The 142,869-nt window shown below is 44.8% G+C and overlaps 6 protein-coding genes across 8 annotated transcripts; 4 read left to right on the top strand and 2 right to left on the bottom strand.

Annotated features, from left to right (window-relative positions):
• Positions 1–36,956: 36,956 nt before the first annotated feature.
• On the top strand, positions 36,957–40,226 carry NXT1 (nuclear transport factor 2 like export factor 1). Its single transcript, XM_070421416.1, has 2 exons — positions 36,957–37,329; positions 39,509–40,226. The coding sequence occupies exon 2, from the start codon at positions 39,569–39,571 to the stop codon at positions 39,989–39,991; it is 423 nt and encodes a 140-aa protein (XP_070277517.1). The 5' UTR covers positions 36,957–37,329; positions 39,509–39,568; the 3' UTR covers positions 39,992–40,226.
• A 15,010-nt stretch (positions 40,227–55,236) lies between these two features.
• Positions 55,237–65,735, top strand: GZF1 (GDNF inducible zinc finger protein 1). 2 transcript variants are annotated; one of them, XM_070419811.1, is made up of 6 exons: positions 55,237–55,306; positions 57,602–58,990; positions 60,384–60,478; positions 61,848–62,015; positions 62,963–63,120; positions 63,520–65,734. In XM_070419811.1, the coding sequence occupies exons 2-6, from the start codon at positions 57,624–57,626 to the stop codon at positions 63,868–63,870; spliced, it is 2,139 nt and encodes a 712-aa protein (XP_070275912.1). In that variant the 5' UTR covers positions 55,237–55,306; positions 57,602–57,623; the 3' UTR covers positions 63,871–65,734. The 2 variants fall into 2 exon arrangements, with proteins under 2 accessions (XP_070275912.1, XP_070275913.1); XM_070419812.1 differs by lacking the exon at positions 55,237–55,306 and adding an exon at positions 56,721–56,825 and having other exon boundaries at positions 63,520–65,735.
• A 1,980-nt stretch (positions 65,736–67,715) lies between these two features.
• NAPB (NSF attachment protein beta) lies at positions 67,716–106,631 on the bottom strand. Of its 2 annotated transcripts, XM_070419813.1 has the most exons (11): positions 106,469–106,631; positions 93,637–93,716; positions 89,094–89,210; positions 86,514–86,560; positions 86,290–86,367; positions 81,090–81,145; positions 80,837–80,921; positions 73,358–73,462; positions 72,316–72,384; positions 71,894–71,944; positions 67,716–70,965 (listed from the first exon to the last, which is right to left on the bottom strand). In XM_070419813.1, the coding sequence occupies exons 1-11, from the start codon at positions 106,564–106,566 to the stop codon at positions 70,855–70,857; spliced, it is 897 nt and encodes a 298-aa protein (XP_070275914.1). In that variant the 5' UTR covers positions 106,567–106,631; the 3' UTR covers positions 67,716–70,854. The 2 variants fall into 2 exon arrangements, with proteins under 2 accessions (XP_070275914.1, XP_070275915.1); XM_070419814.1 differs by lacking the exons at positions 86,514–86,560; positions 93,637–93,716; positions 106,469–106,631 and having other exon boundaries at positions 89,094–89,153.
• A 5,107-nt stretch (positions 106,632–111,738) lies between these two features.
• CSTL1 (cystatin like 1) lies at positions 111,739–121,325 on the top strand. Its single transcript, XM_070421415.1, has 3 exons — positions 111,739–111,957; positions 120,404–120,517; positions 121,239–121,325. The coding sequence occupies exons 1-3, from the start codon at positions 111,739–111,741 to the stop codon at positions 121,323–121,325; spliced, it is 420 nt and encodes a 139-aa protein (XP_070277516.1).
• A 1,667-nt stretch (positions 121,326–122,992) lies between these two features.
• Positions 122,993–125,784, bottom strand: CST11 (cystatin 11). The gene is made up of 3 exons (XM_070421320.1): positions 125,560–125,784; positions 124,836–124,940; positions 122,993–123,076 (listed from the first exon to the last, which is right to left on the bottom strand). Exons 1-3 carry the CDS (start codon positions 125,782–125,784, stop codon positions 122,993–122,995), a joined length of 414 nt encoding a protein of 137 aa, XP_070277421.1.
• A 12,059-nt stretch (positions 125,785–137,843) lies between these two features.
• Positions 137,844–142,478, top strand: LOC139014445 (probable cystatin-15). The gene is made up of 3 exons (XM_070421414.1): positions 137,844–138,065; positions 141,293–141,403; positions 142,398–142,478. The coding sequence occupies exons 1-3, from the start codon at positions 137,871–137,873 to the stop codon at positions 142,476–142,478; spliced, it is 387 nt and encodes a 128-aa protein (XP_070277515.1). The 5' UTR covers positions 137,844–137,870.
• The last annotated feature ends 391 nt before the right edge of the window (positions 142,479–142,869 follow it).

Here is a 142,869-nt window from a genome sequence, read left to right as displayed (position 1 = left end):
AGACACACAGAAACACACACACAGGGAGAATGCCATGTGATGGGGGAATGCTGAAGATTCCAGCAAGCTGGGGAAAGGCACGGAACAGCTTCTCCCTCCCAGCCCTCAAAAGGAACCAACCAGGCCAACACCCTGATCTCCAACTTTCAGCCGCCCTTGGTCAATAGATGTACTGTTGTTTGATCCACCCAGTCGGTGGTACTTTGTTATGGCAGCTAGCAGCCTCATATATGGTACATTTATTTCAAAGAAAAGCTTGGTTTATGAGCATGTTTATGGGGTGATGGCAAGTGCAAGAAGCACCCAGTTAGTGCTTGGTCTCTGAACCCTGACAACACCCCAAGAGTAGACAATTAGCCTCACAGGGCTCCACATGAGGAACCCAAGATTTAGAGAAGCTCAAATGTCTCCATGGTCACATGGGTGGTGAGCAGAGGAAGGTCTCAAACCCACACTGCTCGGCTGAGGGTTCATGTGCTGAACTGAGATGGGGACTTTTAAACATTCCTCATACCATTCAATGTGTTTGCTGCACATTACCAGCTAAAACAAACAAACAAAACAAAAAATGATGAGACCTTTCCTGGAAGCTGGAGAGGAATCTGCACTTTCCACTTGCCATCCCCCTCACCGCCAGTGGCCAGCGGAGATTTGTGTTTACCACATGCGGGCCCCTCTGAGGACCTAATGGAATTTTCCGCTGCATCTTCTGTGGCCTGGGATATGGGTGCTATTATTAGTGTGTTTCACAGTCGCAGAAACCAAGGCCTTCAAGAGGCTGGTTCCCATCTCCTTCTGTGGAAATGAACCCTCCAGAGAGGGGAGTCAGGTGGGCACATGAGGGAGGCAGGTGGTTGGGCGAGAATCCTCGCCACAAAGTCACTTAATTACCTGAACTGGGTGAGTGGATGCCAAAAGCAACAGGAAGAGAATAACAACGTTTACCTAGCTATATGAATTCATTGTTCTCTTTAGATTTTCCTTGGAGGAATAGAAAATGATGGCTGAATAGGCATCAGTGTCGTGTACCTCCTCCTAGGGCAGCGGTTCTCAACCTGTGGGTCGCGACCCCTTTGGGGGGTCGAACGACCCTTTCACAGGGGTCGCCTAAGACCATTGGAAAACACATATATAATTACATATTGTTTTTGTGATGAATCACTATGCTTTAATTATATTCAATTTGTAACAATGAAATTGGGGGTCACCACAACATGAGGAAACGTATTAAAGGGTCGAGGCATTAGGAAGGTTGAGAACCACTGTCCTAGGGCCAGGCCAGAAAAGCAACTAAATCGGAGAACAACCACCCTGAATTGACAAATTAGATTTTTCTGTGAAATGAGACTTTTCTCAAATGCATATAAAATGACAGCCATTGGTAGATTGTTATGCCTTATCACTATGTGAAGGAATTTTATGTCTCTCCCAGATCTTGCTCTCCAGAGCCACAGTCACTGAAAAAACCAGCTAACACCATCATTGAATTTCTGACAGCAAGTAAAGCTGGTTTCTGCTGTATATCAGAAAATAGTTATTTCTTTTACCCAACCTATTCAACCCCTTGAAGACACCTCCAGAGAGGCTGTTTGGTTTAGGAATTGTGGAGACAGCAGAAGAGAGAACAGAACGCACAGAAAAGTGGGAAGTGCATGCTGGGTGGCACACAGCCTTGTTCCACGCCAGCGAAGCTGCTTTCTGATTCAGCTTTTATTAGCAGGAGACGTGTTTCTTCCCATCCCACCCACATGCAATAAATGCCAAATAAGCATTTAAAGAATGCCATTTTATTGGATTGTAAATGGGTGCAGCCACTGTGGAAAACATATGGTGGGGCCTCAAGATATTACAAATAGGACCACCATCTGACCCAGCAGTCTCACCTCTGGGTCTTTATCCAACGGAAAGGAAAATAAGGATCTCCAAGAGAGATCTGCATCCCCTGCTCTTTGCAGCATTACTCACAATTGTCAAGACATGGACACAGCCTACCTGTCTGTCAGGGGCCGATGGATTCAGAAGCGGTGATACACATCTCAGTATGTTATTCAGCCATGAGGAACAAGGAAAGCCTGTCATTTGCAACAACATGGATAAAACTTCAGGCCTTATGCTAAGGGACGTAAGTCAGACAGAGAAAGACAAATACAGTGGGGCCTTTACTTACGAGTGTCCTGACTAACGAGTTTTTTGAGATATCAGTTGTCTCTGGGACGATTTTTTGCATTGAGTTGATAGAGTAATTTGAGTTAACGAGCTCCTTAACGAGCTCGGTCTCGGAACGAATTAAACTCGTAAGTCAAGGCCCCACTGTACTGCATGCTATCACTTATATGTGGAATCTAAAAAAAAAGTCAAAGTCATAGAAGAAGATAGTAGTAAAGTGGTTGCCAGGACCTGGTAGTGGAGGAAATAGGGAGAAGATTGTAAAAGAGTAAAGAAAAAAAAAAAAAGAACCAGTCTAGGCGCAGGGACTGGCCTTCCTTGTTCCCAGAGAGCCAGGCGTTGCTGGGGACTGCAGGTGGGCTGGGAACAGGGAACAGGAGAGCCCAGCCTGGCCTCTGTGCTGGCAGGCAGAGCAACACCAGGAACCTGAAAAAGAGATGAGGTGGCTCTAGAGCAGCTGAAGAGGCGGAGCCCAGGGTGGGGGAGGGACGCTGGGCCTCTGTGAGCCCAGCTGCTCACCATGGGAACTTGGTGGTAGAAGTGGCTGGTAAATGAGAAGAAAGTGAGCTGGCTGCTCCCCGTAGCTGCACCGAAGCCACTGGTCATTTGGACACTGATAGAGAAGAAGGCAGCCCCCTGCCCCGCGCTCCCCCCCCCCCCCATCTCAGGCATAGCCCCAAAGTCCCCAGCCAGGAAACCACAGGAGGAAAAAGGCTCCTGTCAGTGTCTTCTAGTCCCTAAGCAGGACACCTAGGTGACAACCTCAGCTCCATCCTGCTGCTGACAGACCTCCACTCCCAGGCTTGTTCATGAGGTTCTCCTTGGGAAGCGCCCGGTGTGGAGGAAAGGGTGGGGACCTTGGGGTCAGACCTGTGTTAAATTACCCATTTACTAGCAAGCTCTCCAAGCAGCATTTCTCCTGTGAGTAAAATAGAGCTCATTTCTCTCTTTTGCAAGGATGTGGTAGCAAATGAAGAGGACACATGTAAAGCGCCTGCTTCAGGCAATGCCGTTATGTCCTTAATCATGCTCCCGTGTCTTGTGAGAGAAGCCCTGTATGCCAGGCCTGGCACCCTGGGTCCCAGGTGTGAGAGGACTGTAACTGGAGCCTCTGGGAGTTTCTAACATAGAACCTGGGTTCTAGCCTAGAGCTGCTAAGTACTGGTCCCCAGCTCAGACCCCCACCACCTGCTACCAGGCCTCACTGCAAGGCCCAGACCACCACTGGCATCTCCCTCAAAGACCTTCTAGCCACTCCTCACACCCCCAAGGTCTTCAGCCAGGACTGACTCTGATCATCCACCGGGCCTCACAGATCCCTCTAACTCTTGGTTTTGCTCCCTCTGTTCAGTAGCGTTTTTTGCCTCCACAGCCCTGGGCTATCTCTAAGAATAGCAACACTCTGTATGTGGAAACAAAAGTTAGAATGCCACGGGCTCATAGAGTTGGAAAGGACTTTGGCCTGGGTAAAGCCCTTTTTAGTAGTGTTAATATTAGGAATAGGTTAAGCCATGCTGCAGAAACAGAGAACCCCTGTATCTCAGAAGCTTAACACAGAGAGCTTTTATTTCTTGCTCACTTAGTTCTTCAGGGGGACTGTCCTTGCGCAGTGACCCAACATTCAGGGGGAGGATTTCAGGAGCTCTACCATCTCTGCCTGCAGCCTCTTCCATGGCTGCCATGTTGGGGGAAAAGATGGAAGGTTAATTGGGGTTTGATAGCCTGGGATGACTTCCACCAGACCATGTGCCCTCACCAGAAAGAAAATCAGAATTGGGTGTCACACTGAGTAATATTTGCTTTCCCCCAAATAAAATTTTATACAGAACCCATAACCGGTCACTTCTCTGTTTTAAGAGGGAAGCATGGGAACATCCTCTTGAAGGCTCATTTCCTCCTTGAAGAACTAGCTCAACTCTCTCTCTCTCTCTCTCTCTCTCTCTCTCTCTCTCTCTGTCTCTCTGTCTCTCTCTCTCTCAGGCAATCCCGTGCCAGTCCACACTCACCCTCATTTGACACATTTGGAAAAGACCAGCAAAGCTTGGGGCCTCCTTACCACCACACAGCCTCTCGTTGGCAGGGACAGGGCTAGAAACATCCTAAATATCTTCTGAGCTCTAGGACCGATCCATAGCATTTTTTTAAAGGACAAAAGAATGAATGAAAGCCTCCCCCATAATGGACTTTAAACCAAATACTATGCGTGTGGTTACACAATTGTATGTAAATTGTGATGCAGGTTGAAGAGAGGTTGTATTACAGTACATCCATATCTTTAAAAGCCTTTGAAGTTCTCATTAGTACTTTAGAAATTCATCTGATTTTAGAATATGTCAGAGGAAAGTGCCTGATAGCAAGGGTTAAGTACAGAGACAGGGATTAATCCCCATTCGTTAATAGGATGCTGAAGTGACCTTTAAGTTAAATCAAAGTCATCTCATTGAAGAGAAGGGATTCATTAGGAAGTTCCCCCACCCACAGCTTCCACACTCACCTGCCTGCCGATGGAGCCATCTCCCTACTCCCTTCATCCTTTCTCTGGCCAAGAATAGGCTGCATGTCCAGAGAAAGCCAAACATCTGTGCAAACTGGGTCATTCTCCACGGGGGCCCAACTCAAACCCATCCGCTTCCCTTGCAAGTGTTCTGTTTCTGGGGAAAGCACTGCTGCTCCCCACACAACTGTCTCTCCCAATCCTGCTGCCTGATCCTCCACAGCCCGCCTGTCGTTGCTGACTGCCCCCTGCCCAGCCCTGTCCTCCCTGTCCTCTCTGGCCCGGGGCTGGCTGGGCTGCAGTCAGGAGCCTCCGCTGTGGTCTCCCAACCACCAGCCTCAGTTCCTTACAGCTGCTGCCAGACTCACCTCTCCACAGCCCTGCTCACATGGAGCCTCTCTCCCTTCTCAAGTCTCCTGCTGGGTCCCACGCAGAGGCCTTCTGCTCCCCAGATGTGCTCAGAACCATACACATACGTAAACATACACAGAGGAACACACACACATATATATACATACACACATACACGTATCCTATACCTATATAATAAAAGCCTAATATGCTAAGTGTCCAGTCATCCAGTCATCCGTTCAACCAATCAAAGCGTAATATGCTAATGATAAGGCTGCTCAATCGCTCACTATGATGTGCACTGACCTCCAGGGGGCAGACACTCTGACCAGTAGGTTAGCTTGCTGCTGGGATCCTGCCAATCAGGACTGAGCTAGATGGGCCGGACATGTCCTAGAGCCCTCCCGCAGTCCCTCCCGGGCTGGCCAACCTCCTGCATCCCTCCCCGGCCCCGATCATGCACTGGTGGGGTTTCTCGGCCTGGCCTGTGCCCTTTTGTAATCCGGGACCCCTCAGGGGATGTCAGAGAACCGGTTTCAGACAGAGGGACCCCACTGGTGCACAAATTCGTGCACAGGGCCTCTAGTATAAACATACACACAGACACACACACATATATACATACACATACACATTTGTAAACATACACACAGGCACACACACATGTGCATACCCATCCAGGTGCACACATGCAAGGTCCTAGGTAAATTCTAATTCTACTTGGATCTGTTGTATTTTATTTTTCACATTTTTTGGTAAGTGACAAAAAGGAACTGACATTTTGTGGCACCTACTACATGTTGGACACTGCGCCAGAAGGTGGACATATATTCTTTCATTTCTCCTAATTTACATTTTTTGAAATTGAGTGTCTTTGACTTAATCCAGGTTTTTATCATGAGGAGCATCACTCCTTTGGGTTATATTTTTGGTTCAATGATATTCTAGAATGAGTTGAATATTGTTGCTGTTGAAAACACGTTGTGTTGTGGTGTTGAGAGAAAAGAATTTCAAACAGGACATGTGTGGAAAAGTTTTAATGTGATGGCAAGCTATGCCCCAGCCAGTATGCTCAGTGGTTGGAGCGTTGGCCTGCACACCAAAGGGTCACAGGTTTGATTCCTGGTCAAAGGCATGTAACTGGGTTGTGGATTTGCTCCCCGACCCCAGTCAGGGTGCATGCGGGAGGCAACCAGTCTACGTGTCTTTCTCCAATTGATGTCTCTCCATCTCTCCCTCTCTGTCTCTCCCTCTCCCTCCCTTCCACTCTCTCTAAAAGTCAATGGAGAAAATATCCTCAAGTGAAGATTAACAAACAAAATTAAAAATAAATGTGATGTCAAGATTCTGTTGGGGTTAAGGAAATTCATACACCCTCAGGGACGTAGCGGGTGGGCAGGCCCTAGCAGCAACTCTCATGAGTTCCTGTTAATACATCCTCCATTTATTTTCTTGGTTCTTGGCAAAGAACAAGGTGCCAATCAAACTATCCAACCCAACATCCTGATTCTACCCAGGCTTAACGCAGGCTGCCTCGCTAGGTCCTCCCCCTGGATCTCACTGCTCATGTCCAAAAGTAGAAACACCACCCCCTGTGCTATCTTAACGTCTACCATTATTGTGCATGTCAAAAAGTCCTGTAAAGTTATCTGGTTTCTACTGCACAGGCTCCCAGCAGCGGAATATCCCTTTCTTCTTTCTCCGGGAATCTGCAACTGAACCCGCAGCACCCCAGAGAGATGCTGCCACTCTGGGGACTAAGTCTCCTCCGTGTCAGTGCCCTAGTGTGTGGATGAGTCCATTCATGCTATAGCTTCCTAGGAATGCTGTCCTAATATCTGCTTCTGTTCCCTAGTTTATTAAGATTAATACTTGATTCAGCTCCTTAGTTTACTAAGCTTAGTATTTGTTTCCCTTTGCTTCCTTCCTTATGTTAATAATTAACTAACTAGCTCCAGATCGTTTGGCTCAGTGGATAGACAGTTCAGCCTTCGGACTGAAGGGTCCCAGATTCGATTCTGGTCAAGGGTACATGCCCGGGTTGTGGGCTTGATCCTCAGTAGGTAGTGTGCATGAGGCAGCCAATCAGTGATTCTCTCTCGTCACTGATGTTTCTATCTCTCTCTCCTTCTCCCTTCCTCTCTGAAATCAATAAAAAATAAAATAATTAGCTAACTACACTAACACTATGGTTGGAGGGAAACATCCTGGAGCTTCCCCTGGGCCTTTCCCCAGTAGAGACCCTGGAATTAGATGACATGAACCCCCATCCGAGAAGATCTGGTAATTCCCACGTCAGAAGGTTCCTGGCTACTGGGTTGCTTCTCTGCAATCTGACTGAGAGCAATGGGGTTCTGTTCATCCTCCCGCTCCTGCCGGGACCGAGCGTTGCCAGGAGCTTAGAGAGGCCCAGCTTCCTTTCCTCTCACCCAGTAGGAGAGGGGATGCCCTTTAGGCTGGAAAGGGAGGGCCAGTGACACACGACCTTCCATGAGCAGGTCACCCACTTCCAGAAAGTCCTTGGCAAGAGACAGTGCCGCTTGCTAAACCCTGCTGCAAACTGTTGTTTAGCTAAGGAAACCATCTGTTCCTAACTCTGGGAACAAGCACTAAAATAAAAGTAAGACCGCTCATCCAAACAATCGGGACGTCTCTGGAAACACACTACTGTCTTTAACCCAGCTACTTGACCTCCTGTCTCCCGAAATATGGGAGGAAAATGCTTATCATGATATTTTATTGCACTTTCAGCACATTTCTCCTTCATAGAACTTGTCCCCAACCCACAGAGTTAGCTGTGATGTGCAAAAAGAGCTAGTAAGAGAATGTTCTGTGCCAATGTCCAGGGATGTGGGATGGGAGGAACATACTTGTGTCCCAGGTGGAAGACAGCCTGGGCAGGGTGCCCATGCCTCCCATCCATGGACACCTAACACTGCGTTGGAGGTGGGCATCACAAGCCCCTTTAGCTCATGAGCCTCATGCTTCTCATGGGCTCCCCAGGCCTCATCCCAGCCCGCTCACCAGCATCCTTCTCGTGGAGCTGCTCCTTTGGGGCCCCGCACAGTGTGCTTCCTGCCCAGAGGTGGCGCCCTTGCTCCCATAAAATTGTTTAATGTCTAATTCAGTGTTTCTCAACCTTCCTACTGCCACGACCCTTTAATACAGTGCCTCATGTTGTGGTGACCCCCACCATAAAATTATTTTCGTTGCTACTTCATAACTGTAATTTTGCTACTGTTATGAATCGTAATGTAAATATCTGATATGCAGGATGTATTTTCATTGTTACACATTGAACATAATTAAAGCATAGTGATTAATCACAAAAACAATATGTAATTATATATGTGTTTTCCGATGGTCTTAGGTGACCCCTGTGAAAGGGTCGTTTGACCCTCAAAGGGGTCGCGACCCACAGGTTGAGAACCACTGGTCTAATTAAAAACCTCCAGGGTCAGAGCCACAGACTAGGGCCTCATGGCTGATTACATTGGAAAGGAAAAAGATGTTGTCCAAACCACAAACCACGACTTTCCAAAGAAAAGGAAACGGAACGGTAATGGACATGCCCCTTTTCCTATGAAAACTCCACTTCTGTTCTTAGGAAATGATCAAGAGTAGCACAGTTCTGGGTTCTGGCTGGGAGATGCACGTGGTTCCTTAGGAAGCTCCGCATGAGAGTCTCTTCAGTTTTTCTTCAGTTCAGAACCCACCACAGGTGGAGGAGCTGATGGGGCTGGAACACCTATGTGGACTGGAGGTCTCTAACTTCCAGGGGCCTGGGCACCTCAGCCCTCTTGCACTTCCCTGTGTGGCCATTCATGTCTCTTCTGCCCACTGCCCTCTCTCACCCTCCCTGACCTCAGAGCACCAGGCTCAGTCTCTTCTGCCTGCTCTCCCACCCCAGTCCCTGGCTTCATTTCCCATCCATATGTGACTCCCAAATTGTGCTCCAGTCCGACTCTCTCCTAAGCTCTGCACAAGCCTCTACCTGCATGCTCAGCCACCTCACACAGGTGTCTATCAGCAGCTCACACTCATTCCTCACTCTTCCTCATCCCACTGGCCTCCCTCAACCCCCGCCCATCATTTGGCAGCAACCCCATCACTGCCGCAGCTTGGCGCTATCTTGAGCTTCTCTTTCTCTATGTCCAAGCACCACCACCACATCCACTGTGACCACCAACTCCAGCTGCATCCTCACCTGCCTGGATTCCTGCAATATCCCCCAATTAGTCACCTGGCCAAGAAGTCTGGACTCCTCCCAGCAACCGGATGCTCCCCTTCAACTTTTCTATTCAAAGCCTTGTAATGATGCTAATTGTTCCTTTGGGAAAAAAAGCCATGTTCTGCCCTGGCTGGTATGGTTCAGGAGTTAGAGTGACAGCCCACAAACCAAAGGATTGCAGGTTCAATTCCCAGTCAAGATCACATACCTGAGTTGCAGGTTCAATCCCCGGCCCCGTCAGAGCACATGCAAGAGGCAACCAACAGATGTCTCTCTCTCATGTTGATGTTTCTCTCTCCCCCTTCCCCTTCCCTCTCTCTCTAAAAATCAATGGGAAAAGGTAAGGATTAACAAACAAAATGCCATGTTTCTTAGCAGGTGATTGGGCCCCACTGACTGTCCAACCTTGTCTCCTTGCTTTCCCTTGTCCCCACCTCCAATCACATCATGTCAGTCTTTGTCGACTCTCAGATAATGTAAGCAGGGTCCCACCTCAGGGTCCTTGCTCAGCTATTCCCAGATATTTGCATGGCAGGCTTGCTCCCTTCCTTCAGATCTCTGCTCAAGTGTCACCTCCTCTAGGAAGCTGCACCCACAAAGTGTGATCCCTGATCTGCTGGTCCTTCCTTTTCACCAACAACATCTCTTCAATAAGTGCAGTGGCCAAGAGCAGCCACCTCCTAGATGGTGTCTTCCAGAGTGAAGGGAAATTTTAATTTCCCAAAATTCAAAGACAAAGGGTAAATATGCTTGTCAGTGGGCAGTTTTTCTCCTAAACAGTAACTCTAACAAAGCATAGCCCATGCATCACTCACACAGTTTTCTGTGCCTTGGGAATGGTCAACTAGCCAGACTTCCCTGAAAACCCTCCAGTGAGGAGAGAAGCCACATTACCATATGGCACTCAGAAGATATGCCTGAGGCCGGCCCACTTATCTTTGGCTCCTTTGTGTCCACACGGCCTACTGTCTGTGCTGCATTTGTTCACGTGTCTCCTCTCAGGGCCAAATGGTAGGCTCACTCTAGCCCAGGTTCATGTGGATCCACCTGAGAAGGACCACACATCGCTGTTGGGAGGGCCTGTGCCCTCCTGGGAGCACAGGCCTTGCTCCTGCCCACAGAAGCAGCCCCCTCTCTCTCCCTGCCTCCCTCTCTCCCAGAGCCTGAATGAAATACTTTTTGGGACTCCAACTTGCCATCCTATTAATAATGTCTATGAAGAGGAGGTCTCTGCACAGGGCATGTGTCTCCATAGCAATATTCATTCATTTCTCTCAAATGTATTACTTTCTTTTTTTTTTAATATATTACTTCTGAACTAGAAGTATCTCCAATCATGTGAATCTTGTATTGTCCTAAAATCCCAGTAACTGGAGTATTCTTTTTCTTACTTTGCTAAAAAGATAATTCTTCTCCAAAGATGGAGAAAAGAGATGGCTTTGCATGCTTTTCATTGGCTTGTGGCAGCAGTAAACAGTTTTGAGGGGCACAATACTCTGTGGGTTTATCACTCCCACTGTGTGAAGCCATTCTAGGCTCCCTACGGACAGGGGGGCTTTCATGGGTTTAAGAGCCCTAGGAGGCCTGGCCTACCATGAAACTGTCATCGCTTCACACTCCGACCACCTCAGAGCCCCAGACTCATTCTGCAGTTCCCCTGTGGAAACATGCTCACCCCATCCTTTCCTACTACCTCCCACTTACCTTTGGGTCTCAGTTTAGACCTCCCTTCCTTCGTGCATGTATTCCTTCCCAATGTCCCAGGCTGCATGGGGGTGCATATTCTGTGCCCATCGCAGCCACAGCTTGGCCGCACCCAAGCACCTGTTCTAAAGTGCCCTTTTGAGTATCAGTCTCAAGTCACTCCTACCGCTATGCCCAGACTCTGAGCCTCCTGGGTGCAGGATGTGTGCCCACAACTGTAGTGCTGGCACCTGGCATATGTTGGCATGGGCAGGTTTTCAAAAACTGTTGAGTCCCCTAACAAACACCCTTCTGACCGAACTCCCAGGCCACCCATGAGCCGACAACACTCTGGGATGCTTACAGCCCTGGGAAGGCTGCATTTTTCCTGACCAGGAGCCAGCTTCTCTGACTGGAGTGCCCAGAATGTCCTTCGCAGACCAAGGCTCAGCCACACATGCAAACACGTCTTCCCAGGTCCATTCCTCCATTGCTACACTCAACCTGGACCATGACAGCATTGCTTAACACTCGGAAACATTTTCCCCAGGAAACGCTGGAGGCTTTCAGGATACTAGATACTTCAGTTCTCTGGGGAATTGTGTATGTGTGAGGGGGCTGGGGGGACGGTGAAGCATGATTCAAAACACAAAATGGTTCTTCCAGACACAAGTGGGCAAAGGTTGGTGCTGAGCCAAGGTTATTGCCTCTTCTATATTTCTCAGAATGATGAGGCTAGTGTCAGACCAGATCACCCACATGTCTTTAATCAGTGGTTCTCAACCTGTGGGTCGAGACCCCTTTGACGGTCGAACGCCCTTTCACAGGGGTCGCCTAAGACCATCCTGCATATCAGATATTTACATTACGATTCCTAACAGTAGCAACATTACAGTTATGAAGTAGCATAAACGAAAATAATTTTATGGTTGGGTCACAACATGAGGAACTGTATTTAAAGGGCCAGAAGGTTGAGAACCACTGCTTTAAGTGAAGCCACAACAAATGTGAGTTCCTTTATATATGGTTGCCAGCAGGTGCTTCCCATGAGGTGAATTTCATTAGAGCTTTTCCCCAAGCTCCTGGCTGGTCAAGCAGGGTGTCCACTGAATGCTTAAGCCACTAGACCAGTGGTCGGCAAACTGCGGCTCGAGAGCCACACACGACTCTTTCGCCCCTTGAGTGTGGCTCTTCCACAAAATACCGACTTCTGCGCATGGGCCACGAAGTTTCAATCGCACTGTACGTGCGCGCCCACACGTGGTATTTTGTGGAAAAGCCACACTCAAGGGGCCAAAGAGCCGCATGTGGCTCGTGAACTGCTGTTTGCCGATCACCACACTAGACCTTGTCCACCTACGGAGCATCTCCAGCTACATTGTCATTTGTTTCATCGCTACCATGATCAGTATCATGCAGGCCTAGTACCTCCTTAACACACGGAAAGTGAGTCTGGCCTGATGTCAAAGCTGCACATTTGCCACATGTTTCCCCCACCTATTCATGTGTTTCCCTTAAACTCCTGAAGAAATGACATGTGAGAGTGTCTTTATGTGGCCTTTGCCGGAGGCACTGTCTTCCTCAGAACTACGATTGCAAACCAGCACTCAGCCAGGAGATACAGCCCAGACAGCATGCGTCAATTGCTCACTTAGTGAACCCATCCATGAGAAAGTGTGTTTTTCTGACCTCGATTCAAGCTAAAGGTCAGATTATTCACTGCTATTCAAAGAAAGAACAGGGTCACCCAAGGCTCTTGCAGATCCTGGCTGACCCAAACAAACATGCTGTTCTTGGTGAACCCAAAACTCCTGCCTCTGCAGGATTGTTCCCTGGAGTCGAGCGTTTTCAAACTCCATGTCCAGGCTCGGTCCACAGGGGAAATTGCTCAAAACTTTTGAGCAAACTTGCAGGAAAACCAGGGGTCTGATCAGCACTAACATTCCCATCTTAATAACTCAAGTTCATCTGGCAAGGAAGGTGTGCCAGGTGAGAAGCAACATCCATCCCTCCAACCACCCTGCGAACTCAGGGATATCGCCCTGCTTCCTAAGAAAACACACTAAATTCATAACATCTTCACAAGTTATGGAGAGTGGGTGTCTCGTTCATCTGTAGTTACTTGGCAAGACCCTTCCTGCATGTCCAATCTAGACCATTCCTGCATGGTCACTCACACATCCAAAGCCATATACTCCCATCTCCTCCCAGGCCATCCCTGCCACAAGAGGGTTCAGTTTGAAAGCAACAGAATCTGAAATGACTAACCCTGGCAGAAAGGAAAATTTAATGGGTGGTTATAAAAGCCCCAGAATGGATGCTAAGTTTGAGGACCACTGTCTTACATGCTACTTTGGGGTCACTAATGCAGCTGGGAGGCTCTGGGAAGCCTTCTTGATTAATGACACTTGTACTGAGACCTGAGGATGAACAAGCATGGTCAGCTGAAGAGAGGTTAGGACAGCTGTGGGCAAACTACGGCCCGCGGGCCGGCCCGTTTGAAATGAATAAAACTAAAAAAAAAAAAAAAAGACCGTACCCTTTTATGTAATGATGTTTACTTTGAATTTATATTAGTTCACACAAACACCCCATCCATGCTTTTGTTCCGGCCCTCCGGTCCAGTTGAAGAACCCATTGTGGCCCTTGAGTCAAAAAGTTTGCCCACCCCTGGGTTAGGAAGATCCAATAGAGCCCTCCCCTCACCTCAGTCTCCTTCAGTTCTGACCAGCTCTCTTGCTTTGGTAGCGACAGGGAACCAGACCAGCAGACCTGAGTGTGACCTAGGGCGGCTGAGCTGTCTAGTGGAAAGAGCACTCCGTTGGGAGTCAGGAGATAGATGGGAATTTTTGTTCAGAGCCCCAAGAATGACACCAAACAGCTCTGGGCCTCAGGTCCTTCCAGATAAGGAAGCCGCTGTTCTTATTACTTTAAAGGCACATTCTGTCTTATGTTCTACTTAGCAGCAGAGGATTCAGGCTGTCCTCTGATTGCAGCTTCATAAAAAAAAAATAGCCAGGTTTGCAGAGCAATCATGTGGCAGCTGTTTCTTGAGTATCTATAAAGCCTAGCTCATATCCTAAAGAACTTAACACTAAGGTTCCTGAGTCCTACAGCAATCCTAAGCCAGAGGTCACCCAACTCCCCTTTAGTCTGTCCCCCAAATGTCTCTGGGCTTCAAAACTCTTAGGGTACAAATATATAAATGTGCCAATAAACTGGCTTCAATACTACCCCCCCCCCCACACACACACACACCCCTTCTGTAGACCCACACTATCTGGACGCTGGAGCAGGGTCTGGCCCTTTTAAAGTGAACTCTACAACTCTATATGCACATGGTCGCTTGGTCCCCGAAGGCTCTCTGCCTTCACTCATATTCTACACAGGGATTTACTGTAGCGGAGCATTCCCCAGCTTTTGGCCTTGCTCAAACTGGGTCCACGTGACTGAGTTCAGATGTCATGACCTCATCTCTAAGATCCTCCAATCAAATTTCTCCTTCCTCCCCTGGTTGAAAAACCAAAGCCCCAGGAGATCCGAGATGGCATCGGATTAGGTGGAAGCTACACACACATCCTCCCAGGACCAAACTGGAATTACAACTAAATTACAGAACAAATATCCAGAAGAACCAGCTGAAGACTAACTGAACAGTCTTATAGCCTAGGATTTTTCCAAAGAAGCCACATCAAGACTGGTAGGAAGAACAGAGACCCAAAAAAGACTAGCCTTGCTCACATGGGCAGCAGCTGAGTTTCCAGAGGATATCTCAGCTGGGCGTGGGGTGGGGGGATTCTCCCTGAGAAGCATGGGTATCAACCACACGCCAGGCTTCCCACCCCAGAGCATCAGAACAGGGAAGAGGTACCCACATAACATCTGGGTATCTGGGTGTAAAAAACAGTGGGATTCTGGGTGTCAGGGAGACAGAAGTTCTTAGAGACACAAATACCCTCTTAAAGGGCCAATGCAGAAGATTTCATTCACAGACACTCACCCTGAGTTCCAGCAGAGGGAAGGCAGAGCAAACTAGAGTCCCATGAGGAGGGTCTGGAGTTTGTAGCTCTTGGGAGAGAGTGGAAGGAATAGCTTCCGGAATTCCTGTGCTCATTTATACTCCCACTGCAGGTGCCATCTTTCTTGGGTGGATCAGTCTACACTATACGGCATTAGCCTGGGGGAATGCATTAACTCCACCCTCTGGTCTCCCTCTCCCCTTACCCTGGGGAGCTTACACTCTACTAGGAGTCACCTGCCTTGGCCAGGGTGTAGAGACTGGGCATATTAAGGGGGTGTTAATGACTGAATTGTATGGCTTTGAAGTAGGGGCCATTCCCCGCCCCCCCCCCAGCCCCCCACCCCCACCCCACTTGCCTGGTTCTATGAAAAGATAAACAAAATTGACAAACCTTTAACCAGACTCATCAAGGAAAAAAGAGAGAGGATCCAAATAAAATCAGAAATGAAAGAGGAGAAGTAATCAAATAAATAGAAAGGACTGATGAACCCAGCCGTGGGCAAACTACGGCCCGCGGGCCGGATCCGGCCCGTTTGAAATGAATAAAACTAAAAAAAAAAAAAAAAAAGACCGTACCCTTTTATGTAATGATGTTTACTTTGAATTTATATTAGTTCACACAAACACTCCATCCATGCTTTTGTTCCGGCCCTCCGGTCCAGTTTAAGAACCCATTGTGGCCCTCGAGTCAAAAAGTTTGCCCACCCCTGGATGAACCATTGCACTCTCCCTCCTGGGAGCCTGTTTTTGCCTTTCCCTATCCTTCCTCCCTTCTCCTCCCTGCCCCAGACACCTCACGATTAGCTTCCTCACTCCCAAGCTCCAAGGGCCCTTCCTTTACCTCTGAACTCATTTCCTCAGCCCATTTCTTCTAGGAATTACTTCTACCTCTGTGATTTACCAAATCAATGTTCCCTTACATTTTAGGTCTTGGCTCTGAATTCTTTCCTAGCCATAACCCAAGTACCGAGGTTTGGTCTGACCACACGGGTCAGACACCTAATGCCGTTCCCACAGCCTACAAAAAAGCATTGGGCAAGTTGCACAAACATATAGTGCCTCAGTTTCCCCATCTTTGTGTCATAGGGCATTCTGGCGTCCAACACTGCCCCTGAGGAACCGTTCACCCCAGTGATACCCATGCAGGTGGTGTGAGCCAAGGTCAGCTTCCAGACTGCCCCCTGATTCAATGTACAGGGCCCCTGTGCACTTTGGTTAAGGCTTGAGGTTGCCATCTTAGAATTCTTAATTTGGAATAAGGGTCCACGCATTTTCAGTCTGCAGATTGTGTAACAAATTCTGCCTGGGGCTTTAGTTTTTTGTTGTTGTTGTTGTTAACTTTCTTTTTTAATTTATTGGTTAATAAAATTATAGAGGTTTCAGGTGTACAATTCTGTAATCCATCATCTGTATATTGTATTGTATGTTCCCCACCCCAAGTCAAGTCTCCTTCCATCACCATTTATCTCCCCTTTACCCTCTTCTACTTCCCCCAAACCCCCAGTCCTTCTATAGGGTGTCCCAAAATTCATGCAAGATTTGCAATTGAATTAAATTGCAAATCTTGCATGAATTTTGGGACACCCTATAGTAATCACCATACTGTTGTTTGTATCTATGTATTTTAAAAGTTATTTTATTAATCCCTTCACCTTTTTCACCCAGACCTGAAAACACTCTCTCCTCAGACAATTGTCAATTTGTTCTTCATCTATGGGTCAATTTCTATTTTGTTTGTTAGTTTATTTTCTTCATTAAATTCCAAATATGAGTGAAATCATATGATAATTGTTTTCTTCTGACTGGCTTACTTCACTCAGCATAGTGCTCCTTAGCTCCATCAGTACAGTTGCAAAACATAAGATTTCCATTTTTTATGGCTGAGTAGTATTCCATTGTGTAAATGAACCGTAGCTCTTTTATCCAGTCATCTACTGATGGGCACTTGGGCTACTTCCAAATCTTGGCTATTGTAAATAGCACTGCCATGAACATAGGGGTATATATATTATTTTTGAATTAGTGCTTCAGGTTTCTTTGGATATATTCCCAGAAGTGAAATCACTGAGTCAAATGACAGTTCCATTTTTAATTTGTTGAGGTAACTTCCTACTGCTTTTCACAGTGGCTGCACCAATCAACATTCCCAGCAATAGTGCATGAGGGTTCCCTTTTCTCCACATCCTCAGCAATACTTATTGTTGAATTATTGATAATAGCCATTCTGACAGCTATGAGGTGAAATCTCATTGTAGTTTTAATTTGCATTTCTCTGAGATTGGTGACATTTAGCATATTTTCATATGTCTATTGACCTCTTTGGAGAAGTGTCTATTCAGGTCCTTTTCACATTTTTTAATTGGATTGTTTGGGTTTTGGTGTTGAGTTTTATGTTATATATAAATTTTGAATATTAAACCCTTACCAAACATATCATAGGAGAATATGTTCTCCCATTGAGTGGGTTGTTTTTTCATTTTGTTGATGGTATCCTTTGTTGTGCAAAAACTTTTTAGTTTGAGGTAGTCTGTTTCCTGCTACTTTACTTAAATTCATTGATCAGTTCTAGTAGTTTTTGGTGTAATCCTTAGGGTTCTCTATATACAGTATCATGTCATCTGCAAATAATGACAGTTTTCCTCCTTTCCAATTTGGATGCCTTTTAATTTTTAATCTTTCTTCTTGTCTGTTTGCTGTATCCAGGACTTCCAGTACTATGTTAAAGTGGTAAAAGTGGACATCCCGTCTTGTTCCTGATTTTTAAGGAGTTTTTGTAGCTTTTGAGCATTTGTAGTTTTTACCCATTGAATATGATGTTGGCTGTGGGTTTGTCATACATGGTTTTTTATTATGTTGAGGTATGTTCCCTCTATTCCCACTTTGCTGAGAGTTTTTATCATAAATGGATGCTGGATTTTATCAAATGCTTTTTCTGTGCATTTGTTGATATGATATGTGATTTTTATCCTTTATTTTGTTTATGTGATGTATCATGTTTATTGATTTGTGGATATTGTACCAGCCTTACATCTCTGGAATGAATCCTACCTGATCATGTTGCATGATTTTTTTAAAAAGTATTACTGGATCTGGTTTGCTAATATTTTATGAAAATTTTTAGCATCTGTGTTCATTAGGAATATTAGCCTATTAGTTTCTTTCTTTGTAGTGTCTTTATCTTGTTTTGGAATTCGGATAATGTTGGCCTTAAAAAATAAACGTGGGAGTCTTTCCTCCTCTTGAAATTTTTGGAATTGTTTGAGAAGGATAGGAGTTAGTTCTCCTTTGAATATTGGGTAAAACTCTTCTTTGGCAGTGATGAGAACAGCACCAGGTGTTAGACTTGTGGGGTCAGATTAGACCTTGCTTTGATCAGTAACCTTGCACTTGAGTTCTGGCTAGGAAAGAATTCAGAGCGAAGACTCAAACTTTAAGAGAACATTTATTTAGAAAATTATAGAGGTGGAAGAAGTGAGTAGTAGGAGAAATGGACTCAGGAAACAAGTTACAGAGGCAAAAGAAGGGTAAAGGTGCATGCCTGGGGTGGGGGTGGGCAGTGGAAGGGGAATGTGTTGGGTCCTCTGTCCTAAGGGTTTTAAGGGTGAAGATATTAAGGGAGATCCAGGGGAGGATCACAATAGAATATGCATCAGCTTTTCAGGTGTGTCCTTTCAGGGTTGTGGTCTCCACTGATTGGTCGGCGCCAGGAAAGTGGAACATTTATTAGTCAATGCAGCTGGTCTGAGGTCAGCCATGGCGTTGCTTATCTGGTTTTGCTGCTTTTCTGGGCCTGGTGCTGAAATATAACTGAGGCCTAGATGTTATCTCTAGGAAGGAAAGGTCAGGCGGTCTAACCAGCAATATGAAAGGTCAGGGGTCCAAATCCCATGACCAGTGATATGTAGGGGAGGAAAGGTTACCCTTGGGGGGAGGTCCTTGTTTTCCCAGTTTTGCTTATTGCTAGGCACCCAGGGCTTACTGCCCTGGTGACCTTCTGTACCTGGCCCATTGTCTTTGCTTTGTTCATGTCTAACTGCCTACCACACCTCCACAGGACAGATAATCCTGGAAGTGTGACAGGCACCTCTTACACCAGAGAGGTGCCATTAGACCCCTCAGTCAGTGGGAAAGGGCTGTCCCCAATCTCGATTCCTGTCTTCTCTTATAAGTGAATTTAAATGAGAGACTTCAGATAATATTTGCATTATGAATTTATTTAAAAAATTAAAGAAAATGAAGTTATCAAAAATTTAAAGCATGCACATTTATTGAAGAAGCAAGACAAATCTATTCATCTGGCTTAAGAAGCACAGACAGGCTCTCGGCTAACCTGAAGAGCAAGTGGGATAGGGGCCCGAGGTGTTATATACCCTCTGTCTCCATAGGGTATTTTATTCCTCTGCTAGATAGCCTGGTACAGATTAACTCTGAAGGTTCCCCTATTCTTTGTTAAGGCTTTTTCAAAATTTACGAGAAGCACCTGGCAACTTTATCTAGCGCAGTGGTTCTCAACCTTGGCTGCACATTAGAATCACCTGGGAATCTTTTTAAAATCCTGATTTCTGGGCCTCATCCTCCGGAAATTCTGTTTCTTTGTTATGGGGTGGGGCCACAACATTAGTAACAAAGAAACAGAATTTCCGGAGGATGAGGCCCAGAAATCAGGATTTTAAAAAGATTCCCAGGTGCTTCTAATGTGCAGCCAAGGTTGAGAGCCACTGATCTAGAGAAACCCAAGACTGCAGGCTTCACAGATTAGCAATGGGTGAGATAGACTGCCCTCTTCTGTCCTCTCCTCCCTGCTGTTTTAACAGCTTCAGGATGATTTGCACTCAGTCCTCTCTGATTAGTTTGAATTGAGATCTCTCCTCCCCCCACCTCCTTTCCTGCGGTTGTGTGTGTGTGTGTGTGTGTGTGTGTGTGTGTGTGTGAGAGAGAGGGGGGGGGGGGAGGTTTTAACCCTTTGTTCTTAAATAAGGTCCAGGAAAGCTTTTTGGCTTTATTAAATTTTCCTGCTTCAGGTTCCCTATTCCTCCTGCCCTGAAATTCTCCTAGCTTCTTACTATCCTATAACAGAGGGACCTTCGTTATTTGTCTGCAATATTTCTGCTTGTGTTCTAAGGCCAACATGCAAACCCGCTCACATCAGCCCGAGCCTTCCTGAGAAGCCAGGAGAACAAAACACCTGATGGGCTTGTTCTGCAAACTGCTTGTATTTGAATTGATTCCACCTCAAACCCTTTTCCCATCTGCTCTACTTCTCTAAATAAGCAACAATTAAGCTAACAAGTGGAAGAGTGTAAAACCAGAAGACTCTTTCCATGTTTTTGGTGCATCCAGATCTCCCAGGCACGGCACCTGTCTGACTGTTTATTCTGTCCAAGCACTGGCCAGCTGCACCCTTAATCCCCACGGTGAGAGGATGACGTAAATGGGCCCAAACACCCCAAGTGCCTTGCTCTGCAAGCTGAGGCCACACAGAGAGCTGAGGAGGCTGGGGCCTTCTGGTTTTCATTAAGTTTAGGCAAGGCTAACCACACAGGCTTGTTCTTGTCTGCATATGTCAGACAATTCTGATGTCCACAGTGCTATGGGTGGCATTACACTCGAGACGGCGGAGGGGGGGAGAAGACAGAGGGGATGAAATCGTCTGTCATAAAGCCCAGATGTGAGCTTCCTAAAAGGTCCCTGAAAATTAAATTATGGACAATCAGGTTCCTGACAGGTGTTGAGTGATGGTGGCAGCCAAGCTGAATCAAGCTGTGCTAATGTGCTGGGAGTCTTCCTCCTGTCCTTGCCCCGCCCAGCCAGGCTTTGTTTTGTAAATCTTGATTTTCTATGGCGTTGAGTCCTTGGTCACCAGAACCCAAGTGGCCACACTTTTCACGTCATCACTTTGGTTTGAAATCCTCATTCTTGGTTTTTCATCTTTTAAGATGAAGTCCAGCGAGAGAGGCTGATATCTGGGATTAACTGGGGGAAACTCACCTTTGGATTTTCCCCAGAAAATTAGAGACTGGAGCACCAATTAAGTAAACCAACATGGGGTGATGCTGTGTGTCCCCCAGACACCCCTTCATTCTTCAGCAGCCCAGGGTTGGCGGCCAAAGGTTTCTCTGCTGAGCCTGCTTTTGCTGAGTTCCCTCACCCAAGGATAGCCACATTGTCCTAAGATCTTCCATGAGTTCCAAGTTGTCTCCCTTTCTATGCATATGTATTTCATTCATTCATTTGTTCATTCATTGATTCATCATTAGAAGAGGTTCCAATTTATGATGAGCTTGCAAAAAATCAACAAAAGAAACATTCAAACCTGTGAAGAATTTTTGTGAGTTGATTTAAGCCAAACTGGTGACAATTGCCAGGAAGCAAAATCTCAATGGATTGAGAAAATGCTCCAGAAAATGGAAGTTATGCACCTTATTTTATACATTACAATCAAAAGAGAAGATGTAAGTGGGTTACATGAATTCCATTCATGAATAGAGAGGCAGAAGAAAGCAAAGCAAGGAAACCTCTGATATTGAATTAAAAAATAAAATGATAGGCATATATTTCTTTTTTATATATTTTTAAAATATTTTTATTGATTTCAGAGAGGAAGGGAGAGGGAGAGAGAGATAGAAACATCAATGATGAGAGAGAATCATTGATTGGCTGCCTTCTGCACACTCCCCACTGAGGATCGAGCCTGCAACCCATGTGCCCTTGACTGGAATCAAACCTGGGACCCTTCAGTCCACAGGCTGATGCTCTATCCACTGAGGCAAACCAGCCAGAGCTATATATACTTCTTTTACATAGTTGGGTACAGGATAATTAACAGTCAACAATGAACTCTGTAACAATGAGGAGATTTATGGTCTCCGAAGAGTGATGCCTGTGCTTTGAGGGGTCCAGAAAAAGGAAATTACTTTGACATTCCAAAGATACGTTACCGTAGCTGCAAAAAGACAACAGACTGACTTAGTTAAGATGGGAATTGACCCTAGTCAGGGGAGATTTGTAGCCACGGACATGACTACCGACCATAAACTGCTTTTAGGAAAAAAGTCTTCATTTCAGGCCATTCTTTGTGGTTACTTTAGGTCTCTGAGTTTGTAAGGCCACCACACAGGCCTCCCCTGAGCTTGTCAGGTTTAGTATGTGGCCCCTTTTCATCCACATGACCAGGGTGGGGGGTGCGGTAAGCAGGAATTGGAGGTGGGAAAGGAAGAAGAAAGAATGTAATTAACCAGTTTGCAGGCACACATTGAATATTCACTAAGTCCTTGTTGGATTATTAATCTATTGATGGAAACACCTGTAAATAACTAAGGATCAACTATGCTGAAGGCAAAACAGTCCTACTTTCATTTCCCCTAAACTTGAAGAGCCTCACAGAACTATGTCTTGAATACCAGTTGAATATGACTTGAATGCTTCTGTTTTACAAAATCCATTTAAACCAGAATTTCCCACCTTGCACTATGGAAATGTGGGACTGGGTAATTCTTGGTTGTGGAGACTGTGTGATTCCCATATTATTTAGCAGCTTCCCTGAATTCTACACACTAGATGGCAGTGGCACCTCTCCCACAGCTGTGAAAATTTAAGATGTCCCGGACACTAATAAAAGTTTTCTAAGGGGTAACATCACCCCCTTGAGGACCACTGATTTAGGGTGACAACCCAGAGGAACTAAATATTTCTTCAGAGGTTGAGTGTCACCCTGTACACCGAAAATCACAATTTGATTCCTGGTCAGGGCACACACCCAGGTTACAGGTTTTATTTCTAGTCGGGGTGTGAACAGGAGGCAAACGATCTGTGTCTCTCTTCCTCTCACTTTCCCTTACCCTCTCTCTAAAATCAATTTTTAAAAATTTTTTTTAAAGAAGTAACAGAAAGATGGCACAACCTCTGGGACTGCCCTTAAGAAGAGGAGCTTCTCCCCCCCCCCCCCCCCCCCCCCGCCCCTCTCCCCTTATTCCCTTCCCTTCCTTGGTCGGGTACACCTAGTGGCATGCCATGTGGGATCAGGAAGATGAGGAAGGAGGATTCTGGGATGATAGAAAGGAGGAACAGGACACCACCAGCTCATCTCACCTGCCCTGGGCTGTTTCAAGGTGCCAATGCAACTTCTTTGTTAAGGCCCTCTTATCTGGGGTCAGTGTTAGAGTCACCGAATCTAGGTCATAATGAATTCTGGTTCCAAGCAAACAGGTCAGGCGGGGAAGAAGGGACACACAGCTTCCCAGGAGCTTGGCCCAATATCCAGAGGACACCAAGACTCCTGTTTCCAACCTCTCATGTCAGGCAGGGGAATCACTGGAAACCCAGGGTTTTGCATAGCTCACACCCAGGGGAAATGGACAGTGTCCTCTCTCCTGTTACCCTGACAGGGGCAGCAGATGGATGCTCTAAGAACTGAGGGGTTTACTCCCCCAGCTGCAGGGAAGCTTGTGAGCCAAGACTCTCAGCTGTCAGCCCTCCCTGGAACTGCCTCAACTGGTGGGAGTTCCTACACCAAGGTCAGGCCCCTCTCTGGTGCACCTGGAGGGTGCAAGGTCCAATGCCCTTGCCCCACTGGCCAGCCCAACAGCTCCCTGTGAGAGCCATGGCAGCCCTAGGCTGGCTGAGGCATCATGGGAATGTCTTTGTAGCCCTGCTTCTCCCCCTGCTCTGCTCCCTTCTTGCACAAACTTTGGCCCATTAATCCCACCTCAGGGCCTCTCCCCAAGGGAACCAACGAGCCAGGCAGACAGCTCTGTGTCATAACGTGCACAAAGCACCTTCAAACACTCCCTCCTCTCATCCTGTAAGACCCCCACAGGGAGAGAGTGTCATCCCGTGACAAGCAGGCTTGACGGGGCAACGCCATGAAGTTACAGTGGCGAAGGTCCAGGAGATCTGTGAGGAACGTGGAGGGGCCGCAAGAGAGAACAGCTCAGGGAGGCAAAGGGCCCAGGGACAGGATGTGCAGGAAGGGGCAGGTCTGGTGGGATGGCTTGAGCGAGGGCAACTGCTCCACAATGTTTACAACACCCTCTTCTCCCCAGGGGGTCTCAGTAAGCTACCACTTCCAGACATGGAAAGGAATGTGTTCAGGGAAGGGAAGGGAAGGGGCAGCCACAGGACAGGATGGTGGCCAGACTGGGGATTCCAGCATCAAGTGCATCTGCACCCCATGGCCCTGTACGTCTGCCACCATCAGAGGGCCCCTGCCTCTCTCAGCTGGTCTTTGTGTGGGCTCTGCACCAAGACGCACAGAGACCTGCACTGGGACCCCCAGGCTGCAGTGGGCTCCTGAGATTTTGTTTTCTCTCTTTTGGCCAAAGGGCAGAGTTGCAGCCCCAAGCTCTAGATTAAAGAATTCTCCTGTTCACTTACCCCTCTTCTTACTCTTAGGAACTTGGGGTAAAATGGAGTTCCTTTCTCGTGGGCAGCGGGACTTGGGACTGCAGTTTGAGCAGAGGAAAATTTTTTAGTGGACATTTATCATGTTTCCTTCAAAAGGATGCAACTGCAAAGAGTTTAGCCACACTTAATATAATGTAATTTTCTTATTTAAATAATTTTAATTTTTAAATTAAAACTTAATTTTAATTTTAATAATTATTTTGAAATAGTATCTTATTGTGAAATGAGTGGCATCCCCTTAACCCTAAATATGCAGGGCTACTGCATGGTGGCAGAACCCCAAATTCCAGGGAAGAGGGGGGTCAATAAAAAATTAGACCTTCACAGGATTAGAAAGGATTGTACCCTGAGGATGAGGTGTCAGAAAGCAATGTGAGGCTCTCCCTCCCTCCCTGCAGCAGGCCCTTGGCTTTCACTGCCCCTCCCATCTCACCCTCAACCTCTCCCTCCCCCAGGCACCTTGCCTTTAGCTTCCTCACTCCCAAGTTCCAAGGGCCATTCCTTTATCTCCATAACTTATTTCCTAAGCCCATTTGTTCTAGGAATTACTTCTTCTACCTCTGTGATTTACCCAATAATAGTTCTCTTACCAAAAAAAAAACACAAAAAAACAAAAACAGTGTGAGAAGACCAGCAGAAACACCCACCTGGCCCTTCACTTGTCCGTGGCTGCAGGAGGCCATGGGGAGGCTGGAAGGAGGTCACAGGGTTCTAGACAGGTCACATGGGGGATATGTGGGGGCTCAGGAAGGGGACCAGGGAGGGAGATGTGGTCTCAGTAGATCTCCCCTGGGTGGCACTTCGCCCACACCTGGATGGTTGTTGGTCAGCCGGTGGGCATCAGGAGGACGCACTAGCACAGAGCAGAGGAGGGCCAGGCCGGGCTGGGACAGCGACCCCTCCGCACCTGTCCCTCACCACCTCCCATGACGACCACCTTGGAGAGGCCACATTGCCTCGCTTCCACCTGGAGGATCCCAGGCACGTGCCTCCTTTAGGGCTGACCTGGAACTGCAGGGAAGGGCCTGGGAAGCCGTTCCAGCTTTACCAGGTTGACACGCACCAGCTAGGCCAGCAGAGACTCGAGATGACTTTCAACTGGAGTCCTGCTGCCACAAAGCTAGATGCTGAGACAAGGCGCGTGATATGTGCTGAATCATGTCCCCTCAAAATCCTGACCCCAAGAACCTTGGAATGGGACCTTATTCGGAGACAGAGTTTCTAAGAGTCATTAAGTTAACATGAGGGCGCTAGGCTAGGCCTTATTCCAAACTGACTGGTGTTCTAAGAAGAGGAGATTAGGGGCAGTCGGTGGTGTCACTAAATGGTGACGTGGGAGACCCCAGCCTCTGCACTCCCTCCACAAAGATAAACAATTGGACAGTTATCCATGAACACGAACAGCTCTGGGAGAGCTCCAGAGTCCACTTAAGAAACTTCAGCCCAGCCGGTGTGGCTCAGTGGTTGAGCATCGACCTAGGAACCAAGGTGTCCCCTATTCAATTCCCAATCAGGGCACATCCCTGGGTTGTGAGCTTGATCTCCAATAAGGACGTGCAGGAGGCGGCCAATTGATGTTTCTCTCTCATCAATGTTTCCATCTCTCTATCCCTCTCCCTTCCTCTCTCTTTAAAAAATAATCAATAAAAACATATTTTTAAAGAAAGAAACTTCAGCAACACATCAGAACGGAAACATGAGAACAACCACACGAGAAGAGAAGGACGGCAGCTACATTTTGCCTGCATTCTCCCACCCCCAGGCCAGCATGCTAGGCACCCAGAGGGCACTCCCCAACTGGAATGAGCCTCTCCTTGGGGAAGGAAGAGGGGCCAGTGTCCCATATCAGCTTCCCCTTACTCAGACCAGCAGAGATGAAGTGCATAGGAAACCCTTGGAGGGAGGAGCGGGGAGGGGATACACGTATCAGCCCACAGTGGGAGCAATTGTGATTCACAGTGATCTGCTCTGCAAACAAACCCAGAGATTTTACCACGGAAGATACTAGCAGCCGGCACACCCTTTGCAGAGTTCACCTGCTTTTGCCTCACAGGTCATCGAGTTTGCTGACACCATCCACCTGAGTCCCCTATCGCTCTACCCTCCCACCTTGCCAGAGCCCAGAAACCATGCCAGCAGCCAGCCCACACGCTGTGTGGTTCTGTAGTGATCGACGCTTACATAATAATGTAAACTCTGCTGATTGGTTTTCAGCATTTAGGTTCAGACTAGGCAAAGGATAAGAGAAGGTAAATGTAGTCAGACTTGACTGTGAAAATACTTAGATATTCCTGACTATCTTAGTTAGAATTTGGATTTGATAGCACCTAACAAATAAACTCAAAATGGCAAAATAGAATTATATTTCCCAGTCACATAAAAGACATCTGTGTAAACAATCCAGAGCTCTTGTGGCAGCTTCATGAAATCACTGTGGAGCCAAGTCCTTCTACCTACACTTCACCATCCCTAGGATATAGCCCACATCTGTCAGGTCCCAAAGGGCAGCCAAAGCACCAGCCCTCACATCTGCATTTCAAGCCGTAGAATGGAGAAAGGGGGAAAGATGGCCCAGCCTCCTTACCTTTAGGAAGTCCCAACACTGCAAATTTCATCTTCTCAACCAGAAAAGTCATATGTCACAGCTGGATGTGAGAGAAAAGAGGAAGCCTGGTCTTCAGACTGGGTGGCCATGTGTGACATTACACGTACAGACTCCTATAGACTCTGTCCAAAGATGGGACTTAGAAAGAGATAGTTGAAAGAACTTGCTATTTTCATCCAAGAGGACAGAAAGAGATGATATTCTCTATCATTGGTATAATAGGAAGCCGAGGAGTAAGTACTTATTTAAAGTTATAAAGGTAACTATTGGAACTAAACACAATGAAATTGACTAAGAATCTATTTTGTAAGTGAGCTTTCTTGTAATGAAGTCATTGGAGACTGTCTAAAGTTGATGAATCAAAGCAATTGAATCCCAAGTTTAGTATTCAAAATTATAGATATAACAGTCAAAGAAACAAAAAAATATGAACAGTAGCATGGATTAGCAGGGGGATGGGAGGGCAGGACAAGAGGCAGTAGCTTTTCTTTATAAATTCTTTAATAGTATTTCATAAGCATACCATGGACCAGAACTTGGACTTAACATTATAAAATTTTTAAAATTTATTTTTAAAGAGAGAAAGGGAGAAGGAAGGAGAGAGAAACATAATGTGTGAGCACAAAATATCTATCAGCTGCCTTCTGCATGCCACCTACTGGGGATCGAGCCTGCGACCCAGGCATGTGCCTCAACCGGGAATCAAACCAGCAACCTTTGGGTGCATGGGATAATGTCCAATCTACTGAGCCACACTGGCCAGGACTGGACTTAACATTTTCAGTTAAAGGCAGGCCCTGCTTTCTCGTAGGGTGGAGGACAGAAGAGTTACTAGAAAGCAGGCAGAACCCCCTGACATTCACTGACAGCCCCCTTCTTCACCCCTAAAAACCAGGCCCACCCAAGATTATGGAGAATGAGGCTAGGAGGCTGGGGACTCCATTGTCATGCTGAGCTGCTGCTCCCACCCACTCATCGTTTGTCACTTTTCCCCATTCTATACTACTCCTCCATTGCCTTGAAACCACCCCGGGCCAAAGTTCAAAAGGCCAAACATTTTACAAAAACACTAACAAAAGCAGCATTTTGAGATAGCAGCTCGGGGATTCTAAATAGCACCCGAAGTGTAAGTCCCCCTGCTTTGGGAAGGCCAAAAACATGTACTTTCCGAAGCTTCTAAGACTTCCTCCCAGTGAAATAAAACACAGAAAAAAGCCCCTCAGCACACCCACCTGTCAAGACACCAGAGATATTCTTGGACTTTGCAACATTTTCCAATGTTTGATCTAGAAACGGAACACTTTCCTCTCACGATGAGCAAAGCCCAACCAGCTGCAGAAAACAGCTCTTTGCAAAGCCTAGCCCACACTCATGTGGCAGTTGCTTTGAATAGCAACTCAGATCCTAAGAGCAGGAGAAGTCCGGACAACTTCAAACAGGAGAAAACTATGCTCGAGAGTTAGGTCTGAATTAATTGTCAGGGAAGTGGAAAATGTTTGCTTTAATACTTTAAAATCACGAGAGACATAAGAGGTCCAGATTCCAGGTGTGGATTTGGAGGCATTTTGTTGTTGTTAATGCTCCAGAGAATGGCAGTTTTGCATCTTATTTTCAATGAAAAGAGAAGACATAAGTGAGTTACATAATATCCATTGGTGATCAATTGGGGAGGAGGGACAAAGCAAAGCAGGGGATCCTCTGGGATTGGATAAAAAGTAAAATGATAGACACATACATCTTTTACATAGGTGGGTGCAGGGTAGTTAAAAGTCAACAATTAATTCAATAACATTAATAATGAGGGGATCTGTGGTCTCCTCTCTGGCATGGTTGTTGTACCCAGATGGGTCCAGAAAAAAGGGAATGTGAGGAGCCGCTATAGGGTTAAACCTCAGACTGACCTGTTGGCAAAGTCACAAACAAGTCCCAGCTTAGAGGGCACAGTCCTCTTAAGCATAATTGGGCTTGACCTTATGATGCTCCCTAGATCTTACCTGGGAAGCTAATGGGCTGAGGGAAGTGCAGCAAGAGCAAGAACAAAAACAAGTGAAACTCACAAAAACAGTGTAAACAAGTGAAACTCACAAGGACAGTGTAACTTTGGTAACCACTACTTTGTTTACCTCTGACTATAAAAATAAAGGCTCAGCTTGCCTCAGGATCTTTCTCTGTGGCCTCAGCCAGGCACAGGAAGATCCACGGAGACTAAAGAGAGCTAGAGAGTTCTGAAGGCTGTCTCTGTGTAAAAAAACATTCTTCGCCGACTCAGTCCACACCTTTGGGAACCCCTGGACCACTGGGGCTGGACCTCAGCAAGGGCAGTGACCTTGACATTCCAAAAGTATGTGATCCTAGATGCAAAAAGACAATAGGCAGGCTCAATTATGGTGAAAATTGACCTTTGTCTGGACAGATTCTATCTAGCCTAGGACATGACCACCTGCCATAAACTGCTTTCAATTAAAAGGTTGTAATTTCAGGCAATCCTTTAGGTCTCTGAGTTTGAAAGGCCACCACACAGGCCACCCCTGAGCTTGTCAGGTTTAGTATGTGGCCCCTTTTCATCCACACAGGAAATTCTTTTCCTTGTGACATCACAAGAACGCCACTTCCACTGTCACAGATGGGGACATGGAGGGCACCCCACCATTAACAAAACGACCCCCTTTGTGCCCTCAACCCTCAGGAATTGGTGTGTGAATGTTCTGGCTCCCTATCCCCTTTCCAGCCCTCCAGGTGGGTCCTGAGGTGCTGCTGCTCTGTGCTGAGTTCTGCATCCTTGGGCTACAGTAGCCCACAGTGGAGCTGGCTGAGTACTCTGATATTTTATTCCAACACCATTTCAATTGGTGGGCTTTTGCCCCACACCAATTTTCAAACACCAGCTGGGTTTCCCACAATTCCACTCAAATCTGGCACTATCTACCTGGAGAAAGCATCGGTCAGATCCCAGAAGGTAAAGTATCTGTCCCACAAGACTGTCTCCACTTCAAATGACAATCACAAGTCCAGGTTACCACCTGTGCTTCTGACCGACTGGCTATAAATTAGGTTATCATGATCCCCTCCTTGCATTCGATTAATCTGCTATGACAGTTTAGAACTCACAGAAACATTTTACTTATTAGATTAACAGTTAAGCCTTATCACCATAAGAAATGTTCAAACCTATAGAGAATTTGTATGAGTTTATTTGAGCCTGTTAATGTAAGAAACATTCAAACGTATAGAGAATTTTTGTGAGTTCATTTGATCCAAACTGTCGACAGTTTCTGGGAAGCAAAATCTCAACAGATTGAGATAATGCTCCAGAGAATGGCAGTTTTGCACTTCATTTTATAGATTAAATCAAAAGAGGAGACGAATGTGGGTTACATGAAATCCATTCGTGGTAGATTTGGGAGGTGGGAGAAAGCAAAGCAGAAAAACCTTTGGGATTGGAAAAAAAGTAAAATGATAGACATACTCATCTTTTACACAGGTGGGTGCAGGATAGTTATTAACTCCATAACAATGAGGGGATCTGTGCTCTCCGCAGAGCAGTGCCTGTGCTTCGAGGGGTCTGGAAAAAGGAAAATTACTTTGACATTCCAAGGATATGTTATCCTAGATGCAAAAAGACAATAGATAAGCTCAGTTAAGGTAAAGATTGACTTTTGTCTGGGAATCTGGGGAGATTCTAGCCTAGGACACGACTACCCACCATAAACGGTCCTTAGTTTAAAAGTTTTGATTTCAGATGAGCCTATGTGGTTACTTTGGGTTTCTGAGTTTGTAAGGCCGCCACGCAGGCCTCCCCTGAGCTTGTCAGATTTAGCATGTGGCCCCTTTTCATCCACACACTCAAGAGCAGCCGGAAGGAAGAGACACACATAGGGCAAGCGCACCACTCTCCTCGAATCTCCGTGTGTTCACCAACCTAGAAGCCCTCCAGACCCTGTCTTCTTGGTTTTATGGAGGCTTCGTTACTTAGGCATGATTGGTTAAATCATTGCTCATTGGTATTGAACTCAAACTCCAGCTCCCCTCCCCTCCTGGGAGGTACAGAAGCAGAACTCAAAGTTCCAGCCCTTTTATCACTTGGTTGAGCCTCCTGGCAGCCTACCCCTGTCTTTAGGTGTGTCTCAAAGCCACCTTATTAATGTAACAGAAGATACCATGATCCCTCTCAGCACTTAGGAAATTCCTAGTGTTTTAGGAGTTCTTTGCTAGGAAGAGGGTAAAGACCAAATCAGTATTTCTTTTTTTAAAAAAAAAATATTTTATTGATTTTTTACAGAGAGGAAGGGAGAGAGATAGAGACTTAGAAACATCGATGAGAGAGAAACATCGATCAGCTGCCTCCTGCACATCTCCTACTGGGGATGTGCCCGCAGCCAAGGTACATGCCCTTGACCGGAATCGAACCCGGGACCTTTCAGTCCGCAGGCCGACGCTCTATCCACTGAGCCAAACCGGTTTCGGCAAAAATCAGTATTTCTGATGATAAATTACAGTAAGACATCCACTCTCCTTATCTCAATTCCCCACTCCTAGACCTGTGCTCCTGCACTTACCAAAATCCACACTTTGCATTGAATCCCTGCTCTAGATGCCCTTATTAGAGAATCCCAAATAAGTCTACCACACACGGGGTACGTCATACACATAAATTCATGGAACCTGCTTAGAAGCCAAAAAAAATAGGATGGTCCTCTGATATTTAAAGGTCAGTGAGACATTGATTGGCACAAACATATACAATGTCATCTTTAAGAGGAAAAGAAATTCACACCTGCCTGGCTATGTCAATGAAGAGATTAAGATCTCTCTCAGCAGAGTGCAGAAACACACAAAAAAAAGGAGTGGTGAACTTCATAGGGGCAAAAATGGGTGGTACTGGTGGAGGGCATTGTGCTCACAGCACTCAGTATGTCCCCTAGTGACACTTTCTTTTCTGGAACATAGATCTTCAGGCCTGTCAGCTCCATGCCATTTGCTTCTGGAATCATGCACCCACCATCTCTCCTTGTTCTGCTCTGTGACCTGGAGCCACCTCTCTGGGCTGCTGTGGCTCTCACCTCATCTGCTCACACAGGGAGAATATGCTTGTCTTGCAAAGGGGGTGTTCTAGTCCCCTGTAGGCTGGTTCTGACTGTAGATAAACAAACTGACCCACCACCAACCCACACAAACACTTCAGAAGCACAGCCTTGTAATTCATTTTCAGAAATCAGCAGGGAGTCAGCCTCAGGAATGTACTGAGTTCTTTGAGGTGGTGTCATCTTCTAAGGCCTTGGGAGTGGGAGGCTGTCTTTGGGGATCCTTTCGTAGCAAGTAGCATACCCAGTTCATAGAGTTCATACCGTTCAAAGGGAGGTATTATTGGCTGGAGGCGCTCTCCTGGAGCCTCAAGGGGACTCCAAGGATGAGAATGGAAAGAATTCTAGCTGGCTTGCTGCATAACAGACCACTGTGAACCTTAGGTTTTTAACAGGGCAACTGCCACTCGTTTCACTGACCAATCTGCGCTTTGGGTAGGGCTTGGCAGGGAAGGTTCATGTCTGCTCTATGCCACAGCAGCCCCAGCAGCCCAACCCGAACTGCAGCATCCATTTCCCCAAGGCAGCCCATTCCCACAACCCTGGCTTCCAGGATAGCTCAGCTGGTTCTCCACACGGGCCTATCCATGTAGCCTGGGCTGTGCACAGCATGGTAGCGTGACTGGGTTCAAGGACATGAGTACCAAGAGCCCAGCAGAGGCTGTGTCTCAGAAGTTACACAGCGTTGTTTCTCCTGAACTCTGTCTGTAAAGGGCCTCCCACGGTCCCATAGGCCTTCCTGAGCCAAGGGAGGGGGCTTTACACCATCTCCTGATGAGCAAGGTGCTGGATGAGCATATGGGACTGCAATATTTTTGTGGCCATTTTTGGAAAATATAACCCACCACACTAAGAAATGAGAAACCAATAGGAATAAGGCAGCCACTCTCCATAGCTCACAAGTGTGTATGTGTGTGTGTGTGTGTGTGTGTGTTTTATTCCAGCTCTTCCTCTCCTTCCTTCTCTCTCTCTAGTCACAAGGCTTTTCTCCTCTACTTCATTATCTCCTCTCTGTGCTCACAGCCACACCTCACCTCCTAAGATTAGGGTCTCAGTTCTTCCTGCCTTCCCAGAATCTCCCCAAAAGGCAGGTGCTCAAGTGACCTCCCAGAAATACAGTCCCAGCTCACTATGATCCAGCTGTAGCTCATAACCCTTTTAAGTCAGGAAGAAAAAACAACACACATTTAGTTTTGCTGGTGATGCATTAGAGCAGCGGTTCTCAACCTGTGGGTCGAGACCCCTTTCACAGGGGTCACCTAAGACCATCCTGTATATCATATATTTACATTATGATTCATAACAGTAGCAACATTACGGTTATGAAGTAGCAACGAAAATAATTTTATGGTTGGGTCACAACATGAGGAACTGTATTTAAAGGGCCAGAAGGTTGAGAACCACTGCATTAGAGGTACAACTGCCCAGTCATCGCTATAGATTGCCTGGATCCAACCTCTCCTGGCAAACAAATATTAGATCCTGTACCAGAAAACTATGTTGAAAATGAGGAAAAGCTCAGTCCTATGTTTACAGACTTCAAGATCCAAAAGTCGTCTATCTTCAGAACTGCCAGAGGCTCAGTGTGACCAGATGTGGCCTTCTTCCTTGGATGCACTCCACACAGCAAATGGAACCACTTGCTCCACTGCTGAAGCCAAGCTCATCTTCCAGGAGGTGATCATGTGACTTGGTGACAAATCCTACCAATTTGTCAGTACACTTGTCCCAAGCTTAAAATCCAGTTGTTGGAGGAATTGTTGGCAAATAAGGAAGTTGCGGTCAATGCAAAATGTCAAAGCATATTAACATTTTCTAAATGCTTACTTGGTGCTTGGTCCTGTGCTGAAACTGAGCATGTATTGTTTCATTAGCTCCTCACGTCAACCCAAGAAGATGGATATTATTACTGTCCCCACTCTACAATGAGGCAGCTGAGCTTTCAGGAGGTTTACTCCCTTGCCACAATCACTCCACTAGTACACTAAGTCATAGTAGTTAACTTACAAAAGTACCTTTATATTTATGCCCAATTTTAAATAGTATTTTAAAAAGGAATTAACTGGGCCTGAGAGGCCCAAACTTCAGGGCTGATTTCTTTCCCAATATAGTCATCAAAAGTTTGATTTCTCCTTATGTCACCTATCTGCCTCATCCTAAGGGGCTCCCCCCTCAGGAGATAAGATGGCTGCAGTAGCACCATCCACATATCACATGTCCAGAAGGAGAAACGGGAAAAGATCTTTCCCAAAATCTCCTATGAAATCCTTCTCCAGACTCGATGGTCCGAACTAGGCGCCCCACTACTCCACAACCCAGTACAGAGCCTAAGAGCTAGGAGTGTCTCTAACCTCCCCAAATCAAGGACTACAGGGGAGGTAAACACCAGGCTTGCTTCTAAGAGTAAGGAAGTGACTGTTAGAGTGGAATCACCACCATTAGAATGTTGTGGAGCAATGATTTGAACCCAGACCTGTCTGTCTATTCACACAGTATTCACTGAGTCCTTGCTATGGGTCAAGCACAATTTTAGATGATGGAGGCACAAACCAGTCCTCTCACCCTCCTGCTATTGGCTCTGCTGCCTCTCAGGGCTAAAGCCTTGTTTTCACAAGACCTTAGAGCTGGACAAATGTCCTCCTAACCAGCTTTTCTAGGTTTGAAGCAGCTCTATGGCTCCAGGCTGATCATTTAATTTGTCTCTCAGCTCATCTGTAAAAATGAGAATAATGATACCTTCGCCAAAGTTATCAGAATGAAACCATGGACTCTGAGAAGAAATATACCTGTCGGGAAGGGCTCCTCCTGGCTACTTGGACTCAAATTCATAACCAGAACCTGGCAGCCATTGCTAACCCAGGCCTCTCATGCATAATGCATCTTAGAGAGGCACAACAGGTCAGGCTGCCAAGACTTCTTGCCATTGGAGCCAACCCTTATAAAGAAGTTTCTGGAATCATATTTCGACCAAGATATGCCCTGTTCATTTGGAACTGTGTGCTACATCCTCCTTTGCATCTTTACCAACCAATCAAATCATCTCCATAACGACCAGGTGGGTGCTTGATTCTAACCAATCCGGACAATGCTAAGTGGACCAATTAAAATGTAAATTTGGATTCAGCTTTTGCATAGAAATAGACCAATCAGGGACCAGGGCAGGGACTTTATAAAAGTGGGCCTCTCCTTTGGAGAGCGAGTGGGAGAGCACATCTTTCGGTTTCCACCCAAGCTGTGTTTCTCTGGTTCGAAAACAGTCTCTCCTTTTAACCACCCCAGATTGTGGACTCCTGTTGGCATTGGATTGGTGGCAGGGACCATCTGTTAACAAAATAAAAATGGCTTTGATGGGAAACATGAGGAAACTTAAGGCAGTAGATACTCAACCTAGTGGGCATGTAGTAAGTCAACTCTCATTTTCATTCCATTGATGCTATGATTTGGATTTCTGTACATTACATCCTAATTTTATTGTCTCAGGCTTTATAAAGACATTTTAGTGTGAATACTGCTCCCTAGATGCTAGTTCACCCTCTCTACTCAGTCTACAAATTAATTTTTTATAATCCAAAATTTTCACCTACTGTATTTAAGTAGGTGGGGGTGGAGGGATACCTGCATTAGAACCCACCCAGTTCCTAAATTTGTCCTGAAATCTGAGCAAGGATTCTCTTAGGAATTCAAGCAAAGGTACACCATAGTGTAGGCAGCTAACAAGGTACGAGCTGAATGCATGCACATTCTAAAGATGGGGTAAGTTAGGAAACCTCACATTCCCAGAGGGCCCCCACAGATTTATATGCAAGGAATTATTTAGTCCCTCAGAGCAGTGGATGGACCTGAGAATCTTGTATCTGAAGAAACCAAATTTTTTAAATTATGTTGTAAACTCTAAATTTCCCAAAGCCCATGCTAACTGGTTCCATTCTTTTTTTATATATATACATGTTTTTATTGATTTATGTTGTAGAGCAAGAGGGAGAGGAATAGATAGAAACATCGGTGAGAGAGAAACATCTTGCATGCCCCCTACTGGGTATTCCGCCTGCAACCCAGGCATGTGTCCTGACGGGAAATTGCACTCAGGACCTCTTGGTTCATGGGTCCACACTCAACCACTGAGCCACACTGGCGGGGCTAACTGGTTCCATTCTACTGAGCCTGTTGTTTTAAACAAAAATCCAGTTAAAAAAAAAATCAGCTTAGGTTCCAGATTAGCTGAAATGCAGCTAGTTTCAAGGCTGGAGAACAGAAAGAATCAAAATATCAACCAAGCTCTGAGACAGCTGGAGCCTGGCGGTTTTCCTAGCCCCGCAATTCACAGGACACAAGAAGGTAAGTTTCCCTATTTGGCACACTTCTGCCACTTCAAGCCTGACCCACACCCTCAACTCTTGCCTCACTTTTAGTTTAAATCCCCACTTAACATAAATTGGTTTCCTCTATGTATTCTTTAGGACCAGCTCAGGTACTTGAGCAGGTGGAGCTCAGCAGAGGTTCTGCGGGCTTCACTCCCACTCTCGCCGGGGTTTTCCTGGCGCCCTCGCGGTGCAGCCTGACTCCCCCTCTGCCGGCCCACCCCCGCCCCCTACATGGCACACATAGCCCATCCGCCTACTAAATGACCGCCTCTTGCCGGAGAGCCCACCCACCCTCGCGTCCCAGGACGGAACTTGGAGGTTTTATCCAATCAGAGGTCCCACTAGCCCCTTGGGCGGGAGTCTATGATCCTGTTGGACCAATGAGAACTTCGGCGTAGATTGGCCGCGGTCTTCTGGGAAGGCGCCTCTCCCGGAAGTCGCCCTCTCCTTTGAGCCACACGTAGGCGGAGCTAGCCTGCGAGCTCGCCGTGCCACTGGCTGGCACAACTGCCTTTCACGGCAGGTGGGCGGGCGCTGTCGGGGCGCTCCTGCGGGCTCACCGCACCGCGGGCCGCGCGGGGGCCGACTCCGGTCTCTGTCTCCGAGGTCCCGGCGGTCGGACGGGACCTCTCGGGAAGAAGAGGAGGAGCGGAGGGAGGCTCTTCCCGCTTCCTCCTCTGCGAGCAGCGGAGGGCGGCTCTTCCCGCCTCCTCCTCAGCGAGCTGCGGAGGGTGGCTCTTCCCGCCTCCTCCTCGGCGAGCAGCGGAGGGGCGCGGAGCCCCCGCAGGCCCGCCCCGCGACCTCCGGGGACCGATTCTCCGAGGAGCTGTGGTCCGCGCGGGGGGCGCCGGGAGGAGGGCCACCGCCAACGCCAACGCCAACCCGGGCTGACCGAGATCGCCGCCCACGGCGACCCCGTCCTTCGCCGGCGCAGGTAGGTGATCCCCGGGCGGGCAGTCGGAGGGACTCCCGAGACACCTCCCACGTGTGTCCCCCACGCCCTCCCTCCATTGTCAGGGTGAAGCCGGGTGTTGCCCCTGCCCGGGTGGCAGCGCTGCGGGTCTGGGAAAGGCTTTGGCCTGTGCGAAACGCTGGGCAGTCGGTGCGCTTGACGATGAAGTGCCCGTGCCCTGGAGCAGGTTTGGGTCCAGGAAGAGCGTGCTTTACTGGTTCGGTTGACAGCCACTCGCCACCAGAAACGGGGCCTGTTTCATCTCAGGTCCAGGCTCAAAGACCTGAGGGCGGGGACCCTGGGAAGCGGCGAGCTTCAGAGCCTCTCCGGTCCTACTTGTTTCCAGTCTCCTTTCCTCTGACTTGATGGAGACGGGCCCTCAGCCCTGTAAGTGGCCCCCGTGCGGTGGTCAGTGGTCGTTTTGTGAAGCCTCGGGGCGGGCAGGTTGTTACCTGTGTTTGGAAAGACCACTTGGGGGACCCCACAGGGGCTGGGAACGGGGGTGGGGAGCAGAGGCGGGTGTCTGAGATCCGTGAGATGGTAGAGGGACTGAGGTTATGTCCAGGCGATGAATGTGGACCCGCGTGGTTCAGAATTCCAGCAAGACAGAAACTTGGGCCCCTGAACGGAATTTTCAAACTAGCATCCGGGAATTGTGCTCCGATAGCCTTGGTTTCAAAATGCAGGAACTTTAAAAAAAATAAGCCAGTAAAAGGTCAGCATAATCTTGACAACATGTTTAAGGGCTCCACGCGTTCTTATAAATGATAAATTAGGAGTGTGCTTGCTTTCAAGACCTTGACTAAACCTGTTTCAGTTTTCTTGTTAGGTATAATTGTTTAGTGCTACTCATACCCTCTCGCCCATTTGTGGCGACCATTCAGTGAGGTAATGCGTGCAAAGCATTTAGCAAATGCCAGCTGAGAGTGTTTGCGGAGGCTTGACTTCAGGTTCGTGGAGGGAATGAGAAGACCAAGGTCTGCATCTGGCCCTGGAACTGCCCACCCCTAAGACGGTGCTATCTCCTGGCGCCTTACAGTTCTTTAAGGGAGGCGGAGGCCTCCACTCTTCTCAGCCCCGACTTCTCCCAGGTCCTCTGTGTAATCTTTTATGGATTTCATTTTTTAAAAAACTAAGGTCTGAGAAATTTAAGGAAAGGTTTAATATTTAATTTTGTAACTATAAGCATATCCACTATTTCAGTAATGTTGGATTCTTTTTTAGTGAAATATTTTCTGATCCGGTTGGACCAATGAGAACTTCGACATAGATTGGTCCGACATGCGAAAAAGAACAGGGAACTATAACAGTTGTATCATACCCTTAAAAAAACAAACACACAAATAATACTATTTCTTTATGCTTTTGGACGTTTTGTTTTTGTTTTTGGGTTTTTTTGGAGGGAAATGTAGCATCGCAGCTACAGTTGAAATTATTTTTGCCGCTCTCATCCCATAGAATCTCCTTGGTTCTATCTTGTCTTTCCATTGTGGCTTATAGGACTTACCCGGTGGTGGGTATTCGTGCTCACAGATGCTAGGTGTTCTCCATTCTCATTCCCAGCCAGCTGCCAGGTTTGCTGTTTATAGCTTATCATGAGAATTATGGCCACCGTTTTGGTTCTGTCCTTGTGGCATTTGTTCTCTTACCCTCTTAAGAAACTTGACTTTTTTTTTAAAACGTCTCTGGAGTGAACCCATGAAGACTGTCACCAACTGATGAGCTTATGCCATCTGTTTGGCCTCTATTGGGCCACTGTTCCCTTCAACAAGGTCCACTATCTTTACCGGATAAATTTTCCTCACTATCCACACTTTCAGGAAAAACTGACCTTCCATAGTCATGTATACTGTTTTATAAAATGAGATTTTTAAAATTCATAGTAATGGCTACTATTTTCTGAGATGGTAGGTATCAGGCTTTTCTAACTAAGCAATTTCTCACATTACAGCTGTGCCACAAGTGGTAATATTTCCATTTTAAGAGGAACAAACAGAGGTTTAGTAAGATGAGGTGTCGGCAGTCGTTTGAGACTAGAGTCATCTCTCTATAGTATGTAATTAAGTGTTTTACCACCAATAGAAAAGGAGGATTGTTCTTTGTTAGGATAGAGCGAAGTTTGGCATTCACCTGGGTTCTCTTCAACCTTCCTGCCCCACAGCCCCGGCTCCCTCAGGTGCAGGAAGCACCTGGGTGGAGGCCTCCTTCGGGAAAGCCAGAGATGGCATCCGTAGACTTCAAGACCTACGTGGATCAAGCCTGCAGGGCTGCTGAGGAGTTCGTCAACGTCTACTACACCACCATGGATAAGCGGAGGCGCCTGCTGTCCCGCCTCTACATGGGCACAGCCACCCTGGTGTGGAATGGAAACGCAGTTTCAGGACAAGAGTCCTTGAGTGAGTTTTTTGAAATGTTGCCTTCCAGTGAGTTCCAAATCAATGTGGTTGACTGCCAGCCTGTACATGATGAAGCCACCCCAAGCCAGACCACAGTCCTCGTTGTGATCTGTGGAACAGTGAAGTTTGAAGGCAACAAACAACGGGACTTCAACCAGAACTTCCTTCTGACTGCCCAGGCCTCACCTAGCAACACAGTGTGGAAGATAGCAAGTGATTGCTTCCGGTTCCAGGACTGGGCCAGCTAGTAGAGCTCTGGAGAGAAACACATCTCGAAATGTGGGGACACCAGTTCCTTTCTGTTGTTGTGGGCTATGCTGCCCAGGGTGAACTCTGCATTTGCTCGAGTCCAAGGAGCCCCTTTACGAGTATACTTATTTGTCATAGTTGCCTTTTCGTAGTACAGTTTTCTATTTTTCTACTTGTCCAGTAGAGACCCTGGTTCTGGAAATTCTGACAAATAAAATAATACTACAAATGTTGTTTCTTTTCTCCTGCCTAATGTGTTTGACAGGTTTTTAGAAGGTAGGTTAAAGGCAGTAAGCTTAGTAGAAGGCACCTGCAGAGGTGTGAGGTCCAGGGGCAAGCACCTGCCCAGGCACGGGTGTGCACACAGATGTACTGGAGCTGGGCTTCATGGCCATCTCCACACTGGAATTCCTTGCAACACTAAAATTACCTTTGCTCAGGCCACACATCCAGACTAACTGTACCCTAATGTCTGAGGTAGTGCTGGGCATTGGCATTTTGCAAAAGCACCTTGGTGTCTCAGTATGTAGTTTACTCTAGAAAACATCAGAATCACCTAATGTAGGTAGCTGGGCCCTACCTTAGAACCTTAGCTGAGAGGTAAGTGAATGAGTACAGGTGAAATACTAAAGAGCTAATAACTGCTTGTAAATGAAGCAACTATATTAACTGCTCTCTTATGAACAGAAGATAAAGAACTGCTTTTATGAGGAGGAAGTACTGAGGTTGGGCTGGGGAGACATTAGAATTAGAAGCTAGTTTTATTGGCCCTGAAGACCAACTCTAAATTGCATTTCTCCAATGTAAACAAATAAATAGAAACCTAGAAAGTTCCATCATCCTTGAACCAATAGAGGAGATCCCGTGGACAAGTGGCTTCCCCAGTTAAATTTTCTTTGATAAGTGTGCTAGTTTGGGGGTAGAGTAGCTAGGATTTCCCTTTGAGAAGGAAACTATGGATGTGTAGGATGGCACAGATGACAGTTTCCTCCTAATACGCTTCCTCTTCTCTAGTTACTGAAGCCCAATGTTGAGCGAAACAAGGTACCCACCTGAAAGAGGACTTCCCACTCGATTTATCTACACTAATAAAAGAGAAAAATGGTAATTGGCGTACGACCGCTACCCTTCCCATTGGCTAATTAGCGAGATATGCAAATTAATCACCAGCCAAGATGGCGGTTAACTGTCAACAAAGATGGCGGTTAATTTGCATATGTAGGCACAATGCAGGAAGGCAAAAGGGAAAGCACAGAAGAAGCCCCCTGGCACTGACAGTGATCAGAAACCCAGGGGGTAGCTAAGAGCCGGGGGACAGGGCAAAGGCGGTCCTGGCCTTTGCGGCACTGGCCAGTGATAGTGGGAAGTAGGGGTGGAGCCAGCGATGGGAGCTGGGCAGGGGAGGAGCCCGAGATCCTGGGGTGGCTGCAGCTGTCAGTCTCCGCTGCCCCGAGCCCACTATCAGGGAGCTGTTGAGCTGGGTGGGGGGGTGGCTGCAGCTGGGGGTCCCCGCTGCCTGGGCCTAACGCCTAGACCAGAGGCATTAGGAACAGGCAGGGGTGGAGCCCACGATCGGGGAGGCTGCAGCTTGGGGTGTCCCCTGCCTGGGCCTAACGCCTGGCCAGAGGCGAAAGGCCCGGGCAGGGGCAGAGCGCACATGGGGGGGCAGCTGCAGCCTGGCAGGGGCGGAGCCCACGATTGGGGCGGCTGCAGCTGGGGGGTCCCCGCTGCCTGGGCCTAACGCCTGGCCAAAGGCATTAGGCCCGGGCAGGGGCGGAGTCCACGATCGGGGGGGCTGCAGCTTCCGGGGTCCCCTGCCCGAGCCTAACGCCTGGGCCAGAGGCCTTAGGCCCGGGCAGGGGCGGCTGCAGCTGGGGGTCCCCGCTGCCCGGGCCCAACGCCTCGGGAGAGGCATAAGGCCCGGGCAGGGGCGGAGTCCATGATCGGGGGGCGGCTGCAGCTTGGGGGGTCCCCTGCCCGGGCCTAACGCCTCGGCCAGAGGCCTTAGGCCCGGACAGGGGCGGCTGCAGCTGGGGGTCCCCGCTGCCCGGGCCCAACGCCTCGGCCAGAGGCATAAGGCCCGGGCAGGGGCGGAGTCCACGATCGGGGGCGCTGCAGCTTCCGGGGTCCCCTGCCCGAGCCTAACGCCTGGGCCAGAGGCATAAGGCCCGGGCAGGGGCGGAGTCCACAATCGGGGGCGGCTGCAGCTTCGGGGGTCCCCTGCCCAGGCCTAACGCCTCGGCCAGAGGCATAAGGCCCGGGCAGGGGCGGAGTCCACGATCGGGGGGCGGCTGCAGCTTCGGGGGTCCCCTGCCCGAGCCTAACACCTCGGCCAGAGGCATAAGGCCCGGGCAGGGGCGGAGTCCACCATCGGGGGCGGCTGCAGCTGCCGGGGTCCCCTGCCCGAGCCTAACGCCTCGGCCAGAGGCGTAAGGCCCGGGCAGGGGCGGAGTCCACGATCGGGGGCGGCTGCAGCTTCGGGGGTCCCCTGCCCGGGCCTAACGCCTCGGCCAGAGGCCTTAGGCCCGGGCAGGGGCGGCTGCAGCTGGGGGTCCCCGCTGCCCGGGCCCAACGCCTCGGGAGAGGCATAAGGCCCGGGCAGGGGCGGAGTCCACGATCGGGGGGCGGCTGCAGCTTCCCGGGTCCCCTGCCCGAGCCTAACGCCTGGGCCAGAGGCCTTAGGCCCAGGCAGGGGCGGAGCCCACGATTGGGGGAGGCTGCAGCTGCGGGCTGAGGCTGCATGGGCACCGTGGGCGATGGTAGGGAGCTGGGGGTCCCCTGCCCACCCTGATCTGGGACACCCTTCAGGGCAAGCCAGCTGGCTCCCACCCGTGCACCAAGCTTCTATCCTATATAATAAACCGGTAATATGCCTCCTGCACACCCCCTACTGGGGATGTGTACGCAACCAGAGTACATGCCCTTGACGAGAATCGAACCTGGGACCCTTCAGTCCTCAGGCCGATGCTCTATCCACTGAGCCAAACCTGTTAGGGCGGTAATGTGCAAATTGACCCTAACAGCAGAACGACTGGGAATGACTGGTCACTATGACACACACTGACCACCAGGGGGCAGATGCTCAATGCAGGAGCTGCACCCTGGTAGTCAGTGCACTCCCACAGGGGGAGCTCTGCTCAGCCACAAGCCAGGCTGAAGGCATCACATTGGCGATGGTGGGAGCCTCTCCTGCCTCCTCAGCAGCTCTGTGGATGTTCAACTGCAGCTTTGGCCCGCTGGCAAGTGGACATCCCCCAAGGGATGTATCACTGCCAGCTTAGGCACAATCCCCCGGAGAGCAGGCCTAAGCCAGCAGGTGGACATCCCCAGAGGGGTCCCAGACTGCGAGAGGGCACAGGCTGGGCTGAGGGACCCCCGAGTGCACAAATTTTTGTGCACCGGGCCTCTAGTAGCTAAATAAATGACCAAGTCCCAGCTAACGTAGAAGGGTTGGACTTGTAGGGGAATATTGCTTCAAAAGACCTTTCTTCCTGTGCCCTGCTGCCTAGAAGGCAGCTTTGATGGCTGGACCACTGGCTCTGGCTCATTCTTGGGCCAGGAGGACAACTTGGCTGTACTCTAGAGCAAGGGCGGGGAACCTTTTTTCTGCCAATGGCCATTTGGATATGACATCACTCTCGGGCCATACAAAATTATCAGCTTAAAAATTAGCCTGCTATATTTGATGAAACATTTAATTAACTCACCCTAATGCCTTGGCAGGACCAGACAAAATGATTTCACAGGCTGGACTGTCCCCATCCCTACTCTAGAGGTAGGTTTATGTTGAGCTGGAAGGAGCCTGGGTCCCTGGTGACCATGTGAAACCACCAAAATAGCCTCAGTTTGCCTACCCCCAGCCTGAGAAGTAAATCCTATCTTCAGGCCATTATTGCTTCAGGGCTGTGTCACGTACTGTAGCAAAACCTATCCCCAAGCGAGAAAAAAGGTTTGGAACAGGCACTCTAGAGACCTAGCGCAGTGCTTCTCTGGACCATCCCCTGGGCATTTGCTAAGGATTCGGGTTCTCAGGGCCCCACCACTGACCAAATAAGCTGTCCATGAAGGCCCTGGTGCTCAATAAGGCTGGAGGACCACTGAATTTTTGGGATATCTACTCTTTCTTGCTGGGAGACTGATCTGTCAGAGAAGAGTGAAGGTTAAAAAATGGGCATTGCAGGGACACCAATTGCGGTCAAATTTCATCTGCTCAGCATCTGCAAGCTTCAGTTTCCTCATTTGCACCGTGGAGTAGGATTTTACGTGGCATAAGTGTGCACAGTGTTCTTAGGACAGAGCCTGCTACATGGATCATGGTTACAAAGGTGAGTAGGATGGTGTGTACCTACTGAGCTTGGGACTGACCGCATTTAGATGCTTTCTGGCATTTTCTGAATAGCTAGTCTGAGTTTAAATGGTCCATTAGCATCCCCTCAGCTTTGCTCACTGTCCATTTCACCTCCCACCCATTTCACTCCAAGCACTCTGCCCTTCACCACCTCCCCTCCCCAGGCCAGCTCCTGCCCCTCCCACCTCTGTTCAGTTAGGGCAGTGATGGCGAACCTATGACACGCGTGTCAGAGGTGACACGCGAACTCATTTTTTTGGTTGATTTTTTTTTTGTTAAATGGCATTTAAATATATAAAATAAATATTAAAAATATAAGTGTTTTACTATGGTTGCAAATATCAAAAAATTTCTATATGTGACACGGCCCCAGAGTTAAGTTAGGGTTTTTCAAAATGCTGGCACGCCGAACTCAAAAGGTTCGCCATCACTGAGTTATGGCCTCCACTTCTCCCACAGACCATCTAAGACTTCCCTCTGCTCCCTGCCCACCTTACTGTGCTACCACTGTAGCCTTCATAGAATTAAAACCAATTTGAAACTAACAGACCATGCTTTGTCACAGCCTCCCAGCTGCAGTGTTGCCCCAGAGCTGACCTGCCTCAGGGACATGGAAGTAGCCATCATCAGGAGAGAGTGAAACACAGAGAAAGCGAGCCCCCCTCCTCCCCTTCTCCACACCATAAAGTTTATGGATTTGGGCCAGAATAAAAACCCACACAGGGATTAACATCACCCCTTAGCACAATTAATTTTAAATAATCCTTAGTATTAAAATAATTTAAAATGTATAAAATTTGCAAAAATAAGTAGTAACTACACCATCTAGATTTGCCTTACAATTAATTTTCTATACCAGATTTAGAAATTTGTGTCCACTTTCATCCGTTTTCACAGCCTGAAAATATAAATGGATCCACAGCTTTGGTTTCAAAGTCCCTTTGCTGGGATGAAGGGAATGGATCTGGAAGAATGAGAAAACACTTAAAAAATTCAGACTTTCATTCCCAACTTTGTGAAAACCTTTGCCTGAATGTCTTGTAATCTCAGGAATGATGGAGGTGGGGGCAGAGTTGGGCCACGGAACTGGGTTCCTTTCCCATCCTGCCTGCCCTGCTCCAGCTCAGGGTCCCCTCCTTGGTTCCCACCAGCTTCCTCCGACCCCCACCTAGTGGGGCAGGGCTTCTGTCACCTGGAAATTCGGCCCATCTTCCACATCCAGGAGCTACCTATAAGACTAACAACCTTGTTGCAGAAACTAGAGGTGCCAATCCTTTGCAACTCCCCCAGCCCTTTGCAAGTCCCAAGCCCTTTGCAACCCCGCCCCCATCCCTTTGCAACTCCCCCAGCCTTTGCAAATCCCTAGCCCTTTGCAAACCCCAGCCCTTTGCAACCCCCCAGCCCTTTGCAAACCCCCCAGCCCGCATTGCCTGTAAACTGCCCATTTTGCATACCCATTCTTAGCCCTTTTGCCTACTGCCCCATGTTATCTTTGTCCTTCTACCCCAGTATCAGCAGCTGGCTTATGAGGGAGGGAGGTGGAGAGCAGATTTTTGTGGGTGACCTGCTGTTCTCCCATACTGCCGGCATTATTGGAATAAATGCTCATATATGATTCAACCCTGTCTCTAGTGAATTGGCTCAAGTAGTGACAGGCAGCCCAGACCCATTGATTGTCTGGTTTCAATTCCATGTGGGCTTGCTCTGTATGCATGTGACTGAACCAACCCCAAAGCCCATGTACTCCACCTTCAGGCCTTCTGGGAGTCAGCACATCCCTCTTAACAGGTAAGACAGTTTGATGGGCCTTTCTGCAACTTGCAAAGTTGTCCAACACATATGAGTCACCACTTTTCATTATCATAGTGAGAATGGACCAACACATTTTGCTGTACTCCCTGTTGGCCAGGGTCCAGGAAAAGGAGCATTCCTGCTCCGTTTTTTGGGGGGGTTGATTGGTGCAAGTTCTCCAGAGGGCAAGTGACATTTAAAACTCACCTCCCTTATTCCTGAAGTTCCATTCTTATATGTATTTTGCAAACGCAATTGCCCATATATAAGATAATTCAGCATAGCAGACTTTCTAATAATAATAAAAGCACTCAAAGGGTCCACCAATAAGCAATTAAACAGGTTACACTATTTCCACAGCTGGAATATTGTATAGCCTTGAAAACAAGAGGCAGACCTGTCCATGATATGCATATGAAACAAACTTTGAGATTCATTGATAGACAGGCAAAGTTCAAACACTTTTTAGAATATCAACAATAGTTGTTACAGGCAGTAAGAATAACTCAAGAACTGTCTACAGATGAGGAAGTGGATTTGTGTTTTAAAAAAGGAGAGGGGTGAGATTCCATATAGTATAGCCTTGCTCTGTAGGCATGGATTTTCTGGAGAAATTGGCAAAAACTTAATGATGGCTGTCCTTAGGGATTGGATTTAGGGTTTTAATGTGGGAACAAGGCATTTGCTGCTCTATATCCTCTTAGACCAGCGATTTTCAGCCAGTGATTTTTTTAAACTTGAAACACCTGACTATTTAGTCAGGGGCACTGACCTCTTTTCCCTTAGATTGGCAAATAATAACATGAAGAGAGAGAGAGAGAGAGAGAGAGAGAGAGAGAAGGGGAGGGGAGGGGAGGGGAGGGGAGGGGAAGGGAGGGGAGGGGAGGAGAGGGAAACATCAATTTGTTGTTCTACGTATTTATGCATTCATTAGTTGATTCTTGTTTGTGCCCTGATAGGGGATGTAACCTGAAACATTTTTGTATCAGGATGAAGCTCTAACCAACTGAGCTACTTGGCCAGCACTAGGCACTGGATTTTTTAAAAAGTCATTTTGGAGTAAAAAGGAAATTACTGTTATTATTATTGGTTAATCAATAAAATTATACTTATTTTTTGTCAGATCAGCAAAAATATATGTATTTTTGGTGTGCCACTGAATTTTATGTGTGCCATGAGATGAAAAAAGTTGAAAACCGCTGTCTTAGATTCATTTTTTTATATAGCATGCACATCTTGCTTTTTCATGTATTTATGAATTAGAAGTGTTGCAGCCAGAAGTAAAGGGCTGAAGTTATTGGGCAATGCGGGAAGTGGTTTCACTTCTCCCCACAGAATAGCCCAACCTGAGACTGAGCTGAGCAATGAGGTCTCCAAAGTAGTTTCATTGAAATATGCTGGGGGTAGGGTCTCTCAAAAATATAGTAAACCTTTGATTTTTTGGACCTCAATTTAATGAACTTTGGACTTAATGCACAAAATTTCCAGTCCATATGTCATATGTGAAAATTAACACCCTGCTAATTTAAAAATGCTTTTAAGCAAGATTTGCTTATAGTTAAATTAACAGGTTATTGTTTTGTTATTAATTCATTGTTGCTTTGAACAAATTTAGCGAATAGGCCATATGTTGGAAAAAGCACTATAGTAATTTCTCTGACATAAATATTACATATCTACAACTATAGTCTACATATTTAAATCCAAGAGTTATCACTCCTAAACAATGTTTGGCGAATGATTAGCACGTGATCATACTGCATTTGAGTAGTAATTGGTTCTGTTGTGTGGCATGACTTTCTGTAGCAGTTTTAACAAGTGCTGGCTGATTTTTCAGAACTGTGCTAAGCCATGTCCCAGCCATGTGCATTTGTTTACTCCCAGTGAATTAGTAAATGCACGCATTTACTAGAACTATTTAGTGTAAGTTTAAAATTAAGTATAAATTTAAAATTATGTATGTACAAGAGCAGCCGTGGGCAAACTACGGCACGCGGGCTGGATCCAGCCCGTAAGAAATGAATAAAACTAAAAAAAAAAAGAAGACCGTACCCTTTTATGTAATGATGTTTACTTTGAATTTATATTAGTTCAAACAAACACTCCATCCATGCTTTTGTTCCGGCCCTCCGGTCCAGTTGAAGAACCCATTGTGGCCCTCGAGTCAAAAAGTTTGCCCACCCCTGTACTAGAGGCTTGGTGCACAAAAATTTGTGCACTCGGGGGCCCCTCAGCCCAGCCTGTGTCCTCTCACAGTCTGGGACCCCTTGGGGGATGACCACCTGCTGGCTTAGGCCCGCTTCCCGGGGGATTGGGCCTAAGCTGGCAGTCAGACATCCCTCTGGCAGCCCGGGAGGCCTTGGGGGATGTCCACTTGCCAGTGGGGAGCAGGCCTAAGCTGCAGTCGGACATCCTTAGCGCTGCTGAGGAGGCGGGAGAGGCTCCCACCACCACCACTGTACTGGCAGCCATCAGCCTGGCTTGTGGCGGAGCAGAGCTCCCCCTGTGGGATTGCATTGACCACCAGGGGGCAGCTCCTGCATTGAGTGTCTGCCCCCTGGTGGTCAGTGTGTGTCATAGTGACCAGTCATTCCCAGTCGTCCTACTGTTAGGGTCAATTTGCATATTACCCTTTTATTATATAGGATAGAGGCCTGGTGCATGGGTGGGGGACAGCTGGTTTTCCCTGAAGGGTGTCCCGGATGAGGGTGGGAGTCCCACTGGGGTGCCTGGCCAGCCTGGGTGAGGGGCTGAGGGCTGTTTTCAGACTGGCCACAGCCCCTTCAGGGTGGGGTCCCTGCTGGGGTGCCTGGCCAGACTGGGTGAGGGGCTAATGGCTGTTTGCAGGCTGCCCACAGCCCCTTCAGAGTAGGGGTCCCCCCTGGGGTGCCTGGCCAGCCTGGGTGAGGGACTGAGGGCTGTTTTCAGGCTGGCCACACCCCCTTCAGGGTAGGGGGTCCGGCTGGGGTGCCTGGCCAGTCTTGATGAGGGGCTGATGGCTGTTTGCAGGCTGGCCAAGGCCCCCAGTGGGGACCCTCACCCCATGAGGGTGTGGCCATCCTGGGTGAGTGGCTGATGGCTGTTTGCAGACTGGCCACGGCCCCCAGCCACCCAAGCTCCCAGTGGAGGCTGACTGGAAGCAGGTATCTGGGATTTATTTATCTTCTATAATTGAAACTTTGTTGCCTTGAGCAGAGGCCACAGCCAGCCAGGGCAGGTGGGAAGCTTGGTTTCCTCCATCGCCAGGGCAACCAAGCCTCCTGCTTGCTCCAGCTCCGTGGCTGCTGGCCGCCATCTTGGTTGGGTTAATTTGCATATAGTCGCTCTGATTGGCTGCTGGGCATGGCTTGGGCATAGCAGAGGTGCAGTTAATTTGCATGTTTCTCTTTTATTAGATTAGAAGATAGTAAAGCACATAATTGTAACCCTAACCTTAAACTATGGACAAAAGGAAAAGAGTCAATTTAATGCTAAATCAAAAATTGGAAGCCATACAAATGTTGAAGTCGGGAGTGTCTGTGTCTCATATATGTGAGCAATATGGCATAAAAAAGCAAACTGTATCAGACATTTAAAAAAACAAAGATAAAATAAAAACATTGCATTAATATGTAATGTAGGTGCAAACACTAATTCCAGAAATCATGAATTGGCATATGAAACTTCAGTCGAAGAAGCACTGTTGAAATGGTACCCACAACAACGTTCTTGTGGGGTTCCTGTTCGGACAGTTGAGTTGAAATCTGCAGCAATTAAATTAGCAAATCATATAAACACATCATTCAAAGAAGTGATTGATGCCTTTGGTTCTTTCTCAAAGGCATGGAATTATGAACAAAGGAATTTACAGTGAAATTTCAAGTGCTCCAAGAGAAGATCCTGAACCATTTACACAAAATTTAATAGCATGTATAAATAACAAAATGCTATTACAATCTCAGATTTACAGTGTGACAAAACTAGTTTGTTCCGGCATTCTGTGCCTGAAAACACACAAGCCTCCAAGTATGAAAAATCGACATCTGGAAGAAAAATCAGCAAGGATAGGATCTAGGCCAGTGATAGCAAACCTATGACACGTGTGTCAGAGGTGACACGCGAACTCATTTTTATGGTTGATTTTTCTTTGTTAAATGGCATTTAAATATTTAAATTAAATATCAAAAATATGTCTTTGTTTTACTATGGTTGCAAATATCAAAAAAATTTCTATATGTGACATGGCACCAGAGTCAAGTTAGGGTTTTTAAAAATGCTGACACACTGAGCTCAAAAGGTTCGCCATCACTGATCTAGGCACTGCTTTGTGCCAATACAGATGGAGCGCATAAACTGACACCTGCCTGGCCAATGTGGCTTAGTGGTTGAGCATTGACCTATGAATCAGGTCAGGGTTCAATTCCCAGTCAGGGCACATGCCCGGTTTTGGGTTCAATCTCCAGTAGGGGGCATACAGGAGGCAGCTGATCAGTGATTCTCTTTCATCATTGATGTTTCTATCTCTCCTATTCCCTTACTTTCTGAAATCAATAAAAGTATATTTAAAAATAAATAAACTGACACCTGTAATATTGGTGGAGAAGAGAAGTAGTTGAGGAAGATGTTGTACAGTGGTTAGAAGATGAAGGAGACCCTGGGTATCACATCATGACAAAGTGAAACAGATGAGGTGATGACCTTGGAAGATGAGGATGGGAGCGAAGATAATGAGGAAAAAGAAATAACACACCCAAAAATAACATTATCAGATATTGTACCTCAACGTTCTAATAACATTTATTTTTTTTAAATATATTTTATTGATTTTTTACAGAGAGGAAGGGAGAGGGATAGAGAGTTAGAAACATCGATGAGAGAAACATCGATCAGCTGCCTCTTGCACACTCCCCACTGGGGATGTGCCTGCAACCAAGGTACATGTCCTTGACCGGAATCGAACCTGGGACCCTTGAGTCCGCAGGCCGATGCTCTATCCACTGAGCCAAACTGGTTAGGGCTCTAATAACATTTATTAACAATTCTTCAGATAACAAAATTCAGCTTTATTATACTCATTTTCATAATTTTGGGGAGTTAATTATAAAAAAACACCAGACTTCAAAAGTTCAAATAAAACTTGATAGTTTTTTCAAAGCAGGATTGCCTAAAGCAAGTGCCTCAATATTGAACATTTCATGCCACAGTGGGAGTGTCTGGATATATCATCATCTGGAGACAATTAATAGAACATATTTTTGTTTTTATAAAATTTTATTTGTTTAGTTAAATACTAGAGGCCCGGTGCATGGATTCCTGCACACTGAAAGGCAATTAATTAGAAGGTGGCCAGCGGGGTGGGACTGGGCGAGATGGGCCGGACATGCCCTGGAGCCAACCTTCCCCAGTCCCTCCCTGGCTGGCTGCACCTGGGGCGGCGCCAGGGCTCCAAGGGCACCTGCAGAGTGAGGTGGCATTCCTCGGCCTGGCCTGCAGGGATCAGGCCGAAACCGGCAGTCCGCCATCCCCTGAGGGGTCCCAGAGTACAAGAGGGCACTCTGCAAAGTTGCCGTCACTTGGCAGCTCCTGTGTTGAGCGTCTGTCCCCGGGTGGTCAGTGCACGTCATAGCTACCAGTCGGACAGTCGAATGGTCGGACAGTTACTTAGGCATATATATTGAGTGGCCAGATTATTATGACCACCTGACGTTTGTAGGCAAATTAGCCATACACTGCATCATATGGGATATGGAAGCTGAAGGCCTGTTCGAACACCTTTGCTGTCTGCAGTTACCAAGATAAAACGTCTCCAATTTGCACAGGAACACAAGGATTGGACAGTTGAGCATTGGAAAAAAGTCATGTGGTCCGATGAATCACATTTCCAGTTGCATCATGCAGATGGCAGAGTGAGAATTTGGCAGAAACAGCATGAAAGCATGCACCCCACATGCATGAGTACAACCCTTCAGGCTGGTGGGGGCAGTGTTATGGTTTGGGGCATGTTTTCCTGGCATGATTTGGGCCCTTTAATTCCTGTGGAACAACGTGTGAATAGCACAACATACCTAAGTACCGTTGCTGATCAGGTTCACCCTATCATGTTGATGGCGTATCCCAATGGAGATGGCTTCTTCCAGCAAGACAATGCGCCATGCCACGGTGCTTGTATTGTGCAGGAATGGTTTCAAGAACATGAGGAAGACTTTACCTTGCTTAGGTGGCCCCCACAATCATCAGATCTCAATCCAATTGAGCATTTGTGGGACAAAGTTAAAAGAGCCACCAGGCAGCTGGTTCCACAACCATCAAATCTCACAGAACTGGACAGTGCTATTCATCAGGCATGGTGTCATATTCCTCACATCACCTTTCAACATTTCATGGAGTCAATGCCAAGAAGAATCGCCACAGTATTGAAGGCAAAAGGTGGCCCAACGAAGTACTGATGGGGTGGTCATAATAATCTGGCCACTGTGTGTGTGTGTGTGTAGATGTCATTAAAATGTATTTTTGGAAAAATGTTTAGTTCTATTTAGATCGCTTGTTTATTACAGTCTCAAAATTATAGTGAGTACATAAGCACTAACACATATAGAACACTTTTCTGTGAAATTAAACTTTTCATATATACTTAATTTAATTGCACAAACATGTCTACATAAGTAAAAACAGGTAAACTAATTTGACATTTTTTAAACATATGCATTTGAAAAATTTACTTTATTATATAATGGACTTTGGCTTTAACGGATACCTCCTTGCCCCAATTAGCCAGTTATATAGAGGTTTTACTGTATATACATCCTAAATATATATATTTTTAAAATATATTTTATTGATTTTTCGCAGAGAGGAAGGGAGAGGGACAGAGAATTAGAAACATCGATGAGAGAGAAACATCGATCAGCTGCCTCCTGCACACCCCCCACTGGGGACGCGCCTGCAACCAAGGTACATGCCCCCGACCGGAATAGAACCTGGGACCCTTCAGTCCGCAGGCCGACACTCTATCCACTGAGCCAAACCAGTCAGGGCACATTCTAAATATTTAAAAATGACAAGCAACCTTGTGTGAAATAACTTAGTTCTACTAATTTTCCCAAATTAAACGCACGTGCAAAAACTCAAATAAGGTCTTGATTAACCCCAAACTTCCCTAAATATGCTTAATTTGACCCACTGCAATATAACCTAATTTGTAGCACTACAGAGCCTTGGAATCCACATATTAAGACAATCGCCCACTAGAGGGAGACATCATTCCTCTCCTAGAGCCCACTCTGTGCCAGGGCTGCAGGTCCCCGGCGGCTGCTCTCCCCTCGCGGGGGCTCGGAGGTTACCCACCCGGACACCCAGCCCGCAGCAATGGCCTTCTGGACTCACAGCGCCCTGCTGATTGCTCCCAGCGCCTCTGCGGGACTGAGTGCAGGGGAGAGGGGTGGACCAGACCAGACCCCTGGGAGGCCGAAGCTTCGGCCCACGCACGCTGGCTTAGCTGTACATCAGTATCCGGGATGGCGGCTTGTTTCATCACCCCCGCGACCCACCTCTTTCCTGGGGCTTGAGCTGCCCATCTAGCCCCTGCCCCGCCGCAGCGCTGGGCCAGCCCTTGAAGGGCGTGGCCCGACCTGCCCCTCCAGCCCTCTAACCCCGGCAGCTCAGGAGGAGTGGTGGGGCGTCGTGCCGGGCGGGGCTGGCGCAGGTAGGCTGGGCCTTGGAGCTGCGCAAGTTTCTTGTGCGCTCACTCTCAGGGCAGTTCAGAATTTGTTACAGTTATTTCCAGTCTAGTTCATTGATATGTTTTTAACTTAGATCATTCCCCATGTAAAAGTTAGAGCCTCCTTGACCTGGTCGGGAGGGTCCGTTGGTTGGAGCCTCGTTCAAAACACGGAAAAGTTGTGGGTTCGATCCCTGGTCAGGGCGAGGATGGGAGGCAGCTGATGGATGTTTCTCTCACATCAGTGTTTTTCTCCCCTCCCCCCCCCAATCAATAAACATATCCTCAGATGAGATACAAGTAAAATAATGTAGTCTTTTTACTTATTATATGGTAAGCATTTCCCCAAGTCATTAAACATTTTTCCAGCTTTATTGAAGTATAATTGACAAAATAGTATTTTTAAAAATGTACAACATGATACTTTGGTATGCATATACATTGTGAAATAATTACAAGTTCCACTGAACGTTTTTAAACGTTATTTTAATGACTACATAATAAATCAGTGCATGGCTGATTTATCATAAATTATTCAGTGGTTTCCTTGTGGGTGAATAGGTTGTTCCCATAGTACAGGAGGACATGAGAGCAAAGCTTTATTTAGCAGTGGCTAGAAGCAGGACCTAAGGTCAGAATTAACTCGAAGCTTGAGTCCAGCCGAGTTTTGCAAAACGGGGTTTTTATTATAATTGCAAACAAATGGGTGGAAGCAACAAGGTTTGGAGCTGAAGGATTCAAAGATTGCCAGGGCATAAATTGTTTTCCACTGCGAAGCTGATGGTCTTTGGGGTAAGTTCCATAATGACCAATCAAGCCATGTGCTTGGCTGGGAGCTCCAGGAACAATCACGCAATCCGAGTGAAAGGATGTCCGCAACCAAGCAGGCGCCCGCCCGAGCGAGGGGGCGCTTTGTCCGCTGTCCGCCAGCCCGAGGACTCCCGCGGGGCGCCTGCCCCTTCCTAGTACCTGGTGGGAGGACCGTGGCCCTCATCGCTGATCCCCCTCGGAGAGACGAAGCCAGGCCTGGGCCACGCGCAGCACGCAGGCTGCGGGCACCGTGGGCGAGCAGGTGGGACGGACCCAAATAGAACAACGCGCCCCCGCTACTCACGTGACCTTCCGGGGCTGCCAGCACCGCCCTTCGAATCACAGCCGCATTGCCGCCGTTGCTGCCTTCTGCGCAAGCGCAGACCTTGGCCTCCAGCCAGTGACGCAATCGTGCTCCGCTCGCAGGAGGCCGAACCCCAATATACGTCGGGCTACGTAACTCTGTCCGGTCGGCCTTCGCAGGAGGACGTGCGTGCGTAGGTGCCGCCGCAGCCCCGGGAGGGGGCGGCCCAGGGAGGGGAAGGGGCGGGACCGGAGGCGGCCAATCGGCGGTGCCCGAGCCGGTGCCTTGCCCCGCCCAGCAGGCGGGCCTGCCCCGCGGGCCTGGAAGAGCGGACGCGCGGTGGTGGCGGCGTCGGCGGCCGGGAGGTGAGTACTTGGCCCACCCGCTTGTCCAGTCTCCTTCCAGCCGCTGTCTCCCGGTTGTCTGCGCGGGCCCATCCCGGAGGAGCGGCGGCCCGCAGGCTTGCAGGAGCCGGGCGGCGGGCGCGCCCGGGCGGCAGGAACAGGCCCGATCGCGCGGGCCCCGTGTCTGCGTGCGGCGCAGCAGGCACCGATTCCGGCCGCCGCTGGGACCGTGTGTCCTTGGGAATGTGGGGGTTGGAGGGGCCGAGGGGCAGCCGTGCGCCGGCAGCGAGCTCGCTGGGTAGGGCCCCGGCCGGGCGCTGTCGGGTGCGGTGCCCACTCGGGCTCGGCCAGGCTGGAAAGCCGCGGACCTCGGAGATCGGCCGAGGCAGGCGATGCCCGGGGACGGAGGTGCTGCCAGGGTGCCGGCCACTTACACTGGGAGATGCCGCTGTCCCTCGAGCCGAAACATCTTTGTTGCGTGATCACTGCTTTCCACTCCCCGCTCGGGCAAAATGGGAAATGGTGCTCAGAAACCACTTTAACTTGGAAGTCAGCATCAGGCCGCCCTGTGAGTTCGCACATCTGCTCAGAGGTCGGGCCCACACAAGTTTGGGGAAAGGGGGGGTGGCTGCTGGTGAGTCTGGGCAGGAGGCTACGAGAGCCGTCCTCTGCCGTTTCTCCCGGCGTTGGGGCTGACAGTCCAGTCCGTGTTGGTGTTCCCCCCACGTACCCCTCCTACAGCCTTGGTTAGGTTTGATCAGTTTTCTCAGGTTCCTGTGGAGTCTCCCTCAGGTGACTGCTCAGGTCCCGTACATGTCCTTTTCACAGCTAAATCTCAGACGCAGCCGTTTTTCGTTTTGGTGGTGGGGGCAGGTATCATTGATGGGACTGGGCAAGTGGGGGGAGGCGAGACTGGTTTTCAGGGGAGATGAGGAAAGTTCTGCTGCAGACACATGGAGTCTGAGGGGACACCTCAGACGTGGCTGAAGAAGGTTAGAAGGAAGGCGGGCACTTCGGATGGGTGGGTGGAGATGTAGGAACCAAAGGGACTTGGAAGAGGAGGGAGATTCAAGAGTAGAAGGTTGGGGGCGAACCCGAAGGAGAAAACACATATTCAGGGAGTCTTAGGTGAGAGGAGGACCCAAGGTGGTGTGGGGTACCAAGGAGGCAAGGAGAGGAGCCCTGGGGATGGGGTGTGCCCAGGCGGTGGACAGATGCAGGGAGTGAGAGCAGCTCTTTGCATTTGGCAAGGCTGAGGTGAGGGGTGTGCTGAGCAGGTTCAGTGTCCAGAGTCCCACCACTTCCCGGTACCTTGTTAGTTCCTTCCTCATCTGTGAAATAGGGATGATGGCGCCTAGGCCTGCTGCTTGGGAAGCAGGTAACTAGCTAACGAGTCTCTGGTGTAAGCATTTGACATGTTTGTACTCAACCGAAGCCTCGCAACAGCCTGCCAACCTCTACAGAGGACAGAACTAAGGTTCAGAGAAGTTACCGGCTCAAGGTGAAAGCTGTGGCACTTGCATTCTTCAGTAGAATAATGGTAATTCAAATTGTTTGGATTTTAGGGGTGTTGGAAATGGTCATGGATTGTGGACTGCATTTCCATGAAGTTTTCCCATGAAAGTAGTTTTATTATTATTATTATTATTTGGTTGTTTTCAAAGGCAGACATGATTCTCTTCTCAGGTTTGTTCCCAGATAGTGAGGGCATGTGTTTTGTTTGGTTTGGTTTCCTGATCAAAGAACTGGACATAAATTGTTGCCATAAATTGTTACAGTTTCGGGTCTGTGTCTATATGCAAATTAGAAAATGAACTAGAAAATTTACTGCATTTCATTAATTATAGTTTTAATCATTCATGTTTATCCTTGGGGATAGCAATAGGCTATTTTTTTCATGCAAATATTATCTTATGAAGGTACTCCAGGACTTCAGAAAACTGCTAAAGTGAAGTGTGATTTCAAACTTTACATGAGAAAAGTTAGGTTTAGGTTGTGAATAAGTTTATATCATCTAAAGCAGGGGTCCTCAAACTACAGCCTGCGGGCCACATGCAAATACAAATATTGTAATTGTTCCCGTTTTGTTTTTTTACTTCAAAATAAGATATGTGCAGTGTGTATAGGAATTTGTTCATAGTTTTTGTTTAAACTATAGTCCGGCCCTCCAACGGTCTGAGGGACAGTGAACTGGCCCCCTGTTTAAAAAGTTTGAGGACCCCTGATCTAAAGAATGGAAATAATCTTCTTTAATTTTTAAATCTTTTACCTCAGTAATTGCTTATGCATGAAATAATTCTTGTTTTTGTTTTCAAGGCTGTTTTTGGAAAGAAGAAACATGGAAAGTGGTGCAGTTCTGCTGGAATCCAAATCCTCACCAGTTAACCTTCTGCATGAAATGCATCAACTACGCCTTCTGGGTCACCTGTGTGACGTGACTGTGAGCGTCGAGTACCAGGGTGTCCGAGAAGAATTCATGGCCCACAAGGCGGTGCTGGCAGCCACGAGCAAATTTTTTAAGGAAATGTTCCTTAATGAGAAGACTATGGATGGTACTAGGACTGTCTACTTACATGAAGTGCAAGTGGTTGACTTTGCTTCATTTCTTGAGTTTGTCTACACCGCAAAGGTACAGGTGGAAGAAGATCGGGTGCAGCGAATGCTGGAAATGGCTGAAAAGCTAAAATGTTTGGACTTATCAGAAACTTGTTTTCAATTAAAGAAACAGATGTTAGAGTCGGTACTTTTGGAGTTGCAGAATTTCTCCGAGTCTCAGGAGGTGGAAGGGAGCAGTGGCTCCCAAGGCAGTGTTCCTTCTGACACTGGGGCAAGTGTGGCTGTGGACAGTCCTTTCACCAATGGCCTGGTGGCCTCCTTAGCTCCTCCAGTGCAGAGAATCAGCAACGGTACGTTGCCAGATCTGTCCCCAAAGAAGTCCAAAGAAAAACCAGACAAGAAGAAAGATGGAGTTAAGCCTTCCTACCCCAAAGTCAGAAGAGCTAGTGGAAGGCTGGCTGGCAGAAAGGTATTTGTGGAAATTCCAAAAAAGAAATACACAAGAAGGCTCCGAGAGCAGCAGAAAAGTGCTGAGGATGATGTGGGGGACTACGGGTGTACCCAAGATCCCAGCCCAGACACTGTGGGGACCGAGGATGAGCCAGTGACAAAAAGTGAGGATTTCAGTGCTGGAGTGGAGGTCGGGGAGGTGCTGCAGAAGGCAGGGCAGGTGGGGGAGGAGGAAGAGGAGGACGGTGAGGAGGGGGAGGAGGAAGAGAAGAGGAAGAGCAACTTTAAGTGTACCATCTGCGAAAAGTCCTTTCTGTATGAGAAGAGCTTCCTGAAGCATATCAGGCACCATCACGGTGTGGCCACGGAGGTGGTTCACCGCTGTGACACCTGTGGCCAGACCTTCGCCAATCGCTGCAACCTGAAGAGCCACCAGCGCCACGTGCACAGCAGTGAGCGCCACTTCCCATGTGAGCTCTGCGGGAAGAAGTTCAAGAGGAAGAAGGACGTCAAGCGGCACGTGGTGCAGGTTCACGAGGGGGGTGGCGAGCGGCACCAGTGCCAGCAGTGCGGCAAGGGCCTGAGCTCCAAGACGGCCCTGCGGCTCCATGAGCGGACACACACCGGCCACAAGCCCTACGGCTGCACCGAGTGTGAGGCCAAGTTCTCACAGCCCTCGGCACTGAAGACGCACATGAGGTATGTGCACCTGGCTCCAGCTGCCTGGTGTGGGAAAGAGCAGAAACCCTCTCAAAATGTTTTTTCCAGAATGTGGCTTGTTTTTCTTAAAATGTGTGTCAGAAAGTGAAGTAGTTCTAGGATTTGGACCAGTGTGGCTACATTTCATTTCATAACTTGTTCCCTCTAAAGGTTTGGGGGCTGTTTTGAGATATCATTGAATTCTTCCTGGGTTGAGATGTTAGGAGGTGGTCTTGTTCTACAAACAGAAATCCCCTAGTGTTCCTATAGGCATTGGGCTGATGAGGACCTCCCAGCTCCTCCTGTCGGGGGTCACAGTGCAGAAGACGACACAGAACCAGGGTGGCCGACAGCTGCTGAACACGCCAGGTCCTGCAGATCTTGGCTGGCATGTACTGGAGGCCAGGGCTCTCCCACTCCCAGAGGAGCTGCTGGTGTGCACACGTCCCACCACACCTGATGCTAATAACCTGTATTTTTCTTTTCTTGATTTAGAATTTCGGCTCGTGACCATCCTGGTCCCACAGTCTCAGTAATGACCTCAGGGAGATAACATTTTTAGGGCTTTAGGACACTTCTCTGATCATGTTTGATCTCCGGGCTTGGAAACTGTGCCATTGGTTAGTCTAAACTCCAGAATTAGGATGGTCAGTGTTTTCTGCTTAACTTTTGTACTGTAGGTGATACTGTTTTTAAATAAATTTCCTTATGGTGCACAGTATTTATGCTTCCAATCCAGATAAGCAGTTTTCTACCCTATTCTAGATCTGCCCTCAAACTTGGGCTAGTCTTGGGGCAGCAGCTTGGTGTTCATCTTTTTCCTGTATATAACAAGTTTAGAAACTTGGCTTATTAGGAAGTGCTCAGTAAATTGTGGTTGATAGCTACTTCATACCATTTGTGAAATTAAAATGAATATGCATTTTTGGAACCAGGTTTCTTCAGCATTTTGAGAACAGTTCTTTCTAGACTGGTCATGTTACACATACTAGGAAATGATAGTTAATTTTTTGGCTATGTGGTTCTTCATAGCAATAGTTCCTAGGGTGTTTGTGGTTGATTATTCTGAATAAAGAAACTTTAGAGATATTACACAATGCTCTTTAGTGTTTTTAAAAATATGTAAGGGCACAGTCTCTGAATGGGCTGTACAACATAAACCCTAAGACAGGTGTGGGTGGACATTCGGTGTCTTACTGGGCAATGCATCGGTTAGCTGGCCTTGTGTGGACGCAGATTTGAGGAAGAAGATTATGGGTCTCTTCACCTTTCACTCCAATCATTCTCATCAGGTCTCCTTGAACAAACTATCTTTCAGGTTAGAGTGGAAATTGTATTGCAAAGTGAGGTTTGAGATACATCCTAAGTTATCATCTGAATGTTGTACTTTCAGAATTCATACAGGGGAAAAACCTTTTGTCTGTGATGAATGTGGTGCAAGATTCACTCAGAACCACATGCTGATTTATCATAAAAGGTGTCACACAGGTAAATACTCCTGCTGTTGTGATTGAATGTCTTGCCTAGCTGTAGAAGGAAACTGCAGTTTATTAATTTAGAAGTTGGCATCTACCAAACTAGTACAGGTTAAAGCCAGGATCTAGCTTTCCCATTTAAAAAGTGAGCAAAAACGAATAAATAAAATATGCTTTGGTGATGGCCTTTTGCATACTGGTACTTCGCAGTAGGAACTGGCATGTGAGACTTGGGTATCAAAAGGGTATGAAATAGTTCCTACTGCCTTAGCTCCAAATTCCATTTTCAGGAGTCTGTCCTAAAGAGATTGTTCAGAATATGGGAAAAACTCTATTTTCCTTCTTGCTATTTCTAATTTAAAAAGCATTAGAAACAACCTGATTGCCCAATCACAGTAGTTTAGTAAATTAAAAAATCTAAGCTCACCCACTGGCCATTTGGGCTGAGGGCTCTGAACATTATGAAAAACACCTGTATGTACTTGGATAATGACTTGAAAAGTACACAGTGAATCCCAACTATATTGAACTCCTGTACAGAAGACGAGAAAATAGCTATATGATGTATTAAGGTGGTGGAATGATCTTATTTCCAGTTTCTAAAAATTTTTTGATAGGATTTTATTATGTGAGGGACAAAATTTAAATTGGCTTTATTCTGATTCAGCATAGTAACCCTGAGATTCCGAAAACTCTACTGTTTATGACACAAAGTATACAGAACCTGCTCTACACTGTAGTTGTCATGCTCAGTTCCTTATTTGTATTTCTAAATTTTTACTTCTAAACTCTGTCATATGATCCTTAGTTCAAATGCAAGTGAGACAGACATGAGTCATTTAATGATATGAATCACTAGATTGTAAAATGTAAGCAGCAGAATTGGTGTTGAATGGATGGTTAGGAGTAGAGATGAAGTCAGGTTACATTGAAGGATTTAGAATCAATCATTTGATGAAAATATTAATATATTCAGATTTTATTAAACCCAGTATTTTTATTTTGATGTTTGTGAAATCAGGGGTACACCTAATCAGATGAATCTGATTTATAGAATCAAAGGATTCAAACTACACAATAAAAGAGGGACTTTTATTCTGTAACAGATCAATAGCAGTGCTTCTTTGAGAAAAAAATCTTAATTTCTCCAAACAAGCTGTATAAATTTCCAAAATGTGAGCTGGCTGGCCTATCTCTTATTTCTTCTTTGGGATTTTACACCAACTTTCAGCAGGTAGTAAGCATCTTACATGGTTAGACGTTTTATGACAGCAGGCTGCCTGCGCTTTTGGAATTCATATGGATTTTAGAGATTGGACCCATTCTTCCTGTATGTTTCTGTGTCTGTTATTTCTAACTTTTTGTTTCATCTTTTCATGTAGGTGAAAGACCTTTTATGTGTGAAACATGTGGCAAGAGTTTTGCTTCTAAGGAGTATTTAAAACATCACAATAGAATCCATACTGGATCCAAACCCTTTAAATGTGAAGTTTGTTTCAGGACTTTTGCCCAGCGGAATTCACTTTACCAGCATATTAAAGTCCACACAGGTATGGCTGGAACGTCACCAGAGAAGGGAGTTCAGTGTGCCAAGAAAAAATATCCCAAAGGTTTTTGACTTACTGGAGAACTTAGAATTTAGCTTTAGGATAAACTTTGTGTGTCATAATAGTATTTTTAAATTTTTGAATTTTTAGTTTCTGGCTCTGAAAAACTGAAAAGGTATGGATATGTGAACATTTTGCCACTTTCAGATTAAAATCAGGGATAATCTATACATATCAGTGTATATATACATGCATACAAATTCAGTTGTGGGACTTGGGAATTTTGTATTCTACTAGAGGCCCGATGCACGAAATCCATGCAAGAGTAGGCCTTCCTTCCCCCAGCTGCCAGCACCGGCTTCCCTCTGGCACCTGGGACCTGGGCTTCCCTCTGGCTGGCTGCCGGCAGGCACTCAGGACCCAGGCTTCCCTTGCAAGCCCAGCTTTTGTCCGGAAGGTCGTCTGGTCTAATTAGCATATTATGCTTTTATTATAGATTACTATGGGAATAGGTAAAATTTCTATAGATGTAATATGAGCTACAAGTATGGATTTTGGCTCTGTTTTAGTGTAGGCCATAAACTCCTGGTATTACAGGTGTTCCTCCCTTCCAAAAGTTCACATTAGGCCACTTTGTTTTCACAAGAGACCTACATTCATTCCTGTTTTCACTAATTGGAAAAAGTGTGACATGAACTTTCAGAATGTGAGGGATACTCTTCATTTTATGCCATTTTGGCTTACAAAAGGTTTCATGGGAACACTACTTTGGGTCATGGAAGCCTGTGTAGAGGTGGTTTGTACCTGTCAGTTGACCCTCCACTGATCATCCTTTTGGTGGAATGCTGACACTTTCTAGTGGTATACAAACAGCATTATTCCACATTTTATTCAAAATTATATACACCAGGCTAAAGAGATCAACCAGTTTTCCTCTCTTCCCATCTCAGGCGAACGTCCCTATTGTTGTGACCAGTGTGGTAAGCAGTTCACCCAGCTCAACGCTCTCCAGCGTCACCATCGGATCCACACGGGAGAGAAGCCGTTCATGTGTAACGCATGTGGAAGGACATTTACTGACAAGTCCACTCTCCGGAGGCACACCTCAGTAAGCAACAGTGTGGCTTAAGAATGACAAATTGCTGGTCCCTAGGTATGCAAAACCCTAGACAGTAAGAAATGCCTGGTGTTCCATAGCTGGTTACAGAAGACAAACAACAGGTATTTTCTTCCTGAAGTTTTGTCTGCAGTGAGCACATTCACAGTGTGGATGAAGTAAAGAACTAAATCTTGAGGTCCAGGAAGGCACAATCCATGGTAAACACTTTCTAACAGTGACAGCAGTAGCAGAAAGGTACTTGGCAATTAGTAAAGACATTGCTGCCGTAGAAACTTAAATTGAAGAGAGACTATTGTTTTAAAAGATGTATTTAATAAGTAAGTAGAATTGGGTGATTTACAGATATTTGTTCACACACATTTGGTGACTTTTGTGTTTGATTTGTAGGTTCATGACAAGAATACGCCATGGAAGTCCTTCCTTGTTATTGTAGATGGCTCACCCAAGAATGATGAAGGGCATAAGACTGAACAGCCTGATGAAGAATATGCATCATCCAAACTTTCAGATAAATTGCTGTCTTTTGCTGAAAATAACCATTTTCACAACCTGGCCACAGTCCCAGGCAGCGTATCTACTGTGCATGAGAATAATTCTGCCAACACGGCCTGCAAGTCGGACAATTCTGTGGTGTCCCAGGATGCTCTGCTGGCCACCACCATCAGTGAGCTTAGTGAGCTGACGCCACAGACAGACTTGATGCCCACACAACTTCACTCATTGACCAGCATGGAGTAAGCTTGAAGTGACCTGCCAAGCAGGCCCCATCCTGCATCTCGTGTGATAGTGTGTGCAAGGTGATGTATCAGGAGCCAAGATAAAGAACCGTCTGTAGGCAAAGAAGTGGGCATTCAAGAATGGCTTCTGATTTTCCACAATTTCTGATAACTTGCACGCTTTTATCAAAGCATTTTTGAAGCTTTCCCTTAAAAATCCTGATCTGCACGACCTCAGCTACACTTTATCAACACATAAGGCAATTAACATAACCTCACTTAATTCTGGTGTAGGTTGCTATATGCATTCATCATTCTAATGCTTGATTGTCTTGATGTTTATGAAGCTTAACTATTTACCTTAATAGAGTACACAGCATTGATCCAGCTCATGAAACTGCTTTTAATGGTCTCCCTAGTCTCTCAGCCTGCCTTATACTTCCATGTGGGTGTATTTCTCTGATACTTTAAAGATAGTTTTCTACCAAGCTGAAATAAAACTGGGGCCATGTATTTTTAATTGTTTCTTTCCTGCCGAATTGAAGCAAATCAGATTTGCTCTAAGCACCCTTGAACTGAAGAGATGAATTACTGCATTCACCCCTTTCTACTCTCCCAACCCCGCACTAAATAAAGGAATGACAAATTGAACACCTACAAAATAGTTTAGAATAGCCTCTACTCACAGCATATGTGCAGCTAGGAAATTTGTCATAAAGTAGCTTTGAAATGAAATGTGGCTGTTCATTTTCATTCCTAAAAATCTGATAAGGTAAAAGCTGTACTACCAAAGATTTTAGTAGCAAACTAGTATTTTCTTTTTATTTTTGCAGAGGTACGAAAAATTAAGCAAGAGGCTTTAGAACACTTGAAACTTAGTATTTTCAAGTGTCATTTTACTGACGAGTAGCAATGAGGTGATTGTGGCTAATCTTAGAGCACAGAGTATTAGTATTTCTGCCTGGTTTTTCTGATTTAATTTTCATGATTTTCAGAAAATCAGAACTTTCTCATTGCCAAATCAAGAGCTAGAAACAGACAGGTAAATGTCACGCATTTGTTTCCTCGGGAGTATGCGAGAATATAGCAGAAGGGACCAAAAGCCTTGGCACACATCATTGATTATGCCTTAAGAGTAGATTGTGAAGAACCAATACTTGTCTTAAATGCTCCTTCGGCTGTCTCATGCTGGACTTTACAATGAAAAGATAATTCTGCTGTATTTGCTAAGCTTGATTCTTGGTTCCAGTGGCTTTTGTATGTAGCCGTGACTCATATGTAACCCTAAACATATTAATTTAAACAACCTTAAAGTCTTTTGTTTACCAGTTTTTCTACATTTTAATTTATTGACTTGCTGTGAAACACTTTAATTTTTGAGAAAAGTTCTAAGAGAAAGAACTTATCCATAAGTTCCAGGATGAACACAGCTGTACTATGCCAGGAACTAATGAGACTCTTCCTATGTGCTTATTTTCTAGTTTGTGACATGTTACATACTAAAGCCATTATAAGGTGTTTTAGGTGCTGATAACATGTTTCACACCTGCTCTTAAAGACAGCAGTACTTAACTACTTCAAATACAGTTATGACAACATATCCTAGTTGTGTTTACAGAACAACAGTAACAAAAAACTGTCATACAACCATTTTATTCTTGGTAAGAGAATGAATTGGCCAACTGATATACTGTTTCATGGAGTAAAGTCATTTTAATGAGAAGGAATTTAAAAAATAGATTATTTTGCTACCTACTAGAATAATTTTTGTCTTGAATTCGTTTCTTTAGAAATTCTACAAAAAAATCGTTTACTGTGTTAATAAACGTTTGCTTTGTAAAATAGTTTTGCAAGTCTGAAGTTTTTCCCCCATTATTAAAATGTAGGCTCTGTAAACAGAAATAAGTATAATTTCCTTAATGTCATGGATAATGAAGTTTAAAATCAAGATTATAGTCTTAGGAGTAATCTCTTTAGTTATAACCATGTGGACTGCACATTAATTCTCTAGGAATAAAAGGCCTGGTGGTAAGTAACACTATCCTCTGCTTATGTAGAAGTAACCTGTGCAGCTGGCACTGTGGAGTGTGTAAATGGACTGGTTTCTTCAATGTCATGTTTAAGTTGCATCATAGAGACTTCAGTATATCTACTTCTTTGTCTGCTTCCCAGGAGGGTAAGGCTGCGTCTGGGAACAGAACTCTGAAAACTGGAAGACTCATCATTGAGGGTTTGTGGGAATCTACCCCTATTTCTCTTCATCCAAGTACAGCCTCCCAGAGTGAAGCAAGTTACTGCCTCACCATGTCAGTCCTAACACCACGGTTAGGAAGTGCCCTTGGTGTTGGCACTGCTTCTCCTAGAGCCGTGGTCGGCAAACGGCGGCTTGAGAGCCACATGCGGCTCTTTGGCCCCTTGAGTGTGGCTCTTCCACGAAATACCACGTGTGGGCGCGTACGTACAGTGCGATTGAAACTTCACGGCCCATGCACAGAAGTCGGTATTTTGTAGAAGAGCTGGTATTTTGTGGAAGAGCCACACTCAAGGGGCCAATGAGCCGCGGTTTGCCGAGCCGCGGTTTGCCGACCACTGTCCGAGCATCAAGCAGGCAATTGCGAGGTGATTTAGTGCCTTCCACCCGTGGTGTGGGAAATAGTCTGCCCAAACTCCGAAGACCTCTACTGCCTTTGGTTTTACCAAAACTTTTGTGTTACAATTTGGGAAAAAATAGGTCATGTGGTGGGAGAAGACCTTTGTTAAAGGTAACTTCAAGAGAAATGTGGTTTTGCTATCGATAATCCAAACCAATGAATGAGTATGAATTATAATTTAATCCAAACCTGTTAAATTTTATACCTTGCCACCCAGGGACATTTTTTGAGATAAAATGAGTGATTGTCCCTTTAATTTAACTTGACAGTGTGCAACTTGAAGTAACCATATTATTTCAGTGGCGGGAGGACACTTGTGCGAAGGACCATTTGTTCACATGTACTAGTATCTAGATGGGGCAGTATGACTGAGCAAGCTTCAAAGACAGGTTAGAGGACCAAATAGCATGTCACCTAGCCAAGCCCCAGAAACCACCCACTTACCTTTGCCAATTTTACAGGGACTCTTACCAAGGCTGGCAAAACCAGGTTTTTAAACCATCATTGTGGCTTCTTTCTGTTAGGAAATAATGACTGTGAGATAAACTAACCTTGAATGACCAACAGCTCCTCAGGATTCCTAAGACGGCCTGTTACACCATTCTTTTTCTAAAATTTAGTTTGAATTATCTTTAAGTTGTAAATATACTCACAGACTGTAACACTGCTCTTTGATGGGATGAGCTGACCCACAGTACCCCACATGGCACCCTCTTCCTCCACAGAGCTTGTGGCCTGAGTGGCCAGGGGGGTCCAACCTTCCCCAGGGCATGTGCTGACCCTGTACAGATATCTGCAAAGGTAAATAAATGCCCACACTGCCAACAGAGTTGAGTGGCTCCATGGTTCCTTCATCCCCACCCCCACCTAGCAGTTCTCTGTGAACCAATCCTCAACTTTGCAAGTGACTGTAGCCCAACACTCCTTAATAGGGCAGCTGAAAGGGATGAGAATGGGAGGCGTACAGTCACTGCAAACTTTGCGGATTGTATCAACACACTAAAGCCAGGGCTGCTTTTGTAAATCCTCAGCTTCCAAAACCATTACAGTGCCCTGAATTCCCACCAAGTAATAGAGATTTTAACATAGTCAAACTTATATTTCAATGTATATACAAAGAACCTAGAAAATAATGCTCACTTATAGGAACAACTTCAAGAAAAGGAAGCTACTTGTGACTTGTGTAGATTTAGGTAGGAAAGACCTGTCAAAAACATTATTCATAATTTCCACTTTATTTACTGTACAAGTTCACACAAAACATACACACTCTTTTCTGCTAAGGTAGATTTATGGTTAGTTTCCATAATACAATACTCCACCGGAGAGCATGGGAAAGAGAACACCAGTGACCGGCTCAACTTCCCAGGCAGGACCCTGCACGCACGCCCCTGGGTGGGTCAAGGGCAGCATGCTGTGCTGCCAAACCCTCCAAAGGAAGCCACAGGTTTGCATTTGAATATTTTAAATGCACAGTACCAGAGGAAACAATAAATGCACACACTTTGATTATAGTGACATCATCACACACAGTCACAACTGCAAAAATACTGTTTTTAAGTCATTAAATAAAAAAGGAACTCGCACAAGCTATAAAAATGTTGCCACCACTGATTTTGACTATGAACTAACCCTCAATCTGCTAAAATACAAGAACTATAACATAACAGTCATTACATTTTGTTCATAAATAACATTCTCTAGATCCTGAGAACATACCTTGGGCCTCTGTGTCACGGCACTACCCTACATTCAACAATGGAACATTTCAAGGAAGGAAGTTTGGATACTGTTAATGGGATTTTCTCCCTCTCCTTTTCCTTTCACCTAGCAAGTCTGTTCTAGTCATCACAGTTATTTTTACTCTTTCATGTGAAATATTTCAAAATTCTTAACTCAGGCACTGATATCGTTGTTTATTTCAAAACAGCAAGTCCCTGACTGACATCACAAAATGTTACCAATACTATTTTTTAAAAACCATACCTCTTCTTCAGGTGCATTTGTTAAGGAATCACGATAAAGCTAAATGGAACTGCCTTAAAACTAAAGCATTTAGTTTTTACTTTTAAGTGGTCGGACCAGAAGGCTCTTTTAAAGAGTGGAAACACACTTTCTAAACTAGTGATGGAAGAAGCGTGTTGACTGGCTGGGATTTACATGCTCTTCAGATGGGCAGACCTAAGGCCAGAGGACACGGGCTGCAAAAGCACTCCCCATGCCTCACTTTCGCAAAAGTGCATTTGGAAAAAAGCTTGTTACAAAAGCACAGTTGGATGGCTGTGGGATATATTAGATAAAGCAACAAAACCCCACTTTTCTAAAATATTTTCATAAGAGAGTCCAACAGGAAATAAAGTACCAAACAAGCTCCATTCCAAATTTGTACTGTAATAGCCAGCTTTCTTTTAAGAATCCCTGACTTTTGAAGGAAAAAATAAATCCTTATCAGATTCCAGGACCCAATGCCACAGTGCCTGTGTCTTCTGGTCCATTCCCTCTGCCTTCAGATGATAGTACAACACCTTCCTCTCCATCAGCCCACCCTGCACACATCACTCTGCAGGTACAGCCAGGGATCCTCAGCCACCTGAGAAACAGCCTCCACAGCTGGGCCTCGGCTGCCCTTTTTTTTTTCTGCTACTTTCTCCTTCAGCCCAGGTTAACCCATTCACCATCCCCAAACCTTCTTCCTCACTGAGCTCTTTGTCTGGGCACATTCTACTTCTATCCAACAAAGCCTATTAATTCCAGTTGAGAGCCACCCAAAAATGAAAACATCATTTGAATACTAGTTACTATCTAACATAACATGGGAAATTTCATTACCTGCCATTAATGACAGCAGCACAAGTCAGAAAAAAAGCAGGCTATATATGGCAACAAATGCACATCAAACATAAATCACTTAAGCCTAAAAATATGCACAGAGGAGCTCTGGACGGTTTCCCTCAGTGGTTAGAGCGCACCAAAGGGTCATGGGTTTGATTCCTGATCTAGAGCACATACCTGGGTAGCAGGTTTGATCCCGGGCCCTGGTTGGGTCACGTGTAGGAGTCAACCAATTGATGTGTCTTTCTCACTTCAATGTTTCTCCCCCGCCCCCTTCGCCACCCCTCCCATTCACTCTCTCTAAAAAAATCAATGGGAAAAAATATACTTGGGTAAGAATTAACAAGAAAAAAGTATGTACAGAGGAGATTCAAAAAACAAGATCACGTCTCAGTACAATGTCAGCATGTAACATAATGGGTAGGGGTCAAGTTCGTAAATTAATAGAGCACTTATCATGTAAAATAAAAGGATAGAATTCAAAGTTCAAATACAAAAGCTAAAACAATCCCATCAGCTAAGGAGAAAATACAATCTCCTGAGAAGCTAGTTGGAGGCATATAGTAAACCTCTGTATACCATATGTACCCTACCTAACCCATCATGGTCGATAAATGGGTAAAATTACTGAAACCCTTTCTCACGCTTTGACTTATAATCTCTGGGCCTAGTGAGGATGTGCATGACTGTGGCATAAAGGGAGGCATCTCAATGTGGGAAAGAGTATGACCATGAAAGTAAAGAGAAGGGGTATACCAGTTACACCACCTTTATGTGAATATAAAAAAAGGGATTTCCCCGCCAACTAAAAGTGAAACCAGGTCTAGGAAAAGCAAAATTTCCATTTCTCATAGATCTTATATATTTGTGTATGTGTGTGTGTGTGTGTGTGTAAATGCAAAGCAGTCAAACCCACCTTGACATTCATCCACACACATAAGCAAGTTTAAGTGATGCAGGCAGACCTGTGTTCCGAATTTTCACATGCATGTTAGCATAGGGAACAATATCAAAAGCAGAAACTGGTCATTAGTATCATCAAAAAATCACAAGATAATAACAACAAATTTATAATAAAGAAAGTCATCAACTGATTCCTAACAACCACCCTAAACTAAATACATATACTTAGAGAATACATCCAGATGCAGATTTACAGAGAGAATGCAAAGCAGCAATTAGAGCAAACTGGGTTAGATACTCAAGTCCAAGAAAAAGGACAGAATATGGGGCAAAACTAAACATGACTCTGCAAATATCAAACAAGAATAAAATTCTGAAGTAGTACTCGGAAAACTCTGGGGACTCTGGCAAGCATGAAATAGCCCATCACACCTACAATATGCACAGGAGGTTCTTTTATCCATTTGCTTAATAGTGATATAAACACGGCAAACACACACGCATCGTTTGGTTCATGTGCAACAAAACTAAGCCATTAAATGGGCATCCCATAAAGATCACTTGGCCCTAAGAGGAACTAAAAAGGAGTTAGCTGCATGCCACAAAGACGTATAAATGTTTCACTTTAGGTCTCCGTCTCCTTCGCCATCCCCTTGGATGGACTTTTTGATACGAAGCAACATGGTAGTAAGCCACTGATCCAAGCGAGATATTGAGTCAAATTCCTTCACCTAGTTTAAGGTTAGAGGAACAGGAATTAGTCTATGGAAATCCAATGGAAATAAAGCAGCTGTTTAAATTTAAATAGTGATAATCAACCAACTTTCTTCATTTAAAATTATTCATTCCAGTTCATAACAGTCATTAAAAATTGTTTATTTTTTCATTATTCTCTGCCTTTTTTGATGGAGCTATTCAGTTTCTGTGCCTTTTATATTGCTCTGTATATAACATGTGATGACAAAAATCCCTAACAGCCTTTATAATTGGAAGAAGATAACAATTAATATGACAAAGGAAATTAGACCGTGTATAAGACTTACAAGGGAACACGGAAAATTAACAGTGTTCCAATATTCACTGAACAAGAAAAAAGGTATTTGCAGAGACAGGATGTATGGAAGCAGGATTCCTTTAACTCATTGCAGCATATTAATAAAGAATAGGACTTCAATAGGATGTAAATGGTTTTGCAGCAAAAGTTAAATGGGAAAACATTCCTTCCCACCACTATAAGATGGCAAAAGATGGGAAAACAGAAGAAAGATGAATATAAAGAAAAAATCTTCCATTTATGTTATGCCTGGAATATAGCAAACTCTTACTGCTTTGTTTTTATATTTTAAATTGTACTGAACTGATTTTACTTTACACTTACTTACAGAGCATATTATTTTCAAAAGAAAACATTCAAACAGCAAATTATAACAGTATATGATTTTTTTTCTTGAATTTGCCTTATAGTTAAATTCACCATAGCTAATGAAACCATATAATTGTATAGGTTTGCAGGATATCAAAAACATGATCTTTGGAAAATACAATTAGGTATACTGGAATAATGTTCAAATAAATGTTCACATTTACACAATGAAAAGAAGAAAAAGTTCCTGTAATAAACCTTCGAAGTATGTATTATATTTCAAAGACATAACTTACTGCTTCAGTGTAAGCTTCACTGTTCTGTTCTTCATGAGCTTCTAGAAGTTTCTAGTAACATAAATATGGAAAAATTAGTTTGGTAGGCTAAAAAAGTTCCATCTGTGACTAGAGATACTTTAAATACAGAAGTAGCCTTAGTATCACATTAACTGATGTTGCTAAATACTTTATAAAATTGGAGAAATATTCAAGTACAAATAAAGAATTACCCCAAGCCCTGGGTCCAGTATTTGAGCTACCATTTCTGAATTGCCTGCTTTGGAACACAACACTCTATCCCTGACTCTCAGTGGCATTTGAAACCTAATATGCAAAAGTAGGAAAGGCTCTTCCGCAGACTCCGCAGATTTATCCTTCACTTCACACCCAGTTCCACCTGACAGCAAAGGCTTTTTCTTCAAAGTCCTAATATTACTTACTTTCAATAATTTACATTCTCTTGAATCAGTAAATGCTGGAAACATTTCCTCATATTTCTCAAGAGCCAGCTGAGAGAGAAAAACACTTGTTAATGTCTGACTCACTAAACCAGGAAACACAGCTTTGAACATTCTTTTTTTTATTTTTTAAATACATTTTTATTGATTTCAGAGAGAAAGGGAGAGGGAGGGAGGGAGGGAGGGAGGGAGGGAGGGAGAGGGAGAGAGAGAGAGAGAGAGAGAGAGAGAGAGAGAAACATCAATAATGAGAGAGAATCACTGACTGGCTGTCTCCTGCACGTCCCCTACTGGGGATAGAGCCTGCAACCCCGGGCAGGTGCTCTTGACTGCAATTGAACCCAGGACCCTTTGGTCCGCAGGCCGACGCTCTATCCACTGAGCCAAACCAGCTAGCGCTGAACATTCTATTAGCTTCAGTAAACTCATCTACATCCTATTTAACTGTAGAAGTATGTGTTAAATTCATCAAAATCAACAGAGGTCCTATCTATTCTGATTTTCAATTTCAGTTAAGAATCTATTTCTAAAACAATTTTCCAGAATTACGTTACTATAGAGAAGACGTTGTAAACCAAATATAATTCTTAAAACTCATAAACAGGTGTCTTTTTTTTTTTTAAAGGTACCCAGTTTAGTCTTGCAACTAACGAATATCACCCAAACCAAGTGATATCAAGAACAACAGAGTAGCCAAACCGGTTTGGCTCAGTGGATAGAGCGTCGGCCTGCGGACTGAGAGGTCCCAGGTTCGATTCCGGTCAAGGGCATGTACCTTGGTTGCAGGCACATCCCCAGTAGGAGGTGTGCAGGAGGCAGCTGGTCGATGTTTCTCTCTCATCGATGTTTCTAACTCTCTATCCCTCTCCCTTCCTCTCTGTAAAAAATCAATAAAAAAATATTTAAAAAAAAAAAAAAAAAAAAAAAAAAAAAAAAAAAAAAAAAAGAACAACAGAGTACCTGAGTGAGGCCTGTTCTCATGGGCAATGTGCATCAGAAAACTAGTACTAAGGACTGACCATACCTTGGCATTCAACTCATCGACTATGAAGTGACAGAGGGCTGCTTTAAAGAAGTAATCCTTTGCACTGTACTTCAACAGAGGATTATCCATGGTGTTTGCCCCAACCTAGGCACAGAAAGCAGAGTTAGATGTAAAAGGTTTGTGGTGTTTTTTAAAAAATTGAATTTATTGGCGTGACATTGGTTAATAAAACCATATAGGTTTCAAGTGTACAACTCAATAAGACATCATCTGCATAGCACATCATGCACTCACCACCCAAAGTCAAGTCTCTTTCCGCCCCATTTATCCCCCTTTGTCCACTGTCTCCTCCCCACACCCCCCTTTCTATCTGGCTATCACTACATTGTTGTCCATGTCTATGTGTCATATATAATATATTATTTTTTAAAAGTTTTGGCTTCTTACATTAGGCAAACTGATGATCATCTATTGCCTTTAGAAAATAATTCTGTATCTTATGTTAGTTTAGCTATGAAATACATGTTTAATCCAATATTATAACTAGAAAATTTTACTAGAAGAAATAATATTTAACACATACAGTGCTAACCATTTAAAAATGAACTCAGAAGACTTTGACCTGTAGGAAGATGGAACAGACATCCTTTCCTCTATTCCTAAGTACGACTAAAAGCCCCAGTCATTTTATATGAAACAAATGTAAAACTGAAAGGCGAAGAGAGAAGAGAACAGAAGACTGAGAGGGACCTTGAGACACAATGGAAAACATGACAGTGAATTCCCTGGGTTTCCTTTTTCTTTCATATATTCCTGACTTTTTATAGAAAAAGCTGGCATAAAAGTCTTTGGATATATTAAAAAAAAAAAGACTAGACAAAAGTTTGCTGTCTCTAGCCAAAGGACTAGGGAAGGGGCAGCTTAGCATAGTAAGACAGAAAATGTTTAGATAATAACTGCTCTATTCTAGCCAAATACCACAAGAAAACGGTGGCCTTAACCTCACTCATGTCATCAAAGGCCAAAGAGGAAATCAAGATGTCCATCCTTTCGAGACTGCAAACAGGAGCCCAACATTCCCAAGGTGACTTCGGAGAAGGCCAAGAAGGGAGCAGCCTTCATCCCCGCCAGCTAGTAACGAGCCCACCCTTTTCCCCTGCTGCTGAGGCAGTGCAGCCCACACAGGCAGCCTGGATTCCACCTCTGCCCAGCAGAACCAGGCATTCTCACCTCCCAGCAGGCATGGTTTCAGAAGAAGCCTAGTGGAGGGTTAAGACTTTCACCATCACTGGCAGTAACAAGGACAACTCCACCATGGAGGTGGTGGACAGCAAGCAGGCGCTAGAATGAAATGAGGGCCTGCCCCCAGATGCCAATGGAGGCCAAGTGGGAAGCCTCCACCTGGCAGTAAAGGGCAACACACCCTTCCCCAGCCAGGGCAACGCCACAGAAAACCAGCTTGCAGAGAAGGTTTAAGTAACAGGGTTAGGTTAGGGTTAGGGTGAAAATGTGCAGTTTTCAATGGAAACTTACTCGCCATACAAAAAAAGGGAAAGATCTTAAGCTGAATGAAAAAAGACAACCAACAGATGACAGCTCTTAGATGGCAGAAATGTTAGTATTCTATAACAAAGGTTTTGAAAGAGCCCTCATAAAAATGCTTCAAAATGGTAACACAAAAACACTTGAAAGTAAAACAAAACAAAAAAACAAAAAACAGAAAGCAAAATCAACATCAACAAAAAAGAAATTCACAACAAAAAATCCCAGAAGACATAAAGAAGAACCAAATGGAAATCTCAGAACCGAAAAACACAAAACCACATAAAAAGGAGATGGGCTCAGCAGCAGAATAAATGGGACAGATGAAAGAATCAACAAACTGATGAAAGAACATTAGAAATTAGTCTCAACAACAGAGAGAAGACAAACTGAAAAACAAAACACAAACAACAAAAAACAATAAACAAACCATCAGGGACCTACGCGACCATGAAATGAGGTCTAACATTGGGATCCTCTGAGACCTGGAAGGGGAGGAGAAAAAGAGAGCAGCTAAATATATACTATAAGAAATAATGGCTAAAAATTTCCCAAATTTGGTAAGAAGCAAGAGCCTATAGATTCAAGAAGTTTAGTGAAACCCAAACAGGATAAAAGCAAAGCTATCTATGCCACACCATATTAACTTCTGAAAACTAAAAGTTAAAGAAAAAAATTTGAAAGCAGCCAGAAAAAAATAACCTCTTATTTATAGGGGAAAATCAATGTGAATAACAGCCAACTTTTTACCAGAAACCACAATGGCCATAAGTGGCACTTTTTCAAGTACTAAAACAAAACAAAACACCAACCCAGAATTGTATACCCAAGGAAAATATGCTTCAGGAAGGAAAAGAAAATCAAAACATTCCCAGATAAAGGAAAACAAAAATATATGTTGCCAACAGACCTACCCTAAAAGAATGGTAAAAGGATATCCTTTAAGCAGAAAGGAAACAATAAAAGACTGAATCTCAAAACATCAGGAAGGAAGCAAGAACACAGCAAACAAAATGTGGTGAATACAATAAGCTTTTCTTCTCTTGAGTTTTCTAAATTATGTTTAATGGTTGAAGCAAAAATTGTGGTTATAAAAGTACGTAAAGAAAACATTTAAGACAGTTATATATTGAACAGAGAGTGAAAAGAAAGTAAGGTAAGATTTCTATATTTCATTGGAAGTAACAAAATGAAGTCCCCATTAGCCTATGATAAGTTATACAAATGTAACAGCTAAAGCAATAACTAAAAAAGCCATACTAAAAAACACTACAGATAAGGCACCCACTGGAAGGCAGGAAAAAAGAAAACAGAAAAAAGTAAAACAACATAAATAGAAAACAAATATAAAATAGCAAACGTAAGCCCTAATATAACAATTCTATCTAATAAAAGAGTAATATGCAAATTGACCATCACTCCAGCACACAACATGGCCGCCCCCATGTGGACACAAGATGGCCGTCAGGGGAGGGCAGTTGGGGGCGATCAGGCCAGCAGGGGAGAGCAGTTAGGGGTGACCAGGCCGGCAGGGGAGGGCAGTTGGGGGCAATCAGGGCCAGCAGGGGAGCAGTTAGGTGTCGATCAGGCTGGCAGGGGAGTGGTTAGGGGGTGATCAGGCTGGCAAGCAGAAGCAGTTAGAGGCAATCAGGCAGGCAGGCAGGAGAGTGGTTGGGAGCCAGCAGTCCTGGATTGTGAGAGGGATCCCAGGATTGGAGAGGGTGCAGGCTAGGCTGAGGGACAACCCCTGCCTCCGTGCACAAATTTCATGCACCGGGCCTCTAGTAATTATAATAAATGTTGTCAAAATATGCTAATTAGCAAAGTGAATTAAAAAGCATGACCTAACAATAAGCTGTTCATAAGAAACTCACTTCAATCCTAACCAGTTTGGCTCAGTGGATAGAGTGTCGGACTGCGGATGGATTGAAGGGTCCCAGGTTTGATTCCGGTCAAGGGCATGTACCTTGGTTGCGGGCACATCCCCAGAGGGGAGTGTGCAGGAGGCAACTGATCGATGTTTCTCTCTCATCAATGTTTCTAACTCTCTATCCCTCTCCCTTCTGTAAAAAATCAATAAAATATATTAAAAAAAAAAAAAAGAAACTCACTTCAATTATAATGATATAGGCAGGTCAAAAGAAAAAAGATGCAAAAAGACATATGTAAACATTAATCAAAAGAAAGCAGGAAAGGCTGTATTAATATCAAATAAAGTAGACTTCAGAGCAAAGACAATTATACTATACAGGATGGGCAAAAGTAGATTTACAGTTGTTCATATGAAAATAATACAATAATTAATAAAGAGTAATATAAGAATAAATTCTGTGTTTTGCATACTCACAACTATAAACCTACTTTTGCCTCACTCTGCATAATGATAAACGTGTCAACCCACCAAGAAGACATAGCAATCCTAAACATGTATGCAGCAAGCAACAGAGCTGCAAAATATGTGAAGCAAAGACTGACAGAAATGAAAGGAGAGAGACACAAACCCAAAATAATAGTTGCAGACTTCAACACTCCAAGCTCATCAATGGATAGATCTAGAAAGGAAAATTAGCAAGTATATAGAACTCAACACCATCAACCAAGGAAATCTAACTAACATTCATAGAACATGCCACCCAGGAACAGCAGAACTACAGAACATATGCCAAGAAAGACCATATTCTGGGCTATAAAACCAACCTTGACAAATTTATAAAAATTGAAACCATAGAGTGTTTTCCAGCAACAATGGAATTAAACTAGAATTCAACAACAAAAAGTTAACAGGAAAATCTCCAAACACTTAAACTTCCCAACTCATTCTATGCGGCCAGTATTACCTTGCTACCAAAACCAGACAAACACATCACAAGAAAAAAAAAATTAAAGATCAGTATCCCTTATGAATATAAATGCAAAATCCTCAACAAAATATTAGCAAAATAATTTTGGCAACTTACAAAAAGGATTACATGACCATACAGTCAAGGATTAATTTGTCTAAAGTGAGGTCTGGCCTTTGTCCATGACTCCTGGGTGGAAATTTCTAAATCCTTGGAATGTCCTGCCTGGTAAGAGTCAACCACATCTACATGACTGAGCCCCAATAAAAACTTCAGACACTACATTCAGTGAGCTTCCCTTCTTGTCCATACTCTACGCTTACTTTCACATATTGTTAGGTGAAGTGCTGTCTGTACAACTCTACAGGGGGAGAACAACAGAAAGTTCCTCACTTGGAACTCTGGATCCTACCCTATGGCAGGCACCTCTTACTTTAGCTGATTTTAATCTGTATCCTTTTTATAATAAAACATAAATGTGAGTATAACAGCTTTCATTGAGTTCTATGAATCCTAGAGAATTACCGAACCTGAAGATGTTCTTGGAGTCCCCTAAACGTTGCAATGACTGAGTAAGATTTGTCCCAGGAATATAAGGTTGGTTCAACATATAAAAATCAATGAAATATACTATATTAGTAGACTTAAAGGACAAAAAACACATGATCCTCTCAACAGATGCAGAAAAAGCACTTGACAAAATCCAATACCCTTTGATGATAAAAACAGTTAAAGTAGGAAGAAAAGAGAACTTCCTCAAACTAATAAAGGACATCTATTAAGAAACCCACAGCTATCAATATACTTAATGGTGAAAAGCTGAAAGCTTTCTTCGTAAGATGGGAACAAGGTGAGGATGTCTGCCCTTGCTACTTCTATTTAACATTGTATTGGAAGTTCTAGCCAGGACAAATGAAAGAAAATGAAGTAAAGGGCATTCAGATTGCAGAAGTTATGAAACTATCACTATTGCAGATGACATGATTTTGTATATAAAAACATTCACAAAACAAAAATTAGAGCTAATAAATAAGTTCAGCAAGGTTGCAGTATATAAAACTAGCATTTAATAATCTGAAAAGGAAATTAAGAAAATAATTCCATTTATAATAGAATAGCATCAAAAAGAATAAAATACTTAGGAGTATGTTTAACCAAAGAAGTGCAAGACTTGCACACTGAAAACGATGAAACATTGAACAAAATTAAAGATCTAAATAAATGGAAAGGCACCTTGTGTTCACAGACTGTAAGACTTGATGACATTTTCCAAATTGGCCTATAGATTCAATGCAATCCCCGTCAAAATTCTAGCTGGTTTCTTAGCAGAGATTGACAAGCTGATCCTAAAACTCATATGGAAATGCAAGAACTCCAAATAGTCAAAGCAATTTTTAAAGAACAAGTTGGCCCTGACTGGTGTGGCTCAGTGCTTAGAAGGTTGTCCTGCACACAGAAGAAAGGTTGCCGGTTCGATTTCCAGTCAAGGGCACATACCTGGGTTGCAGGTTCGTTCCCTGCCCTGGCTGGGTGCACATGCAGAGTGCAACTAATCAATGTATCTTTCACATCAATGTTTCTCTCTCTCTTCCCCTTTCTCTCCCTTCCACTATCTCTAAAAATCAATGCAAAAATAATCCTTGGGTGAGGACGGACAGACGGACAAACAAAAAAACTAAGTTCCTTGGAAGACTCTCACTTTTCCTGACTTCAAAATGTACTACAAAGCTACAGTAATTAAACAGTGTGATACTGGCATAAAGACAGACATACATATCAGTGGATTAAAACAGAGAGCCCAGAAATAAACCTTTGCATATTAGTCAATTTTCAACAGGGTACCAAGACCATTCAATGGCAAAAGGATGGTGTATTGAACAAGTAGTGGTGGGAACATTGAAAATCTACAGGTAAAAAAGAATGTAGTTGAATCCTTAACTAAGACCATATATAAAACATTAACTCAAAATAGAATGAAGAGCTAAAACTATAACACTCTTAAAATAAAACAGGGGGAAAGCTTCATGACCTTGGGTTTGGCAATTTCTTGGATATGACATGAAAAACATAGGCAAAAAAAGAAAAATAAGAAAAACTTAAAACTTTGTGTATCAAAGAACACTAACAACGGAGTAAAAGGGCAACCCACAAAACAGGAGAAAATATTTGCAATCACTTATCTGATAAGGGATTAATATCCAGAATATATAAAGAACATCTAAAACTCAATACCAAGAAACAAATAACCTGTTTCAAAAATGGGCAAAGGAATTGAATAGACATTTCTCCAAGGAAGATATATGAATGACCAATAAGCCCATAAAAAGATACTCAACATCACTAATCATTAGGGAAATGAAAATTAAAGAAACATTGAGAGACTGCTTCACACTCATTAGGATGGTTCTCAAACAAGCAAACAGAAAACAAGGATTGGTGAGGATGTGAAAAACTGGAACCCCTGTACATTGCTGATAGGATGGTGAAAAAGTGTGGTAACTGTGGAAAACAATTCGGCAGTTCCTCAAAAAGTTAAAAATAAACTTGACACATGTCCCAACAATCCCAATATTAAGTATATAACCAAAAGAACTGCAAACATACGCTCAACAAAAACTTGAACATAAATGTTCATAGCAACATTATTCATAACAGCCCCTAAATGAAAATAACCCAAGTGTCCATCAGTTGATAAATGGATAAGCTGTGGAATATTACTCAGCTTTGAAAATGAATGAATTAATACATGTTATAGCATAAGTGAACCTTGAAAAAATTTTACTAAGTGAAAGAAGCCAGTCACAAAAGGCCACACATATTGAATGATTCCATACATGTTAAAGGCCTACAATCAGCAGATCCCCTTAGACAGACAATAGACAGTATTTCCAGGGACTGGAGGAGAGCATGGGGCTTCTTCTGGAGATGATAAAAATGTTTTTGAATTAGGAAATGGTGATGGTTACACACCCTCTGTGAATATACTAAACACCACAGACATGGTACTCCTTAAAAGGATGAATTCTATAATGTGTGAATTAGTCTTAATAAAAAGGAAAATTAAATTTAAAAGTAAAAAAAAAAAGAGATTCAGAGTAAATCCTGCTGGAAGTTGAACAGACAGCAGTAACCTCACCTGCTCATAGATCTCGATGGCTTTCTGGTATTGCTCGAGCTGGGCAGCATATGCTGCCACCTTTAGCAGACACTTGTTAGCTGAACTGAAATCAAGAACCAGAGCAAAGTAAGTAACAGAAATAAAGTGACATCCCAGTACACTTTCATTTGGTACAGTACAGTACGTTTCGCTAACAGAGTATAGTAAACATTTATCTCTTATCACACTTGACAACAATCCATTTAATTATGTTACGAAAAGTAATACTTGCCTGTTGGATTCTTCTCCTTTGTAATAATCAGCCGATTGTTCATAATGTGCAATAGCCTGAAAACACACACATTCCTTATTCAAACTAATTGTTTAAAGAGTTGCATTTAAAAAACTATACTTGCATGGGTATTTTTTCTTACAGATAAACCTATCCCAATAGTAAACCTTTCACAACTTGGCCTACTTTATTCAGGGAACACAAAAATGCATGCACCTCTCGAAGCCTGGCAGCAGACTGCTCGCTGTCCATCAAAATCTCTTATCCCCCTCCCCCATGGCAAATACCCAGGTATACCACTTCCCTAGCCTGTACTGCAGTTAGAGAAGCCATGAGGCCTATTCCTTCCAATAGAATATAAACAAACATGCTGTAAACTACTCCAGGCTTGGTCCATACATCTGACTCTGCATCCTTCTCCGGGCCTTTTCCCTTCTCATGAGCCAGAATGGCAATAGCCAAGTCTAGAGTGGCAATGGAAACCACGAGCTAAAGGTGGCAGAACTTCTGTCAGCCTGGTTCCTAACTAATTACAAAGGGCAGAATGGGCTTTAAATCCCATGCCCCACCACTGCCAAACCCAGAATAGCTACGCTGGATTGTTATTTTTGAGATATGTGAAGCCCTATTAAATTTAGATTTAAGGTTTGCGAAAGCAGCACAGATTATCCTCACTAATAACCTACGTGTCATCTAGATTAAAGGTCTTGTTTTCACTCTAAAATGTGTGGTGCTGAATTCACAGTCAAGTGGAAAAGAAAGAGTGCAGGCTGGAAAGCTCGAAGCTCGGGTCCTGTGGGGCATACAGTCAGTGAAATCAAGCATATGACAATTCAGAAGGCAAAACATATGCAAGCTCACTCTTTCTCTTGAGAACACCCATGCCTTTCCCCAGGACTCCCTCTTCTCTAGAGCAGACTTGGGCCTTTCTGCCAATATCTTGGTTAGTTTGGAATGCCCAGGAAAGTTTTTCAATGAATCTATGATTAATCAAAAATAATCTTCTTTGAATTGTCCTCATTCTCAAGTACTCAGCACTAGTTTGCACTGTAATAAATAGGGTAACATAAGAAACATGACCAAATCTTTTTGTACAGAGTATCAGTTATATAACCTCTTCCTAAGGAGGAAATGTAGCTACTTTCTTCCCAGTTCTTACAGCACCCCAGCACTCAATGAATAGAGTTGGGTTGAACCATATGTAACTACTGTTTTGGAGGTTAAAAAAACAAAAAAGGCCCAATGTCAACAATTTGGTTTAGCCTAATACTTATTAAATAATGATACTGGTTCATCAAAATGTTATAACTGTAAACTTCAGCTAGGTTTATTATAATAAAAGAAAAATTTTAAATTTAGTTTTTAATAATGCTAATTAAACCAATAATAAAAAATTATGGTTTTCCCAAGTTTTGACAGAGACTAAAGTTGAAAGGAAAGCTTATCTACTGGCTTAGAGAAGTTTCAGAGTAAACAGGTCGGCCACAGGTTATTTTTGATGTTCCACCTAGTTTGGAGTTTTAACAAGTAGTGAAACTTATGAAGCATACGCAGAACCTTTCACACTAGAAATCAGCCCACTGTAAGTTACAGTCCCAAAGACAATAACATAAAAAGTAGAACAAAGCAACCAATAATAACAGCACACATAGCAATAAATCCAGAAACAACCCAGCTGATTATCCTGTGATTTAAGGAGCATGCCACAGAGATCACAAGACTCCTTGGGAGAGCTGGGCAAGTGGCACCGTGCTGCAGAATACATGGATCCTGAAATGAAACACAAGGCTTTCTAGGACTGCACTGTCGTCATTAAGGCAAATGCAATTTCCAGGGTTCAAGCTTAAGGGTCCACTTTGTAGGTAAAATAGCTTTAAATATGGGATTGATTCTTTTAGAACACATACCCCCAGACAGGACCTAACAGGAACCTGACACACTACATGTAATAGTAACAAACAGTACTAAATCATGTCCTCTAGAGACTTAAGACAGAAATGAGTCATAATTCCTCTGGACCATTTAAAAAGGACCTACTTATTATCTGGTTCCATGTTTTACTTTGTGAAGTCAAAGAAGTAATGTGAGTTTATGAAACTTCACCGTTCACTACCTAAAATCTGTGAATGAATCAGACGACATATAGAGGCTAGTATTAAAAGAAAAGAAATTCATTTGTTAGAAATCAGATATAAAGTACTTGGTGTAACTGATTTTTTCAAACTTAAACTTCATGCACCAACCAAAATCTGATGGACCCACCAGAGACACGAAGGCAATGTTTCTAAACATAGCAGGCCAAACATCAGAGAACACAATGAGCTAACCCCGTGTGTGCTGAGTAATATTCTTAAATTACTTTTTAAAAAAGAACACAACAATGAAAAAAGATGTCACCTACTGGCCAACTCGAAGAATGGCAGGAACACTGTGGGTAGTGAGTAATGGAAGTTTCAGAAGCTGCATGGCAAATCATCAAATTTTTTTATAAAGAAAGAAAACAAGAGTGCACCTTAAGTCATTTTATCCACCCTCAATTTTAAGGAAGCCCCTGTGGTGAAGTGGTTGCCCGAGCCCAGGTGCCGGAAGCCGGTCCATCCTTGCTGCTTGACACAGTCGCTGCAGGGAAGAAACATCTGCACAGCATATGTTTCAAGGGACCTGCGGTATATGGCATACTGTTCTTAATATGTTTGCTCCCCTTCTTAGCGCGATGTGTTTTAACCAAGGTCACCTCTCCAAGAAATGTTGTTTCCCCAGGTGGGGATTTTTCCCTGGAGTTAGGGATTAACAGGACTAAGGAAGGGAATCAGTAAAACCCCTTAACTAAGTGGCAGGCAGGTAGTTAATCACTTTAACTACAATCACACTTAAGCTACATAATCTTTTCTTAGGATAATCTCCTTCAGTTACTTCCTTGTAGCTTAACAGAATAATAGAGTAGTGACCTTGGAATGGAGATAACAAATGCCCTAACCTTTGGAATAGAATGGATAGGATTAAAATCAAATGGTATAAATACAGATGTAACAGGAGAATAAAAAAAGAACCTCACTATGCTGATCAACTGAACGCTCTCTGTGTCATTCCTTCTTCGCCGACTCTGTCCACATCTTTGGGAACCCCTGGACCTGCTGGGGCTGGACCCCAACACCCCCAGCCCTGGCAGCAGAGATGGCACAGAGCACTTCAGGCTTCTGCCTCCAGAGTGCTCTTCTGACCACTGTGGACAAGGAGTTGATGCAGTGGCTTCAGCTGGCAAGATGATACACAAGTGCTCATCTCCCCAAGACTGAGGCCACCCCGATAAAGACAGTGAGAAGTGTTGAGACTTAGGAATTTTGAGGACAGTGCCCACAGAAATTGCACACAGGTTGGATGTGGAGAAAGAGAAAAGGCAAGTATGCCTGTGGAGGGGGAACATCAGGTGGGAAGGAAGACCAGGTCAGAACTCAGTTTTACACATGCTTGCCTTGAGACTACAGTAGAGAGGTTGGCAGACATGGGGACATAGGAATCTAAAGCTCGGATAGAGGTCTAGGCTGCAGACAGATTTGCAAGTCCTGGGATACAGACGGTACTTAAAGTTGTGATCCTGAGTGAGTACAGACAGACATACTGAGGGAGCAAGAGGGAGAGAAGACAACAACCCAATTCTGGGGTCACACTACAGGGTGAGAAGAAGAAAAGGAACCAGCTAAGGAGTCAGGAAGAGAGCGCTCAGTGAGGTGGCCAGAGAACCAGGTGGGAGACATGTTCTAGAAGCCAAGAAAGAAGTAAAACAAAGGAGAGGAAGAATGACAACTGTCCAATGCCACAGCAGGCACGGGGAGTGCCACGACCACTGAGATATGAGGCAACTGGAATCTTTCAGCATGTTTAGTGTTCATTATTTTGAGAGTGATGATCTCCACTACATTTCTCTTTCTGATTCACACCTGTGTCATCCGCAGTACTCAGGAGGACAGCTTTACATAAACATTTGTCTCCAGTCTGAGTTGAGGCAGCCTCTGAAGTGTGGCCAATGTGTTTTCCTCTCACCAGGGTACACTCCAGCCCTGCAGGAGATCCCCTCACTGAGAAGACAGCAGGAGATAGGACAGTGCTGGGCCAGCTTTGCGTACACTCCACTCGTTCCAGTCTGAATGAGCATAGGCAGTGGAACCATTGTGAGTCCTAGGTTCATAGCCATAAAGCTGAAATGTGGTAATATTCATGGCATGCTACCAAGGACAATGTTTGGAAAACAGTATTTTCTCAAAAGGTGTTTCCTTCTTCCTCTTTTCTTCTGCTACTAGAGGCATACCTTGTTTTATTGCATTTGCTGATATTGCATTTTCATCAACATCAAAAAATAATCCAACCAGCAAACAGATTATGACTCACCGAATGCTCAGATGATAAGTTTTTTTAGCAATAAAACCTTTTTATGAATTAATGTATATACACTGTTCTAATAGACATAATGCTACTGCACACTGAATAGGCTATAGTAAATCCTCACTTAATGTTGTCGATAGGCTCTACCACCTAAAATGAAATGACATAACATAACCAATTTTACCATAGGCCAATTAATATACACAAGAGTTAGGTTCCTACAGTATCTCATCGTTACAATGGAACAACGCTGAACAAACGATGCTATACTAGGATGTGCTGTATAGTGTACACATAGCTTTCATATGCACTTGGAAATTCACATGTGTGACTCACTTTATTGCGCTTTTCACTTCATAGTAGTGATTTGAAACCAAACCCATGATGTCTCCAAGGTATGCCTGCACTAGTCTAAACCACCACTTAAAAAGCCAGGCTTGAGTGAAGCAGACATGTGGCCAAGTTGGTGTTCAGCTACCTTCTTCCCCAGGTTTCAAGGCCTGAAGACAAAAATGTGCAAATGCCCACAGTACTTAAGCTTCCTTCCCAGGGTCACAGAAGCCTCAGCAAAAGAGATGAAGATTCTAACATGAATCACATAAGCAGACACAGCAAGTAAATCTTCACTAGCTCTCATCTCCAATACTTACTCCAGGAAAACAGTTCCTCTACTCCTTAGCCACCAAGCCCCTAAAATTTCCACGTGTAGCCATGCATGACTGTCACGCTACTCCATTCAACTCTGCTGGAAGAGGCAAGAGTCCCTGGAGTCAGTTACCTGCTTCACACCAAGGTTATGAGACTGTGACCCATTGCTTACCTTCTCGATGTCTACAAGTTCAGTCTCATAAATCTCAGCAATGGTAATGTGGTGTTTGGCTGCGATTGTAAACCTTCCCTGGGGGAAAACAAAGAACAGAGTTACATTCCTGTTTTACCTATTTTAATGCCAATCAGTTTAGGAACAAGATAAAAAAAAAAATACAACTCTAAATCATTTCAAGGAGCCCACCCCACAGTCACTCAAGCAAGGTAGTGTCTTACCATGTCTGTGTAAATGTCGATGGCTGCATTTAAGCAGTTGATAGCCTCTGAAGCGTAGGCATTTAAGAAAAACAATGAAAAATCCATTCAGTCAAAGAGGGTTCAAGTGAGCCTATTTTCCTAGCTGCTACTAGAACATTAAGGAGGTCCCATTTGGAATGGAGGGTGGGCATATTCGTTAATGAGAAACAAACATGAATCATACACAAGTCCAGGCCCCCTCAGCATGCTCTGTCTGTAGCAGCTGCAGTACAACTTAGGGAACTGGAGCTAGAGTGGTATTGGCTCGGTTACTCTTAATCTACGAGTGAGGACTCCATCCAGGGGAGGGATTGCATTATAAAGCAAACAAATGGGACTGTCATCAACACCCATCATTTACACCTGCTAAAACACAAATGTAATTGTATTTTTCAGTGACATCATGTATATACAGTATATTAATTTTGGAAGAAAGTTCTCTATAAGAAAGATGACTTCAATAGACTACTCTTCATGCAGCCAAAATCAAAGCACTTTGAAATCCCTGTTCAGACAACTCTTAAGTCAACATTTTGTACAATGTTAAAGATACTAACTTTTGCTGTACTAACATACACCCAAAAGGAATAAAAAAATCTAGTAAGTGACAGTGTTGATAAAGTATATTATTTTTCCAAAAGTTAGGCTGTGTTCAGAACCAACACACCATCACAAAATGGTGGTGTTTATAATTCTGGCACATGTCTGAAAGCTCCACATTTATTGCTTCTAGAAGAGAGGTGGCAGAGTAAAAAGGCCTAACTAAAAAATCAGAAAGTAGATGAACAAAAGTTTAAAGCAATTTCCTCCTAAACTATGTAAGAAATGTGAATTCACTGTCGCTCCTTTAAAACTACAGGAAAATATAAAGAGAAAAATAAGCTACCTATGATCCCACTCAAACCCACTCTCATGTTTCCAGTATTTTCCAGGTGCATTTTTATGTGCACAGACTTTATTATGAATTTCAGATCTCAATTCTCATGTGGTTCTTCAGTAACCATGTAAACATTGACCAGGTCAATAAAGATTCTCTGAAATCAAGGACTGTAGTAACTGCATCATATTCTACAATACTGATGTATTATAAATTTACCATTTCTTTTTTCATATATATATATTGATTTCAGAGAGGAAGAGAGGGAAAGAGAGATAGAAACATCAAGATGAGAGAGAATCACTAATTAGCTGCCTCTTGCATGCCCCCTACTAGGTATTGAGCCCACAACCTGGGCATGTGCCCTTGACCAGAATCGAACCCGGGACCCTGTAGTCCACTGGCTGGGGTACCATTCTTATCTCATTGCTCATTTAGGCTGTGTTCAGTATTTCACTTTTGGAAATCAACCGTGGTCAATCTCTACACAAAAGCTCTTGAAAATATCTTATTTCTGTATGATATAATCATAAAAGTTGGAATTTCTATGTTAAAATGGACTGCTAAAACAAAAAAGAGAAATCCCACAGCTACCAGTGCATGTGTGAGAGGGAAGGAATTAATGCTTTTAATTGTTAAATGTGCACTCCTCTAACTAAAAGAAATATAACAGTTGCAAAATTTTACCACTTTAAATATCCAATTTCGCTCTTTCCTTAAAACAAATACTTTGAAAAACATTTTAAAAAGTCAGGTGAATACTGTGTAAATAAGTTGATTTTAACCAGCGGATACTGCCCTGACAGGGTAGCTCTGTTGGTTAGTGTTGTCCCGATATGCTAAGGTTGCTGGTTCGATCCCCGATCAGGGCACATATAAGAATCAACCAATGAATATATAAATAAGTGGAATAGCAAATTGATGTTTCTCTCTCTCAAAAAAAACCAAACAATAACAAAAAAACCAACATCGGATATTCTAATTTCCCAATAACTGGATCTTAAAACGTGCTAAGTATTTAAGAGTGAGGAAACATGGCGTTTCTTCTAATAAGCAATATACATATTCATAAAATTAGAACATAATAAGTCTTAGATAAAATTAAAGCTAATTTCCAAAAAGTTCTCCAAAATGCAATATAAATGAAGTTTAAGAAAATGCTGTTAAGCAACTAAACCACTAGGTTAAATTTAACATATCTTCTCTTCATTAAAGCTGCAAATGATTAAACAACAATTCTTAAAAGTTACCGAAATCTCTATTATTCCAAAGTACAAAAGTTTATTTTTATCAGTGCTCTAAAGGCCCAGCAGTATAACCTGTGAAAAAGGTCACCAACTTCAGTTCTACCATCCTAGAGCAGCGATTTTCAACCTTTCATCTCATGGTACACATGAACTAATTAATTAGTAAAATTCTGTGGCACACAAAAAAATATAGTATACTTTTTGCTGATCTGACCAAAAAAAAAAAAAAGGTATAATATTGATTCATTCACACCGGACAGCTATTGTTGCGTTGGCTACTGTCATTTTTAAAATTGGACAATTTAAGAGAAAAGAGCTCAGTGCCCCTATCTAAATAGTCAGGTACTGCATGGCTTAATAAAAATTACTGTGGTTCACCAGTATGCCACGGCACACAGGTTGAAAATTGCTGTCCTAGACAGAGGTGTGTCTTACCGTGAGGGTCTGCCTTTTTGTAAGCATTCCCAGCATCCACAAAGCTGGTGGCAGAATCATGTTTGCTCTGAAGCTGCATATGGAGTTTGGCTGCCTGACAAAATGCATTTCCTGCAGCTGAGGAAGATAAATTATTACAATTAAACAGAGAGGAACAAGTATCCCTACAGAAAAGCCCATGCCCTAAGGACTAGAAAGTTCCATGCCACTGAAAGAAGTATTCCAGTCGGAAGCACATGGAAATGCAATCAATGCATCTTAGGTATATATAAAAATAGCCAGAATCAAGTCAAACAGTGATAGAAGCTTCTCTCAGCCACAGAAGACCTCCCAAGTGGGCCCTAGGCCAGTGGTCGGCAAACTGTGGCTCATGAGCCACATGCGACTCTTTGGCCCCTTGAGTGTGGCTCTTCCACAAAATACTGATTTCTGCGCATGGGCCACGAAGTTTCAATCGCACTGTATGTGCGCGCCTGCACGTGGTATTTTGTGAAAGAGCCACACTCAAGGGGCCAAAGAACCGCATGTGGCACGCAAGCCACGGTTTGCCGACCACTGCTAGGCTATCAGCTTCCATTCAATAGCGACAGCCTAGTACCAGGCCACTCAATTTTATCCCATAGCGCATACTGAACACTGACTGGCAGACTGAAGCTACTAATGCTTAAAGAAAGGTAAAACACTGAGATCATCTATCTCTCTTACAGTGTCCCCTGGACTTAGTTGTAATTGTTGAAGAAATTGCTAATGAAGGCTTCATGGACAAAGGAAGTTTCTCAAAGAGTGATGATTAGGCCTTCAATTGTGGAATCCAAAGTTTTTTCTTAAGTTCTGGAATAGGAAAGTTAGTACTAACAGGGATGGAGAAGAAAGGATTTGTTCCACTAGGAAAAGCACAATTAAGAATATCACAAAACCTTTTGGTATTAAAAAACAAAAGCACAATTCCAAAACATACAGAAAATAGTATCAGATGCCTAAGTACCCACTGCTTGCATTTCTGGGCAAGATTTAAAGAGTGCCCAGGAAGTTCTGAAAATATTTAGCCACCAGCATGGAAGAGAGAACACTTCCTTGATGAGTCATGAGGGGTTCCCAGAGGAGGGGCCAATGCCACTGCAAGGGTAGGGGTAGGCCCTGAGGTACTTGGGGCAGCAGCTGACTTCTGAGGGACAGTTCAGGAACGTATCAGCTGAATGGAAGCTTTGATGGGCTCTGCCTGCGAACAGTGTGGTACTAACGTGGATCCCCCCAGTCAAGTGCTTAGACTGGCTCCAGTTACACGTGTTGGTCACTATCATTATTACACGCAAATCTACCCTACAACCAATACCAGTGGTTTGGTATGTTTAAATGTCATCACTTCCTTTATAACCTACATCTTTCCTCTTCTACCAGTAACTTCATTTTTTGCAGTTTATCTATGCTGACTGTCCCAGAACCAATGACGGTCCATCCTTTCCTCACTGAGTATAATACCACAACTCCAGGCTCTTTAGGGCTGGTTCCATTTCCCCAGACAATAGTAAGTGTTTTGATTTTATCATTTCATGCTCCAAAACTAATTGCTGGCTTTTATCATTTAGCTCTTCCAAAACTAATTGCTGGCTTACTTTTTCACTGAGCACTCATTCTAATCACTGCTAACAAATGCCACTCAATTTTCCCAAACTTAAAAGTGTATTTAAAGGAGCAGATATTAAACTAAAGTCATACAACTTCTCAAGCTAAATTTCTTCACCTGTAAAACTGGTATAATACCTGCCAGGATGATCTCTCCAAAGCTCAGTATCAATCAAATTTAAAACTCGAGATGCAATGGTGTTATGATAACCACCACACTAATTTCACAGAATCTAATATTTAGCCATTTACTACATGAGTCTCCTGAGCGTCTACCATGCTGCAGGCACCAGTCCAGGTTCTTCAGGTATAGCAAAGATGAAACATCCTGGACTTCTATGGTTTACATTCTAGTGAGGAGACAGTACATAATAAAAACACATACACAATATAAATTAGTAAACATTTTTTAATTAATTTTGCTAGATAGTGAATTGCTATCTTTTTTTAAAAAAAATATATTTTACTGATTTTTTACAGAGAGGAAGGGAGAGGGATAGAGAGTTAGAAACATCGATGAGAGAGAAACATCGATCAGCTGCCTCCTGCACACCCCCTACTGGGGATATGCCCGCAACCAAGGTACATGCCCTTGGCCGAAATCGAACCTGGGATCCTTCAATCCGCAGGCCAACGCTCTATCCACTGAGCCAAACCAGTTAAGGCTGAATTGCTATCTTTAAAAGGGTTGGCCAGGGAAGACCTCACTGAGAAGGCAATATCTGAAGGAGATAAAGAGAATCAGCTACACTCTATTTTGAAGAAAGAGTGCCAAAAGGGCTTTGAGAAGGGAGCCAGGTGAATGAGGGGAGTGGGTAGGAGATGAGGTATGAGACAGGAAGAGTCAGGGATCAGAGATCAGGTAAGTCCTAGAAGGCCACTGTTCAGGACTTTAGCTCTTATTTGAAATGACATAAGCTGACACGTTTGAATAAAATTACTTTGGTGGTTCATTAAAACAGACCAGAAAAAAATGCAGAAGCTGAGATATCAGAGTAGGCAAGAGATGATGGGGGAGGATAAATACAAAGCCTCTTTAGTATATTAATGTTAATAGCCTCTCTGAAATGGAATTTCCTCAGGTTAGAACATCTGATCACCAGATAAAACAAGTGGTCTTTTTATTTTTATTTTTTTAAATTAATTAATTTATTTATTTTAAAATATATTTTATTGAGTTTTCACAGAGAGGAAGGGAGAGAGATAGAGAGAGTTAGAAACATCGATCAGCTGCCTCCTGCACATCCCCCACCGGGGATGCACCCGCAACCCAGGCACATGCCCCTGACCGGAACCGAACCCGGGACCTCCCAGTCCGCAGGCTGACGCTCTATCCACTGAGCCAAACCGGCCTCGGCAACAAGTGGTCTTTTTAGATAAGACCACTCCTTCCCCTACTATTATAGGCCCTGAACAAAACAAAAGATGTGAATGCTGAGATAATATTCCTTTCTCCTCCATTTTTTTTGCAGTAATTTATAATTCAGGCATATGTGTATTTTGAAAACATATAACATGACCTTTTTATCTAAAACTAAACCTACAAAAAAATTTTAAAGCCAGAAAAAGACCTTTCATATTCATCTAGTTCAACAGCATTTTCTTCATTGAAATGATTTTTAAAAGCAAATGGGTAAACCAACCTTAAGTTTACACAAAGTTTTGTGTCAATTATCTATAATAATCTATAATAATAAAAGCATAATATGCTAATTAGACCAGACAGCTGGACGACCTTCCGGACGAAGCCGCTGCAGCTGCGAGGGCTGAGCCCCTTGCACAAATTTCGTGCATCGGGCCTCTGGTATCTTAATAGAGCTGAGGGTGGAAAGAATAGGAAATGGGGAAATGAATCTGAGGGCAAGGACCCCACTGTAGGCCAGGGTGCAGAGACCATGTCCTTGTTCTGGTTGAAGGCCATCTTCATTTCACTAAAGAAACACCCTACCATGACAAGCCCCTTTTTCTAGGGCTAGGGATAACTTTGTTTCTCAAGTCAGTGTTAGAAACATCCCCTCTCAGACCAATGAAAATAATAATTCTGTTGATTTTGTTAGGTGTAATTTCACTGGGTAGAAAGCATGACTTTAAAACATGACAAGAAGTCTGTTGGGGTATATATAAGTAACGCTCCCATTGTCACATTTCTCAGTGGAACCACAATCAATTATCACAGAGTTGTTCTCAGAGCAAGAAATAGAAGTTCTCTGCTAATGTGTAGGTAAAGAAAAGTAGGCATTTTTATTTATCTGATTTGTTTTCATTGAGTTTTACTACAACTTTCAATTTTTATGGCAACAGATTTATTTGAGTACATTAGTAAGAAGCAAAAATTACAGTTTGATCCTCAGTCAAGGCAGCCAGTCTATGTATCTCTCATATTGATGTTTCTGTCTCTCCCTTCCTCCCTCTCTAAAGTAAAAAAAAAAGAAAGAAAGAAAAAGAAAAAAATTACTATTACTGTAGGAAGGGGTTTATAGAAACTAAAACAGACCCAGTCCTTATGTTTAAATTTTATGTCAGGGTTTCACCTTCATTCACTAAATCAAGGTCCTTTAATCCCAGTTCTGACACCTGGCTTGAGGCCTACAATCTTATTCTCTAAGGGGACAGCAGTCATTTCCTCCTTAAAAATGATTTTAAAAGCCGAAACCGGTTTGGCTCAGTGGATAGAGCGTCGGCCTGCGGACTGAAAGGTCCCAGGTTCGATTCCGGTCAAGGGCATGTACCTGGGTTGTGGGCACATCCCCGGTGGGGGATGTGCAGGAGGCAGCTGATCGAAGTTCCTCTCTCATCGATGTTTCTAACTCTCTATTCCTCTCCCTTCCTCTCTGTAAAAAATCAATAAAATATATTTTAAAAAAAAATGATTTTAAAAGCATCTTCCTCAAAAGCAAGCAAACAAAAACTGTATACATACCACTCCAATTTTTAGCCATCTTGAACATATTTGCAGCTCTGGTATACATTTCACAAGCCTCTTCTATTCTTGTGTTTCCTCTGAGAAAAATTTAAAAAATGAGATTAAGTTTTTCTATAACAACCATCCACATCCCTAATCCTCAAATAATAATTATTTAATGAGCATATACTATGTGCCAGACAAGCAGTATAGAATCCTAATAGCTGCTTAAAGGGGAGACTGTTATTCCTATTTTGCAGATGTGGAAACTAAGGCAAACAAAAGTAAAGTAGCTAGCCCAAGGTCACATAGCAAGGATGCCACAGAACTGAGACTCAAATACTGATCTGTCTGACCCCCGATCTTCACCCTTAAACAGAGTCCTCTCCGTGCATGCAAACTAAAGTTTATATCAATCTAAGAAATCAGAAGTACCTTTTTCAGAGGAGATTAAAATTGGAAGGATAAAGGCATCTTTACCAAGTTAATTTCCAACAGTTTGGCACTATGTTTATTTAGACTTGAAAATGAAAACAAAACCTGAAGCCAGAGCATATAAGAACGAGTCACACTGCTCTATGGCTAATATTATCTGTCAGCTGTGGCAGGGAGCAAGCCCTTCCCAGGGTGGAAGGGGCCTTAGGCTCCTGCCACTCACTGGTGTGGACATGCATTTTATAACATCCTTAGAGGAGGGAACCCACTGCTGCCTTTAGAACATTCAGTTCTAGAAAGTTCTTCACCAGGCAGCTGATTACATTGAGGAACAGTTTTAGCTGCTTAGAAATTTCTTCTCACATAAAGACCAAAATAACCCTCTATAACTTCCACCAATTTTCAAAATCAACCTTGTTTTCACTAAGCTCAGGCCCCTCAATTAAAGACGTTTCTCTATCTTAGCTATCTATATTATAAACACAGAATAACCAGAGGAAAACCATGACACAGCAGACTGTAACTGTGCAGTATGAACATAAATACTAATGATGAGTAACTGAGAGTGAAGTATGGACATAAATACTAATAGTTCTAGCCAGTTTGGCTTAGCACAGTGGTTCTCAACCTTCTGGTCCTTTAAATACAGTTCCTAATGTTGTGACCCAACCATAAAATTATTTTTGTTGCTACTTCATAACTGTAATTTTGCTACTGTTATGAATCGTAATGTAAATATCTGATATGCAGGATGGTCTTAGGCGACCCCTGTGAACAGGTCGTTCGACCCCCAAAGGGGTCGTGACCCACAGGTTGAGAACCGCTGGCTTAGCTGATAGAGTGTGGGCCTGCGGACTGAAGGGTCCCAGGCTCAATTCTGGTCAAGGGCACCTGCCTGGGTTGTGGGCTTGATCCCCAGTAGGGGGTGTGCAGGAGGCAGCCGATCGATGATTCTCTCTCATCATTGATATTTCTATCTTTCTCTCTCTCTCCCTCTCCGAAATCAATAAAACATGTTTTTAAAAAAGACTAAGAGACAAGAAAGGTCAAGGCTGACAAAAGTGAGTATGACATGAACATGAATGAGGGCATCTGCATATGCCAGGAACTCCAACAGGCTTCAAACTCCAGCTCAGAGGCATGCAGTTAACTGCAGTTTAGCTGGTAGGCCCAGGTATGAATTATATCTTAGACAACAGTAACTACCGACTGACTCTAGCCTAGTTCTTTAATTCTTAGAGCCTCTATTTTTGCATGTGTAAACTGAGGATAATATTATCTACTAGAGGCCCAATGCACAAAAATTTGTGCACTCAGGGGAGTCCCTCAGCCCAGCCTGTGCCCTCTCGCAGTCTGGGACCCCTCGGGGGATCAGGCCTAATCTGCAGTTGGACATCCTTAGCGCTGCTGAGGAGATGGGAGAGGCTCACGCCACCATCGCTGTGCTGGCAGCCGTCAGCCTGGCTTGTGGCTGAGCAGAGCTCCCCCTGTGGGAGCACACTGACCACGAGGAGGCAGCTCCTGCATTGAGCATCTTCCCCCTGGTGGTCAGTGTGTGTCATAGTGACCAATCATTCCCAGTCGTTCTGCTGTTAGGGTCAATTTGCATATTACCCTTTTATTATATAGGATACCTCAGGGTTATTATGAGGATCAAAGAAATAATCCATAATAACTGCCATTGCAGGACTTGACCCGGAGTATGTACTCAATTAGTATGATTTTTATAATTGCATTTATGTACTGAAGGCATAAAATCCTTTATGGATGTTTGTACATCACCTATAATAATAAAAGCGTAATATGCTAATTAGACCGGGCAGCAGAATGACCTTCCAGATGTCATTCTGGACATCCTTCCGGACGAAGATGTGGCGGCGGGGGCTGAGGTAGAGGTGGTTAGGAGCGATCAGGCAGGCAGGTGAGCGGTTAGGGGCAATCAGGCAGGCTGGCAGAGTGGTTAGGAGTGATCAGACAGGCTGGCAGAGTGGTTAGGGGTGATCAGACAGGCAGGCAGAATGGATAGGGGCGATCAGGCAGGCAGGTGAGTGGTTAGGGGCGATCAGGCAGGCAGGCAAGTGGTTAGGGGCGATCAGGCAGGCAGGTGAGTGGCTAGGAGCCAGCGGTCCTAGATTGCGAGAGGGATGTCTGACTGCCAGTTTAGGCCCGCAGGATCGAGCCTAAACCGGCAGTCAGACATCCCCTGAGGGGTCCCGGATTGCGAGAGGGTGCAGGCCGGGCTGAGGGACCCCCCCCCCCCCCGCATTAATTTCATGCACTGGGCCTCTAGCTATTCAAAATAGTCAAAAAGTGGAAACAACCAAAATGTCCATCAACTGATAAATGAATAAGTACAATGTGGTATACACACACAGACATATTATTAGACAATAAAAAGGAATGAAGTCCTGATACATGATATAATGTGGATGAGCCTTGAAAGCATTATATGTTAAGTGAAAGAAGCCAGTCACAAATGAGCTTATATTGTACAATTCCACTTATGCTAGAGGCCCGGTGCATGAATTTGTGCACAGGTGTGGTTCAGCCAGGGGTAGGGGCCACGGGAGGTTGGCTGGCCAGCCCCGCCCCAGATCGGGCCGGTTGGCAGCTACAGTGTATGTCATAGCAACCAGTCATTCCAGTCACTTGGCTTTTATATATATAGATGAAAGGTATAGAACAGGCAAATCCATAGAGACAGAAAACAGATTACTGGCTGCCTAGAGTGGGAGTGCTGAAAAAAAAATGGCAGAGTTTCCTTCTGGATTATGAATATGTTCTAAAACTGATTGTTGCAATGGTTACACAGCTCCATGAATATGCTAAAATGATTGATTTCTACACTTTTAATGTATATGTACATACATATAAAAAAACAAACAAAAAAGCTTTGGGGGCTATGTCACGCAGCGAGTGACAAGATGGCAACAAGCCATACCAAAAGTGAAAGTGAAGAATAGCTAAGCCTTTTCTTACTCACACCTCATGCTCCTTTTCCTTCACTTCACATCTGCACATATATATTTTAAAAAACCAATTAGCTAATTTCCACAATGAAAAATTCCCAACATGACAGAGTTTTCAATATTAACCATAGCTCTTTGGATCTAACAAAGGCTTGCTATTTTCTTGTGTCTTGTTTTTCTAAAGTATACCAGGGATCTTTAACTATAATTATAACACAATCATTCTTATTAAAGGTTTCCAAATAGAACTAGCTTAATTAACATATACTTCATCCTATTATTTTCAGAGATAGAACGCCTACATTATGCCAGGTTTTATGCTGGTTATTTCCACGTTATGTCATTTCACTATTGCAACAATCATGAAAGACGCTATATCAACTTTAAAGAAGAGAAAACTGTATCTGGAGGTTATGGCTCACCCAAGGTCATTCAGGCAAGGTCAGTGGTGAAACTGAACACCTGATTTCAAGTCTAGTGATCATTATAAAAATATTAAGTGCACCCTGCTAGACTCAAGACCCTCACATCTCTTAAAACGTAAGTATTTTTGCCTAGGCCAGTGTGGCTCAGTGGTTGAGGGTGTTAACCTATGACCAGGAGGTCACGGTTGGATTCCCAGTCAGGGCACATGCCTGCACTGTGGGCTCAGTCCCCACTGGGGGGGACGTGCAAAAGGCAGCTGATGATTCTCTCTCATCATTGATGTTTCTTCTCTCTCTCCCTCTCCCTTCCTCTCTGAAATCAATAAATACACGTGTTTTTTTTTAAAAAAACACACAAGAAAAAACATAGTATTATTTTCAAAGTACTAGATAAAGTCACTTATAAAAATAACTTAAGTTTGAAATTTAATGAAATAAAAGGACTTCTGAAATTATTTCAAATGCCTATTCTTTTACTAGTACATATGAACGTTAATTTTTATAAGTTTTAAGGACAATTATTCAGAGCTCACAATCAAATAATGCAACTGATTATTATCCAGAGACTACATAGTGAGGTAGAAGAGTCTAGAAAACAGAAACAAGTTTCTGTGAGGTAAACTACATTATAAAGTGGATATAATGTATATAATGATACTAAATTGACATTAAGAAAGCTAAATTGGGCCAAATTGACTATTTTTTGCTATTATGGTATCTTAACCTTGAAGAAGAAAACACTTTACCACCATGAAGAAAACTGTGACCAGCCTGAACAAGAACCACCAGCACCATCCCCACCACCAAGCAGCCCAGCGGACTTCCCCCTTCCCTCCAATTCCTGGGGCAAGGCTGACCTCCCCCCTCTTTTCGACCATGCTTACTCAGGAATCATTCATTGAGATCAGTGTGTGCCAGGAAACACAGGAAATAAAGTTCCTGCCCCTTAATGCCAAGGAAAGAACATTAAACTTCAGGTTAGAAAAAACAGAGTGTCCAACCCCCGCCCATATTACACTGAGGAAGCTTGGTCACAGCCCTATGTTCCACCGACGTCAGCGAGTAGGGGCGCTGTGTCTTGAGTCCTTGAAGTCAGCCTGTGAGTCCCTGCTTCTCTTCACTATGCCATCCTGTCCGTTCCCATTTAGAGGGCTGGCAGGGAATCAGCTCAGGAAAATTACAGGCCCATTATTTCAGAGGGCTCAGATGATATCTACATGCAGATAAGTCATTTGTGTGTGTGTTTTTAAATTTTTTTATTTTTATTGATTTCAGAGAGGAAGGGAGAGGGAGAGAGAGATAGAAACATCAATGATAAGAGAGAATCATTGATTGGCTGCCTCCTGCATGTCCCCTACTGGGGATCGAGCCTGCAACCCAAGCACGTGCCCTTGATCAGGAATCGAACCCGGGACATTTCAGTCTCCAGGCCAATGCTCTAGCCAAACTGGCTAGGGCAATGCATTTGAGTTTTAAAAACCAATTGATCATCAAATAATGTGAAGTCTTGTTTTTGTCCTGTGAACCTAAATAAAGAAAACCTCATTTAAAATGCAGCTGGAAAGCCCCGAAAGGGGAATATCTTCCCCACCCAGGTGCTGAGGGAGCCGGGTGGGGGGCCTGCCCCAATTGATCGCCCTGCAGGGGAGATGGTGAAGCAGGTGAGGGGGTGGCACCAGGCCAAGGCGGGGCTGCGGGGCTGCAAGGCTGGGGTCGCTAGCTGGGGCTGTGAGGCTGGGGGCAAAAGCCAGGGGCCGATCTCTGCAGGCCACCCTGAGGGACCCCAACCGTGCAAGAATTCGTGCACCGGGCCTCTGGTTAGAAATAAAATAATTAGAAATAAGATATTTAAAAACAGAATCCATTAGCCCATTAAGAGAAATACATTATAACCTAGAGGGTTTATTCAAGGAATGCAAGGACAGTTCATTATGAGGAAATTCATGAATTAACATATTAATAACAAAGGAGAAAAATCATGTTTACCTCCACAGATATTGAAAAGGCCTTAAAAATGTAACTTCATTCAATACCTAATGAAAACATCCATTAAGACAGGAATTGACAGATACTTCCTTACCATGAAAAAGTATATACTTGAACCAAGAAAGTAGTGATATATTAGTTAGATTTTAATTAAATACCATTCTTACAATAAGCTCCATTTAAATACAGAAATAGCTAACATTCTGAAATTCTCTTACTAAGTTTCCTTACTGTGAACTCTGTCAGTCACTGAAAAAATTTTGAAGGTATAAAAGCTTTACTGATTTTATAATCTAATCATAAAATCAAAAATTAAAAGCATAAAAATAGATTATAAAGTCTTCTATAACTAGGATAACCCTATATCTTGGTTGTATGAACACCCTTGATTTATATCTATTTTCCTGATACCTCAAAAATATCCCAGTTTGGCCAAGGTTGTGGTTTCAATACTTGATCAGGGCACATGCAAATAGCAACCAATGAATGCATAAGTAAGTGGAACAACAAATCTATATCTGTCTGTCAGTCTCACTTCCTCTCTCTCTAAAATCAATCAATCAATCAATCAATCAATCAATCCCAGTTTGGACCATACGTTCACAGCCACTCTATAACTCACAGAAATAGGGAAATATATTCATATATATATTTTTTAATCCTTACCAGAGCCTATTTTCCATTGATTTTTAGAGAGAATGGAAGAGAGAGGGAAAGACAGAGAAATAACATTGTGAGAGAAACACATCGATTGCTTGCCTCGTGCACATGCCTGACTAGGTCCTGGGCCAGGGAGGAGCCTGCAACCAAGGTATGTGTCCTTGACCTGAATCAAACCTGGGTCCCTTTGGTCCGCAGGCCGAAGCTCAATCCACTCAGCCAAGCCGACTAGGGTGGGAAATATTTTTTTTTTAATTTTAAAGTAGAATTACAGCTTTAGATATTATTTACATATAAAAAGTAGTATTTAGAAACTGAGAATTAATTTAGTAAAATCAGGAAGTAAAGGAGAAAATGCAAGGCCATGCTAAATTCATCATTTTTAGCACAATTGATAGATTCTGTCTAATATTAATAAGTCAGCCCGATTGGTGTGGCTTAATAGTTGAGCATCGGCATATGAATCAGGAGGTCATAGTTCGATTCCTGGTCAGGGCATATGCCCAGGTTGCTGGCTTGAACCCCAGGAAGGGGGCAGCCAATCAATGATTCTCTCTCATCGATGCTTCCATCTCTCTCTCCCTCTCTGAAATCAATAAGAAATATATTAAAAAAATAAAAGAATAAAGATAAAAAGTCACTTCTAGGGAGTAATGTTTAGGAGAGAAGATTCAGGGAAAATTTTACTTTTTAATTGAAATCGTTCTGTATTCCTTGCATTTTTCTACCATATATAGCTACTATATTTATAATAAACAGATATTTAAGTAAAACATAGAAGTGACATGAACTCACTTTCATGTTGTTGCCTTTGCTCTTGAAAACCAGACAAAAGAGTAAAAAATAAATAAAAATAAAAATCAGCATTTGTATTAGCATTCACATATTCTCTCCACCAATATTCACTACGTGCCTACTGCATACCATGTGCTGAGTGACTGTATAGAGCAAGAGCATTATCAGACTTTTTGGACACCTTTAACCATATAAAATGGAGTCACTGTCAGCCATGACAGTTATGCCAAGTGCTATGTCAAGACTAAGGTAAGGGGGTGCATCAGGAATGCCTCTAGGAGGGGACTGGAATGACCAAAATCATAAGTCTGGACACTTGGACAAGGGCTCCATCTAGACACCAATATGAGTGGGACCTCCACCGCTTATCCTATATCAGCCGTGGGCAAACTACAGCCCGAGGGCCGGATCCGGCCTGTTTGAAATGAATAAAACTAAAAAAAAAAAGACCGTACCCTTTTATGTCATGATGTTTACTTTGAATTTATATTAGTTCACACAAACACTCCATCCATGCTTTTGTTCCGGCCCTCCGGTCCAGTTTAAGAACCCATTGTGGCCCTCGAGTCAAAAAGTTTGCCCACCCCTGTCCTATATAATAAAACCCTAATATGCAAATCGACCGAATGGTGAAATGACCAGTCACTGTGATGCGCACTGATCACCAGGGGGCAGATGTCAGCGCAGGAGCTGCCCCCTGGTGGTCAGTGTGCTCCCACAGGGGGAGCACCACTCAGCCAGAAGCTGGGCTCACAGCTGGTGAGTGCAGTGGCGGTGGCAGGAGCCTCTCATACCTCTGCAGCAGCGCTAAGGAGCAGTGAGCCAAGCGTAAACAGCAGCGAGCAGGCAGGTGGTAAGGAGTGAGGGGTCCCGGACTGCAAGAGGGCGCAGGCCAGGCTGAGGGAACCCCCCTCCCCTCAGTGCACAAATTTCTTGCACCGGGCCTCTAGTGGGCTATAAAAACTCAGAGCTCTGACCACCCAGTCCTCAAGCTTGGCTGTACCAAGGATCATGTTCAGAGCCCTGCCAGACTTCCACTCCACTGGACCTGTGCCACCGCTGTAGCCACCTGGCTTGAGAATGACACCGCCTCTCCACCTGTGATGCTGCCAGTGACTGGGACTTGGTGCCAGATGCTTGCTCAGCTCACTTCTATTGCATAAGCTCCCACTCTTTGTGTAGGTAACCTGTGTGTGATTCTATTGGCTTTTTGGAGAGGTCTCCCCTAATTAACCAGTGATTCCTTTTAGGGATGCTCCCTTGCTCACCACAATGAGGTATGCCACAGTAATAAAATAAGACAGACTCCCTAGGGGCTTACATTCTAGAGCCACATACAACCACTGGGTTATCCCTACCTTTTATAAACAAGTATGCACCTCACAGGGCTCACAGGAATCTATAATAATAAAAGCGTAATATGCTAATTAGACCAGACAGCCGAACGACCTCCTGGACATCCTTCCGGACGAAGCTGGGTCTGCGAGGGCCGAGCCTCTTGCATGAATTTCATGCATTGGGCCTCTAGTGAGAGAATAAATGGTGAACACTGCAAAAATGCAAACAGAAAAAGGCCAATCTGATGTGCACTATGCAGTCTATCCCCAATCTGGTCTCTTAGTAACAAGATGGAGAAAATAATAAGAGAGGCCTTAGCCATTCAAAACTATCTTACTGTCAAACCCAGGCCATACTAAGCAGTTCATTTAGGGATCATTGTAAGCCAGGGTGGAGAATCTTTTTTCTGCCAAAGGCCATTTGGATATTTATAACATCATTTTTGGGCAATACACAATTATCAACTTAAAAATTAGCCTGCTATATTTGGTCAAACATTTAATTAACTCAACCATAATGCCCTGGCAGGGCCAGACCAAATGATTTCTCAGGCCTTATACGGCCCAAGGGCCAGACATTCCCTACCCCTGTTCTAAGCAGTTCACTAAGATTCTAAATTGGAATTTAAAAATCAAGTACCAAATTCAATAGCTCACCTCTGGAAACACATAAAATGAAAACATTACTCTTTTGCTGGCAGTTTTGCTATACTATGGTAACTCATACAGTTTAATACACAAACTGTAACTTGACACTATAATTGGAAAAACCAAATGATATAATAGCAATATAGCTCTGTGCAGCTTAATAAGCATTCTGATACCTCATTCAATCCTTACAATTTTGAAAAGTAGATTATTTCCCTCTGCCCATTTGAAAGCTGAAAAATACAGAAGCTCTGGGTATGATTTACTTGGCCAGGGTCACCAAATTAGTAAGTGAGAGAATTAGAGCTGTATTTATTATAGTTCATATATAATATATATTATGTAATATATAGAAAATAACTATCCAGTATATAGAATATTCTATTGCTGATAGTAGTACATAAGAAATATACTACCTGTTTCTAAATCTGAGCTATTGACTTTTTAAAAAAAATTAATCTACATTTGAATATCTATTGTAACTGAGGGAGACTTAAATGTTTTACAAATGGTATCACATATCCCCACATTTTAGAAAAACTTAAAGCAAAATCTTTCTCAAAATAAAGTTGAGTAAATACTGAGTCCTGGCTGGATAGTTCAGTTGGTTAGAGCGTTACCCTGATACTCCAAGGTTGTGGGTTCGATCCGGGGTCAGGAGACATACAAGAATAAACCAATGAGTGCATAAATAAGGGGGACAGCAAATTGATATTTCTCTCTCATTTTCATTCTCTCTCTCTTAAAAAAGCAAACTGATAATTAATGGTCCACAATGAGTAAGAACTATTCCCTGTTTTCACAAATAGAAATTCTAGACTTACAATTATTTCAAGATAACTAGGTAGGGTTATTTCATTAAATTTATTTTGACACTGCCAGATTTATGTCTCTGTTATAAGCTTTGCGATGGGGGAACATTCAAAAGCAAGAGAAGAAAGCACTAATCATCCAGAACATCTGTCATTCTTAAGCAGCCACTCTCTTTGAGGTGCAGGCTATCCCCAATCTGGTCTCCTAACAGCAAGATGGAGGGGTAGTAACAGAGGCCTTAGCCTTGCAAAACTATCTTATTGTCAAAACTGACAAATCCAAGCCCTACTAAGCAACTCATTTAGAGATCATTCTAAGCAGTTCACTAATATTCTAAATCGAAATTTGAAATCAAGTACCAAATTCAATAGCTCACCTCTGGAAACACATAAAATGAAAACACGACTCTTTTGCTGGCAGTTTTGCTATACTATGGTAACCCATTCAGAAAGAGTGCGTTTTAATTTAATTCCACAACCACAAAACACATCACTGCTGAACTGGCAGTCAAGAGGAAACACAAAGCCCCACTCGCTAACTGGTTTCTTGTGATGGTTGTGCCTCCTCGACATCTCTTTTTCTATGGGAGGGAACACTGACATTTCTAAAACAAGCACGGGACTTGTGCCTTACACACAAAATAATACATGGCTGATTTTTTTCTTGGGAACATACAATGCATATTTTCATTTAATTTTACTGAAAGCCACAAAAAGGAAGAGCTAGAGAATAGTTTTGAGGATACAGTACTGCCACAAATGTGGGTGGTGGATAAACATTGAGTGAAGAAGATGAACTCCTAATAGGTTTTAATGTGTAGTTAAGACTGAATACATGATGTAAAATATCTGCAAAATGCTGAGCACATTTTAATGGCTGCCACATCCTCAAAACAGCATCACCTGTCCCCTTTAAAGCACCAGCTGGGCAATAGCCAGGTTCTCAGTGGTTAGACTCGAGCGTGAGCCAGTGGACTCAAGGGTCTTTGGTTTGATTCAGTCAAAGGCACCTATCTTGGTTGCAGGCTGGATCCCCAGTCCCTGATGGGCTGCAAGCAGGAAGCAACCGATCATCTCTCTCTCTCTCTCTCTCTCTCTCCCCCGCCCCCCCTCCCTCCCTTCCACTCTAAAAATCAATGGAAAAATATTAACAACAACAAAACAATTGGTGATTACCAGCCAAGGAAAAATAGATGTTTCTTTCAAAACAAAAAGGCCTTCAAAAGAAAAAAAAGGCTTTTCAAAATCCTTTTAGGATTAATGACAAGATTTGGCCTAATTTCACAAAAACAATGATACAACACCTCTTTATAAAAACAAACAAAAAAAAAAGCAATATGTTCCCCTGAAACAAGCATCAAGTGCTGGCATGCTTTTTTCTCCTGCCAATTACAAATTCTCTTCCAGGGAAGGACACCCGGGCTTGAAATATGCTGTGACATTAAAACGTCTCCTGACATGAGACACTAGGACATTAAATTTTATCAAAATAAATTGTAAGCGTTTTCTGAATCAGAGAAAGGAGCTATTGTTTGGTGTTAGCATCAAGTATTGGGCAGTGTTCCTTATGCACGGTGGTAACTTTTAAAAGAGAACAAAGTTAGAATTCACTGCATTTCGAACTACACATCACATGAGGAATTTTGAACCCAGCTGGGATACATGCCCTCGGAAAGGTTCTTGAAGGCTGGAAGCCTTATCTTTCTGTATCTTTGCACCCCACACTGCTGTGCACAGCGTGGAACCTGCATTTAAGCAGTTCCTGGGGATGTGTCAACAACGGTCAAGGACCACAACCTGAAGAATGAAGCTGGCAAAACAAGCAGATTCCAAACTGAATTGTACAGAAATAAAGCCGCGTCTACTAATGCAATGGCTGAGTATGGGCCACTTGCCCTTCTCAAGAATAAAAAATGCGCTCCTGGTGTCAGCAGAGGATCTTTCACTTTCAAAAGGGAAAAAACAACAACAACAAAACCCGCGATAGTTCTGCCTCTCTAATTCTAAACAGCTGAATCATTCACATATTCACCTGCCCACAATGCTTCCAAGAACTGTCAATGCAGGCTTTGCTTTCTGCAAAGTCCGAATTTAAGACCTTCCCCAGAAGAGCATGGAAGAATTACAGGAAATGAGAGTGATTCGCTGCGTTATCCTTAACCAAACAGGCGGCCCCCGCAATTACATCGATCTCTGGTGAAGGAAAAATGCTAAGCTGAGAAAACATCCGTCCATCCAACGGCTATTTATTAAATGTCTACTTTGGCGCAATGAAAATGGGCACACGGACGCTGGGCTAGGGGTGCTGGGGGCCGTCTGCTCCACCGCGGGGCGCATCGCACCCCAGATGCGCGAACCGGGGGTCCAAGGTGCAGCCCCGCGGACTCCCCGGGCCGCCTTCCGCCGACGCCACACAGGTCTCCCTAGCTACGCGGGCTCAGCGGGGGCGAAACGAGCCAATCCGTCCAGCCACTGCGGTTAGGGCCACCGCACACCCGGCTGCCGCGGACCCGTAAGGCCGTGGGATCCTCGCACCAACGCGAAGACAGCTCCGTGCCCGAGGGGACACAGTGGGGCATAGGAGTAGGTTCTGTGGGCCCTAGAGAATCCCGGGAGGGTGCGCTGGGGCTGGAGGTCCCTGGGCTTTCTAAGGGTTGTAGAGACCGCGTCGTGCAGAGGTCTGGGGGCCCTAGAGGCTCCCAGAGGGACGCGTTGGGGGGCAGTCGACCGGGGATGGGCCGGGGATGGAGACCCCCTCAGGACGCGCGCGGCCTGACGCTCACCCAAACAGCCCTCGGAGGAAGGAGTGGGAGGCCTTAAGTCGCTTTTCGGCATCCGCCATCAGCTGGACTGCCTCGCGCTCCTTCCCTGCGTTGTCCATACTTCCTAACGCCGCCGCCACAGCCTCCTCTGCCGGCTGAGTGCGCCTACCACGCCTTCGCTCCCTTCTCGCAAGGCGGCGCGCGCAGGCGCGGTGCGCACAGCCTGCCGGAATTTGTAGTCCGGGACCCACCCTGGAGGTGGGAGCGCAGGCGCGAAGCGCAGGTTGGTTCGGCTGGGGTCAAGGACAGCTCCCAGCGGTGTGCAGAGCGGGCCAGGGTGGGGTCGAATCTCCCTGACCGCTGGCGCTGGGGGTGGGGTTTTAGGCCAAGGTGAAGTTTAGTCCTTTAAGTATGCGGGAAATGGAAAATGACCCCTGGCTTCCAGAAAGATCACCTTAAACGCTCAGCATTATGTTGGTTCAGGAATTCCTGCTCGGCACAACTGGCATGTGGCCAGTGGATGGATGAGATACCCGGATCACAGAATGGAATGCTCAACCTACAGTCTAGTTCTGCAAAAGGAAATCCAGAGCAGCCACACACAAAAATAACTTCTTTAACTGTGTGATGCCCATTTACCCACTCACCCACCCAGTAACAGCTGGCAGAAAGAGACATTTTTACCTCCAGAGCAAGACATTTAAGAATGTATCATTTCTCCCAATATAAATTCAGAGTTATTTTTCAGTCTTCCCATATTGCAACCTTCTAATGGTCCTCTCTTGCTTGATTATAATTGAGTTGCATATGTGGAATATATGCATAATTCACTGTTTTTATTGACTGAATTCTTTTCAATGGATGTGAGCCATTGAGCTCTCTTTATCCTTTACATAATGTTTTCCGTTGGCGGTGGATCTCCTGGGACACAATATCTGAATTCCAATAAAAATTCTCATCTCCTAGGAGAAGTATCCATAGATAGATGCCATTGTCTGCCAAAGATTTCCAGGACTGTCCCAGAGGGAGTTGTTTGTTTGTTTTTTAATACAAAGCCTCGTCTACATCGTTTACATTTGGCAATGCTAAAGCAGAGGTGGTTACGCAAATACAAAGATCACTGCCAAATGAGAGCTTGTGACAATTTCAAACTATTAATTGGTACTCTGTGGTCACTGCCACACAAAATCTATCTAAGACCATGCTTTCAGAGAGCAAGGCAAGAAGGCCCAAACTCCTAGAAAGATAACTGAAGCAAACGTCACAGAGTTTACACATTTCAGTGTTATCTGTAGGGAGCTCTCCACGTACCTACCTGTTGCTGGGAGGAGAGGGGGAGTGAGCTTCTTGTGATATCATGAGAAAAGGAATTTTCTGAGACTCGCACGGGAGGATGAGATATTGTAGAAAGCTTTATTTCTGTGGAATTAAATCCCTGCGCTTCCCAGGTTCCATTTCCAGTAGTCCCACCAAGGAAGGAGTCCGTCTTTGCCTTTAGCAGGGCTGGGATCAAAGCCATCGCCCAGAGTTTCCGTTCCATGTTGGGGCAAGTCCAACCCAGCAGGCTAGCTTCGTGTGTGTTCCCCGCAGCAGTCCAGCAGTCCATTGCATGTGGGGTCTGCATGGCCATCTGCCATGGGGCCTCTAGGGCCACACGGCTCTGGAGGAACATGGGCAAATGTAAGAGAGTCACAAGAGCCAAGAGGGTGAGAATTCCTTTGTCTTGGGATTATATATCCCCAAATTTTCACAGGTTTGCAGTGGCCCCAGTCCTTCTAGCAAACGATTTCTGTTCCCAAGTTTGACTGACAGGGACCTTCCCCACGTCACCCTGACTTTACTGCACACGTGTCCATCTCCCCTACCCCTAGTGATCTTTGGGGAATGGCCAGTGATTCCCTGGGGAGTCTAAAGTTTCAGCTTCCTGGTAAAGGTGCCCAGATGGCTGTGCTTATAATGTCTGACCTCCCCCTTTTGCTCCTTTCCTATTATTAATAGCTAGCTTATTACAACAATATCAGCTGGACTCCAAAAGTAGAAGGAAATCTCAGATCTTCAAGTAGAGTTTATTTACTATTACTACATGCATTATTCTAACTTGTGTATTTTGGGGGCAGGAAATTGGAGGTGGCAGTAAATGCAGGAGTAAAGAGGAAAACTGAATAGAAAAAAAAGAACGTAAGCACTGGAAAAGCAGAGCAGTCTACAGGTGAGGCAGGACTGTAAGAAGCTAGGAAAATTCTTTGATAAGTGGATTAGGGAAACTAGGACAGAGAGTTAAATGGCCAGGCAGTTTACAGCCATCTAGTAAGTCACAACATCCTATCTTCCATAATCAAGGACCCAAGAGTAAATGGTTTACACTTCTCCTTCCTAACCAGAGGGTAAATAGCTTAAATCATCCTACTCAAAGAGATGCTAGTAGATATTGGAAGTCCAATTAGCACCATTTGCCAACCACATACAAGGACAGATGAAATTATGGGAATAAATCTCATTTGGTGTATCAGCATAAAATTGATGAATATTGTATGAGATCTTCCCCTGAGACCTTCCCTAAACTCCCAGTTTAACTCTTCAAGACAAAGGACCCAGCAAAGCTCTCCCTCCCAGGAGCATGCGCATACCTTTCCCTTCCCCCACAGGCATGCATCTCCTAAGGGACCCCAGGAAATTTGCAACCAGAGGAGCAATGGGCAGTGGCAGCTCACCCCTGGCTAACCCCTTGAACTTGTCTCCAAGGTCCCTTTTCTCTGACTTTCCAGTGAGCTGGCAGAAGCCTCACCTTGGCTCACTTCTTTCCTGTAACATTCCTAGAGAGCCAAAGCAGCCCTGCCTCTCTCTCCTGTTGCTTCTGTCCTAGGCTCTTCCTGTTTCACTGTCCCTAGCTTTAATCAAAGTACTGTCTATATCACCTGTACTTATGCTGTGAAATCTCTCCTGCATAAAGTCAAGAACCCACACACTACAGGCTGGCCAGGGGTTTACCTGTTCTGGATGGTCCCTGTCCAATAACATGGGGATTTAATGGAGCAGGGCCATCTCAAAAGCTCTGAAGTGCAGCATCAGTATGGTGATTAAAACAGTTCCCAAACTTGGCTCAATGTGGAAACTCTAAAGAATGTCCAAGAAACACGGACTCCTGCGTCACTAGCTTTTTGTAACAGGATCTCCTAGAGTGGGGTCCAGGGAGTGTACGTCGTAAGAACTCTCCACAACTACGCTAAAACGTACAATTCTAGGTCCTCCCATCTAGTCAGCTGGAAAGGAGGTGGAATGGACTGCCTCCTCTGAACTAGAACTTGTGATTTAAGGGTTTTGGGGATATATATTGGGATTTCTTCTGTTTCTGGGTATTTCCCTCATATTCTCTCTCTCTCTCTCTCTCTCTCTCTCTCTCTCTCTCTCTTTCCCTCACAGTAAACCTACAGGAACTCCCACTCTCCCCAGGCCACGCCCAGAGTCTAGGTGAGCAAAGGTGACAGGGCAGAGAGACAAACCTGATAGAGTGAGGACTGACTAGAGCAGTGGTTCTCAACCTTCCTAATGCCGCGACCCTTTAATACAGTTCCTCATGTTGTGGTGAACATGCAGGATGTATTTTCATTGTTACAAATTGAACATAATTAAAGCATAGTGATTAATCACAAAAACAATATGTAATTATATATGTGTTTTCCGATGGTCTTAGGCGACCCCTGTGAAAGGGTCGTTCGACCCCCAAAGGGGTCTCGACCCACAGGTTGAGAACTGCTGGACTAGAGGGACAGATGAGGAATCTGAAGGAGTTTGAGAAAACAGCAGAAGCAGGAAAGACACTCTGACCTCCCCATACCCTTCTCCTTTGAAAGCAAGAGATAAACGACCCCGTGTAAGTGCCCTCCTGGTAACAGAAGGAAGGAAAACATCTTTATCACTAGAGGTGGGGAATTTAGCGCCGTGAAGGCTTTATAAACAAACCTTGAGACTTCTTTACCACTTACTACCCCTCACCCAAACTCCTTTGTCTTGCCAATTCTTTACAAATCTGTTTCTTTGTCTACAGGTATACAAGCTTTCTGCTCTGAGCACTTCTTTGGGTTGCCACTCTCTTGTCAGGTCTCCCACATAAATGTAAAAATTCAATTAAATGTGTGTGTTTTCCTCTGGTTACTCTGTCTTATACCAGATTTAATTCTTAGGCCAACCCAGAGCCCCAAAGAGGGTACAGGAGAAATTCCTTCCCTTTATAAGCAACACCCAAACTTGAGAAATCAACTTTCTTTTTTGAAAAATATTATTTTTAATTTTTCAATTCCAGGTGACATATATTAGATCCAGGTGTACCACATAGTTATTTTATATTTATATAACTTATGAAGTAATTACCTCAATGAGTAGTACTCACATGATACTATACATAGTTATTCCGGTATTATTGACTATATTCCCCATGCTGTACTTACATCCCTGTGACTGTTTTATAACCAGCAATTTATACAATGTAATCCCTCCCCTTTTTCCACTCACCCACCATGGCCCCTCCCACTTGGCAACCATCACAAGTGCATGATTAAATTCTGAATAAGTAAAGTTCACAATGTATTCCTCCCTCACAAGGAGGCGGGTGGGGCTTACCTCACAAAGCTCTGCTGGGCTCATACTAAGATAGCTTGAGCCAGTGCCAGGGCCTGCAGGCACAGTGAGAAATCCAGCCGGCAGAAATCTGTGGTGAGTAGCTGGCGGGTGAGTACAGAGAACCTCTAGAGAAGCATAGGAAATAGGTGATGGCTGGGTGAGATAGTTGGAACCCAAAGTAGGTAAGTAGAATGCCCCTGACCCTGTTCCATGCCCCTGATTTCTTATATCCCAGTTCAAACATCATGTTCTCCATAAGCCTTTCCCTATTTCAATGAATGGTGTTCCTCTGTCCAATACACCGGGTCTTATTGAATAGCACTGTAGAGGTCTGTTTTAGGTTTTTCTTCCTTTGTAGGTGTAAAGGCAGGGAGAAGGTCTTACCTACCTTGGCAGGTGTTTAGAAATTATGCCTGTCTGAAACACCGAAGAACCGAATGGGTGTGGAAAATGACCTGACCTGAGAATAGGTTGGACAGCCACGCAGAGAGATTTCTCTGTCTGGTCCTTCCGTCAAATTGTGGGCAGGGTGTTGAAAGGAAGAGGCCCAGGTCTCAGTCTCTGTTTAAATGCAGGCAGCTGTCTCCGGGGAAAGGCTGCGTTGGTGAGGGCTGTGGATGAGCAGTGAGCAAGCCTGAAGGTGCAGTGGATAGGAGGTCTCTGAAGCTGCAGACATGGGAGCTGAATGCTGGAGAAACCTTCTGTTGTTGTTGGCTGCTCTGGTCCTGACGGCCAAATTGGGTCACTTTCAAAGGTGGGGAGGCTTCCAGGAGAAGTCCACAAGCAAGAAAAACATGAATTCAACACTCAGATTCTTCATTGAAAACTACAACAACGTGAGCAATGACACCTACTTATTTCGAGTAGACAAAGTACTTCAAAGTTATGTGCAGGTTTGTATCTCGGTTTCTCTGAATATGGGTAGTACCCCCATTCTTGCCCATTTTTTACATTGAATTTATTGGGGTGACACTGGTAAACAGTATGATACAGATTTCAGGTGCACAATTTTACAACACATCATCTGTACACTGTATTGTGTGTTCACCACCCCGTTAAGTCTCGGTCTATCACCATTTATCCGCCCCATACTCTCCTTCACCTCCTCTCTTCCCCTCCCCTCAGCAATCACCACACTGCTGTCCATCAGTTTTCCATCATTACTTTTTCTAAATATCTTTTTTTAAAATATATTTTTATTGATTTTGTACAGAGAGGAAGGGAGAAGGATAGAGAGTTAAAAACATCGATCAGCTGTCTCATGCACACCCCCTACTGGGGATGTGCCCACAACCAAGGTACATGCCCTTGACTGGAATCGAGCCTGGGACCCTTCAGTCCGCAGGCTGATGCTCTATCCACTGAGCCAAACTGGTTAGGGCTCTAAATATCTTTTCGATTTCTTGCTCTCTCCCCTCCTTCTGGCACCCCTATGATGCCAATGCTGGGCCCTTCTTTGTCTTTTGTTATAGCCTTTTTTTTTTTTCTATTTTGCTTAATCCTTCCACCCCCACCCGAACACCACCACCCCTCCCTGAGCTGTCTGCCTACTCTTTATCTATGAGTCTGTCTCTATTTTGCTTGGTAGTTCAGTTTGTTCATTAAATTCCACATTTGAGTGAAATTATATGTTACTTGTTTTTCTCTGACTGGCTTATTTCACTTAGCATAATATTCTCTAGGTCTATCTCTGTTTTTGCAGATGGCAAGATTTATTTCTTTTTTTATGGCTGAATCATATTCCATTGTATAGATCTTTATCTTTACCCATTCATCTATTTTTTTCTTAATATATTTTTATTGATTTCAGAGAGGAAGGGAGAGGGAGAGAGAGATAGGAACATCAATGGTGAGAGAGAATCATTGATTGGGGGCCTCCTGCACACCCCCCCACTGGGAATCAAGCCCACAACCTGGGCATGTGCCCTGACCAAGAATAGAACCATGACCTCCTGGATCATAGTTTGATGTTCAACCACACTGGCTGGGCTATCCATTCATGTATTGATGGACACTTAAGTTGCTTTTATATCTTGCTGCAATAAACATATGAATGTATAGATCCTTTTGATTTAGTGTTTTGGGTTCCTTTGAATAAATATTAGAAATAGAGATGTTAGGTCTTTTTTTCTAGCCTTTGTTTTAAAGTCTATTTGGTTTGATATTAGTATTGCTACCCCACATTTTTTTGTTTTGTGTTGTTTCCATTTTCATGAAATATCATTTTCCATCCCTTTACTTTCAATCTGCGTGTGTCTTATTTATTTTATTTTATTTATTATTTATTATTGATTTTTTTTTTTTTTTAGAGAGAAGGGACAGAGAGAGAGAGAGAGAGAAAGAGAGAAACATTGATGTGAGAGAAGCCTCCTATATATGCCCTGACTGAGGATTGAACCTGCAACTTGGGTATGTGCCTTGATCAGGAATTGAACCCACCACCTTTCTGTGTACAGATGATGCACCAACCAACTGAGCCACACTGACCAGGGCTGTGTGTGTCTTTTGATTTGAAATGAGTCCCTTACATACATACAGCATAAATAAGGGTCTTGTTTTGTAACCTATTCAAACACTGTATCTCTTTTGATTGGTGCACTTAATCCATTTGCATTTAAAATAATTGTTGACATATGTATATTTAATGCCATTTTATTATTCATATTTTTAATCTTTTTTCTCTTTTTCTCCTTAAAGAAGACCCTATAAAATTTCTTGTAATACTGGTTTGGTGGTAATAAACTCCTTTAGCTTTGTCTTGTCTGGGAAGCTCTTTATCTGTACTTCAATTCCAAATGATAGCTTTGCTAGGTAGAGTAATCTTGGTTGTAGGTCCTTGTTTTTCCTCACTTAGAATATTTTATGTCAATCCCTTCTGGCTACAAAGTTTCTGTTGAGAAATCAACTGACAAACTTATGGGAGTTTCCTTATAGGTAACTAATTGCTTTTCTCTTGTTGCCTTTAAGATTCTCTCTTTGTCTTTAACCTTTGGCATTTTATTATGAAGTGTCTTGGTGTGGGTTTTTTTAGGTTCATCTTGTTTGAACTCTGTGCTTCCTGGACTTCTATGTCTATTTTCTTCACCAAGTTAGGGAAGTTTTCCATCATTATTTTTTCTAAATAACTTTTTGATTTCTTGCTCTCTCTTCTCCTTCTGGCATCCCTATGATGTAAATGTTGGTATGCTTGAAGTTATCTCAGGAGCTTCTTACACTATCCTCATTTCTTGGGTTATTTTTTCTTTTTGCTGATCTGATTCGGTGTTTTCTGCTTCCTTATGTTCCAAATTACTGATTTAATACTCTGCTTCACCTACTTTACTGTTGATTCCCTTTAACTTATTCTTTATTTTGTTTAGTGTAGTCTTCATTTCTGCTGGTTTTTTTTTTTATGATTTCCTTGTCTTTTTTATGCGGTTGAAGTTCTCACTGAGTTTTCTGAGCATCCTTATAAGCACTTTTTTGAACTGTGTATCTGTTAACTTCCTTGCCTCCATGTCATTTAGTTCTTTTTCTGAAGATTTCTCCTGTTCTTTCACTTGGGATCTGTTTCTTTGTCTCCTCATATTGGCTGCTTCCCTGTGATTATTTCTATGTATTATATAGAGCTGCTATGTCTCCTAGACTTGGTAGAATGGCCTTATAGTAAGTGTCCTGCAGGGTCCAGGGACACAGCCTCCCCAGTCACCCATGTTGGGTGCTTTAGGTATGGCCCTTGTGTGGGCTGTAGGAGCTGTCCTGTTGTAGTTGAGTCTTGATTGCTGTTGGCACATCACTGGGAGGGATTAGCTGCAAAGACTGGTGGCAACTACAATGGGGGAGCTGCTTGCAGGGGCTGACCCCATAGAGCAGGACTTTCTTCAGTGGGGCTTTGGTGCCTGCTGAGGCTGCACCTTAGTGTGTCACTCATGAAGGTTGTTGATTTGTAGTCTGGCATGTTATGAAGCTGTCCACCATGTTCACTGGCTCTGGGACCTCTTGGAAGGTACAAGGTCAGCCACCACCTTGGCCCTGCCTGGGCCGAGCATGGTCTACAGATGGTTGCTGCTTTTCCTGGACTAGGAGGTGCCCAGAAAAAGCCAAACTGTGAGCCAAACTGTGAACCAAGTCTGGCTGCCACTAGTGCTGGCCTTGGGGTCACTTAGCATTATATACAGGGTATGCAGAAGCCAGACACTGCTTGTTTGAGAGATTTTAGGAAAATCTGAAGCATGAGACAAAAGAAGTCACTTGTATGGAAAAAACACTGGAAACTGCTTGAATGGGCCCCAAAGTTGGGTGGGGCAGTATCTCAGGGAATTACCAGGGCAGGGTGAACAGTGTTAGCCAGGTTGATGGAGACTTAGATATGGCACCAGACTGCCAGCTCTTTGGACAAAAGGCTCAGCAAAAGAACAGTATCTGCCAGAACTTCTGTCTGGGAGAAAGCGGCTCCTCTAGCTTTTGTAGTCAAGATATCCCTCCTGATTTTTAACCCCCGCATGTGGATATGGAACCAGTTTGTTTCATGTCTCCACCCTTCTTACCAGTCTCAACATGGCTTCTTCTTTATATCCTTAGTTATAGGATTTCTGTAAAGCTAAATTTTAGGCATTCTGAATAATGGTTGTTCTATAATTTAATTGTAATATTTGATGTGGTTGTGGGAGGTTCCCAGTACCGCATTTACCTGTGCCACCATCTTGTCCAGGCTGTTTTCTCTAACAGTCTCATTTGGCAAAATATAAGTGTTCTCTCTAGGTTCCCCTCAACAATAGTATTTCAATGTCCAGGGCTGTAAAATCTAAGTCTGGACTTTCTATCTGTGTTCTATAGAAAATGAATTATACAGAGGGGTGGGTTTTTTTTTTTTGTTTGTTTGTTTGTTTTTAACAGGAGGAGACCAAGAGGAGTGAGGGCTAGGCTTCAATAAGATCATCTATTCTTTTATTTTTTAAAAAATATATTTTATTGATTTTTTGCAGAGAGGAAGGGAGAGAGATAGAGAGTTAGAAACATTGATGAGAGAGAAACATCAATCAGCTGCCTCCTGCACATCTCCTACCGGGGATTGTGCCTGAAACCCAGGTACATGCCCTTGACCGGAATCGAACCTGGGACCTTTCAGTCTGCAGGCCGACACTCTATCCACTGAGCCAAACCGGTTTCGGCAATTTTATTTGTTTTTTGTGTAAAATTTTCTGATATCAATTGAAGGATGATAGAGGATGAAAAAAGTTGTTTGAAAATCACTTTTGCTTGTCTAACCTCTCCTCAAAGTCAGATAGTAATGTTAAAAACACCAATTTTAACTTCCATGACTGAAAGTTTAAAAGTGCTAGCCAAAAAGAAGATTGATCTTAAGGCATGAAGTCCAAACCACCAGCAGATGGTTTGGTTGAAAAGACACATAAAATCCATTGTCTTGGACTCTCCAAGCATTTTTATACATCATGTGGGGGCACGGGAAAGAAAGATGTAAGCCTTCTGAAAGAATTTACATGAGCTACAGGCGAAGTGGTGGGAGAAAGCGGGGCCAGCTCTGAAGTAGGTGCAGAGTCTGCAAAAAGAAATGTCCATTCCTGTTGATGGGCTGCGGGCAGCATTCTGGGAAGCCCACATGTAAACAATAAGTGGAGCTTCTGGAGTTTGATGGTTCCTGGCTCAAAGAATCTGTAGAAATAGCCAACTGGAAATTAATTCCAAATTCCACCGGACAGAAGGAATGTGAGCAGTCTTTTGTTAGTTGACCTTCAGCCATTAACAGATGAACAGTTCCGTCACTTTTCTCTCACTCTTTGACCTCTGTAATTTAATTTAGAACAGCTCAGAATTTTCTCTTTGTCAGTAAAATATGTAAATTAGGTCAAAGGCAATACTACATCTTAGTTCAATTATGTAGTATTGAACTAATAAAAAAAATTAATAGACTAGAACAGTGATTTTCAACCTTTTTCATACCATGGCACACATAAAGTAATTAGTAACATCATGTGGCACACCAAAAAATACATTTTTTGTCTATCTGACCAAAATATGTATAATTTTGATTCATTCACATTGGATGGCTATTGTTGTGTTTGCTGCTGTCATTCTTTTATTTGATAATCTAATGGAAAAGAAATTAGTGCTCCTGACTAAATAGTCAGGTATTGCATGTTTTAAAAAATTCTTACAACAAACCGGTATGCCTCTTGCGACACATGGATTGAAAATCGCTGGACTGATTAGAGAGGAGCAGTGGGAACAGGAGAAAACAGCCAGGGCAGGGGGCAGAGAGGGATGGGCAGTTTTAATGAGACACAAATGGGCCTCATAGGCATCAACTTGTTCTTTTTCAGTAACTCACCCTTGCCACAAAATTGTGGCTTGTTAAAGCCTAACATTGAGGTGACTTAGCCACAAGGTGGCAGCCCTTTCTTGTGGAAGTTGGCTTGTTCGCCTCTTATCTTCCCAAGGATAAATCTGACCATCTCAGGAGGCCTGTCTTGTGGAATCAATCCATTGCCATTAACAGTTACCTCTGAAAGAGTTGTTTGTGAGTACACATGTGATGTCATTCAAATGGATGAATTGACAGAGAGAATATACCTTTTGGTAGCTGGGTGATCTGGGGCAAGGATCCCCAGGCATCCCCACACCTGTTACGGCATGATCGTGTTTGTTCTAATACCTCACAGAGGGATGCAGGAGGTGGGCACCTTCTGAGTTTGACGTCCAGATCCTCCTAATCATGGGATTTTGGTCAAGTGCCATCCATACCTGCAGCCTCAGTTGACTCACTTGCAAAGTAGGCAGAAAAGAGTGAAGCAGCATTTATGAAAATATTTGTATTATTACGATAATTCCTATTATTATTTAACAGTCAAGTCTTATAATGAATAAGAAAGCACTACATTATTGGAATGTTAGTTAAATTTATGGCCAATGTTTTAGTTTCTCCATACGTGGAGAATGTGCTGAACATCAATGCGACAGTGCTTGGCACAAGCCCTGCAAGCTTCCAGTGCTTGGATGAAACTGTCCCTTCATGAAGAACTCAGGAGCCCTGCATCCTGAGGTTCTTCCCTTAGACGTGGGGACCAGGGTGGTGGTACTGCCCTCAGGCCTCCTCCCGCAGCCACACTGCACACCTTGAGGTTTTGTAGTGGTGCTTTCCTCTCAGGGGCGGTATGAGCGCTCTCTCTCTCTCTATCACCACGCCAGAGAGTACAAGCCTTCTTATGTGATTGGCCACTGCATTTGGACAAGGAAGCAAGACCTTCTAGGAGCTTCTCCCCTCACCAGGCAGAACTCTCTAGTGACTAGTCCACACAGTTACTGGGAAATTCAGCCGTTTCCAACACAACCATATATTAGTTTCACCTCTGCGTGTGGGGCTTACCTGCCACGAAAGGCTTTCCCAGCCTTTTGCCCTTGCGTCTTCGGATCTTGCACTTGAACATGAGTACGACAAGAAGACAAATCACAACAACAGGAAGTGGCTCTTGTGTGCATTCTCCATGGTTTATATATTCACCATTTCCATACATCATCAGAGGAAATGGGCACTATCCTTCCCATTTTCTAGACGAGGAAACTGAGACTCAGGTAGGCGGAGGGACTCTACTCGCTCAGATAAAGTTGGCAGGGGATAAAGCCAGAACTTGAGCTCAATTCCTCTGTCTTCTGTTCTGACACTCTCCCAACTCCATTGCTACTTCAGAGTAATGTTCCCAACACTTGTTAAAACATTTAATAATTCGTAATTATGTAGTTACTTGGAAATGTATTTTGTGCATTCAGTGAAATGCGTGCTTCTCTTAACCCAGTGGTTCTCAACCTTCTGGCCCTTTAAATACAGTTCCTCATGTTGTGACCCAACCATAAAATTATTTTCGTTGCTACTTCATAACTGTAATGTTGCTACTGTTATGAATCATAATGTAAATATCTGATATGCAGGATGGTCTCAGGCGACGCCCTGTGAAAGGGCCCTTCGACCGCCAAAGGGGTTGCGACCCACAGGTTGAGAACCGCTGTCATGTAACAACTCCTAGAATAGGCATAATTATCACCTATACTCTGTCGGTGAGGAAACTAAGGCTGCTAGGCTCAAGGTCACAGCATTCCTGTATGGAGAACACATGCTCCAAATCAGTTAGAGTCCTAAGCTTATGGTTTTTTTATTAACAATTTTAATGTTGACATTGTTGCAGGTGTTCCCCTTTCTCCCCACCTTTTCCCACCTTCATCCACAGGAACCTCCCCCTCCCTTGGCCTTCACCAAACTATTGTCCGTGTCCATGGGGTATGCACGTATGATCTTTAGCTAATTGCTTCACCTTCTTTATCCAGTCATCCCCACCCATCTCCTCTCCTGCAGCAGCCAGTCTGATCTACGTGTCCATGCTTCCAGTTCAATTTTGTATATCAGATTATTGTGTTCATTAGATTCCACATCTTAGTGAGATCATATGGTATTTATCTTTCTTTGACTGACTTATTTAGCTTAGCATAATACTCTCCAGGTCCAGCCATACTGTTGCAAAGGGTAAGAGTTCCTCCTTTTTTTTTTACAGCCATGTAGTATTCCATTGTGTAAAAATACCATAGCTTTTTTATTCACTCATCTGCTGATGGGCACTTGGGCCATTTCCAGATCTTGGCTATTGTAAATAATGCTGCTGATATTGCTTGGCCTCTCAGCCAAGCACATGCTCCAGGCTGGCTCCCCCTTTCCGTGACTCCCCTTCTCTTTCCAGTCTCTACGTTGTTTCTGCGGTTCTCCTTAGATATATGTCCAACCAGCTGCACTTCTCTTGACTTTTCAAATTGATTGCAAAGTACTTGAACTGTAATTCCAGTCTTGGCTGGGAGCAAGGGTGTGTAGCTACAAGTTACACTGCGGCCCACTTGAATCCTCCAAGCTTATGTTTTGAGCTGTGTTGCTGACTGCCTCCCATCAGGTTGGCTGGGAAGGAGGGAGGAGAAGGAGGACATGGCTGAAGGGGCTGGGAGAGCAGAGGGATAAGGTGTGGCTGGTTCTATGCATTCTGACGACCATGCGTGCAGACCTGGGGGTGCTCTGGCACTGCCAGTCAGCCAAGCTCAATGTGTTGCCTACCTTGACTGAGGATGCAGGGGGGATAGGTGCGATCCATCTGTGCCTATTGCAATGAGTCCAATGCAGAGCCAGGGAATGGGTTGTGCCACTGTGCATCCTCAAGCTGGAGGGAGAAGAGGGGCCATGCTTGGGTGGGTGAGCCAGACCCAGGGACGTGGCTCCTGGGGCTTCACTCTCCATTCTAGACTTCTTTGGAGAGAGCCAGCAACTGGATGCTTTGACCCCAGACTAACAGTGCTATTGCTTTTCTGTAGCTGACAACAGGAGTGGAGTATCTGGCCACCGTAAAGATTAGTCGGACCAAGTGCAAAAAGAACAGCACAAAAAGTCATTCATGCCCCCGACAAAGCGAAAAGAAGAAGAAGAAGGTGTGTGGTGGCAGTCATCTGAAAAGAGACTCCTAACCCAAGGGAGAAAAGTCAGAACTTTAAAAGTTAACACAAATGGACATTGACAGCTTTTACCGCTGTGTGGATTGGGGCATAGCAAGGGCACAGCCCCAGGGCTGCTGAAACCACCAGAGGTGCTGGGGGTAGGAGTGAGGCTCTCTGATTGGACAGTCCCCCCCCCCCCCACCCCAACCCTGGGCATGGCACGGACCTGGACCCTGGCCTCCAGGTCTCCCGGCCCATTCCCAACCTTCAGTGGAAGCAGCATTTTTTTTTTCCCATGGGGACCTTGTTCTGGTCATGGCTTGCACTCTCCAGGCCGCTGAGGATTGTTTAATTGCCTCCTTGTCTTCAAGAATTTGTTCACTCTTTTCCTGGTTCCTCTGGGTGGCACCACTTACTGGCAAATATGACAGTCTCCCTGTGCCTGGGTGCATGTGCCTGGGGACTGGGGTCCGAGGAGGGCTTTCCAGTTGTGCCTGCTCCAGCTCCCAAGTAGCTGGGCAGAGGGAGCCCCAGGTGACATTCCTGTTCCGGGCCTTGAACCCCCTCAGCCCCCTCTGCCCCCTCCAGATGACTGAGCAGATTCTCCCCACCCACATGGCCAGTGTGCAGCCTCAGCAATGGTTCTAAACTCTCACCGAGGGTCTCGGGGCAGGAGATTTCCCTGGAAGCTGATTGTGCCTTTCTCCTTCCACAGAGTTTCATTTGCGATTTTTTGATATACACTGTGCCCTGGATCAACTATTACGAGCTTTGGAACAACTCCTGTCTGGAGGCCCACTAGTAAATGGGTTTGTGCAAAGATCCTCGATGAAAACTTAGATGGCTGTGCTGTGCGTTTTCTATTACAGACCCCCGGAAGGACCTCATCCCCCTCAACAGGGTCTCACTACACACACACTCACACATGTACACACATATGCACTAACCCTCACACACTCACACAGTGCTCGCACACACACATACACACACACTCACAGAAACCCAAACGCAATTCACACACTCTCACTCACATTCACACTCACTCATGTACATAGACAGTGGTCTTTAGAGGGCTGGTTCAATTTGAGCAGAAGGTTGTTATGTATTTAGAGGAATCTCATAACTTTTTCTACATCAGCCTGTATCTCTGGGGCACATCTTGACCTCTGACCCAAGCTTGAGGGAGCTCTGTTTCTTCTCAATGCACATACAATTCCGTGACTGACACATGTCTTTCTGAGTGTGTCCAAGACACCCTAGACCAGCGGTTCTCAACCTGTGGGTCGCGACCCCCTTGGCGGTCGAACGACCCTTTCACAGGGGTCACCTAAGACCATCCTGCATATCAGATATTTACATTACAATTCATAACAGTAGCAACATTACAGTTATGAGGTAGCAATGAAAATAATTTTATGGTTGGGTCACAACATGAGGAACTGTATTTAAAGGGCCAGAAGGTTGAGAACCACTGCCCTAGACCAACCCCCCAGTATCAGATTCACTAGAAGGATTCCCAGGACTCAGCATAGAGTCATACTCATGGCTGTGATCCATTATAGTGAAAGGACACAGAGCTAAATTTGCAAAGGGAGAAGTAGAGTGGAGAGATGAGTCTGGTGACTTAGTTTAAAATCCTGAATCACGTTGTTGGGTGCTACTTATTCTCCACTGCTAATCGCCACCATGGAAGAGGGGCCCCTCCATAGCCTCCCTGCTTTTACTGTCCCCATCACTTCTCTCCAGGAGAACTTAATCGAATTGGCCTATTTGGGAAGAAAAAACTGCGCATTGTAGTCCAGGTCCTACTCTTTCCCACCGGGGGCACACATTTTCCTTGTCAACTCTAGGAGAGGAACCTCTTTGTGAAGAGACCTGCTCTGGTCCAATGTTGCTGATGCTGGGCGTGTAAGTTGAATTCTAGAATTTGGTATTAGAAAGTGCACTTGCCTATCAAAATGGCACAGCTCCCAACTTAGTCCTGATAAGCAACAAAGGCCTTTTAGCTTTTGTAGTTATGTTATTTCTCTGTGTTTTGCATGTTAGACAAGGAAGGAGATGCTCTTTGTTGGACTCCTCAGAGATGCCATCATAGTCCATACTTGCCAATATCTCTTGTCTTAGCGTTTCTTTCCTCTTCTCTCTTCTTTCCTCTTTCTTCATTTTGTTTTAATCTAAAGAAACCTCCTGGATGTGAGGATAGCATTGAAGTTCTGCTATCATGCAGGTTATGCAGGCTATAAGGCCAGAAATTATTCATGTCATTTCATTTGGACCCCAAAACTGCCCTGCCCAGAAGACCTTCAGACTATATTATTATAAACTGAAGAATTTGGGGGAAAATGGAATTTTACACATTAAGAACATTAAGAGAATAGGTGGACAAACATTTATTTTCTGTACAGGGAGTTACTGCTTATTGCAGGATACTTTCACATATAGTGACAACAGGTGTGTGCTCCAGGTCACCTAGCCATTGGTGCAATTTTTGCGAAGAATTTTGTACTTTTCAAACCAGGGGACAACAAACACTGAGTAAAAGCACTCAATTTGCTAAAAAACAAAGAAACAAAAACAATATTTTAAAAAGATAACATGCAAGGTGGAAATTTTAAAGGGGAAAGAAGAGGATATAATACTTGTAGATGGTTTATTCTTTATTGTGATTTTAATCACTTGATACTATTAGAGTTGAGGTCATTCCAGAAAATGTTCTTCTTTTTGTAGTTAAACTTAGAGACTAGAAATAAAGTGCCCGCCCCCCCCCACCCCCCCGCATACATTCACTGATTGATTTCCTTCTTCATTTTTACTTGTGTGGTTTACTTCACACCTTTTCTTCCTTGACCTGTACTGGCTTCATCAATCCATTCATCCATCCCCTCATCCATCTCCATCCATCCTTATTTCCATCAATATAGCCTTCCTTTTTTCACTCAGTCCATCCATCTTTTCTTCCTTCCTCCCATCCTTCATTTATCCATTTATATACTCATTCATCACACCCTCTCTCTCTCTCCCTTGCCCCTATTCTCTCTCAAGATATTCTTTTTAACTTCCTTCTTCCTCCATAATGAAAAATCAATCAATAAATTTTGCATATTATCATTTTATAGTGTCAGTTTGTTTTCCTGCTCTTCGTTGGAAAGTCCAGGCTGGGGGACGTGGTGGTGGTGGGAGGCTTAAGTATGCATTTACATTTTTCTTAAAATAGAAATCAGAATACTAATTCCACCAATTAAATGAGTCATAGCAATAAGATCCTCTAATTTTACTTTACTGCTATCTTTAATTACTTTGTTAATAGATTTCATGATCTTCTTCAGGGAAGAACTAAAAAAGTCCATTTTGCTAGATTTTGAAGAATCATTTGTGACGAAAGTGCAGAGGGAGCTCCTGATCACACGTTTCTACATTGAGAACACCCCAGGCCATTACAACCAGGGTCACCATATAATTGATGAACCAGGACATGTTGTAAGCAAATGGGGATGCCATTAGTGATGACACAAAGAAGCTAGGTGCAAGTCAGGACTATCCAGGCAAGGTGGGACATAGGATCATTCTCATTCTAACTCATTTGGGTAAAAGAAGCGATTTGCAGGGCCTGTGGGCTTTGAGACCTTCAAGGCCCTATACAAGTGGGCCCATCCTGACGACACACTGCAGCTATGCATGTCTGGCCAGCCTCCCTTGGATGTGACAACACTGAGTGGGAATGAAGTGCGGGGGGAGGAGGGGGTGCGGGGGGCGGGGGAGGGAGGGAGGAAAGAGAGGACTAAGCCACTGTTGCAGGAGGTGGTTCCTCAGCAGATCACACACATACAGGTTTGACCTCCCTTACCCCAACCCACTCCTACCACCCATGAAACTATCTCTGAACTCAATTTCTTATCTCCTCTCCCATTTTGCCTCCCACACTGCTGGATGAAAGGGACAGAGGCCAGTAGCCCAGTGGTTTTTGTGTTAACTTCAGGCTGATATTCAGAAATTCATCAGGGCACACCGTGAGGTCCCATTGGCTGCTGAAATAGCTAACTACTTCCTTCAGCCGCAGAGTGTTCCCCGGAGCTCAGCCACTTCGCTTACCCCTCTCAACCCTTTTGACCTCCCCATTATTTTTCCAGCAACGAAGGAGCAGGACCTGCCAGGCAGGGTCTGGGCCTCTCACCTTCGCTGCTCTGTTTTGAGAAAGCAGGTGTTGGTTACCCTGCTTCCTTTTTAAACGAGCTCAAATATAGCCCCAGTAATTCCACCCCACACCATCCCCAAACCACAGGCAAACCCCACTACAAATGAGTTCACCCAGTACCTTGTAAAGCTCCCCTTCTTGAAAGCTGCAGTTGTTGGCCTCCAGCCTTTGGCAGGTGGTCCGCCGCATCTCGAAGTTCACGTGGTACTCCATGTGGTCGGTAACCTGTGGGAAGCAGGCGGCAAGGAGACACAAAGATTTCTCCTCCTCCATAGCTTCTGGGACCAGGACCTCTTTCCCATGGTGCCAAAGGGCAAGGACCCCATCCTGGGTAGAGAGCTGGGTCCCTCTCTCCCCTAATCATCTGACTCCCATGCCTCCTTTTGTCATTTGAGGACAACTCACTAGAAACCATTCTGTGGGCAAAGCCATCCCTTGGAAAACCCAAAGGATGCCAATGATTCCGGTACAGGGTCTGCAAACTTTGTCTACAAATGACCAGAGAGTAAACATTTAGCCTTTGGGGGCATGTGGCCTCAACTCTGCAATTACAGCGCAAAAGCAGCCCCACAGGACATGGCACACCTGGTGTGGCTGGGAACCAATGAAATGAACCACAGAGGCAGCAACAGGCAGATTTGGCCCTCGGGCCACAATGTACCGACTCCTGGTATTAGGCACCACTTAAGCAACTTAACTTTATCAGTGAACTTAGGTTTCTCTTCAGCTGCCCACTTCTCATTAAATGAGGCTGAATTTCACGTGACACTCTGGGCTTGCCCCAGAGTGTCAGCAGTCCCCTGGCAGAGGGGCACGGGGAAGAGGGGGATAGGAGCCCACTGACCAGCCTCTTGACCTTCAGGACACGCACAATCCGGAAGTTGTACTTGTCATCACTTTCCTGGTTGAACTCACTGGTCACATACTCCAAGGTGGTTACCACGAAGGGTTCTGATGCAGGCATTTCTTGGACACTAATAAAGGTTTTCTTCTTTTCTTGGTAGGTGATGGCCACCAGGGCCACCAGAATGGCCAGTAGAAGCTGTGGGGCCTGCCTGGGTCTAGCCATTGCCCCTCAGCTCAGGGGGTCTAGGAAGAGCTCCCTCCACGTCCTGGTTCCCAGGGACCCTGACTGGCCTGGCGGATTTAAGCCCATGCATGGTGGACGCCCACAGCTCTCCTCTCCGTCTCTTCATCCGCAGCTGAACCTGATGAGCAGGGGAGATTGTGCAATGGTTGGCAAGCTCACCCTCACTTCCTCTTACCCTTTTGTATCCGTTCGTGTCTTTTACTCATACACCCATCTCCTCTTTTGGGGGTTGCTCTCTCAGCAACACCCCCTCTCCTCCTGCTGCCCCAGCATTATCTGGGTGGAAGCCTGGCCAGGGGCCTCTGTTCGCTGAGCTTGCCTAGACTAGGGATGTGGGAGGTCCGGAGCGACAGGAAGCACTTGAGACACAGGGGATGCTGATGCCAGGGTAGTGGGGCATGAACAGGTGAGTGGGTGAACACCACCACATCCTCCCTGCCCTCTTGACCTTCCCTCTGATTGTTCTTGTCATCCCTCCCCACTTTATCTGGCCAACCAGGATACAAGCTTTCCTTCAAGCCCAATCCTTGGCCTCTTCTTCTGTGTTAATAATTCTTAACTTTGGGAGGCCTGGGCCCCTTGGAGAAGCTGATGTCCCCCAGAAAGCAGAGGATGTGCCCTGTATGGGAAGCAGGCTCCACTCACAGATGTAGTCATGCTGTTGCTCTATTTTCACTCTCTACTGACCTTTTGGGTGGACACAGCCATGCTGTTTGTCCCCTGGGACCTTCTAAGACACTCTCAGACAGTGCAGATGGCCTCAGCCCAGGAATGGAGATGCTCCATGTGGTCAGTAACTGCTACAGATTGTCAGAGCTTTGAACCTCCTGGAGGTCTGCCTGTGGGAAGGAGTGATGGCTTCCCCCTTCCCCATCTACTCTGGCTACTCTCCCTCCACCATCTCACAACCCTGGGTTTGAGGACCTTTCTAGGGCTGGTACTAGCGAAGGAAAAGGGGACTGGAAAGTTCCCACTGGCTTCAGCTTCAGTGCTCCCCAAACTTGGTGGAGTTTTAAAGCTGACTGTTCTGCCGGTGCCCGCCTGGCTCTCCCCTAACCTCCACTGCTGGTTAGTTAACACTCCTCTTAGAGCTCTCGGCAGCTGTGTTAGTTTCTTCCGACTGTCCTATCAAGTCACCAATGACAGGGGCTCAAGACAGCACACATTTATTATCTCACAGTTTGGGAGATCAGAAGTCCTAAATTCAAGGTGTTGGCAGGGCTGCACTCCTCCCGGAGACTCTAGGGAAGGACCCATTATCTTGTCTTTTTTTTTTTTTTTTTAACACTTGTCACAAACCATAACAAGCTGCATTTAATCTTTTTTTCCTCCTGTTTCAAAAAGCTGTTTAGGATTTTGCAGCCTATCAGGGTCATCGTTTTCTTTTTTTTCCCCATCACCATTTATACCCCCTATACCCTCTTCCACCCCTACTCCTCCCCCCTGCAAAACACCATCCTGTTTTCATTCTCTGATTTTGCTTTCCTGACTTCTCATGGGTAATTTGAACATTTTTAGGGCACTTCATTTCAATTTATCTATTGTGATTTTCCTATCTTTTTTATAGTTTTTCATTGATTGCTCTAGGGATTGTAATACACATTTCTAATCTTTAAAGGACAATTTAGGATCATTAATTCCATTATTGCAGGTGGAATGTAGAAATCTTACCATAATAGATATCCCCTTATCCTCCCCCATTTATGTTGGAATCATTTTACCTATTGAATCATATACACCGAAAACTCCATAAAATGTATGATTTTTGCTTTCAACCATCAAATGTACTTTAAAAGTCAAGAGGGGAATAATTGTATATTATGTTATCCAAATATTTACATTTATGTTGTTCTTTTGTATTTCTGCTGTTTCAGGTTAACTTTTGGTATTGCTTTTGGTTGTTGAAGAATTTATTTTAACCCTTCTTTTATAGCTGGTCTGATGGCAATGGACTATCTTAGCTTTTCTTCATATGATAACATCTTTATATCACAGTCTATTTCCAATTTCACTGAATATGGAATTCTGGTTTGGCAGTTCTTATCCTTTTGTAATAACACGGATCCTTTGTCAGAAGCAACACGATATTTTCCTGTTGCTGAATACAGAGAGAGGGGTCACAATACTGCACTAGGATACACCTATCTCTTCCGTTTTTATCTCCCAGGGCTGGGGCAATGCCCTGTCCTGGTGGGCTCATCTTTCCACTTTGCTCACCATGAGCCCAGGGGCCTACTGTGTCCCAGTTCTGCTTTTAAAAACTTATTTCTTAAAATAAGTTTTACTTTAAAAGGATCTTAAACGCACAGAAATATAGTTACAAAACAAAGAACTTTCCTCCTGAAACATTTGAGAGGAAGTTGACAGCATGATGCCTCATTACCCCCAAAATGTCAGTGAGGAATTCCTACAAGCAAGCACACTCTCCTCCCTGACCACAGTGCTACCCATGGGATCCAGGGCATAAACATGGAGGCATCCATCCCTCCTGCTCTATCCTCAAACCTGGTCAAGTGTCAGTGGAAGGGCCTGCCTCCTCCAGGCTCAGCCAACAATAGACTGTCAAGAGCAGGGGTCCTCAAACTATGGCCCTCCGGCCACATGTGGCCCGCCGAAAACATTTATCCGGCCCACAGGGTGTTTTTGCCGCAGCTGCCTGTTGCTTAGCAGCAGACTCATCCAGGCCTGCAGTGCGCATGTGTGGAATGTGCGCCGCACTCTCCGACTTCCCTCCTTCTCTCTGTCTCTCCACTCCTCTCAGTCTCGGGTGTAATCGGTGGAGTCATGAGCTTGCCTGTGTAGAGCCTGCTGCTGCCTGAGGACAGAAGTAAGAACAAGTTAGGATTTCTTTTTTTTTTTGAAGTTAGGAGGTCTATTTTTTTATTTTTTATTTTGCAGTTAGTAAGGCCTTTTTTTAAAAAGTTGGGAGATCTTTTTTTTTTTTTGAAGTTTTGTTTTTTTACTTCAAAATAAGATATGTGCAGTGTGCATAGGAATTTGTTCATAGTTTTTTTTTAAAACTATAGTCCGGCCCTCCAACGGTCTGAGGGACAGTGAACTGGCCCCCTGTTTAAAAAGTTTGAGGGCCCCTGATCAAGAGTGTGTTGCTCGGAGGAAGCTCTGTGGGCTGGGGGGGGGGGGGTGGGAGGGGTGGGGAGGGAAGGGGAGGGCTTTCCAGAATTAAGGAGCCTTTTCTCCTCCCAACCTCCCCTATAACAAAAGGATGCACAATCGTGGGTTACATTTGTTCTCCCACCTGGAACAGTTCCTTAGTCTTTCCTTGACTTTTATAAATTTGACACTTTTGAAGGGTCTTTATATTATAGAATTTTCATAAATTCGTATTTGTTTAATGTGTACACTAACATGGTATCCTTGTCAGTGCAGAAACCTAGCCATAGGTCTGTCCTGGTCTGTGCCCATTGCCAGTCTCCGTGAATGCACCTCCCACATCTGCTCAAAGCCTCAGCCCCAGGCCCCACTCCCCAGAGAAAGGACGCTCTGTTCTCTCAGTGGGTGCCTTGTCAGCCGTCTTGGTCCTTCCCAACATCTGAAATAATAACAATCAGACCAGTTGAGAGCTAAGGATTAGGAATGTCCCTGTAGCAAGCATGTTCATGCACTGGTTTATCATCCCAGGGTCAAGGTCAGAGGTATGGGATGAGATAGGAGAGCAGAGGCCTAGGGGACTGTGGTCTGGGTTCCTTGGGCACTTGAACAATGTTAGCCAGATCTCTTGTCTTTTCCAGCACACCCATTTCCTTTTAGAAAGGTTCCCTCAAACACCCACAAAAGTGCTTTGCCAGATGCTGGAAAAAAAAATTCCTATCCTTTCTCAAATGGTGAAATAATGACACTGATGCTTGATTCTGGTTCTGATCAATGGCTAAATGATTGAGGAAAAGGCTTTCCTTTTCACCATTTAAAATTTTTTTGCTACCTAGATGTACTTTTCAGAGCTCTCACAAGGATAAAACATGCTGCTAACAGCCAGTAACCCTCCCGTGATCTGCTTAGTTTAGATGGTTCCTTGGGAGTAAATGATCTCAAATGTGGTACAGAAGTTGGACATCTATCTGGGCAGGACTTAGATGTTCTGAGACATGTGACACAGCTTTGAGAGTGGCCAGTATCAGCCCCCAGGGCTCTTGAACATGGCTAATGCTTTAGAAAGAGCCAGCAACCCTCAGGCTAACGGGGGGACTGAAGGAAGCATAGCAGGTCAAAGTCGGGTTGTGTTTAGGAAGAGGAGCTCTTCCTTTCTGCTCTTCCTGCTGACAGTGGGACACCAAAGGGTGAAGACAACGGGCATTATGGGAGCAACCTATCCTTTAAAACCACAGGCTTCTTTCTTTTATGATGCTAAATTTCTTGCACCCCTGATTTTTTTATTGTGGTAAAACATACATAATATTTACCACATGAATCATTTTAAGTGAACAGTGGCTTTAAGTACATTCATATTATTGTGCAACCCTCACCACTACCCATCTCCAAACTGAAGCTCTGCACCCATTAAAAAATAACACCTTAATCATTCTTCCCCAAATCCCTGGCAACTACAATCTTACTTTTCTTTCTCTTTCCCCCCCCACCCCCCCTTCTTAACCCACTGCTTTGATTCCTGTCCTGGGAGTTAATGTGTATATTGCTCTCTTTGTCTCAAATGACCTGCCCTGCTGGTGGTAAAATCTTCCACATAATCTTGTTTGTTTGTTTGTTTATTTATTTATTTATTTATTTATTTAAATACATTTTTATTGATTTCAGAGAGGAAGAGAGAGAGAGACAGAAACATTGATGATGAGAGAGAATCATTGATTGGCTGCCTCCTGTACACCTCCTACTACGGATAGAGCCTGCAACCCAGGCATGTGCCCTGACTGGGAATTGAACCGTGACCTCCAGGTTCATAGGTCGATGCTCAACCACTGAGCCATGCTGGCTGAGCTTTTTTGAAAATAGAAATCACAATGTTTTCTGCACAATATTTTTGCCTTATAGCACAAAGGCTAGCACAGGTCTGGCACATAGTAGGTGTTTAATTAAAAAGTCTGCAAATATTATTTGATTTTGGGCATGGTATATTTTTAAACAATATATAACAGTAAGATGTTTAACAAAATGTATCCCTATAATTCACACATGCATGTGAACTTGAAAAATAATTATTGATGTTAGGTTTTCTTCACACATCCCGTTACTCTCTCCCCTTTGGCAACCATCAGATTGTTCTCTGTATCTATGGGTCTGTTTCTGTTTTGCTTATTCATTTGAGTTGTTTTTGAAGATCCCACATATAAATGAAATCATACAGTATTTTTTTTGTCTGACTTATTTCACTTAGCATAATACTTTATGGCAAATTTTCCTTCTTTTGGGGGCTGAATTACACTCCATTGTACTTATTTACCATTTTTTATGTGTACCTCTATTGCTTCTATATCTTGACTATTATAAATAACTAGAGGCCCGGTGCACAAAAATTTGTGCACTCGGGGGGGAGGGGGGTCCCCTAGCCCGGCCTGTGCCCTCTCACAGTCTGGGACCCCTCGGGAGGTAACGACCTGCTGGCTTAGGCCTGCTCCCAGGTGGCAGAGGGCAGGCCCAATCCCTAAGTGCAGCCACTGGTCAGGCTCAGAGCAGGGCCGATTGGGGAGTTGGGGCACCACCCCGTCATGCACAGAGCAGGGCGGATCGGGAGGTTGCAATGCCACCCTCAGTCACTTTCAGGGTAGACTGATTGGGGGGTTGGGGCACCGCCCCCTGTTACACTCAAGGCAGGGTCGATGGGGAGGTTGCGGCGCCACCCTCTGTCACGCATAGAGCAGGGCCGATCAGGGGGTTGGGGCGCTGCCCCCTGTCACTCACAGAGCAGGGCCCATCAGGGGGGTTGGGGCGCTGCCCCCTGTCACTCACAGAGCAGGGCCCATCAGGGGGTTGAGGAGCTCCCCCCTGTCACTCACAGAGTAGGGCTGATAGGGGAGCTGGGGCACCGCCTCCTGTCACACACAGAGCAGGGAAGATCAGGGGGTTGGGGCGCTGCACCCTGTCACACTCAGGGCAGGGCCAATGGGGAAGTTATGGCTCTACCCTGTCACACACAGAGCAAGGCCCGTGGAGGGGGGTTGGGGCGCCACCCTCTATTACCCACAGAGCAGGGCCGATCAGGGGGTTGGGGCACCGCCACTGTCACACTCAGGGCAGGGCCGATGGAGAGGTTATGGCTCTACCCTGTCACACACAGAGCAGGGCCCGTGAGGGCAGGGGGTTGGGGCACCGCACCCTGTCAAACACAGAGCCGCAGGGCAATCGGGGGATTGGGGAGCTCCCCCCTATCAAGCACAGAGCAGGGCTGATCAGGGGGTTTGGGCGCTGCCCCCTGTCACGCTGATCCCGGTGCCGGGAGCCTCGCTGCTCCACTGATCCCGGTGCCGGGAGGCATATTACCCTTTTACTATATAGGATAGAGGCCTGGTGCACGGGTGGGGGCCGGCTGGTTTGCCCTGAAGGGTGTCCTGGATCAGGGTGGGGGTCCCCACTGGGGTGCCTGGCCAGTCTGGCTGAGGGGCTGAGGGCTGTTTTCCCGCTGGCAGTTGACTAAAAGCTCCCAACCGCTCCTTGTTTTCTTTTTTTTTTTTTTTTGTTCTGGGCCAGCTTTAGCTCTGAGGCCTCGCTGCTGAAAACATGGATACAATGTTGCAGTCCGGGGCTGACTGAAAGCCGGTTTTGTTTAGCTTCTTATTTGCAACATAGTAATAGTTGCTTAGAGTTGCAGTTGAGAGTCCGGCAAGTGAGGCGGGGAATGTTGGAGTCTGCAGTCCCTGGAGGAAGCAAGCCTCCCTGCTCGCTTCAGTGCATGACTGCCGGCCGCCATCTTGGCTGACAGTTAATTTGCATAAGGATATGCTGATCAGCCAATGGGAAGGGTAGCGGTCGTACGCCAATTACCATGTTTCTCTTTTATTAGTGTAGATGCTGCAAACATAGGGTACATGTACCTTTTCGAATAGTGTTTTCTTCAGGGAAGTGGTATTACAGGATTGCATGGCAGCTCTATTTTTAATTTTTTTTTGAGGAACCACCATAGTGTTTCTCACAGTGGCTGCACCAATTTGCAATCCAATCAATAATGCACAAGGGTTCCTTTTTCTCCACATCTTTGTCAACGCTTGCTTTTTATTGATTTTTTTGATGCTAGCAACTCTGAAAGGTATGAGGTGGTATCTTATTGTGTTTTAATTTTCATCTCCCTGATGATTAGTGATGTTGAGCATCTTTTCATATATCTGTTGGCCATGTATGCCCTCTGTGGAGAAATGTCTATTTAGGTCTTCTGGCCATTTTAAAAAATGGATTGTTGGGTTTTTTTTGGTGTTAAACTGTATACTTCCTTATATATTTTGGATAATAACCCTTTGGGATGTATCATTAGTGAATATCTTCTACCATTCAGTAGATTGTCCTTTTGTTTTGTTTATGGTTTCCTTCAGTGTGTAAAAGTTTTAAAGTTTGATGTTGTCTCATTTATTTTGCTTTTGTTACCCTTGCCTGAGGAGACATTTCTGAAAAGATATTGCCAAGACCAATGTCAAAGAGTTTATTGCCCACGTTTTCATCTAGATCTTTTATGGTTTCAGGTTTACAGTTCAGTCTTTAATTACTTTTTAGTTTATTTTGTTTATGGTATAAATGGTCCAGTTTCATTTTTTTGGCATTTATTTATCCAGTTTTCCCAACACCACGATTGAAGAGACTGTCTTTACCCCATTATATATCCTTGCCTCCTTTATTGAAGATTGACTATGTAAATGAGGACTTATTTTTGGGCTATTTTATTCTATTTATCTATATATCTATTTTTTATTTGTTTGTTTTTGTTGTTGTTTTTTTATGGTTGTACCAATGCTGATTATTGTAGCTTTGTAGTACAGTTTGAAAACAGGAAGCATGATATCTCCCACTGTACACCACCATTCTAGTTTCTATGTGTGGATTTGGCTATTCTACATACTTCATATAAGTGGAATTATATAATATTTGTTCTTTTGTCACTAGCTTATTTCACTTACCATAATATCCTCAAGAGTCTTTTTAAAAGCTGAATAGTATTCTATTATATGTATATACAATATTTTGTTTATCCACTTATCTGTCAATGGACATGGATTGCTTCTGTCTTTTGGTTACAGTGACTAATGCTACTGTGATGTGGGTGTGCACATATCTGCTCAGTCCTGAGCCCCACCCCAGGGCAGTAACTACTGGGGTCCAGCAGAACCTCCAAGGCCTTGACTTAAGCAGCTCTCTGCTTTGTCCATAAGCCACAGTGGGCCTAATCATATGGCCTTGCCCCTGGGGACCTGACCTCCACAGGGAATCGGGGAAATACCTCTGTTGACCCTTACAGGGGCAGTGCTCAACCCTGGACTAGAGGCCAAAAAAGATGAAAGAACCCTTTAAGGCAAAGCCAGGTTGCAAAATTTGATGTTTCAAATGAAACAAAAACTTTCTTCTTTTTATATAAACTTCCTGAATGTCAAGGACTGCAGGAGAACTTCTCAAGAAATAAGGCTACTTCTGCTTCAGGCCATAAGGCTCATAGGTGTAATCAGTTTTGAGCAAGAATTGCAAGGCAAAAAAAGTTTTAATTGTTTTGTTTTGTTTTGTTTTTAGAAATTGCAATTTGAAGGACAGATTTAGGCAGAAATCCAACTGGGTTTCCAGGGAGAAAGAAAGGGACAGAGTTTATAAAGGCATAAAAAGGGTCACTTACAAAGTGATTACACACGTTGCTTTGAAAGAGCCGTGATTGATGCTATCTATGATTGATTGCTAGATAAAAAAAAAACTTTCAATAGAGAGCTCAGTGATGCAGAGCCAGTTCCAGGAACTGTATCAGGATGTAGCCTTTTGGTTTAGCTCAGTTAAAAGTTCAGTTTCAGACGGAGGAAGTGTGTTAGCTCAGCTTGTTGGAAATCTCTGGCTCCATTTTAGATTGCTCTCTTGACAATACCAACTCCATTTTATAGCTTTTCTTTCATACATGACACAGGTCTTCTCTGGAGGGGCCATGCCCAGGCCTGAGAAGAAGGAAAGGGTGGCTGAGGGAAGGTCTTTTTATCTGTAGATACCCACCAAGAGCACTGCATGGGGGTCACTGTTTTACATGAATATCTTTATCAATAAAATAAAATAATAAAATAAAATAAAAATAAGAGAATACCTTTACCAGGACTGCACTTTACCTTCAAAGGCATCAGCTCAGCTCTGTATGTGCCTACCTACTCCTTGATGCATAAATTATTCTACCTGGGGCCCGGCTGGCATGGCTCAGTGGTTGAGCATTAACCTGTAAACCAGGAGGTCACAGTTCGATTCCCGGTCAGGGCACATGCCTGGCTTGTGGGTTCAACCCCCAGTGTGGGACATGCAGGAGGCAGCCGATCAATGATTCTCTCTCATCATCGATGTTTCTATCTCTCTCTTCCTCTCTGAAATCAATAAAAAATATATTAAAAAAAATAAATTACCCTACCTGGGGACCCAGACTGCTCTCCATGCTGAGGAATTGGACGGCAGACACCAATCACTGCCCTTGGGAGAAATGCGTGGTGATGGACACTCACATGGTGTGGACTGTCTCATCCCTATTCTGCCCATCTCGGAACAAGACCTGTAAGGGAGAGATGAGAGACTAAGAGGGCACTGGAGGTGTGAATGGAGGAATGATAGGTGGTCATTTTCAAGGTCTCTGAAGAAAAAGCATTTTCTTTGTTTTAATTTGGGGAACAAAAACTGGAGTTCAGCACCTGCCAAAGAAGAAGGGCTGTGGACAATGAGGTGTAGAGATTGGCTGCACAATTTGTAAAAAAAAAATATGTTGAAGATATTGAAAACTGCCCCTTGCAAGAAGGCCCAGGAGCGGAAAAGGTTTGAGAATAAAAGCAGTGCCAAAACATCATGAATCTTCTGAGAATGAAAAATAATATCCAGAAAGGTTTATTGTAAAGAAAACTTACAGTCTTGCTATATGTTTCCTTTACTCCTCACCCAGAATACTTCATTCCTGATACTTTTGGTCACCAAATGGGTGGAGGTGTTCCCACTACAAGCAATTCTGTAACACCAGCTAGATATCTTACAATGGAATGTAATTCTAATTCTATCTGGAGATAGTGCCAGATCCCACAGGTTAAGAGCTCAGTCCCATAAGACTATTCTCCCCTCACTTCAGATGCAAATCACAATAGTAGGTCCCCAGGATACCCACAACTTCTGTTTGATTTGGCTAAAAATCCGAGGTTCCCACAATGACCTCTAATTTGCTAGAGCAGCTCACAGAACTCAAGAAACACTTAACTTATGTTTAACAGTTTATTAAAGGACATGGTGAAGGATACAAATGAACAGCCAGCTGAAGAAATACACAGGGTGAGGTCTGGGGAGGTCCAGAGAGCAGGAGTCCTGTCCACATGCAGTCAGGGGGCATCCCCTCTCAGTACATGGATATGTCCACCCACCGGGAAGTTCCCAAATCCTATATTTTGGGGATTTTATGGAGGCTTCATCATGTAGGCATGATGGATGATTAACTCCATTTCCAGCCTCTTTCCCCTCTTTGGAAGATAGGAGGTTGGTGGGGCTAAGAATTCTAACCTACTGATCATGATTTGTTCTTTTTGTCGCCCAATCCTCATCTAAGAGCCCATCCAGAGTCACCTTAATAGAACAAAAAATGCTCTTAGTGTTCTTATCACTTCAAAATTTATAAGAAACTCAAGAGCTCTGTGCCAAGAATCAGGGGGCGGATATATATATATGTTTTCTATTATCTCACAGAGGAACTATACTATGAGAGGAGGCTTACGAAAGTCTTCAGGAACACTCCTGTGGCAAAATGAGGGTCCTGACCCCTCTCCCAACAGGACTCACAGACACTTCTGGGGTAGATGAGGGTCTTAGCCTCTCTCCCACCAGGTTCCATAGCTCCCACCTTGGAGGGGGAAGGCAGACAGAGTTGCTCCCTGTAGAGCAGTGAGCTGAACCTTGTACTCCCAGCCTGACTGGCTGACAGACACACTCTGACAACACCCTACCTTTCTCCTTGGATGGAGCCCTCTCTTGGGGTCACAGCGTAGAAGTTTCCTGAGACCTCGGGTTCAGGCAGATGCTGTTGAGTAAATCAAACTTCCCAGTTCATGTGTGGCTGTCCTTACTGGTTCTTGTAGAGCCCCACTGGTTTGTTTGTATATCCATCCACCCATCCATCCATCCATCCATCCACCCATCCTGTTGTTCATGTGTCCACTTATTTGTCCATCCATCTATGTGTTTATTCATTTATTCTCCAATCTCTCCATGCCCCTCTTCCATTTCACTCATAGGAATGCAGGCAGTTTTCCCAGGGAGCAGCCTTATGTGTCCCCGCTGCTTCCATATCTGTGACCATGATCACAGTGAGTGGCCCGTTGGGGTGTAATCCCATCCCAGTATAATAGAAGTCCCTCTCTACAAGCCTGGGCAGGCCTCATAGCCAGTAGGGCAGCAGGTGCCAGAGGTGGTATAGAAGACTGTGCACTGACCTCTCCCTGACTCTTCCTTTGTTCCCTGAGATTGTTGGCTGCAGCCAAAGTCAGAGGTTGACCTGGCTTTTATATCAAGTCCTTAGGGTCCATCGGTATTCCTAAGAGCTCCTGTGACTCTGTCATCCCCACGCTGTACTGCTGTGAGGGCAAGCTAGCAGGGCTTCAGACCCCTAACCAGGCCCTATCAGGCTCGGCCTGGGGCAGGAGGAGGCAGCCCTGGAAATGTGCAGGGAACAGGTCATGTGGCATGAATGTCCTTGAGTTCAAGGCTTATGTGACCAAGGGTTGGAAAATGTTCTGCCTTCCATTTGGTGATGACAAGGAAGGGAGCAGAGAGGAGGAGCCGGTCAAGGCGCAGGTCAGCCCGTGGATTCTGGGGGCAGAGCTGTGTGGGATGGGGAGCTATGGAGGCGGCGCCAAAGCAGCTGCCACTCAACACTGGCGTGCTGCTGGCCCCCAGGGGTGACACCAGGCAGCATGCTCCTGAAGGTGCCTCTGCTCCTGGGGCTCATTGCACTGGGGCCTCCTGTCTGCAGTTCCAAGTTTGTGGACGAGAGTAAGAACACACAATTATTTGCCATAGGTGTGGAGTTTGCCATGTTTCAGTTCAACCAAGCCCAGGAGGATGAGTATGCTTACAAGCTGCTGTGGGTGGGGAGAAGCCAGCGCAAGGTAAGCGGTGCTTCAACGCCTCCCCCTTTCCCCTCCCCCAGCCCCTCTCCCCGCCAGGCTTCATGTTGACCCTGAAACAGACCTGGGAGAGGTGACTCCTTGGTCTGCAAAGGAGGAAAGGAAGATTTTTTGTTTTTGGTAAATATTTTTAAAAATGCAAGGTATATGCCCTAACTGGTTTGGCTCAGTGGATAGAGCGTCGGCCTGCGGACTGAAGGGTCCTGGGTTCGATTCCGATCAAGGGCATGTACCTTGGTTGCAGGCACATCCCCAGTAGGGGATATGCAGGAGGCGGCTGATTGATGTTTCTCTCTCATCGATGTTTCTGACTCTCTCTCCCTCTCCCTTCTTCTCTGTAAAAAAATCAATAAAATATATATTTTAAAAATGCAAGGTATAATTACAAGTGCTTCAAGTTTCTGTTTTGGTTCCTTAACGAGTGAAGCCCCTAGAAATCAGGGTAGAGAAGGAAAGGAGACAGCAGGAAGGAGAGCACTCAGCAGCCGGCCGTGTGGGGGAGAGAAAAGCAACCTCTCAAGTGAGGCAGCTGAGAGAAGCAGGGCAGCAGAGATTGACAGGTGAGGAGAACGACAGAGAGAAGCGGCTGCTGGAAACGGAAAGCCCCAGAAGGAAAGGCGGCACAGAGGCGCCTGGCTGCAGCCTGGGCCAGGCTCCTGGGAGCCCCGCTGTGCTGATCTGAAGGCAGGGGCTGCGCTGTTTCCTGCTTGAATCGAAGCTGGCAGGCCTTGACCTGGCAGCCACTGTGGGTCCAGGCCTGGTGGGAGGCGGCAGAGAGCACAGACAGAGACATGTTCTCATGGGACTGTTATGCCCGTGATGAGAGGCAATCAGGCGTCAGGTTCATGAGTGAAACAGTGGAGGTTGGGACAAGAATGTCAGTGCAGGAACTCAGGGCCCTGGCAGGCAAGGTATGTGGGGGCGGTCAGAGAGGGCCTTTCTGTGATGGGCACTCCTGGAAGGACCAAGTCACATGGTGGAGGTTTGGGGACAAGAAGGGCAGGCAGCCACCAAGGGGCCCCTGGACCAGGACAAGCCCCGGGAGTCCTGGAAACAGCCAAATAGTCTGAACCTGTGTCACAGAGGAGGGTTCTGGGGGAGGTGAAGCTGGGGCATGCTCAGAGCCACAGGTGAGGAGGTAGGATTTTATTCTCAGAGTAATGAGGACCCATGGGGGGAAGTAATTCAGATGCTTTAGTGACATCTCTCTGGATGCTGTGGGTACAGTGGGTTCCACAGCCCATGGGCAAGCTGAGACCAGGAGGCAGGGATGTTTTCAGGGTCACCAGGAGATAGAAGAAGTGCTGGCATCTGGGTCTACTTCAAGGTGGATATGGGGTACACTGAGGTGGGGTGTGAGAAAAACAGTGGGGTCAAGGGCAGACCCAAGGTGGAAAAAATCTAGGCAGAAATATGACATTTAGTATCCCTGAACCAGCTATGGAAGGTCAAGAAGGCAGTGGGTTAGTCTGGCCGGCGTGGATCAGTGGTTGAGCGTCGACCTATAAACCAGGTGATCATGGTTTGATTCCCCATCAGGGCACGTGCCCAGGTTGCTGGCTTGACCTCTAGGGGTTGTGCAGGAGGTGGCTGATCAATAATTCTCATCATTGATGTTTCTATCTCTCTCTCCATGTCCCTTCCTCTCTGAAAATATGAGGCAGTGGGTTATAGAGCTTTAAGGGTAGAAAGATATTGGGCCTGAAATAAATGTATAAATGTAGGTGTCATTAGCATCTGTTTATGCAAACCTCCCTACTGATGTTTATTCCTATCACTTCCTGCCTACATTGACTTGAATGAAGAGTGTTGTTCTCAAGTCATTCTGTCCATGCTCGGATTCTGGCACCCTGTCACAGGGTCCCGCCACAGACCACCCTCTGGAAGAGACGGACAGGAGGGTGGACCTCACCTGCACAGGGACACCGGCTCCCCTCAGTCTTTCCCATTTCCTGATGTCTGCCTCTTTCTTGTGCTGCATCCGGTAGGCCACACAGGCCCTTGGGCCACCAACACGACTGCCCCTGTACCAGACCCTGAACCCTGTCCTAGCTCAGGGTCTGATGACTGTTCAGAGGGCCTGGGCATGCAAGAGTGTCAGTGTCTGAGTGTGTTGTTGGTGTGTGTCCAGTCATGTGTCAGCTGCAGGAATTCCTAAGGCCCAATGAATCAACCTTCTAAACACTTCCAGGTCAGTCCAGTGAGAGAAGCATGTTCCTGCCTGCGCTGGTTTTTGGCTAGATTTCTCTTTGAGTTTGAGTTCTTCCCTAGTTTTCTAGACTATATTTAAAGAAAATAAATCATAACTTTTTTCTTAATTTTAATGTTTAAACATTTTCTCATTAATTTGAGAGACACACAGAGAGAGGGAAATTGTTGTGAGAGAAATACTTTGATCACTTGGTTCCCATACATGTCCCTACTGGGGATCAAACCTGCAACCTAGGAAGGTGCTCTTGCTGGGAATCAAACCCATAACCTTCCAGTGCATGGGATGATGCTCCAACAAACCGAGCCACCCCAACCAGAGGAGGAAATCACAACTTCAAATAACATCTTATAGAGCCTAAAAAATACAAGCAGCACCTGATTCATAAATATCACCTCAATGTATGCCTGCAAGATGAGCCCTTTTGTGCAGCCAGCTCCCACGGGGAGAGACAGAGAGTTCCCCGCCCCCAAGGCCCCCAAAAAGAATAGTGCAGCTCTGACGTCCAGTCAGAGGACAGGCAGGCTCATTGTCCTACTCTCCATAGCAGCACTCATTCCGTGTGTTCTGGTGTCCGGCTGTGCCCGGCATAGAACTGAGAGACGGGTCTTGTGTCAGGTGTGGCTGCAGCATGTGTAGGCTCCTTGCTGTGGAGGTTTCCATCCTGTGTACATGTCCCCCTGTGTTCATGGCATGTTGATGCGGTTGCCTGGTATCGGCCATCAGGAGGAGTGTGGCACGGGAGATGCTAGTGCATGCTTTGTGTGCACACATGATCATCTTTTTGTAATAGAAATGGAGACTATCAAGGTGCAAGTGAAATAATAAATAAATTTAAATATAAGAAATGTAAGGAAAAGTGCACCGATGTATATCATTACTTATATGCATGCAGCTGCCCATTCATATCTTTTCCCCGCTTTTCTATTTGATTGTCTCTGTTTTACTCCTTAGTTCACAGTAAATATTTATAGCAGTTTCTACAATTTCTTTTTGACAGCTGTTTTCTTGGAATTATTTAATGGACTTGAATATGGGCCGCACGGTTTGTAAGAAACATGATGAAGACATTGACAACTGCCCCTTGCAAGAAGGCCCAGGCATGAAAGAGGTTTGAGACTAAAACAACCCAAAGCATCATGAACCTTCTGGAAATAAAAAATAATATCAGAGAGAAGGTTTAAGAAAGTCTTCAGGAATACTCCTGGGGTAGATGAGTCTTAGCCCCTCTCCCACCAGGTCTCAGAGACACTTCTGGGGTACATGAGGGCCTTAGTCTCTCTCTCACCAGGTCCCAGCGCTCCCCCCTGGAGGGGGAAGGAGGTCATTCTAAGCAGACAGAGCTACTCTCAGCAGAGCAGTGAGCTGAATCCTGTGTTCCCAGCCTGACTGGTTAACCAGAGACACTGACAACACCCACTCTATTTTCCTCCCTTGGATGGAGCCTTCTCCCTGGGTCCCAGTCTCAAAGTTTCCTGAGACCTTGAGGTCCAGGCAGATGCTTCCTGTGGTCCTCGCTCTTTCTTTGCTCCTGTTTTTCTGGATCTTAGGTCACCTCTCCCTCTAGCTTCCTGGGCTGCAAGGACACGCCTCATCAGTCCAAGCCTGTGTTCATTATCCTATGAGATGACATCTGATCCATGGAACTCGGACCTTGGGGATGGGCCTCACTCAGGGTGACACTGTCAGTGGGGCTGGTCTTCCCCTCCTACCCAGCCTTGGGGATAGCCTCCCCTTGGGGTGGGTTTGCAGCTTCTGCTGAGTGGGTGCATGTCCACCTGGACCATCCCCTGGGCATGGTGCTGGCTCCCTAGAACTCACGGGGAAGGGGCCACTCATCATGTGCACTGGGAGACCCTGAGAGCCAGGTGCTGGCCCCAGCAGGCATCCTCTTAGGAGTCTCTGGGCTCAGGTAGACAGACTCAGGTAACCACTGCCTATCATCCTGGTGGAGCCTTGAGCTTCCTAAGTCTATTCAGCCCACTGTTGTTTTTTTCTTTCCTCTTGTAGTTTTCAATGCATCTTGAGCTTCTATCAAGTTCTTCATGATAAGTGCTCTCATGTGCTACATGGCTCTGATTTTGTCCTGCAATTCCATTTTTCAGGTGAACTGCACTTTCATTGTGGATGCCCGACCATGGATTTCCCAGTTCACCCTCCTGGACAGCACCTGCCTGCAGACATAGGCGGGGAAGGGGCGCCTGCTTCTCACAGCAGAGGATTCCTTTCCTCTGGAGAGTGACAGTGGGTCTGACTGTGAAGCACAGGGGAATTAAAGGCATCTCAGAGCACTTCCTGGGTCCCTGTCAGTTTTGCATTCTCCTGTTGTTTATTTTCCAGAAAAAGCTCTGCTAGCGGTGGAGAATTTATCATTATTGTTCTTACCTTGGCTGCAGGTGCAGAGTGTTGAGTAAATCCAACTCCCCAGTTCATGTGTGGCGGTCCTTACTGGTTCTTGTAGAGCCCCACTGGTTTGTTTGTATATCCATCCATCTATCCATCCATCCATCCTTCCATCCATCCATCCATCCATCCATCCATCCATCCATCCATCCATCCATTTTTCCTTTTGTTCCT

This window comes from Myotis yumanensis, unplaced genomic scaffold (genome assembly GCF_028538775.1).
Source record: "Myotis yumanensis isolate MYYU_CA2020_CCGP unplaced genomic scaffold, mMyoYum1.0.hap1 SCAF_7, whole genome shotgun sequence".
Taxonomy (NCBI): Eukaryota; Metazoa; Chordata; class Mammalia; order Chiroptera; family Vespertilionidae; genus Myotis; species Myotis yumanensis.
The sequence above is the reverse complement of the archived record's forward strand: the minus strand, read 5'-3'. Positions and strand labels throughout refer to the sequence as shown.

What these genes read in the sequence shown, in the direction of transcription:
- NXT1 (XM_070421416.1), top strand. Translation starts at nt 39,569, where the DNA reads ATGGCATCCGTAGACTTCAAGACCTACGTGGATCAAGCCTGCAGGGCT.
- GZF1 (XM_070419812.1), top strand. Translation starts at nt 57,624, where the DNA reads ATGGAAAGTGGTGCAGTTCTGCTGGAATCCAAATCCTCACCAGTTAAC. An exon ending in TCATAAAAGGTGTCACACAG is followed by an intron (nt 60,479 to 61,847) that starts GTAAATACTCCT and finishes CTTTTCATGTAG; the next exon opens with GTGAAAGACCTTTTATGTGT. An exon ending in CTCTCCGGAGGCACACCTCA is followed by an intron (nt 63,121 to 63,519) that starts GTAAGCAACAGT and finishes TTTGATTTGTAG; the next exon opens with GTTCATGACAAGAATACGCC.
- NAPB (XM_070419813.1), bottom strand. Translation starts at nt 106,566, where the DNA reads ATGGACAACGCAGGGAAGGAGCGCGAGGCAGTCCAGCTGATGGCGGAT. An exon ending in CCATCGAGATCTATGAGCAG is followed by an intron (nt 73,463 to 80,836) that starts GTGAGGTTACTG and finishes TTCTGTGCCTAG; the next exon opens with GTTGGGGCAAACACCATGGA. An exon ending in GTGAAGCTTACACTGAAGCA is followed by an intron (nt 70,966 to 71,893) that starts GTAAGTTATGTC and finishes ACCTTAAACTAG; the next exon opens with GTGAAGGAATTTGACTCAAT.
- CSTL1 (XM_070421415.1), top strand. Translation starts at nt 111,739, where the DNA reads ATGGGAGCTGAATGCTGGAGAAACCTTCTGTTGTTGTTGGCTGCTCTG. An exon ending in TACTTCAAAGTTATGTGCAG is followed by an intron (nt 111,958 to 120,403) that starts GTTTGTATCTCG and finishes GCTTTTCTGTAG; the next exon opens with CTGACAACAGGAGTGGAGTA. An exon ending in GCGAAAAGAAGAAGAAGAAG is followed by an intron (nt 120,518 to 121,238) that starts GTGTGTGGTGGC and finishes CTCCTTCCACAG; the next exon opens with AGTTTCATTTGCGATTTTTT.
- CST11 (XM_070421320.1), bottom strand. Translation starts at nt 125,784, where the DNA reads ATGGCTAGACCCAGGCAGGCCCCACAGCTTCTACTGGCCATTCTGGTG. An exon ending in TCCTGAAGGTCAAGAGGCTG is followed by an intron (nt 124,941 to 125,559) that starts GTCAGTGGGCTC and finishes TGCTTCCCACAG; the next exon opens with GTTACCGACCACATGGAGTA. An exon ending in AAGAAGGGGAGCTTTACAAG is followed by an intron (nt 123,077 to 124,835) that starts GTACTGGGTGAA and finishes TTTGTTTTTTAG; the next exon opens with CAAATTGAGTGCTTTTACTC.
- LOC139014445 (XM_070421414.1), top strand. Translation starts at nt 137,871, where the DNA reads ATGCTCCTGAAGGTGCCTCTGCTCCTGGGGCTCATTGCACTGGGGCCT. An exon ending in TGGGGAGAAGCCAGCGCAAG is followed by an intron (nt 138,066 to 141,292) that starts GTAAGCGGTGCT and finishes TCTTTTTGACAG; the next exon opens with CTGTTTTCTTGGAATTATTT. An exon ending in AAGGCCCAGGCATGAAAGAG is followed by an intron (nt 141,404 to 142,397) that starts GTTTGAGACTAA and finishes TCCATTTTTCAG; the next exon opens with GTGAACTGCACTTTCATTGT.